Raw genomic sequence first — 144,179 nt, 5'->3', positions numbered from 1 at the left:
CTGAATTTTACTAAGTGGAACACTGCCCAAGTCAATTACTTCTTTGTTTTTAGGTATCCTGTCACCTGACTGTGTGCTATTTGTCTTTAGGTGTCCTGTCACCTGACTGTGTACTATTTGCAGGTGAACTAAGACTCTGGCTCATATTTTAAACTTGTTTCAGGATATTTATTGAAAATAGTATAGCTCATAGTGTCAATTTCACTTCAACAAGTTTCCCTTTTGGTGCTCAGTTAGTTGTCGCCGATCAGGGAGAACATATGATATTTGTCCCTTTGGGACTGGCTTAATTCACTCAGCATGATGTCTTCCAAATTCCTCCATCTTGTTGCAAATGACCGGATTTCGTTGTTTTTGACAGCTGTATAGTATTCTATAGAGTACATGTCCCATAATTTCTTTATCCAGTCTACTGTTGATGGGCATTTGGGTTGGTTCCAGGTCTTAGCTATTGTGAATTGAGCTGCAATAAACATTAAGGTGCAGACAGCTTTTTTGTTAGACACGATGAGAAACAGTGACCTGATCAGCTCTTGTCCTGACTGTTGATGGACAATGTAATACTTTATCCATTTTAGTATTTTTTTTGTTCTAGTAATATTGGTTGAACTCTGTAATTAACACACAATTATTCTTAGGTGTTTAAATTTCAACTGAAAAGTGAATCTGGAATCTGGAAAGCATTATGCTGAGTGAAATCAGCCAGTCCCAAAGGGACAAATACCATATGTTCTGCCTGATAGGTGACAACTAACTGAGCACCAAAAAAGAAACCTGTTAAAGTGAAATGAACACCGTGAGAAACGGTGACTTGATCAGCCCTTGTCCTGACTGTTGATGAACAACTTAATACGTTATCCCTCTTAGTATTTTTTTGTTTATTTGTTCTACTTAATACTTTTCATTGAATACTGTAATCAATACACAGTTATTCTCAAGTGCTGAAACTTAACTGAAAAGTGATTGCTGTTAAATATAAGAGTGGGAATAAGAGAGGGAAGAGATGTGCATTCGGGACATGCTCAAGCTGACTTACCTCAAACGGTAGAGTTAGAAACACACCAGGGGATTCCAATTCAATCCCATCAAGGTGGCATGTACCAATGCCATCTCACTAGTCCCAGTGATCAATTTCTGTTCACAATTGATCATAATGATAGGACTAAGAGCCAAAGGGAGCACATAAACAAGACTAGTGTCTGCAAATACTAGCTGATAGAATAAAAAAGGGAGAGAACGATCCAACATGGGAAGTGAGATACACAGCAGACCCATAGAATGGCAGATGTCCTGAACAGCACTCTGGCCTCAGAATCAGCCCTTAAGGCATGCAGATCTGGCTGAAAAGCCCATGAGAGTATTACAGGCATGGAAAGCCAAAACACTCTGGCAAAAAAAAAAAAAAAAAAAAAAAAAAAAAAAAAAAAAACAAACCCAACATGAAAGATCTCCGCGAGTGAGATCCCAGTGGAAAGAACAGGTCATCAAAGAAGGAGGTACCTTTCTCTGAAGGGAGGAGAGAACTTCCACTTTGACCATGGCTTTGTCTAAATATGATCAGAGTTGGTGAACTCAAAATGATGCCATAGCCTTGGCGACTCACAATAAGAGCCTAGGGTAATTACTGATGCCATAAACAAGAGTGTCAATTTGTTAAGTCAACAACAGGAGTCACTGTGCACTTACTCCTCATGTAGGATCTTTGTCCTTAATGTGCTGTACATTGTTATTTAATGCTATAACTAATACTCAAACAGTATTTTACACTTTGTGTTTCTGTGTGGGTGCAAACTGTTGAAAGCTTTACTTAATATATGCTAAATTGATCTTCTGTATATAAAGAGAATTGAAAATGAATCTTGATGTGAATGGAAGGGGGGAGGGAGAGAGAAAGGGGAGGGTTGCGGGTGGGAGGGAAGTTATGGGGGGGAAGCCATTGTAATCCATAAGCTGTACTTTGGAAATTTATATTCATTAAATAAAAGTTAAAAAAAAACAGTACAGCTATGAGGGTGTTTCTAAAAGCTCGTGGAAGGGGGAACTAAAAAGTAAGTTTATTGTGATGCAGACAAGCTTTTGAAATCCATGGGAAGTTTTTTCATGATGCATACGTTCCATGAACTTATTGAAGACCCTCTTATATGCATGGATTTAAAAATACTGGTGGTGCAGAGGGGTGCACTCCTGTCTGTGATGCCAGCACTCCATATGCATGCCAGTTTGAGTCCTGGCTGCTCCACTTCTGATCCAACTCCCTGCTTATGCACCTGGGAAAGCAGCAGAAGATGGCCCAAGTGCTTGGACCCCTGCACCCACTTGAGAGACCCACAAAGAGTCCCAGGCCCCTGGCTTCAGTCTGGACCAGCCCCAGCCATGGTGGCCGTTTGGAGAGTGAACCAGGAGATAGAAGATCCTTCTCTCTGTATTTCTCTCTCACTTTGTAACTTTGCCTTTCAAATAAATAAATCTTGAGTATTTTTGTTTGTTTTTGTATTTTTGCCTCAAGGTAAGCTCACCTTTCAATACCATTTTTCATGAAGTTTCCAAGGTGGCCTCAAGCTTACAGGCAAGTCTGAGTGCAGAATCATTTTCAGCTCCTTTGATGTGACTAATTGCAGCAGTTCTTCGGTGGAACTTTGTGATTCTCAGATTTGACCTGGTTACTGCGAATATGGTGGAGATAATTACTAGTAAGAACCTTTTTCACATATGTGATGTGTCCAGCTTTATTTTAGACGTTTCATGCACGTTGTTTTTTTTTAATCATCCCAAAGACTCTGTGAAATAAATTTTATTGTCCTTCACATTTTACAAATGTGGCTAAGTAGAGAACCTTGGCCTGACTCACACAATTACTTTGAGTTGGAGCGATGCTTCTAAGCCAGTTCTGCCAAACCCCCGGCTGTCTTCTGTCTGACTGTCTCAACCAACAGCTTCTGGGAGCTGTGTCTTCGTCCTGGGGAGCCCTATTTGGTGGTGTCAGAAGGCTCTGCCTCTGCTCCACCGTGCGTTTCTCACAGTAAGATCCCCTTTGCTAGATTTCCCAGCGTCATCTCAAACAACAAAAATAAAAGTTGAGCCCAATGTGCTCTATTTGGCATGGTACTTGAGTTTATCTTCATTGTGACCCCATGGCTAACACAGGGAGAGCTGCCCCGGCCACGCACGAGTGCTCAGAGCCAGCCTTGCAGACATAGGCAGGGCTTCTGAAGCTGTCAAGGAATGAGTCACAGAAGCGAGGTGCATTGAGGACAGCGCAAAGATCTGCAGGTGCATCAGCAGACACAGAACGGGTTGGTGCCTCCCACACACCACGGAGATGTGCACCGCTGGCCTGCCTGCCAGGAGACCCTTAGCCCTCTAACTTCTGCAGGGAGTTGAGAGACTGCTTCCTGCTAAACAGTGCAGATTCAAGGCCCCGCCTGGCAAACAAGATTTCTGGGAACACAGGTGATTGGCAGCTGTTGGGATGTCATAGGCCCCATTTGGGAGAACAGTGCACAGACCCAGGGGCGGTGCCTGAGCAGGACACCTTGAGCACCAAGGTCTTTGCTAACAGACCGTCCCCAGGCCGTCCACCTGGCCTGTGTGAACCATCCTAAGATGGCTCTGCCCTGCACCACAGCACTTCATGTTCACTTGTGCTTGGTGCCCGTCACTGTCCAGGGTCACAGCCAGGATGGGTCACGTCAATACCCAGGCAGCGGACAAGGCCCTGGAGCATGCAAGATCTGAGTGTGCCAATCAGCATGATTACAGTTACTCTCTCAAGCGTGTCCAGGAACTGTGCCACGGAGAGCTGTGCATAACACAAATACAGCTTCCAGTGCACTGAGTGCAAAGCATTAACTTAAAATGATTGTTAACTAGCGGAACTTCCACTCAGAGGATACAGGGGCACAGCGGCTGTGGGGAAGTGAACGACCTTCGGGCTGGAATCCATGTTATGACTGAAATGTGCTTATTATCTGCAAAATTCTGTCAACCTTTTATTTTAGTTCTCCAAATCTGCATCATAGGTATATTTTATAGTTGTATCTCTGAACGTGCTTTCAAGAACACGAAAACTCACCTTTTAGTTTCACATTTATGTATTTAAGGATTTTATTTATTTATTTGAGAGGTAGAGTTACAGACAGTGAGAGGGAGAGACAGAGAGAAAGGTCTTCTTTCCATTGGTTCACTCCCCAATTAGCCGCAATGGCTGGAGTTGCGCTGATCCGAAGCCAGGAGCCAGGTGCTTCCTCCTGGTCTCCCATGTGGGTGCAGGGGCCCAAGCACTTGGGCCATCCTCCACTGCCTTCCCAGGCTACAGCAGAGAGCTGGACTGGAAGAGGAGCAGCCAGGACTCGAACCGGCAGCCATATGGGATGCCAGCACTTCAGGCTAGGGCTTTAACTCGGTGCGCCACAGTGCCGGCCCCTAGTTTCACATGTATTAATCAAAGTTTAAAATCAAGAACAAATTTTTAACACACCTGCTTTTTCAGAAGATATTTCCTACTGCATGCGACCAGGGTCCCCTGATGGTGCTGGCACTGTGACAGCAGGCACCGATCATAGGTGGGCTGGCACAGTGGGTGTGGCCTGGCACCGGTGGGCGTGGCCTGCAGCCTTGTATCCAGGGGCTGTGGAGATGGTTATTTCGATGAAGAATAAGCAGGCAAATTTCCTGAATTTTCTCATCATCTTTGGTCATGAGCCTGTGAGGGACATTTTCAGAATTATTACAAATACTTGGATTTTTCAGCAGTGGAAAGAGTATGGAGACCAATGTCATCTGTCATAGATATGTGTCACTTTGCCACTTTCCCATTTTAGGGACTGATTGAGATGTTTGTTTCATTCAGGGCTGAATTTTGCCATTATTTGCTACAGCTTTATTGAGGCACAAATTGCATAAAATTCAGCGATGGCCAGGAAGTTTGGGGAGCTGTGCCAGGATCCCCAATGTCCAGCTGCACAGCACTCCCCAGCGGTGTCCTCGTGCCTGCGTCTCCCAGCCCAGGAAACACTACTCCCCCACACTGCAGTGCTGTCTTGGCGGGACATTTAGTGCAGATGGAATCCTATTACACACAGACTTTTCATCTTGTTTCTTCCACTTAGCACAGACATTAGCCAGCGAGCGCTGGGCAGGCCTGCACTTTGTAAGTCAAGAGTCCTGGGAGGGCATTTGTTGCTCTCTGTGCAACCTTTCCTGGTGAGAACCTGCAGTTCCTGGCCTCCCTGGACTCACGCACGGCATCACAGGTCTCCGTCTGGGGCCCCCATCAACGTGCAGCCCATCCTCTCCTGTGGAGGCCTCCACAGATACTGCTTCCTCTCCTGGTGACCTGAGCGTTCAGGCCACACTTCATCATCTGCAATAATTACTCACATATCCAAACTGAGATCAATGCTAAACCATAAACCCACTGGTGTCACACTATGCTGAAAAATGGTACAGTTCTATTATTGTCCATAAAAAAGCACCGACTTTCACAAAGTACTATTGACTGTCCATAAAATTCTCCTTGAATTTATAAAGGTCTAAGCATTTATTTTTATAAGAGTCAAGTTTAGAAAACAGGCAATGCTTCTAATTTATATTCGAGGTAATCATCAGTTATCTACTTAAGTCAGATAAAGAAAATGAGATAAAGGAAGTAGATACCGATTTACAGCAGCTGTTAGCTCTCCCGGGGCAGCTGTTACAGCAGAAAAGCTTTGTGGAGGTTGTCCTTCAGTTTAATTTCATCCAGTGATATCACTAATGACCCCATTAAGGATATTACAAGTTTCCTTTTCTGTTCAATCTCCAGAATATTGAACTCCAGAAAGTATCTACTGACTAACCAGCTAAATAAATCAAGGTTACCTTTAGATGCCATCCTAACGCTAATTGGGTAGCAAAGACTTGTGGGTCTAACTCTCATCTCGAAATAGCGATTTCCTTTAAGCAATGGGATTGCATCCGGGACGTTACTCCAAACTGTTGCCTGTTCAGCAGTCTCTCCAGGGGGCGAGTTTACTCTGGAAGGCCTGCCACAAAGGAGAAAAAGCTGAGGGCACGAAGCGGGATTCCTCAGGCCAGCCACATCCAGGATTTGTTGGGATTACTCTAGTTTACAGCATAAAAACAAGTATGTAAACAACAGAGACTCCCCTACGTTTTTCTCTCTCCATTTTCCATTACTTTCAGATTGGTGTGGGAGGCTGGAAAGAAAGGTATGGCTACGTGCTGAACAGTGTCAGCACTGAAATTCAAGCCGTTCTTCCTCCTTACTCTCTGTGGGTCTCCCCTTATCTCTGTCTCACTCTTATCTTTTTTTTTTTTTTAAAGATTTGTTTAGTTGAGAAGCAGAGTCACAGATAGTGAGAGGGAGAGACAGAAATGTCTTCCCTCTGCTGGTCCACTCCCCAAATGGCTGCAATGGCCAGAGCTGCGCCGCTCCAAAGCCAGGAGCCAGGTGCCTCCTCTTGGTCTCTCAAGTGGGTGCAGGGGCCCAAGCACCCAGGCCACCCTCCACTGCCCTCCCAGGCCACAGCAGAGAGCCGGGTCGGAACAGCAGCAGCCGGGACCAGAACCAGCACCCACGTGGGGATGCTGGCGCCAAAGGGGGGGGAGGATTAACCTACTGCGACATGGCGCCAGTCCCTCTCTCTCTATCTTTTATACTTAAACTTTCTCTCTTTATTTGTTTGTTTTACAAAGATTAAATATTGCTTAGTTTACGGATCTGAAGATATGCATTGCTGTGTGATTATTAACATCTGTGACTCAAACACTGCCATATTTTAAACTTTTTTACTGTTAATATAAAGAAAACAGATTCCATGTATTCCATAGGTACAACATAATGATTCTTCTCTCTCCTTTTCTTTCCCTCTCCCTCCCTCCCTCCTCCTTTCTTCTTTTCTTTCAATTTATTTTATAATCACATGCTTAATGCTCAACTAAATATAGTGTATAACAAGTAAGAAGTATATATATATATATATATATATATATATATATTCCTGTTCCCCAGGAATATAGACAAAAGCTATAAATAATAATTAATCAAAGGCTGTCAGTTTCACTCTTATACATTCAGTTCTTTCATTTTGTGTACTCTATATATTATTAGCTACTACAAAACAGAAAACATAGGAAATTTGTCTTTTTGGGTCTGGCTTATGTCACTAAGCATTTTATAGACACCACCACATTGAGCTCGTATAGACTGGTGCATGTGTATGGAACAACTACAGACCATTCTGTCAGAACGCTCGGGGAAGGCCATGACCTTGGGGCCAAGTTACTCTTTAGCCAAGGGAAGCCTCTGCTGGAGCTGCCCCCTCTCCACCTCCAGGAGGTTGGAAGGGGCACTTTATGTAGGGGCGCTCAGAGGCCCATCCAGTCTCCATGGAAATGGCACGTCTGAAACTCAGGGTCTCCCTTCCTGCCAAGAGCGTGACACTGAAGGAAACTGCCTGACAATCATGCTCAGGAGGACGCCCCCTTCTATATCATTCTCAGTGGGCAAAATACTAGCTGAGCAACGACATCAGAAATAATGCTGGCGGAGGACAATTACGTGGCTTAGGGAAATTATTCTTAAAACATCCTTTGTGTTGTTATTTGAAAATCAGGTGATGAAAAATTTCTAGAATATGATGGAGGTGAAGCTAAGTGAACTGAGATTTCATGTAACAGGAACAGGCTGTGGTGGTTTTCCGGGGTCGCCAGGACAAGGACACCGACTGGGGGCTTAGAACTGCCAGGATTTGTTCTATCACAGTTCAGGAGGGCAAGAGAAGGGAGTCAGCACAACAGCATTGGCTCCTGCGGGAGGCACGGGCAGGGTCTCTCCCCTCCCTTCCAGCTTCTGGGGGAGCTGCGGCTACATGGCACACTCGGCTTGGGCCTGGCCCACACCGGGATCTGCCATCGTACAAAGAGGGAGTCGTTCCTGTGACCTGGATCCCAGCTGGCTTCCAAAGGTTCATGGGCTGAAGCCCAGGCTCTCAGTCGATGGAACTGAAATGTGGCGGGGCCTTAAGAGGCACGGCCTGGTGAGGGGTGCTGGGTCACGGCCTCCCTTGGAAGGGATTCATTGCTCTCACGAGCAGGTGAGGTCTCCCTGGAGTGGGTTAGTAGCCAAGAGAGTGGCTTGTTGGGAGGTGAGCCTGGCCCCTCCCCGGCCATGGGACTCCTGGGAGTCCTCCCCTGTGTGATGTCACTCACCACCTTGTGAGGCAGCTGAAAGACCCTCACCAGAGGCCAGCCAGCCTCCACTTTCAGCCTACACTCTGTGAGCCAAGCTCTTTGCTCACCAAGTGCCCATTCTCGGGTATTTTGTTTTAGCAACAAAAAGTGGACTGAGACACTGGTGTTTAGACTTGGACCTACCCTAGGTACAGCCTCGTGCTAACAAATTACTTCCTCAAAGACCCTATGTCTAATGATGTACCTTGAGATTCCACATGGACATTGATTCCGTGGAGGCGCTGTGCAGCCTTCTACATGTGCACTTAGTTAGCATTTTGCTTCGTGTTGCAGTTAGTGAAAAGCATCACCAGAAAACATGAAAACGTTCCCAAGAGTACACATGTGAGGTTCATTTACATTGACATGCGAGGTTCATCTTTGGCTATGACTGCTGTCTCACAAACACTACTATATGCATCATTATAGCAAATATCAAAATTGTTATTTTGAAAATAAACTCAAAATGGTGCTCTCAGTTTCATTCAAAGGACCTCAATGGACCGAATCCATTCATTGTACTTAAGACCTCACATGTTGTAAACGGAGGTATTGAGATCACAGAAACACCTGAACATAAGGGGAACATAAGGGGAATAAATAAAATTGAAATTGTTTTTGTTTTTGCTTTTGCATTTGTTTCTTCCTGGACACAATAGAAGCTTAGAAAACGATTTAAGTGAAGCATGTCCTTTTAAAATACTGCATACAGAAGTTTGATACTGTGTCATCTTTTTCTGTCTAAACATTCGTATTGCTTTTTGCTCTAGGTGCAGCGGAATTCTAATGCATTCCATTGACCTCAAGGTTGTCTCCGAGTAGATTTGTGGACATTCTGTAAGTGCTTGTGGTTGCTTTCGTCTTCATGAGGGTGATGTTTTTCTCAGTGAAAATGTTTTTAAATGTAAGATGTGACCCAGCATTTCCCTCCTTACTTGTTCTCATTCCCCGATGTTATTCAGAGCTGACCTCAATATCTGGCCCTGGAAAGTTCCTAGGAAGCTGGTACCTGCCAGCGTGGATCATTGATCCAGCTTTATTAGGAAAGGCACAAATGGCCCCACAATTAACTCTTTTTTAAAAAAGATTTATTTACTTATTTGAAAGACTTACACAGAGAGAGGAAGAAGCAGAGAGAGAGATCTTCCATCTGCTGGTTCACTCCTCAAATAACCACAACGGCCAGGGCTGAGCCAAGCCAAAACCAGGAGCCAGGACATTCTTCAGGGTCTTCCATGTGGGTGCAGGGGCCCAAGGACTTGGGCCATTTTCTGCTGTTTTCTCAGATGCATTAGCAAGGAGCTGCAACGGAAGTGGAGCAGCTGGGACTTGATCAGCACCCATATGGGATACTGGCGCCACAGGCAGTGGCTTTACCCACTATGCCACAATACTGGCCCTTTTCTCTCGATTTGTTCATAGATTCTTGAGTTCCTGCCAAAATTTTCTATGGAAATTCAAGTAAATTACTTTTACAGATGGAAGCTAGAATTATTCCTTTGGATATCTAAAAAGAGAAAGATACAGGTAGGTAGATAGATAAATATATATAGATAGATGATAAATAGGGAGATGTAGATAGTTAGAGAAATACATATAGATGTGTCACTAGAGAGAAGCCGTGGGGTTCTTTCTTTTGTGCAAGAAATAATTCAGGCATAAGACAGCAAAGTATCAAGGTTTTACTGGGGACAGGGCATCTGTCAGAACAGAAGTGATGGAGAGAGTGCCCGGTCACTTGGACTGGGGAAAGTGAGGTTACGTGGTTAAACAGAAAAAAGACACCTGGTGGCCATGTGGGTGGCTCAACAGAGAGCTGAGTGTGCAGTCTTGGTTTAGACCAAGGCTTATGTGGGAAAGGTCCAGTTTGTTCCCCCTGATTCTCTTTATCTCCTCCCCTTTCTCCTCCAGGGAAAAGGGGTTGCTGAGTGTTATCAGACAGGGGTAGTCTCGGTGCTGGGCCTAGGGGCTTCCGCTTAGGGTGCCGGCCTTGGAGAATATAGAGGTTTTCTTTCTCTGTGTTATCAGTCCAGGTAACCCATTTGGTGCTGAGGAGAGAGCTTTCCCATGGGTGAAAGGCTGGGACCAGCTGGAAGGGTATCAGGGTCTGGGCAGGACTTGGAGGTGCAGCTGCTGGGCTGCCAAGCTGGGCTTCTGCATAGGCAAACTTCTAACTTCCACCCAACAGATGGGTAGATGATAGGGCAATATACATTCCGATGATAGGCAGATAGATACATGGGTAGATGGACAGATAAGTGGGCAGACAGATGACAGATAGACCAATAGATAGGTGACAGATAGCATCATGATTAGAATCTTAAAGATAAAGAAGAAATCAGGACACCAAGACACAGAAGATGGACAGGAACTACCTAAAGTATATTGTGTGTCGACACCAGAATAACACTTCAGTGACTCTTTTCCTGTCCTGACACACATCCTGAGATAAATCAGTGCCACTTACTCCAGGTTGATGTATGTAAAAGAAAACCAGAATCATTGAGCCACCGTGTAAGTCCTGGTAATCAGGTGATAAATTCACTTGGGGATGTCGGCTGGCAGTTGTCTTAAAACAAATAGAATTCAAAGAGATGAAAATCATCATGTCTGAGCTGAGAGAGCATCACTGTTGGCATGAACAGATTAGACATCCAGGAAGTCAAGCTGAACACAGAAATAGAAACTATTCAACATAATACACGACGAGAAAATTTCAACTGGAAATAAAGCAGCATTGAAAAGTCCACACAGCATCAAGGAGCTACTTGCTGCTTTTTTATTCAAGATTCACCCTAAAACTACCTAATGTTTTAATTTTAATAACACAATGTAATAATTTATTCTAAAATATAAGTTGTAACCTTAATATTATAAAAATTTTATGGAACCTAAAGTCATTTCCTATACTACCAATGGTATTTACAGCATAATTTGTGAAAAGAAAAAGACTGCTTTAAAAGAGAGAACTATGAAAACAACTACAGTGTGATTAGTGGATTAATGGAACTGAAAAAATCTGATGTCACTATTATAATTCTGTTTTTCATGGAGCTTCATATATTAATCTGTAAAAATTTCTAATTTGGAAACCAATTTGTGACAGGTAAGACTAGCACCTTTATAGAGTGCTGAGTATAACATGGATAGTAAAACTCTTAAAATTATCTTGGCCGGTGCCACGGCTCAATAGGCTAATCCTCCACCTAGCGGCACCGGCACACTGGGTTCTAGTCCCGGTTGGGGCACCGGATTCTGTCCCGGTTGCTCCTCTTCCAGGCCAGCTCTCTGCTGTGGCCCGGGAAAGCAGTGGATGATGGCCCAAGTGCTTGGGCCCTGCACCCGCATGGGAGACCAGGAGAAGCACCTGGCTCCTGCCTTCGGATCAGCGCGGTGCGCCGGCTGCTGCGTACCAGCCGCGGCGGCCATTGGAGGGTGAACCAACAGCAAAAGGAAGACCTTTCTCTTTGTCTCTCTCTCTCACTATCCACTCTGCCTGTCAAAAACAAAAATTATCTTAAGCAACAACAACAACAAAAAGATTAAAAAGTGCATTTAGGGGTTGATTCTGTGGCATAGAGGGTAAAGCTACCACTTGCAGTGCTGGCATCCCATTTGAGTGTGGATTCGAGTCCTGGCTGCTCCACTTCCGGTCCAACTCTCTGCTATGGCCTGGGAAAGCAGTATAAGATGACCCAAGTGCTTGAGCCCCTGCACCTGTGTGGGAGACCAGAAAGAAGCTCCTGGCCCCTGGCTTTGGATCTATGCAGCCCCAGCCATTGAGGCCTTCTGGGGAGTGAATCAGTGGATGGAAGACCTCTCTCTCTCTTTCTCTGCCTCTCTGTAACTCCTTCAAATAAAATAAATAAATCTTTATTTAAAAAGTGCATTTATCCAATAAAGGAATTATATAATTTCACAAATATTTGTTGAATACTTGTTATGCTTTTAATTTTTTTTTTTTTATTTTTGAGAGGCAGAGAGAGAAAGATAGAACAGGACACAAAGAGAGCACAGTTATCCACCAGTTCTGTTCCTAACTGCCCACAGCAGTCACTGCTCGGCCATCAAAGCCAGGAGCGTTTCCCGTGGGTGGCAGGAGTCCGTTTCCTTGCACTAGCACTGCTATTCCTCAGGTTCTGTATTAGCAAGAAGCTGAAATCAGAAGCTCCAGCCTGGAGTCTAACCCAGGTGATCTGATGTGGGGTGCAGGCATCCTAACCAGTGTTTTAACTGCTAGGCCAAATGTCCGCACATGCTTGTCACAGTTTTAGTAATTTGCTAAATGTTAAAATCATTGTTTAGGGTTCAGAATGTAAAATAAAATGAAGCACTGATTAATCAATTATTCTTTGCTAATTATGCTCTCTGCTCAAGTTAATAATCACTATTTAGGCTATGAGGGTGCTTTAAAATGTTCATGGAAAATGGAATTAAAGCATATGTTCATTATGGTAAAAAAATTGGAATCCATGTAATACAGGAATACTCATTGAAAATGTGATTATGCAGAATGTCTGAAGTACTGTGTAGCAACAGGGACTTCCCAGTCCATCTTCTCGCTGAGCTTTCTGAGGTTCCTCACGGACCTCAGTGCCATCTCTTCTGCCCCTGCTGCCTGCTACAGGTGAAGTGGTGGCCGCAGAGAACTGGTTACCTCGGTTCTTTGTCTCACATGGAAGAATTTCAAAGCGGACAAGGCAAAGAGAAAAGCCAGGTGAATTTAAAAGCAAGATTGATTTAAGTCAGAAACCTCCAGCCCTGGGCAGGGGAGTTGGGGCCTTCAAGAGAGGCAAAACCAGAAGGAGCCGGTGGTGCTGGGGTTTTAAGCACAATTTTGAAGAAAAAAAACTTGACAGTCAGGTCAACATTTAGTTACAAGGCAAGGACAAAACCCCTCAGAAGACCTGATTTGGGGTCATTTTACCCTGTCTGCCTTGCTCATGATAAAACAAAGCACATCGGAAGGCCAGGCACCTGATGTAAGGAAGCAGCGCGGGCGCTGTGACCTTGCTGAGGATAACTTCTGGGGAGGAAGCGTTTTGCACCCGTAGTTCCCATGGGGCCACCCTGACTGCCCATTGACCTGACTCCTCAGGAGTGACTGAGACAAAATGGGAAGTTTCCTGTGTTTCTCTGTTGCTAATGCTTCCTTACCATCTTTGAATCTGACAGTCATTCAACTGTCGGCTGACAGCAAACCCAGTCAAGACCTCCGCTGTGTCCCGCTCACCACTGTGTGTGGAGTTTGCTCTGCCCTCCTGCGTAAGTCAGTGGGCAACAGAGTTCTGGGGATGTTAAAGCCATGTTGCTGCATAAACACATCCTAGAATTAGATTACATGAGCTGCCCTCGTCCTCTGTAGAAGGTTGCCGCACTCACATTTGCCTGGCTTTGTCTTCCCCCTACTTCCATGTTAATTAACCTAAGGGAATCAATCCCATTATCTAATTTTTCTGCTCTTTGTCCAGAGTAAAATGGAAAGAATTGGTTCCTCTCCAAATATCCGCCTTCCAAATCCTTTCATATTGTCTCATTCAGTTCCTCCCTCACACTTGGCATCCTTCCCTCTGTCCCACCCTCTTCTGGCTCAACCCCGTGAGGTCAATCACCAAATCACCAAAACCAGAATCTCTTGGTATTCATTTAACATTTTATATTGCGCTGTGATTTGGAAGTTGAATGTCCCCCGGGGCCTGGGTGTTAGGGTGCGGCTGGAGGAGCAGGAATCCTCAGGCCTGATCCCCTGAGGTTATTGGGGCTGTGCCCGCCAGGGACTGTGGGATATCAGTGTTTCCCTTCCTCACTGTCCACCTCCTGGCTCACCACCCAGTCCCTGCACATGCGCTGCCCCAAGCCCAGGAGCCTCTGCCACCCTCTGCTTCACGCTGTCAGGACTCTCACCCTTAGTGCTGTGCATTAAATCCACTTGTCTTTCCTTCATAAATAGCTCGTCTTGGGTATTTCACTGGGATCACAGAAAGCTGACTCATATGTACACTTGCAGTCAGCAGAGCTACCATGAGATCTGCCCCCAGCAATGTAAAAGTATTTATGTGAAAGGCAGGGCAGGGAGGCTAGGGTAGGGTGGAGGCTTCCATTCTGTTTGAGGGAGTTCTAATGAAAATGGTTTTATGTTTTAAGTTCAAATCCCCCTTGTTCATTGCTGCCATATTGGTACACGACTGAGGTTTGTATGCTAACGTTGATGAAGGCACAAAACTGCTGTAGGCTTTGTCTTGTGTGAATACTCTCTGTTTCTCCCCTTGAAGAACAATGCTAGCCCTAGGTTTTCTTTGTACACATTTTTTAAACTCAAACTGAGCAAGTTATCCTCTACTCTTGGTTTACTGAGAGTATTTTTTTATGAAAAGGTGTTGGATTTTGACAGAGCTTTTTCTGCATCTATTTGTATAATCATGTAATTTTTCTTTTTAAACATGTTGATAGGAGTTACATTAATTGGTTTTTGAATGTTGAACCAGCCTTACATACCCAGCATAAATCCAAAGTATATATTTATTCATTGCTGGGCTTCATTTGGTAATATTTTGTTGAGCATTTTTGCATCTATTCTCATGAGAAATATCAATCCATAGGCTTTCTTTTCTCATAGTATATGTGTCTGCTTTTGGCACTTGAGTAATGCTGGCCTTGTAGAATTAGTTGGGAAGTATTCCCACTGCTTCTATCCTCTGAAAGAGAATACAGAGAATTACTATAATTTCTTCCTTAAACATTTGGTAGAATTCATCAATGAATCCCTCTTAGTTTGGAGCTTTCTGATTCAGAAGGTTATTAATTACTGGTTTCATTTTTAAAATAGTTATAGACTTAAATTGTCTACTTGCTCCTTTAATTTTTACCTCACCATTCAGTTTTCTTTGAAAAGCTGCTTTTAGTATTTACTAAATAGGATTCTCTTTAATCTTTGGAGACCTTGCTTCACTGTGCACTCCCATTTGTAAAACATCACTTCTGCCCCTGTTTTGGTCTTTATCTTTTACCTATGTGTTTTGAAGAGATCTTTTTCTTACAACAAACTTTGCTTTTCCTATTACACAACCTTACCATTCTGTCTACTTTCCCCAAGCCCTTCTCCAACTTCACAACTCATGTCATTTCTCTTTTCTTTCTTTCTTTTTTTTTTAAGATTTATTTATTTACTTGAGAGGGAGAGAAAGAGAGAGAGAGAGAGAGAGAGGTCTTCCATCTTCTGGTTCACTCTCCAGATGGCCACAATCACCTGAGCTAAGTAGATCCAAATCCAAGAGCCAGAGGCTTCTTCCCGGCCTCCCACAGGTACAGGGGGCACAGGGGTACAGGGGCCAAACTACAAGGGCCTCCGCTATTGCTTGCCCAGGCCTCAGGCAGCTGGTTTGGAAGTGGAGCAGCTGAGACATGGACTGGCACCCATATGGGATGCTGGTGCCACAGGCAGATGCTTACCCTACTATGCCGCAGCACCAAGCCCATCATGTTCTTTCAACCGGACTTTTTCTCTAACTTTTCTACCAAAGTGTTTATCTGCAAAGCTGTTGCTAATGTATTAGATAGATGCAATGACTGTTTTTCCATTCCCAATTTTGTTGCATTACATCTTAATGCACAATTCTGTCTTTTATCAAGGCATTTCTTTTAAATTCTGTCTTTTCTATGACTTACATGACATGGGACAATCCTGGGTCTCTTGCCACTTCCTGATACTGCCTCTTGCCTCCTTGTCCACACTTCTTAGGGGACCCTTTCTGACCTTCCTTTGACATTGTGATCTCTTTTTCAAAACCACTCTCCATAATGAGAATTCCTTAAAGTAGGTCTGGACGTGTTGTTCATTCTGCTAAGTTCTGGCCTCATATTTTAATTACTATCTGGTCATTTTTATCATCAATAATTAATACAGACTATCACAGACCCTTTAAATCCATTCCTAATTCTAAATTCTGCACCACCTCCAATTCCACTTCCAGATATTTTCCTCCCTCATCATATCAACTAATGTCAGGTTTTAGACCTGAGAGCACAAAATGCTATCTGGGTCAATCCTCCAACTATCACATTCATTATGTAGCAGATCCTGCACGCACTGTCTAAATGATGTCCCAGTTCATATGCTTGTTTCCATTCTCTCTCCTCCAGCATATACCAGGAGCAGAAATCAGAATGATACTTGTGTGGCACAACAGTTAGTCCCTTCAGCTGGTTGATGTAGTAAATTGTTAGGCGACAGAGAGGAACAGCTTGAGGAGGACAACTGTACAACCCATGTGTAACGTTACAAAGAATAACGAATATATAGAACCATGATCATGGAAAAGCTTTGATGTCAATGTCAGGGAATTGAGACCAAGTAAACAAAAATGTATTGCTTGTCTAACTGGGCTCTGACATCTAATTGGTGGACATGGGCATTTATGTGTTTTTTTTAAGATTTATTTTATTAATTTGAAAGACAGAGTTACAGGGAGAGGTAGAGAGACAGACAGAGAGAGAGAGAGAGAGAGAGAGAGAGAGAGGTTGTCCATCCGCTGGTTCACTCCCCAATTGGCTGCTATGGCTGGAACCATACTGACCCGATGTCAGGAGCCAGGAGCTTCCTCCGGGTCTCCCACATGGGTGCAGAGGCCCAGGAATTGGGCCATCTTCCACTGCTTGCCCAGGCCATAGCAGAGAGCTGGATTGGAAGGGGAGCAGCCGGGACTAGAACCGGTGCCCATGTGCGATGGGGATGCTTCAGGCCAGGGCTTTATCCCACTGCCCCACAGCGTTGGCCCCATGTGTGGACATTTGTAAGGCCGATGTCTTTCATCAGCTCAGAAGGCCCTGGCCACCTCCCACATCTGTCAAAGGACCATCGTTTGTTGATTGTGTTTGGATGAACAGGAGCTCCTGCTCCGATGCTGATCTTCTTGCCCATCTCTTGCTGCTGTGCTGATACCATTTTATGGAGGAGAGAATCTTTTAAGGACCTTCCAGAGACTCACGTTTTGCTGATGGACTTTGGGGTGTAAAGCTTTTATGGTGAGGGATTTGAAAAAATAGCTACACTAATAAAAGAAGGTGTAATAAGACTGTTCAAAAGAATAAGGATTTTGTAGTGGTAACTAAAAAAGCATAAGTGATCATAAAAAATTTGCTTGTACTACTCCTTAGTATAATAAATGCCAGACACTATGCAAAATGCCAGTTTACATTATGTCAGGAGTACTGCAAAAAGCCATGGTTAGTAGATGGCTATCTCCACTTTCTACACAAGCAGTGATTTGGACTCGAAGGTTATGTAACTTGCCAAGATCACAGCACTGGGGGTGAAACAAAGTTTCAGCCCAGAGATGAATGAGACTGAGGGGACCTACAGAGATGCCCCAGCAGGATGTGAGCCTGTGCTTCTCTTCTCAGAGGAGAGCATGCACTACGGAGGCCTTTCCCAATGGCGAGATCTGGCCTGTGCGGTCAGCGATCTGGGACAGCAGACGACATCTCTGCCGAGCGAGGCAGAAAAGGCACGTGTGCCTCACCAGTCTTTGCTGTGTGTTTTCATTCTTCCTCTGTTGCAAAGGCAGATAGGCCCATCAGTGACTGCCCCACCCTCACAGCAACACTGACTACTGCCATCAGAAGGCAGGAGCTGTGCTCTCAGGTCAGTGGCTGAGTCTCAGTGGGTAGTGGGACCCCACCCAGGCCTGGGAGACCATGAAGATTCCTTTGTGGAACAGGGTCTGCCTCTCTGGGCTGCACTGGGCACCATTCAGGGAGTTCTCCCAACCTAATCACCAGAACAGAGTGGAGGTCGGCTGCCTGGCTCCAGGACTAGAGGTGTAAGCGTACCTGAAAACTTGGTTCAGCTAAACTGACGTCACCATTAGTTATGCATCTCATTTGTGTTGTAGCTAAATTGGCAGTCACCATCAGTTATATATCCCATTCTGTCCCAGGGATGGCAAAATGATAAAGTCCAAGGGAAACAGGAGATGAGATACTGCAAAAGGGAGCAGTGTGCCAGACATTATTGCTCTTGTATCCCCTTGCTGAAAGGAGAGTATTTTTAGCATATTCAGAAGATAGGCAAAAAATCCTTGCCAAAGTAATAGGCAAGAATGTCCTTTCTTCAGAACAAAGAGAATCATTGAACAAGATGATTTTTGATGTGTGTCTTAGATTTTTATTTGAATTTGATTGTCCTCTAAGTTCTTTTGGGAAAAATCATATGTTCAGGACTTGAAGAGGCAATACAGATAATGCATTTTTAGATAGTGCAAGAAAACTTCATCTAACGGCAATTTTAACAACCTCTTAAAACTCAGCTCTGGAAAAAAACCTGTACATCAGGTAAATGTATCTTGTGGGTTTTTATGGTTTTCTAAAGATACTTTCAACTAAATGATTCATTCTTTGACATTTCAAGACTTGTAAAATTAATCAAATTTGTAACAAAATATCCCTATGAAAAATTATATTTCAAGCAACCTCCTGACAATTATTAATGCATGTATTTCACCTAACCTCTCATGACTGTGCAAGCATATCTGTTGTCAGTCAGGGTGTGTAGCTCGGAGTGCGTGGACCCTCAGCTTTTTGGTGTTGACAAAAATGATAGAGAATCCTGGACAACAAGTCCATGAATTTCATGAACAGATCTTTGGGGTTTTCTCAAAGTTTCCAGGACAAGACTGTGCATGTTATGGCCACTCAGCGATTATTATTATTTTTTCTGACAGGCAGAGTGGACAGTGAGAGAAGAGACAGAAAGGTCTTCCTTGTTTCTGTTGGTTCACCCCCCAACGGCTGCGGCTGGCGCACCGTGCTGATCCGAAGCCAGGAGCCAGGTGCTTCTCCTGGTCTCCCATGCGGGTGCAGGGGTCCAAGCACTTGGGCCATCCTCCACTCCTTCCCAGGCCACAGCAGAGAGCTGGACTGGAAGAGAAGCAACCGGGACAGAATCCGGTGCCCCAACCGGGACTAGAACCCGGGGTGCTGGCTCCGCAGGCAGAGGATTAGCCTAGTGAGCTGCAGCGCCGGCCACTCAGTGATTATTTTTAAGGGCTAAATATACTATTCAAAGTGATTTCTTGGGTAGAGTTAACCTGAACTTTCCAGCATCCAAGCTTGTGAGTGTGAAAGAAGCCATGAGACCAGACCCAGCTGCACAAACATGGCTCAGATGCAAACCCTCCAAGCCTGGTTCTCTGGCTCCTGCAGGACGCGCCACAGAACCTCACAGGAAATACCACTGGCACCTCCGCATCACCTGACCTCTGTCCATGGTTGCCTAGTACTAAGACCTAGTTCTTCAGAAAGCTCTTACTCTGCGTTAGCCTCTGGTTGGCTCTGCAGCAAAGCTCTTCCAGGATAACTGATCCATGAGCAGACTCCTCCAAAGGAAAGGCCCCGGGAGCTGTGCTGCTGCCTCAGGGACATTAGTGAGTCCTACGGTTGCCCGGGGAACTGTTTCTTTTCTCCTTCTTTGCAATCTATTTTTTACATGTTTTTAAAATTAATTTATTTGAGGCAGACAGACAGACAGAGGAGTCTTGCATCTGCAGGTTTTCTCCCCAGTGCCCTCAACCAGGAGCCCAGAACTCAATCCTGTCTCTCACGTGGGTGGCAGGGACGTCAGTACACAAGGCAGCACCTTCTGCCTGCACATTAGCCGGCATCTGGAATTGGAAGTGCAGCCGGGACTGGAAGCCAGCCACTCTGACCTGGAAGGTGGGCATCCTAACAAGTCTCTTAACCTCTACACCCCCAACACTGCCTGCAATCCTGTCTGCCCTCCTCAGACCCACCCTCTTCATCAGCTTCGTTTGTGTAGACCACGCCATGAGCTTTAATCTCACCTGTAACTAGAGTAAAGCTTCTACGTGATGAGTAAATCATTATATGTTGTTATTCTAAAAAAATGCATTGTTATCCTGAAAGAGATAAACAAACCTGGAAGAATGTTAGTAACAGAAATGAATACAGCATCTGATTCGGAACATCACTGGGAAGTGGGTAAGTTGTTAAAAAACATAATTAAGGAATGATGATGATCAAGACTATGAAAATGGATAGAGAAAGAATTTGAGTTATATAAAGGAGCTTAAAGAACTACGGGACTCTGAGTAGCTGGATGGGCAAAGTTAGCAAGAAGTTGCTGACAGCTTCTGCAGTTTCTGGTTGCAAGAGGGGCTGGAAAGGAGCCAATCACAGTGTTGGATCATAAGGGAAAGAATAAAGGAAGTTAATGAGTCCTACTTTTTAGCCATTTTAAGTTTCAATTCAAGCAGAACTGTAGCTCTGAGCAGAGATAGACTAGGATTTTGGAGAAAGGTCAAATCTGGGACCAGAAAGGCACAGCTTTGAATGCTGGTTTGTTCTCTTCCTCCTGTCATGGTGGCTCACACCCAGGGAGGGATGCCAAGAGAGAAAGCAGCACCTGCCTCACACTACAGATCAGGACTACAAAGCGTCAGTGTCACCTCGGCCTTGCTCTGTTGGCCACATTAAGACAGACCCCCACCTCTGAGGGGAACAGTGCCAGAAAAACTGTAGGTGCTATTAAAATCACCCAGGAGCAGTTGTTCTTGTTCATGCCCTGAGATGTGCAGGCAGTCAGCTCATAATAGATTTTTATATTTACATTATGGCCAGGCGTCGTTCAGCCATGGGCACACATACTGTAAAACGTCATCGGGCACTTGTCGTGCTGTGGGCATCTCAAAGTGCACTCCCAGCAACCTGCTGGACAAGGCAAACCATGCAATAAACCCAAGACCTCCGAGGCTTAACACAGTGCACTTCCCAGTAAGAGGATGATGTTTGTAAGAGATGGAGTACATTCTAACAAGCAGTAACACAGCCATCTTTATCGCTTTCAAGTTAGGGACTTCGATTGGTGTTCTCCCATGGTGGAGCACAGCAGGTGTGCTCACACCAGCATCACTGAACATGCGTGGGCCACACATTGCACAGTGATTTGGCAGCAGCTACATCACCACATCTCTTGCACTGCATAACAATGGCTACAATATCATGAGATGGTAGGAAATTTTCAGCTCCATTACAATCTGATGGGACTGGTGTCCTGTATGTGGTCCCTTACTAACCAAAACATCTTTTTTTTTTTTTTTTTTTGGCAGGCAGAGTGGACAGTGAGAGAGAGAGACAGAGAGAAAGGTCTTCCTTTGCCGTTGGTTCACCCTCCAATGGCCGCCGCTGCCAGCGCACCGCACTGATCCAATAGCAGGAGCCAGGTGCTTCTCCTGGTCTCCCATGGGGTGCAGGGCCCAAGGACTTGGACCATCCTCCACTGCACTCCCTGGCCACAGCAGAGAGCTGGCCTGGAAGAGGGGCAACCGGGACAGAATCCGGCGCCCCAACCAGGACTAGAACCCGGTGTGCCGGCGCCGCAAGGCGGAGGATTAGCCTAGTGAGCCGCGGCGCCGGCCCCTAACCAAAACATCTTTATGTGGCACTTACTGTGCTTAACATTTTCAAAAGGTATGTATGAAGATGCTTCAAAAATGTCATGGAAAATGTAGAAGTTTATTTTGATGCAAAAATGTTTGAAATAGACACAGTGTTTAATGATACTACACTTGTCCATGGTATTTGTGAAGAACCTTCACATTCTGTAAGTCCAGATCCGTTTATTTCCGTGTAACAGCTCTTACAAAGGTTATCAGGGGAGATTTCTCTATGAATATTTAATATGTGTATTATAAAGTGTAACTCTATTGCATGTATATTTCATATTATCAAATATTCTTTCAAGTAACCTCTGATTTAAAAGAAAACCAAGTCTACATTTGCACTTCCGTTTTCATCAATATCACTCCACCTCCAAATACATTTCTACACCAAAGACGTCACGTGTGTCCACGCATGTTTGCTGATGGTCCTCAGTTAAAGCAGCACAGAAGGCCCGTGTTTTCCCAGCACGTCGGCCCATGTTTTTCCCCAGCATGTCGTGGTAAAGTGAGAGGACCCCTCCTCCCCTCGGCTGCAGCGTGCGCCCACCCCATCTCCCTGTGGTGAAGGCTATGGTTTGTTTCATTCTGAAGGGCGTGTGGTAAAAGCACCACCCACAAGTTCACGTGGGGTGTGGTATGGGGTGTATGTGGGGCAGTTGGGGGGGAGAGTAATTCCGGTCCGTGTGTTGGGCCAGAGACAGCACAACAGCACCAGGGAGCTCATGCTTCTGTTTTCTTCCTCCAGCAGACCAGAAAGCTGCCTGCAGGGTTTGGTTGTGAAATTGAATAACAGACACTTCCCCTGGAGCTTAATCTCGTCTGGTTAGTGAGGAGTCTGCATGTAGCAGCACCCAGGTATAAGATTCCTTAAGTTAGGCAAGTAAATATTACACAGAACTTATAACAAGGTTTGATTCTGGAAAAGCCCCACAAATAATCTAATGTGGTGCTCCAAATGCCATTTTGCAGAGGTATTATATGACACAGCACAGGCTCGTAAAGACCTATAAAACACAGATGCATATTTTAAGGGCTAATAAAAGGAATATCATGTCCTCCACACTCGGGCTGAGAAATGACTCCTTGCTACATTCTACACTCTTGTAATATGTCACTCCCTCCCTTCCCACAGACTCAAGATTATTTCTGAACTTATTTTCTTAATGAAATCTCTCAGTTTTATTCTCTTTGATTCTCTCATTCTCTGCCACTTTGCTCTTTTCCCCTAAGCTGGAAGCACTGTAGGCCTTACATTGTTACTGGCTTTTCCTCTCATCGTATTTGTGCCTGAGGTTCATCCACACTGATGAAAGTCACCCATTCTTCACGTCCAGGGCCTATACTGTTTCATGGAATGATCATATCTCAATGTGGTTATCAGTTCTTCTCTGGAAGGGTAATTGAAATTCCTGGTGCACACATGCAAGACTTCCTCGAGGTTTCACATCTAGTGGTGGACTTTCTGTCACAGGTTGTTTACCTCTTAAAGTACCTGAGGCAGGATGGTTGATTCAGTTTGGCAACTTGACTGGGTCCTGGGGAGCCCAGTTATCTGGATGTGTCTGTGAGGATGTTTCTACCTGAGATTAACATAGCTATTAGTAGGCCAACTTGCAGCAGGTGGCTCTCCCTGTTGGGGGTCGTTCTGTGCAACCTGTAAAGGACTTTGGCAGGACAAAAGGCTGAGCAGTAGAAAACGTTGTCCCCTCCTCCCCACCCGGTTGCTGGCACAGAGGCTCAGACTCCCCCTTCTCCTGCACTTTGACTCAGGCAGGAGCTGCCCACGTCTCAAGCCCTGAACTTGGACTGGGACCACACTTGGGCTGCCCAGAGTTCCAGATTGCCTGCTGCGACCACATGGGCCATTTCCTGGACAAGCATGGAAGGTTGACTCCAGGACCCCTGCACACACAACTTGTGGATGCTCAACTCCCTTTTGCAAGACGGTGTGACATTTGCATCTAACCCAAGCAGGGCTTCCTACATACTTTACATCATCTCCAGATCACTTACAATTCTTATGCAAAGTAAGGCATAGGTAAATATTCCACCATGTTGGTTAGGGAATGATGATCCGTACATGTTCAGTGCAGATGGAACTATTGTGGGCCTAACTACACAGTACATGTCTGCAGGAAAGTAAATTTAAAGCATTTTAGATCCTTTGTAGTTGAATCCATGAGCATGAACACAGGGACCACTGGGTCTGTTTCTCCAGAGAATCCTAGCACACAAACACAAACTCTTTTCCAACTATTAGCTGTGTTTTTCTAGTTTACCTTCAATTCCATAATATTGCATGGAAACCTGACATCAACAACCTCACACATATCCTCTTAAGAACTGGAGGTTAAGCCAACCATGAACTTTGTCTTCCAAATTAGGGAATTTTGAAAGTAAATATCACTGGAATTAGGAGTCATTTTGAATATATTTAATTGACAATAAATAAATTTATTTTACTGCTATATTTAGAAAATCTGTTCATTTATTTCATAAATGAAATCATATATAACAATCTAAAATTAACATAAAATGCCCATTAAATAACATTTACATTTAGTAAAAGCAGAGTGTGTGAGTTCTAGTTTACCACTGATTCACTGTCATTGATAATGTTCTGACCCTAATTGGGTAGGTGTGAAATGAGGCATCATTGCAGATTTTACTAAGAATTTCAAGCTTGCTAATGTGCTTGAGTGATTCCTCATGTCGTTTAGTTGTGCTGTGTTTTCTTTTACATTTTAAAGTACAGTATCAAGGTTGAGATGATAAGTTCCTTCAGTTAGAGGCAGCTGAAGAGCCACTGTCTCGTTTGATTAAATTGATTTCTCTTTTATTCTATTCTCCAAGCAGTATCACTTACCTATAGTATGCATGTGTACCAGTGCTAACCCTTTTCTGATAAAATATACATTATGGTTTATGTATAAATGTTTTAAATGTACTTGAATGATATTAACCTTCCCAACTTATTTCCCTTATATCCCTTTTAGGATCTCTCCCTGTTTCTGTACAAACAATGTGTCTCCTCCAACTACTGTTTCTCTACAGGTTGTGTTACGTTCTGTTTAATTATTGCATCATGACAGAAGCTTGCTTTTCTCCCACCTCCCTACTAAGAAGAGGAACTTGAGTATCATATGATGTATACCTTTATGGCTTCATGTTTAAATACTAGTTTCAAACACACACACACACAGGTATATAGAATTGATTATAATTTTATCTCTACCTAACACTCAATTTGGGGTTTCACATTGGAGCTACTTTATAAATTGAACTGAGTAACTTTTTATGTTTTTTGGAATAACTACTTGTATAACATATGAAATATCTGGCCAGCCTGGTGCCTTTTTTAGGTCATTTTTGTAGGGGAGGGAATATCTGATTGTAATACCTGTGTACTTCTTTTATTGTATTTTATAATATTCCAGAAGTATTTCTATTTGTATATTGTGATAAATGTTTACCATATAATGACTTATAATTTGATATTATAAGTTTTAAAAAATCTTTGCCCTAGTTCTCCTTCTAAAAAATATGATTATCAGGGGCCAGCACCGTGGCTCACTTGGCTAATCCTCTGCCTGCAGCGCTGGCATCCCATATAGGTGCCAGATTCTAGTCCCAGTTGCTCCTCTTCCAGTCCAGCTCTCTGCTGTGGTCCGGGAGGGCAGTGTGGAGGATGGCCCAGGTGCTTGGGCCCCTGCACCCGCATGGGAGACCAGGAAGAAGCACTTGGTTCCTGGCTTTGGATCAGCGCAGCACTGGCCGTAGTGGCCATTTGGGGAGTGAACCAATGGAAGGAAGACCTTTCTCTCTGTCTCTCTCCCTCTCACTGCCTATCACTCTATCTGTCAAATAAATTAAAAGAATTGTCTTTAAGTTCTAGCCACTTTTATTCTATGTATCTAACCATCTATCTACTCATCTATCCTCTATGTTAGATTCTCTTTTTTTCTGAAGATAATATTAAATTATCATTTCAAAAACTAGCTTTATCAAGAAGATGCAACATCTCTACAGTGAAAACTATAAAATTCTGATTAAAAAATTTAGTAAGACATACAAAAAATGGAAAGACATTTTGGGATCTTAGATTTGGAAAATTAATCTTGTTAGTGTCCACAGCACCCAATAAGATCTACAGATTCATTGAAATTTTAATAAAAATTCAAGTGGCATACTTCCTAGAAATTAAAAAAAAATCTTAAATTTACATGAAGCCACAAAAGACTCCAATCACCTAAAGTAATTCCAAGCAAAAGGCAAAGCTGGAGACATCATAATAATTGATTTAAAAATACACTAAAACATTCTAATAACCAATCCGAGCATGGCACTGGCATACAGACACATATAGCAATGAAACAAAATTGAGAACCAGATATAAACACATTGTTACAGCCAACAAAGCTTTGACAATGTTGCCAGGGTATTCATAGGAGAAAGGATGGCCTTTTCAGTAAATGGGGTATACATATGCAAACAAATCCTTATCTCATACCATATGCAAAAATCACTTCAAAATGAATCAAAGACTTAAATGAAGGACCTAATACTATGAAATTATTAAGAAGCATGAGAAAACACTTCAGCACATTAACATGGGCAAATACTGTTGTGGTAAGACCTCAAACGCACAGGCAACAAAAGCAAAAGTAGACAAATAGGTCTATACTGAAGTAAAAGACATGTGCCCAGAAAAAGAAACATCATCCAATGAAGCCATAACCTGCAGAAAGATAGAGCGTCTCAGCAAACTATCCATCTGGTGAAGGATTAATATTCAGACATTTAAGGAACTCAAACCAACCAAATAATCTGATTCAAGAATGGACAGAGGCGCTGGCATTGTGGCATATTGGGTAAAACCACTGCCTACAATGCCAGCATCCCATATGGGTGCTGGTTTGAGTTTGGCTGCTCCACTTCCAATGCAGCTCCCTGCTAATGCACCTGGAAAAGCAGTGGAAGATGGCTGAAGTCCCTGGGCACCTGAACCCATGTGGGAGTCCTGGAAGAAACTTGTGGCTCCTGGCTTCAGTCTGGCCCAGCCCTGCCCATTGCGGCCATTTGGGGAGTGCAGCAGTGGCTGGAGAATCTCCCTCTGTCTCCTCTCTCTGTAACTCTACCATTCAAATAGGTGAAATGCATCATTAACCAATGGGCAAAGAGTGTAATAGATATTTCTCAAAAGAAGACATACAGATGGCTAAGAAACATGTTAAAACATCACTAACTCTCTGAGAAATAGTAATCAAAATAACAGTAAGATATCACCTTACTCTAGTTACAATGGCTACCATCAAAAGACAAAAAAATAGTGCATGTTGGCAAGGTGCAAAGAAAGAAAATGTTTATACACTGTTTTTAGGAAAATAAATTAGTTACAGCCATTATAGAAAACAGTATAGAGGTTACTAAAAAAATAAAATAAAATCACCACATGATCCAGCAATCCCACCACTGGATGTGGTGGAACAGGGAACTTCAAAAAGCTGTGGGGGAAAATTTAAAGATACGTTTACTTCAGTGTCATATATTTTGAAATCCATGCATAGTTTTTTTTTCATAATGCATTTTTTCCATGAATTTTCCAAAGACCTCTCAAATGTGTGGATTTCAAGAATTTTGTACCCGCCCAATATAAGTGTCTCAAAATGTACCTTTATATATCCAAAGAAAAGGAAGTCAGTATACAGAAGAGATAATTCTCATTCCATTTTGTTGCAACACACTCACCATAGCTGATGTATAGAACCAATGAAGGTATTCACTGACAGAGACGGTTTAAACAAAATGTAGTATATATTCACAGTGCAATTTTATTAATTCATAAAAAAATGTAATGCCACCATGTGTAGTATCATGAATGGAAGTGAAGAATGTTACGTTAAGGAAAATAAGTCATTCAGACAGACAAATACTGCATAATGTCACTTAAACGTGGAAGCTGAGAAGTTGAACTCATAGCAGTGGATGGTAGGATAGTGGTCACTGGAGGCTGGGATGGGGAGGGGCAGGTGGGGCGTGGACAAGAGCTGGCTGAAGTACAAATATACAGTTAGATTGAAGATCGAGTTCTCGTGTTCTTAGCACAGTAGAGTGGATATACTTAACAATTTTTTATATACTTCGAAGTAGCTAGAGGAGAGGAAGAAACAATAAATGAAGTGACGGATATGCTCATTACCTTGATTTAAACATTGTATACATGCATAAAAATATTACACTGTACTCCATAAATATTTGCAATTATTTGTTGATTTAAAAATAAAACACATAAAATTAGATTTTGTCTTTTCTCTCCATTTAATCAGTTCTGAATGTTATGGTTTCTTTATCTTTTTCATCTCTATAATAATAAAAGTATTTATCAAATTTTATTTATAGATTACATGTCCTATCTTACTTTTAGCATTTACTGCTAAAGTTCTGAATGATTTTCTTCATCTCACTCCGAGTGTGTTCTGTTAATACACTCAGGCAGAGGTCTAATTTACTTTCCTCCCTGAAATTCAATTAGCCCCGTGTAGCTGACCAACTGGTCGACCCCAGTGTGCACCACACTCACATGTCTATGTGAGTGCTGCCATGCTGTTCGTGCTGTCCCTAAATTCCAGTTTTCTGCCTGGAGGCCAGAGAAACATGGGATTTTAATTATCACGATGCTCAAAGAAGTCCTTCTCCTGTGATTCTATTCTCTCCATGTTGGTCTCCCTTTACTCAAGACTGTCTCATCTGAGCTCAGGCTGCAGAACTTTCTTATGAGTTATAGAATCAATTTCATAATTCCGATAAAGTGTCTGTTGGGATAATTATTTAACTGCAATGAATATATAAAAAGTATGAGGAAAATTGGCATCTTTATGATTTTCATTATTCTAGTATATGAACAATCTCCATCTATTTATGTCATCTTTAATGTCTTTCAATAAAGTTTTATATATTTTTATAAATCTAATATCCTTTTGTTAGATTTATTTCTAGGTATCATTATTTTTGAGGTCATAAACAACTACTAAAAGCTACTTTTCCAAGCAATATATCACACTTGATCTAATCAAAAGGCCAAGAAGTGATTGGGCAATGTATTAAATAAAATATATATTATAAAATGTAGAAGATGTGTCTTTTTTTAAAATTTATCTGACAGGTAGAGTTATAGACAGTGAGAGAGAGAGACAGAGAGAAAGGTCTTCCTTCCGTTGGTTCACTCCCCAAATAGCCGCCACAGCCAGCGCGCTGCACCGATCAGAAGTCAGGAGCCAGGTGCTTTCTCCTGGTCTCCCATGCGGGTGCAGGGGTCCAAGCACTTGGGCCATCCTCCACTGCCCTCCGGGGCCACAGCAGAGAGCTGGACTGGAAGAGGAGCAAGTAGGACAGAATCCGGCACCCATATTGGATGCCAGCACCACAGGCAGATGATAACCAAGTGTGCCACAGCGCCAGCCCTGTCTTTATTTTTTTAATATTTCATTTAGTTATTTTGAGAGGTAGAGTTATAGACAGAGAGAGGGAGAGATAGAGAGAGGTCTTCCATCACTGGGCCTATCTGAAGCCAGGAGCCAGGAGCCAGGAGCCAGGAGCCAGGAGCCAGGAGCTTCTGGGTCTCCCATGTGGGTGCAGGGGCCCAAGTGCTTGGGCCATCTTCTGCTGCTTTCCCATATGGGCACCGGTTCAAGTCCCAGCTGCTCCACTTGTGATCCAGCTCTCTGTTAAGGCCTGGGAAAGCAGTGGAAGTTGGCCCAAGTTCTTGGGCCCCTGTACCCACTTGGGAGACCTGGCTTCGTATCAGTGCAGCTCCTACTGTTGCAGCCATTTGGGGAGTGAACCAATGGATGGAAGACCTTTTCTCTCTCTCTCTCTCTCTCTCTCTCTCTCTCTCTGCCTTTCAAATAAATAAATAAATCTTTAAAAAAGAGGAGCAGTCAGGACTCGAACCAGCACCCATATTTGATGCCTGCACTGCATGCGGAGGCTTTAGCCCACTATGCCACAGTGCCAGCCCCAAAGATGTGCCTTTAATAAAACCTACTAGGTATATACGACGTAGGTGAAGAAATCGAACAGTGCCACTTATTGACGACTATCCTGACATCATCTGTCATGGAACAGTGTGAGGGTCAAGAGCAGAATATGCGACTGAATTGGCTGGAGTAAAGACAGCTTTACCATCTTTCAGATGGTCCCTAAGATATTGTATAAATGAGATTTTTGGATGATGAGTCCTCTAAGATCTGCAGATGCCACAAATCTCCTTGGACTGCATCATCACAGGAAAGAGCAGAGTTCACGGAGCACCCCAGGTAAACCATGCCTGACCTTCTCCATTAATAGGAGTGGAAAATGCATTTACCAACTGAATGGTTGCCTACTTGCTTGTCAGAAAATGAAACCGTGTCCAGGGAAGCAGGTGTGACCAGAACCTCCACATGATTGGACCTGTGGTGGCCTAAAGCTGTTGCCCCAGAATCCACCCCAGCTTGCGGAAACCACACCAGCCACATAGAAACAGCACAGGCTTGCCGCCCCTGAACCTTTAAGGAGTTTGTCGGCACTACTGATTTCTATCCCTGCGGGGATGTGAGGTTTTTTATTTGCTGTCTTGATGGGGCACAGGTGAAGAGGGTTCCTCTTAGCCTACCCCAGTATTACAGCTCTTCCTGTATAAGTGAGAGGCCCAGTGTAGACTACCAGTCCGTCATCTTCAATCACACAAGTTGAGTCCATGGAAATGACAATTGGATGGGTGTCCAGGTGCAGTTGGACATTTATTTCCTGGGCTCATGAAGATTCTTTGTACCTCCAGGTACTAATGTCTGCTCAGCCTAGTGGCCCCAAAGTTTCTGACGACTCACTTCCTGCCATGGACATGAGGCCAGCAGATGGCCAGAAGGTACTCTGGGTTAAGTCCCAGGGGGAATCCAACCACATGCATATTGCAGTTGTGTTTTCTCCTCCACAGCCATTTCTGAAATCAGAGGGTGTAGAAGCAATGGGCTAAATTCAGAACGAAGTGTGCACTCAGGACTTTTAACCAGCCCCACAGCTTCAGGTTCCAGCTCCATGAATGCTGTCTTTGAACCTTCTCTGTATCTCTGAAAATCAGGCACCCTGGGCTGCCCCTCAACAATATGGTCACTGAAATGCAGCTTTCTGGGTTCTGGAAGGTGGGTGCTGACACCTGATCTCTGCCACTCTGGGCCTCATGTGGATTTGAGAGGCCCAGCTGACGCCTGTCTTTCCTGCCCTCAGCCCTGGTGTGCAGAGAACAGTGAGGACTGAGTTTCTCAGTGGTTCCCCATTCAGAACAGCTGTGGTGAGCAGTGCATTCTCTCATCCTGCCCACAGACCACCAAGTTGGGCAAATCTCTGGGCTCCCATGTACTATCCAATCCACAGTTCCCCTTTCTTTGTGTCTGATTTTTTCTCTGACATCTGCAGGGTAACTGAGACATTTCCCATGCCTCTGCCTTGGCCTTTCCCACTCTTCTCAAATCCACTCCATTCATAGCATCTCCCATCACTGCTGGGGATATATTCCAAGACCCTCTGGCCATGCCAGAAGTGTGGTTAACAGCAAACCAATGTGTGTGTGCATGCGTGTGTATGTGTGTGTATTTCCCCTATATGTATATTCATGATAAAATTTCATTTGCAGATGAGGCATACCAAGTGATTAACAATAATAACTAATAGAATATCATTATTACAACAATATGCTATAATAACTTCCATGAACATGGTCTATTGCTGCAATTTTCCATTTAATGTTTTTAGACTGAGGCTGACCACAGGTGGCTGAAACTGTGAGAAGGGAAAGCATGGATGAAAACACACTCCTGTAGTCTTTCCTTCACCCCTTCCAGCTCACTGCACCACCAGCCAGCTGAGGTTGGGTCTTAACCCTACTTAAGGTCCTGCTAGCCAGGGGAACAGATGGGCCACACCTGGGCAGGACACCTGCTGCCCTGCTGGGTGGAGGCCTCTGCAGCACCTCAGCTGGGAGGGATGGTGGCCGTGCAATTTTGGAGAAGCTGCAGAAGAAGAAATGTTTCACAGCATCCTTGGCAGAATCTGCTCAAACATCCCCATCCCGTGTCACGGGGTCCCAACCTCGCTGACTTTCTCGATTGGCCCATTAGCTCAGAATTACCCTGCAGGGCTCCCTGATCCAGTTGCCTCTTGGCTGCCTGCCAGGTGTAAACCATTATCGGGAAGCCACGAAAGAGGGCCCGGTGCTCTTGGGCTTCATTTCTCACTGCTGCTAATGTCCATCAGTCCTCCGTGAGCACTCCAGGGCCTCCGTGCAACTTAACCAACAACTCTGATATCCTTGCAGGCCCCACGTCGGTCAAACGCCCTGATGAACTGTGAGCCACCACAGAGCAGAGTGACTGCTGTTTTCTTGAGGACAGGGGTGGGCAGGTTACAACACCTAGTCTCAGCAATCAGTCACAAAGACAACTCCTGGCACCACCTCTTGGTGTTAGTTTGAGTTTTCTGAACTGCTGGCATGGTACCGTGTGGGTGTGGAAGAAGGTTTCAGAGGACTTGTTTCTGAAGAATAAAGAGGAGGGGTCAGAGAGCAGTGACCTGGACTCCATTACACTCAGTCTCTAGCAAATCTAAGCTGTGCATTTCCTTGGTCCATGAACGTGGGAGGTGCTCTTAGCCAGCCAAAGATGTCTCTAAGCCCCCTGTGTGTCTTACAGCTTTCCACATCCTTTGAATTATTCATCAGACTTGAGTCTGAGCAGGACATGTTCTTGTAGGTCTGACTTGACATTCTCACTCTCCGTGTTAGCCTAATTCTGTTAGTAAAAGATGAATGTCACTAGAAGTTAAATGCCACCAGTATTACATCAGTGTCATCTGCTGCTTCAAACAGAAAATTAGCTGAGCTAATTCCAAAAATAGTTCAAATGCCTTTGTCCGATTTGTGAAATGAAAAGACTATTTTGGAAATCCATTCAATCAAATGTATAACATCAGATATTTTTGATCCTATATTAAAGGTTCAGGAATAAATATTATTATAAAACAATTTCCTTACTAAGTTATGGAAGTACAGGGACAGGAGTTGACTGTTGTGCATATGGAAGTTTTAATCAATTACAATAGAAGACACAGCTGCCACAGGAAGACTTGCAAGGTTCACAGAGCAGTGTAGGCTCGGGACTAGGAGAGGAGTTTGCATGGAGAAGAGCTGTGGGAGCTGCTCTGATAAAACCAGCATTCCCTCAGGAGTCAAGATCCACCGTCCCCGGGCACAAGGTCCATAGCATAACTACCAGGGTTCCCAAAGTGGCTGGCCCTCAGGACGCTCAAGGACAGAGTGGCCCATGGGGCAGTCATGGCTCCCCAGGTCAAAGTGCAATCTGTCATCCAGGACTGACACCATCGAAGTCATGGCCGAGCTCCAAACGTGACATCACACAGTCCAGGGGAGACACTGACTGGAAGTCCTGGCCCCCAAACTGCCCTTGAACTCTGCAGGTTAGGGCAGACTCTGAAGCCACAGTCTAGCCAGCATTTGATACCGCACAATTCAGGAGACAATGACCGGAAGTACAGGTCTGGCACCACTTCGTCCTTGCAGTTAAGTGCGGGGAGAAGTGGCTCAGAAGTGGCGACCCAGCCTCTCCTTGTCCTCCACAGCAGGGCCGGCCTGGAAGCCTGGGCCACGGGTAGTGCATGGTGGGGCAAGCTTCTTCTGCGCTGACTGGTATTGTTTGCTGTTGATGTTTCAATAGATTTTTAGAAATCAGGAGTTCATGCGTGCAATCAGCCTACAACTTTCCTTTCTGATACTCTGCCTGGTGATTCTCCAGGAAGTTTTTATTTTTTAAAGAAAAATTTAGAAAGAAATGACTGTGTGGTGTCCTGCTTTACTTCCTCAGAGTCTCCTTCCCTCCTGCTTGTTTCACAGCAAACTCTGCTCCTGCCATCTGTAGTCCTGGGGCTTCACACCATCAGCATCACAGTGTGGGACACGGCCACACATCATCTCCACTCCCAGCAGTCTCTCCCATGATTCTCTGAGGGAGTTGCCCTCTGGTCTGTGTGCTCACTCCCCAAGGGGGCTGGGTTTCCTCTGAAAACTCATCTTAAACGCACATTCTTTGCCCCCAGTGGGATCATCTTGGCCCCTTAAAATTGAACAAAATAGGAGGACTTGGTATCCATTTTAATTTTTTATGTATTTTATACTCATTTAGGTTTAAACCAATTTCCAAGCATTGATGTCTAATGTCATGTGAGATGACAGTTCCCAGTATGAAAAAGACCTGTGTAACAAACGCATCTTTCTCCTTAACGCGCTGTGCTCCTGGCCTGCATCCTTTTTGTTTGCTCAGAGCAGCGCTGAGAAGGCCCAGGGACGCCCTTTCCAGCCTCTGGAGAAGGGGAGGGATGGACAGCCCATGGATGTCCTGGGGTGGGGGTGAGGGAAGCGCAGGTTGGGGCTGCCCAGCGATGGTCCCTCTTCATTTGGAGCCGCGGGAGCGAGCCAGGGTGTGGGAATGTGGGCATTAGGGACGGTTTCCACAAAGTTAAAATTCTGAGTGCTTAAGAAAAGTTGCTCAAGCCCAGAAACCTCAATGGTGTGTGTGTGTGTGTGTGTGTGTGTGTCTTCCAGATGGCCTAGTGTGGTCAGGGCCAGGGTTGCAAGGACTTGGCTGAACGTCTGCTGCTCCTTCCTTTAGAAAGTGATGCCAGAGGGAAATGCAAGACACCTTCCTGGAATTTGGAATTCCATGAGTTCTCTTATGATTTATACATAATTGATATACTATCATTCATCAGAGGATCTTTCTTTACATGATGGCAAAATATTTTTGTTACAGGATTGAAAGAAAAAGCTACAAATTTTAGCTATGAAACTAAAATTATGAGCTGCCAACAGCTTTTCTATGGTCTTGTGAAGGATTAGTAAGTAATCATAGGATGGGATAGGAAAACCTCAGAAATACTCCTTTTCCACAAAATTTAATTGTTCACATGGTCAACAGGCACTGCAGTGGCTTCTGCAGACTTCAGCCTGCCCATGGCTTACGACCCCAGGAGCCACCAGCGCCCACACGAACCCTGAGAGCTCTCTTCTTTGACATAGTATAGTCTCTGGCAATGACACATTTTTCGTTCAACAGGATAGAAAAATTCACATATAAATTTTTAACTAAATTAAATATAAAAGTGGATTGAACGTGTGTTTAAAAATAAAATATCATTATTCAAAACATCACAAGTGCATGGCTCAGATACATTAAAGAATGACCCTGTCAAGAAAAATTTCCTCATTTGAATCACTTCCTGCAGAAGGGAGGAGAGGACTCATGTGAGTGCATGAGGACCATTCCCCACCTACCTGAGAGCCATCCCTAGTGTTGTCAGGGTAATGGACTGAAGTCTGAGAACTGGCATTCTTGGAAGAGTTATTTTCAGGCATAATTATTCATGATTCACCAGAGAATCATATGAACATTCACTACCTTCAGTTCAGGTTCCACTCCAGCAATTTATTTGGTGTATGTGGATAAGATAGCGCTCCTATCATGTATCTGCCAAGATGACCCACTTTTGTCAAAATTAAAAGGTGTGTCTTACAATGAATGGCTAAGTAAGCATTATGGGTAGGCAACTGAGACACAGGGTCAGAGACTACACATCCAGTTCAGAGATGTTTGCCCAGGACATTGTGGCCCTGGGTGTGAACCTGAAGTCTCTTTTTAGGGCATGAGACTCCCCAGAAGACAATAAGCGCAGCAATCATTCTTGCTGTGTAACTTTGGCAAGTAAGGTTAACTTCAAGGTCACATAGAGGTGGAAAATCTCATAAAGAGAGAGTAATGCTCCAGTTCTCTTTTTGCCCTATATTACAAGAGTGATCTTACCATGGGGTTGAACCATTTCAATCACACATCATACTTGGTCAGTTAAGTTATAGTGATATATATATATATATATATATGTTCATTCATTATCACTGTAACTTATATATGTATATATATATATATACTACATACATACGCACATACTAATATATAACTAATTGAAATGTACTTATATGTAGTATAATTATGTATTAATTAATGTAATATAAATGTACAAAATTAAGCAAAAGGAAGATTCTAACTATGGTTATCTGCTGTCATTTTTTATTTTGCTTTTTTAAAGATTAATTTATTTATTTTAAAGGCAGGGAATCAGAGAGAGAAGGGGTGAGAGAGAGAGAGAGAGAGAGAGAGAAATAGAGATATCTTCCAACTGCTGGTTCATTCTCCAAATGGCCATAAAGATCCAGGGCGAAGTCAGGACCCAGGAGCTTCTTCTGGATCTCCCACATGGGTACGGGAGCCCAAGATCTGGACCATCCTCTGCTGATTTCCCAGGTGCATTAGCAGAGAGCTGGATTGGAAGCAGAGTAGCCGCGACACAAACCGGTGCCTATATGGGATGCTGACACTGAAGAAGGAGGCTTAATCTTCTATGTCACAGTGCCAGCCCATGTCATTTCTTTCTAAAAGAGAAAACCACCTGCTGTATATAGAAATTCAATGCACTGTCCCTGGTCCTGAGGCCCATTAGTTTCCAGGGATGCTAGAATACTTGGCATTAATTTACCTTTTACTTCTGTTAGCAGATACAAAAGGGCTCTCTTGCCACTGTTGTTTCTAGCAGTTACACACCCCACAGTATGTCATTCACAATTTTTCTTTTATTTTCTCTCTCTCAACTTTAGGTAAAGTCTAAATAATATCCAGTTCATCATCATAGTCAAGATACTAATCAAGGGGCTGGTGCTGTGGTGCACAGGGTTAAAGCCCAGGCCTGAAGTGCCAGCATCCCGTATGGGCACTGGTTCTAGTCCTGACTGCTCCTCTTCTGATCCAGCTCTCTGCTATGGCCTGGGAAAGCTGTAGAAGATAGCCCAAGTCCTTGGGCCCCTGCACCCATGTGGGAGACCCAAAAGAAGTTCCTGGCTCCTGGCTTTGGATGGGCACAGCTCGGCCGTTGCAGCCATCTGGGGAGTGAACCAGCAGATGGAAGACCTTTCTCTCTGTCTCTACCTCTCTGTAACTTTTTCAAATAAAAAAATAAATATTTTAAAGAAGAGTTACTAATCAAGGGGCTAGCACTGTCACAGTGATGCAAGCTGCAGTCTATGTTGCTGAGGTCTATTAGGAGTGCCAAATTGGAATCCCAGTTGATCCACTTCTGATCCAGCTCCCTGCTAATGCACCTTGAATTGCAATGGAAGATGGCCTGAGTGCTTGGGTCCTAGCCACCCACATGAGAGACCTGGATGGAGTTCCAAGCTCCTGGCTTCCACTCGGCCCAGTGCTGGCTGTTGTGGAGTGAACCAGTGGATAGAAGATGTTTCTTTCTCTGTCCTCCCACTCTGTCTCTGTCTCTCTCCCTCCCTATGACTCTGCCTATTGAATAAATAAACGATCTTCTAAAAATGGGATTCTGATTGAGAGTGACCCAGTCATCGTGAGCCTGACTCCAGCCTTTGCTGATGATCACAGGGCAGCCTCCTGTGGAGGAGTCAGCCTTCCCCTTTCATCTGTGGAAAACAACAGAACCCCTGCATTGGCAAGATACGCCAAGAATTTATAGTGTGAAACCACATTGATAAAAGCAGTCTAGAGGGCTTGTTGCAAGGCTGAGTGGTCTGAAGTTCTGAGGAGTCTCTGACATCAGCAGGCTGTCTTGATGTGGTGGTGGCAGATTTATTTGCAATTTGTACTTCAGACACAAAAGTATACTGCAGAGGAGGTGAAAAATAACCTTTGTGCCACTGCAGGGGTAAAGCATTGATGCAGGAAGAGAATGAAGGTGGCGTAGAAACATACACTAAGTACGGAGGTTAGAGAAAGCCAAATCATCCTCTCATGTTAATAAGGTTAGGGAATAAACAGCTTAGCCAACATTTCACAAAATATGCTGCCAATAAAGACAACCAAAAAAGAAATCAACTGGAAGGGCTACATTGAGAAGGTGGTTGGCAACTCTGCGTGTCATCTCTGAGTAGTGACAGGCGTCTCTAGCCCAGAGCAGCTGCTGCACAGCAAACACTCCAGCCGAGGGGTGTTCCCTGACAGCCCTGCGGGGGTCACCGTCTGACCCAGGCTGAAAGGGGATTGGCAATGCATGTCAGACCCCCCCCCCCCCCAGGATCCTGCTCAGTCTCCCGTATGCATGCGCCCGCCTTTCAGCTGCACTGAACTGTAAGTGAGAGACAGGCGTGGGGATTCTCACAGAGTCTTCATCAGCCTTCATCATCTTTGTAAAGGAAGAATTACATTATTTTCAGTTCTATAGGTCATTGTATGAGTTTTCCAGGGTTGCCACGGTGAGGAATCACAGGCCTGGTGGCTGGTATAACAGAAACGTGTTTCCTCATAATGTGAGAGGCTTGAAGTCTTGCTGACAGAGCGGCTGTTTTCTCTGAGTCGTCTCTCCTGCACTTGTAGACACCATCTTGTCCCTGTGTCCCCACGTAGCTGCGTTTTCTGTGTGTTTATGTCCTGCTCCTGTCTTGTTCAAAGGACACAAGCCAGACTGCCTCAGGGACCATCCTAATGGCCCCATTTCAATTTACCTACCATTTTAAAGACCCTATCTCTGGGGCTGGTGCTGTGGCACAGTGGGTTAAGGCCCTGGTCTGAAGTGCTGGCATCCCATATGGGTGCCAGTTAGTATCCTGGCTGCTCTTCTTCTGATCCAGTTCTCTGTTATGGCCTGGGAAAGCAGTGGAGGATGGCCCATGTGTTTGGGTCCCTGCACCTGCATGAAATGCCCAGAGGAAGTTCCTGGCTCCTGGCTTTGCATCGGTGCAGCTCTAGCTGTTGAAGCCAATTGGGGAGTGAACCTTCGGATGGAGGACCTCTCTCTCTCTCTCTCTCTCTGCTTCTCCTCTCTCTGTGTAAATGACTTTCAAATAAACAAATCTTAAAAAAAAGACCCTATCTCTAAATTCAATCTCAAAACCAGGACCTGGCATTAGAATTTCAGCATGTGAATTGTTTTGGTATTTTTAACTGATACAAGCATTGTACATATTTATGGGGTAGCATGTGAAGTCTTGATATAAGTATACATTGTTTAATGTCCACTCAAGGCAAACATATCTAACTCCTCAAACCTTTCACATTTCTTTTTTTAAACTTTTATTTAATGAATATAAATTTCCAAAGTACAGCTTATGGATTACAATGGCTTCCCCCCCATAACTTCCCTCCCACCCGCAACCCTCCCCTTTCCCGCTACCTCTCCCCTTCCATTCACATCAAGATTCATTTTCATTTCTCTTATATACAGAAGATCAGTTTAGCATACATTAAGTAAAGATTTCAACAGTTTGCACCCATATAGAAACACAAAGTGAAAAATACTGTTTGAGTACTAGTTATAGCATTAAATCACAATGTACAGCACTTTAAGGACAGAGATCCTACATGAGGAGTAAGTGCACAGTGACTCCTGTTGTTGACTTAACAAATTGACACTCTTGTTTATGGCATCAGTAATCACCCTAGGCTCTTGTTGTGAGTTGCCAAGGCTATGGAAGCCTTTTGAGTTCACCGACTCTGATCATATTTAGACAAGGTCGTAGTCAAAGTGGAAGTTCTTTCCTCCCTTCAGAGAAAGGTACCTCTTTCTTTGATGACCTGTTCTTTCCACTGGATTTCACTCTTGGAGATTTTCATTTAGGTCATTTTTTTTTTTGACAGAGTGTCTTGGCTTTCCATGCTTGAAATACTCTTATGGGCTTTCCAGCCAGATCTGAATGCCTTAAGGACTGATTCTGAGGCCAGAGTGCTGTTTAGGACATCTGCCATTCTATGAGTCTGCTGTGTATCCCGCTTCCCATGTTGGATCGTTCTCTCCCTTTTCTATTCTATCAGTTAGTATTAGCAGACACTAGTCTTTTTTATGTGATCCCTTTGACTCTTAGTCCTATCATTATGATCAATTGTGAACTGAAATTAATCCCTTGGGCTAGTGAGATGGCATTGGTACATGCCACCTTGATAGGATTGAATTGGAATCCCCTGGTATGTTTCAGAATGAAAACATTCAATAATTTATGTTGGTTCTTTAAAGAGAGAAAAATGCAGTCCATTACCATGATATGTAGTCACCCTACTTTACAGCAGTATCCTTTCTTACTCCCAGCTAACCGTAAGTTAGTACCCATTCACTGACTCCGTATTCTCCCCCAACCCTTTGACATTTTCGAGACACAAACCAGTCCATGATAATAATCTAACAATGTAACAGGTACTTACATATTATATAACTAATTTACATATATTTATATATCTCTTATTGTCTTTAAAATGTATACATGTTTATGTATATAAGTGTATAAGGTTTAGAGGGAAATAGTACCATTGGGTTATATATCTGAAAGAATATCAATGTTTTTGAAAAACAGTAAATGAGAGACAATTTGAGCATAAAATACTAGTTATTATGTTTTCTAGATGGTAGAAATAGGCTACATAGATTATAGACCAATTTGATCTAAGCCATGGACAATATTCCAGTTTGGGTTACTAAAACAAAATTAATACAATATTTCATTATGCAAAATGTATATATGTTGTAAATGAACATTAGTATTAATATCTTTATATTTCTAAGGGAGCTATAACATGTTCATGGAAATAAAATTAGAAGATGTTTATTCATAGTTTTTCATAATATGTATTTTCCATGAACTTTCTGAATGCGCCTCATGTATCTATACATAGATATTGACAGCCGCATGGATAGATGATAGACAGAGATTTTTCTGGGGATGGCGCTGTAGTGCAATAGGTTAATCCTCTGCCTGCAGTGCCGGCATCCCATATGGGTGCTGGTTCTAGTCCCAGCTGCTCTTTTTCCAATCCAACTCTCTGCTATGTCCTGGGAAAAGCAGTAGAAGGTGGCCCAAGAGCTTAGGCTCCTGCTCCCACATGGAGACCTGGGAGAAGTTCCTGGCTCCTGGCTTTGGGTCAGCACAGCTCTGGCTGTTGTGGACATTTCGGGAGTGAACCAGTGGATGGAAGACCTTTCTCTCTGTTTCTCCATCTCACTGTCTGTAACTCTATTTCTCAAATAAATAATAAATAAAATCATTTAAAAAAAGAAATTTTCCTGTACTAGCAGCAAAACATGGATTCTCTAAAACAAAGAGTATTTACATATAACTTGCATTTCTGTAATTTTGTAATCAATATTAGACAGAAGCACACTTAGTAGGCAAACTGGGTTGAGTCTCGTCAAAGGACTGGAGATCGCTTCTCTTAAATCTGTGAACAATGTGGAAGCCATTATGCGGCACATGGATCAGTTCACTCCTGGTGGACTCCAACATGGTAGTCTTTGATCTGAAGGAAAATTATATAAATTGTATTCTGTAATTTTGTTCTTCGCTCATGCTGTTTTTAAAAAAAATCAGTCATTCAGCTGAAGACATGGATGTTTTTAAGGGTCATAAGAGTAAAGGCATTCAAAGTATTTTTGATACTGTAACTCTTATAAGAATAATTGTATAATGATAATAGCTAAAAGCCCTTTGTTCAGTCTACAAAAGCAAACTCAAAATATAGGATCACAAATATAAGAATCATGTGAAAGTATTTGAGGACACAACATAGACATTTCTCAACCGTTGATGAGCTTATAGAAACTAGAGTTTTGTTACATTGTAACATTTAAGTTTCTCTTGAATCTTTTGATTTTTAAGATGTATTTGAAAGAATTACACAGAGAGAGAAGCAGAGAGAGAGAGAGGTCTTCCATCCGATGGTTCACTCCCCAATTGGTCACAAGAGCTGGAGCTGTGTTGATCTGAAGCCAGGAACCAGGAGCTTCTTCTGGGTCTCCCACATGGGTGCAGGGGCCCAAGGACTTGGGCCATCTTCTACTGCTTTCCCAGGTCATAACGGAGAGCTGGATCAGAAGAGGATCAGCCAGGTCTCGAACCGGATCCCATATGGGATCCTGATGCTTCAGGCCAGGGAGTTAACCTGCTGCACCACAGTGCCAGCCCCTCTCTTTAATTTTTATTGATCAAATTGCATCACATATAATGCATTCATTTCTAGTTCTAAGATACTATGAGGAATATGTAAACATTTTTAAATACAATGTAAAGAGTGACAAGGATTTTGAAACAGGAAGAAAGGCTTGGGGCTAAGAGTCACAGGTATTTAGTTAGGTTTATTTTTTATCAAAATAATTGTCTGAGAGCGACGTGGTGGATAAAATAGCATTCATATTTGTGTTTGCTCAGTGCATAGATTTTCCAATAAAGAAATACATCTACAACTAGGAGTGTCCAAGGAGGATATCTGGACACTATTACATTATAATTAAGTCCCCTTCTAAACTTAAAGTGTTACAGTAAATTATGACTGAGGTCAGAGGAGAATTTTGATTAATATTTATAGTTGCTTCCTTGAGAAGATTTAATGCATAATCTAAACTCAAGTTGAAACCCTGAACATGTAGGATGATAATCAATTCTCAGGTCATTTCCATACTGCATATTTAAAGTTTCTCAAATTATAAATGTTATTTGTTATATAAGAACTAACTTTTTAAACTTTTTTTTTGAATAATGCTAGATTTACAGTGTTGCAAAGGTAGTGCAGAGAGTTCCCACGTGGTTTCATCGCCCTCCCCTTAATGTTAGCAATTTAAATAATACAATGTGATTTTTAAGCCTGAAAAGTATGGTTGGCACAATGCTGTTATCTAAGTCCCAGACTCTACATCTCACAAGCTCCCTTGTTGATGTCATCTTCGTGTTCCAGGAGGTGACCCAGATGTTGCCTTGATTTCCTGTTTCACTCTGCCCTTGTTTTCACTCCCCACCTTGAGGGTGTTGAAGGGTGCCATTCAGCTGTTTTGTAGGAAATCCCTCAGCAGGAGTGCCTGTAATGTTTCACTGGACTGGGCTGTGGCTGTTCACTATGTGAAGTGTTCTGACATCAGCTCAAGGAACACATGACATCAAAGTCACATGACCCCATGTTTAGGGTGTCTGCCAGTTGTATCCAGTGCCCAGTGGGAATCACATAGAAACATTCACACTCCATGATGTGCTCAGAACTTTTCTGAAAAGATGTGTGTCTCTGTCAGTTTATCTGCTTGTTTAATCATGTATTCACAGCAGTGTGGACTCATGGGTAGTTATTGTTTTCTTTGAGTTCTTACTGTACTGTCATCACTTATTTATTTCAAATTCCAGGCCTGTTCTCTGGGAAATATTTCAGAATGAACCCTGTACCCTTTGGCTATGCTCCCCTCATTTATCTGTTATATATTTATCATCTATGTACCTATGTATGTATGTATGTATGCTCTATCTATCTCTCTATCTCTATCTCAAATTCTAGGCTTGCTCACTGACAGATGTTTCAGATTGGCTCCTGTACCCTTTGGCTTTGCCTCCTTCATTTATTTACTTAGTTGTTTGTTTACGTTAGTGGGAAGCATTCTTTACTTTCTGGCATAACAAGATTCTTCAGGTCCATCTTCTGTGTACTGAGTTTCTGTCTCTTTTTATTGTAGGGCATTTATAAAATGAAATCTGGGTACTGGCAGTGCAGTTTGCTCCTGGGACTCATTGCTGCAAGACATTCTGTGCACACAGAGCTTAGAGAGACTTGGATTTATGAGTGTAACTAACTGAGTAAATGCAAAGCAAATGAGTTTATGGTGATTTTCCAAAGCCAACCTGCACCACTGGAGGCATCTCATCCACCCACGATTCTTTTTTTTAATATATATTTTATTTATTTGAAAGTTACAAAGAGAGGTAGAGACTGAGAGAGGTCTTCCATCCGCTGGTTCACTTCCCAGATGGCCACAACGGCCAGAGCTGAGCCAATCCAAAGCCAGAAGCCAGGAGCCAGGAGCTTCTTCCAGGTCTCCCACAGGGGTGCAGGGGCCCAGGGACTTGGGCCACCCTCTGCTGCTTTTAGCAGGGAGCTGGATTGGAAGTGGAGCAGCTGGGACTCGAACCGGAGCACATATGGGATGCTGGCGCTGCAGGCCAGGGCTTTAACCTGCTACGCCACAGAGCTGGCCCCAAACCCATGTTGCTCGTCTGTGACTTCTGGACCTGTCATCACCGAGTCGTTCACAGTGACGTGTCACTGGATTCCATTGACAGGTTCTGAGAAACGCCCTGTGAGGCAAGCTCATAACAGCACAAGCATCAGAGTGCAGTTACACTAATCAGTCCCTAGAGTTGGCCTCTTAATGCAATAAGGAGGCCCTGTAAATATGAGATATCTGAGGCTGCAGCTGGCATAGCATGGCACACTGTTTCACAGTAAATTATTTTCACAAGGAAGAATGCATTTAGGATAAGGATTAGAAGTACAGCATGGTAAACACATCGATCAGTAACACAGCAGCTTGCTATGGTGACGAGTGCTGTGTACTCCACGTCCCCATTCGTGCAAACGTTTACGGGAGTGGCAGCTCTGTGGGTCTTCTGACAGCAGTATCACTGCAGACATGGGATGTGCTTCACCATGATGCCATCACAGCCACATCTGCTAGTGCTCGAATTGTTCAGTTCTGTCATCATCTTTTGGGGTCACTGTCCTCTCTGTGGTCTGTCACTGACGTAACAATCTACGAATGTGCTCAACATCAGTCTACACATAAACAGTTTTAAATCAGTAGCCCGCATCCTTACAAGGGGCATGTTGAAGCTGGTAGCCTTCATGCCCACAAGGAACAGGTTTACCACCTGGAGTCCAGTGTTTGTATGCTGTGGTTTTTATTCTTAGCTTCACAGTGTCCAATCAACATTATTTTCCAAAAAGATGTAATTGGTTCTTTTTCTCCATCCACCTGTCAGTGAAGTTTAGACTCATTTAGACTCATTTCCTTCAGTGTACCCTTCATGCTAGGATCTACTGACATCCTGTGTTTTTTCTGTATTTAAATGTACACACAGAAAAGCTCTCTTTGTGGTGTACATCTGTGAGTTTTGACAAATGCACATTCCTGCTGCCTAGAACTTCTGCACAACACAGAAAGTTTTGTCACCTGAAAAGTCCCCCTGTGTGGTCCTTTTGTGACTGGCCTCTCAATCTCACTGACTGATTCCCTTTTGTCCCTATCATTTGACTTGTTCTTTCTGTCTTCCAAATGAAAGCACAGCAAATGTAGCATTTTTGCTTTAGTTTCATTTAGTAAAATACATTTAAGATTCACTCAGGGATCAATAGTTCATTCCTTTTTATTTCCTCATAGTAAATACCCTATTGTTTGGATATGTTTGTTAATTCATTCACCTGTTGAAAGATTTCTTGGTTTTTCTGGTTGTGAATCGGAGTGCTACAAACATTCATGTGTGGACTTCTGAGGGAACCTAAATTTTCACTATTCATGGGTAAATACATGGGAATGGGATGTGCAGTAATATGTGTTACAATTTACATGAAATTGTATCTTCCAGGGGTCTGGTACCATTTCCCTTTCTTACTAGCAATGAGTGAGAGCTATTCTTGCTCAATAAGTAGATATTTTAATTTTGCTATTAAATTAATACCACCAACAGCACATGAATCAATGCCAGTTTTATCAGTACTATGTATTTTTTTTAAGATTTATTTTATTTATTTGAAAGACAGAGTTACATAGAGAGGTATAGACAGAGAGAGAGGTCTTTCAGCTGCTGGTTCACTCCCCAGATAGCCGCAATGGCTGGAGTTGCGCCAATCTGAAGCCAGGAGCCAGGAGCCAGGAGACTCCTCTTGGTCTTCCACGTGGGTGCAAGGCCCAAGGACCTGGGCCATTTTCCACTGCTTTCCCAGGCCACAGCAGAGAGCTGGATCAGAAGAGGAGCAGCCGGGACTAGAACCGGCAGCCATATGGGATGCCGGTGCCCCAGGCCAGGGCTTTAATCCACTGCACCACAGTGCCGGCCCTAGTACTACGTATTTTTAAAAAATGTATTTTAAGAGAGGAGCGGCAAGATGGCGGAATAGGAAGGGAGCACACTGATAGTCCGGGGAGAGACAGTTTAATAAAAGGGAGATACTGCAGGTTCAAGGAAGAGTAGGGGAAGAAACAGCAGATGAAACTCTTCCAGAACTAGTGATTAACAGTGGACCTGCGTGGAGAGCGTGGGAGCCCACGGCTCGGGACACCAGCAGCAGAATCAACGAACCAGCGCTGGAACGCGAGGTGAGCCGAACCTCAATATCCCAAGACACCAGCAGGCAAGCGGAAAGAGGAGAATTTCTCTCTCTCTGCTCACCTCGCAAAGGCGAGCAAGACAAAGGGCAGGCACCATTTTGGACATACATCATAAGTGGGGCGACCTCAGGGCTGCACCCACCCTCAGCCAAGCAGAAAAACCTGACTCTGGGGGGGGGGGTGAAATAACAGGAGATTAGGACCTAGTGAATGTGTGGTGCTAATGAATTGAGGTGGTGAAAAAAGACGCTGGGGGAGAGAACTCACAGAGTTCACGTGAGTACTCTCCAGAGACGCTACAATTCGGTAACCTTGGCAACCCAGTGGGAGACTGCAGGAGAATTTGAGCCCACACTGAGGGCAGAACAGATTCCCTGTGTGGTCCTTGGGAAAGAGCTTCCGATCTCTGGCTCCTGTGGGTATATCATTCGCCTGCTAACTACCTTCAATTCTGCTCAGATGTGCGGAATTACTTTCCTTTTGAATCGAAAAAAGAAAGAAAGAGAGAGAGAGAGAGAGAGAGAGAGAGAGAGAGATTTACCAGGCCTAACCTGGGAGTGTCACGTTTGGCACACCTTAACCCTGAGGAACAGAGCTCTCGGGCCACACCCATCTCAAGCCTCTAAGGCTCCATCAAAAGCAGACAGTCCACTTAATACAGTCATAGTATAACAAGGAAAAAACACCACAGCGAGGGAAGAAGAATCCAAAGAATATCTCCACAATGTCAAGCAACAAACACAGAAACCGAGGAAACAAGATCAAGGAAGACATTATGACACCCCCAAATGAACAAGACACCCCAAGCCAAGATTAAGAAGATGATGAGATTGAAGAAATGCAAGATACGGAATTCAAAAAATTTATGATAAGAATAATTAGAAGTTTTCAAAAACAAATGCTTGAGCTATGGAATTCCTTACTGGACAGGATAGAAAATCTCCTTCGAGAAAATGAAATCTTAAGGAGGAATCAAAATGAAACGCAGAAACTAGTAGAACAGGAAAGTGTGATAGTGAAGAGAAATCAAAATGAAATGAAGAACTCAATACATCAAATTACAAACACATTAGAGAGCCTTAAAAACAGAGTCAGTGAAACAGAAGAGAGAATATCGGACTTAGAAGACAGAGCACAGGAAACTTTACAGTCAAACCAAAGAAAAGAAGAGGAAATTAGAAATCTAAAAACTATTGTTGGGAATCTACAGGATACTATTAAAAAAAACAACATTCAAGTTCTAGGAGTCCCTGAAGGCATGGAGAGAGAGAAAGGATTAGAAGGCCTGTTTAGTGAGATACTAGCAGAGAACTTCCCAGGTTTGGAGAAGGACAGAGACATCCTAGTACAGGAAGCTCATAGAACCCCTAGTAAACATGACCAAAAGAGATCCTCACAACGACACGTTGTAATCAAACTCGCCACAGTGAAACATAAAGAAAAGATTCTAAAATGTGCAAGAGAGAAACGTCAGATTACTCTCAGAGGATCTCCAATTAGACTCACAGCAGACTTCTCATCAGAAACTCCAAAAGCTAGGAGGGAATGGCGAGACATAGCCCAGGTACTAAGAGGGAAAAACTGCCAGCCCAGAATATTATATCCTGCAAAGCTCTCATTTGTGAATGAAGGTGAAATAACGATCTTTCATAGGAAACAGAAATTGAAAGAATTTGTCACCACTCGTCCAGCCCTGCAAAAGATGTTTCAAGATGTGTTACACACAGAAACACAGAAACACGGTCATCAATATGAAAGAAGGTAAAGGAAGGAAACCTCACAGCAAAAGATCACAGGGAATTCAAAGCATATGTTAGAAAATATCTTTGGCAAATGGCAGGGCAAAGTTACTAATTATCAATAGTCACATTGAACGTTAATGGCCTGAAATGTCCAGTTAAAAGACACAGATGGCTGACTGGGTTAAGAAACAAAACCCATCTATTTGCTGCTAAAAGAAACACATCTTTACAGCAAAGATGCATACAGACTGAAAGTGAAAGGCTGGAAAAAGATATACCATGCCAACAGAAATGAAAACAGAGCGGGCGTAGCCATCTTAATATCGGACAACATAAATTTTACCACAAAAACTGTTAAGAGAGACAAAGAGGGACACTATATAATGATTAAGGGATCAATTCAACAGGAAGATAAAACAATTATCAACGTATATGCACCTAATTACAGGGCACCAGTTTATTTAAAAGATTTGTTAAGGGACTTAAAGGGAGACTTAGACCCCAATACAATAGTACTGGGGACTTCGATACTCCATTCTCAGAAATAGACAGATCAACAGGACAGAAGATCAACAAGGAGACAGTAGATTTAAATGACACTATAGCCCAAATGGATCTAACAGATATCTACAGAACTTATCATCCTACACATAAAGCATTTACATTCTTCTCAGCAATACATGGAACCTTATCTAGGATTGACCACATACTAGGCCATAAAGCAAGTCTCAGCAAATTCAAAAGAATTAGAATCATACGATGCAGCTTCTCAGACCATATCAATAGGTGCCGACATGAAGAAATTGGAAAGACACCAAATAAATGAGCTTTCAATTCATCTCAAGGATCTAGAAAATCTGCAGCAAACCAGACCCAAATCTAGTAGGAGAAGATAAATAATTAAAATCAGAGAAGAAATCAACAGGATTGAATCCAAAAACACATTACAAAAAATCAGCCAAACGAGGAGCTGGATTTTTGAAAAAATAAACAAAATTGACACCCCATTGGCGCAACTAACTAAAAAAGGAAGAGAAAAGGCCCAAATCAATTAAATCAGAGATGAAAAAGGAAACGTCACAACAGACACCACAGAAATAAAGAGAATCATCAGAAATTACTACAAGGACTTGTATGCCAGCAAACAGGGAAATCTATCAGAAATGGATAGATTCCTGGACACATGCAACCTACCTAAATTGAACCAGGAAGACATCGAAAACCTAAACAGACCCATAACTGAGACAGTAATTGAAACAGTAATAAAGGCCCTCCCAACAAAGAAAAGCCCAGGACCAGATGGATTCACTGCTGAATTCTACCAGACATTTAAAGAAGAACTAACTCCAATTCTTCTCAAACTATTCAGCACAATCGAAAAGAGGGAATCCTCCCAAATTCTTTCTATGAAGCCAGCATCACCTTAATTCCGAAGCTGGAAAAAGATGCAGCACTGAAAGAGAATTACAGACCAATATCTCTGATGAACATAGATGCAAAAATCCTCAATAAAATTCTGGCCAATAGAATGCAACAACACATCAGAAAGATCATCCACCCAGACCAAGTGGGATTTATCCCTGGTATGCAGGGATGGTTCAATGTGCGCAAAACAATCAATGTGATGCACCACATTAACAGACTGCAGAAGAAAAACCATATGATTATCTCAATAGACGCAGAGAAAGCATTTGATAAAATACAACACCCTTTCATGATGAAAAATCTAAGCAAACTGGATATGGAAGGAACATTCCTCAATACAATCAAAGCAATTTATGAAAAACCCACGCCAACATCCTATTGAATGGGGAAAAGTTGGAAGCATTTCCACTGAGATCTGGTACCAGACAGGGATGCCCACTCTCACCACTGCTATTCAACATGGTTCTGGAAGTTTTAGCCAGAGCTATTAGGCAAGAAAAAGAAATTAAAGGGATACAAATTGAGAAGGAAGAACTCAAATTATCCCTCTTTGCAGATGATATGATTCTTTACTTGGGGACCCAAAGAACTCTACTAAGAGACTATTGGAACTCATAGAAGAGTTTGGCAAAGTAGCAGGGTATAAAATCAATGCACAAAAATCAACAGCCTTTGTATACACAGGCAATGCCATGGCTGAGGAAGAACTTCTAAGATCAATCCCATTCACAATAGCTACAAAAACAAATACCTTGGAATAAACTTAAGCAAGAAAGTTTAAGATCTCTACGATGAAAATTATTAAACCTTACAGAAAGAAATAGAAGAGGATACCAAAAAATGGAAAAATCTTCCATGCTCATGGATTGGAAGAATCAACATCATCAAAATGTCCATTCTCCCAAAGTGATTTACAGATTCAATGCAATACCAATCAAAATACTGAAGACCTTCTCAGATCTGGAAAAAATGATGCTGAAATTCATATGGAGACACAGGAGACCTCGAATAGCTAAAGCAATCTTGTACAACAAAAACAAAGCTGGAGGCATCACAATACCAGATTTCAGGACATACTACAGGGCAGTTGTTATCAAAACAGCATGGTAATGGTACAGAAACAGAGGGATAGACCAATGGAACAGAATAGAAACACCAGAAATCAATCCAAACATCTACAGCCAACTTATATTTGATCAAGGATCCAAAACCAATCCCTGGAGTAAGGACAGTCTATTCAATAAATGGTGCTGGGAAAATTGGATTTCCACATGCAGAAGCATGAAGCAAGACCCCTACCTTTCACCTTACACAAAAATTCACTCAACATGGATTAAAGACTTAAACCTATGACCTGACACCATCAAACTATTAGAGATCATTGGAGAAACCCTGCAAGATATAGGTACTGGCAAAGACTTCTTGGAAAAACCCCAGAAGCACAGGCAGTCAAAGCCAAAATTAACATTTGGGATTGCATCAAAGTGAGAAGTTTCTGTACTGCAAAAGAAACAGATAGGAAAGTGAAGAGGCAACTGACAGAATGGGAAAAATATTTGCAAACTATGCAACAGATAAAGGGTTGATAACCAGAATCTACAAAGAAATCAAGAAACTCCACAACAATAAAACAAACAACCCACTTAAGAGATGGGCCAAGGACCTCAATAGACATTTTTCAAAAGAGGAAATCCAATGGCCAACAGACACATGAAGAAATGTTCAAGATCACTAGCATTGAGGGAAATGCAAATCAAAACCACAACGAGGTTTCACCTCACCCCAGTTAGAATGGCTCACATTCAGAAATCTACCAACAACAGATGCTGGAGAGGATGTGGGGGAAAAGGGACACTAACCCACTGTTGGTGGGAATGCAAACTGGTTAAGCCACTATGGAAGTCAGTCTGGAGATTCCTCAGAAACCTGAATATAACCCTACCATTCAACCCAGCCATCCCACTCCTTGGAATTTACCCAAGGGAAATTAAATTGGCAAATAAAAAAAGCTGTCTGCACATTAATGTTTATTGCAGCTCAATTTACAACAGCTAAGACCTGGAACCAACCCAAATGCCCATCAACAGTAGACTGGGTAAAGAAATTATGGGACATGTACTCTATAGAATACTATACAGCAGTCAAAAAAATGAAATCCAGTCATTTGCAACAAGATGGAGGTATCTGGAAAACATTATGCTGTGTGAAATAAGCCAGTCCCAAAGTGACAAATATCATATGTTCTCCCTGATTGGCGACAACTAACTGAGCACCAAAGGGGAAACCTGTTGAAGTGAAATGAACACTATGAGAAACAGTGACTTGATCAGCCCTTGTCCCGTCTGTTGGTGTACAATGTAATACTTTATCCATTTTAGTATTTTTTTTGTTCTAGTACTATTGGTTGAACTCTGTAATTAACACATAATTATTCTTAGGTGTTTAAATTTAACTGAAAAGTGATCCCTGTTAAATATAAGAGTGGGAATAAGAGAGGGAGGAGATGTATAATTTGAGACATGCTCAATCAGACTTGCCTCAAATGGTGGAGTTAGAATCATGCCAGGGGATTCCAACACAATCCTATCAAGGTGGCATGTACCAATGCCATCTCACTAGCCCAAGTGATCAATTTCAGTTCACAATTGATCACACTGAGAGGTCTAAGACTCAAAGGGGTCACACAAGCAAGACTAGTGTCTGCTAATACTAACTGATAGAATCAAAAAGGGTGAGAACGATCCATCATGGGAAGAGGGATACAGAGCAGACTCATAGAATGGCAGATGTCCTACATAGCACTCTGGCCTCAGAATCAGCCCTTAAGGCATTAGGATATGGCTGAAGAGCCCATGAGAGAATTTCAGGCATTGAAAGCCAAAACACTCGGGCAAAACAAAAAAACAAAAAAACAAACAAACAAAAAAAACAAAACAAACCCCCCCCCCAAAAAAAAAACAAAAAACAACAACAAAAAAACACCTAAATGAAAGGTCTCTGTGAGTGAGATCCCAGTGGAAAGAACGGGGCCATCAAAGAAGGAGGTACCTTTCTCTGAAGGGAGGAGAGAACTTCCACTTTGACTATGACCCTGTCAGAATTAGATCGAAATAGGCGAACTCAAAAGGCTTCCATAGCCTTGGCAACTCATGACTAGAGCCTAGGGAGATTTCTGACACCATAAACAAGAGTGTCAAATTGTTAAGTCAACAGGAGTCACTGTCTACTTACTTCTCATGTGGGATCTGTCCTCAATGTGTGGTCCAATGTGAAGTAATACTATAATTAGTACTGAAATAGTATTTTACACTTTCTGTTTCTATGTGGGTACAAACTGATGAAATCTTTACTTAATATATACTAAATCAATCTTCTATATATAAAGATAATTGAAAATGTATCTTGATGTGAATGGAATGGGAGAGGGAGCGGGAGATGGGAGAGGTGCGAGTAGGAGGGAAGTTATGTGGGGGGGAAGCCATTGTAATCCATAAGCTGTAGTTTGGAAATTTATATTTACTAAATAAAAGTTAAAAAATATATTTCAAATCTGTTAGATGTTCTGTAAATATTGACCCATCAATTTATATTTCTGTCCTTTCTGTATAGAAGAACATAATTGTCATTATTAGTTATAGTAATATTTTAAGAATTTCAGTATGTACCGTTTATTACTAATCATAATTACAAAAAATGTATATTCATGTTCTTAGTTTGACTTCACAAAGCATTTTTCTATTATTAATACTTATGCCCAATATGATTTTATAATGCTTTGAGCTTACTAAAAACTATTTTTAAAAAATAATTTCAGAAATCGATTAGAGCAGTAAAAGTGTTGTCATTTTTAACTTTTCCCGCCCTTTTACTGTTTCCCTCTCCTCCCCAGTGCCTGGTGCATATCAGCATATGGTCAAGGACCTGCCCCCACAGCTGGCAGAATGAAACCACAACTTAGAACACATGGAGGAGGTGACGCATGAATGTGTTACCCCACTGACACCGTGCTTTCAAGACTGACATCTGTTGCCCAGCCCATGTAATATTCGCAACGCACACTGTGAACCACCAGGAGCAAGTCATATTCCGGCTTCTTTAGTCTGTTTCCTGGTTAGTGGAATGTCCTTGATAATGTATTGTGTATGTTTATATATGTGTGCGAGCACATACAATGGCTGGTGTTACTGTGTTTCTTTGTTTATATATTAATGCATATTTTAAGTGCACAGCCTATATTATCTTAAGAAATTGGTTCATGCACTGACCTATGAAGTTCTGGGGACTGGCAAGTAAACAGGCACAGTTAATTGTATGAATGGCTGTGGAGAATGGACATCACCATGGGAGGGAGTAGCAGTGCTGGGGCAAGGAGTGGCTGATGTTCGTCCTGGTGCTCTGAGAGTGTCTCCAAAGGATGCATCCCTTAGAGTCAGGAATGGTGACCACAGAGATGGGAAGAGAAGCATGCTGGTTGATTTGGGACAGGAAAGGCCTCAGTGGAAAAGAGCTCAGGGTGTTCCAGTGTCATCAATGAGGCAGCAGTGAGACTTGGGCTCTGGCTCTCAGAAGAGAGTTCTGGACTAGAGGTGACCAGGGGGACCAGGTGTCACCATGACAGCAGCAGTGCAGTCCTTAAGGCAGGCAGCCTGGCTGCACCTGTGTGGCTCACCCAGTAGGGTGCTGAACCTACAGCTATGACCCATCACTTCTCATTAGAGGATTTGAAACAAAATTCAAAAACCCTACATCCAGTTATGTATTTATCAACTTAAGTTTCAAGTGAGATCATAAGGGGTCAACGGAGTCTGATGTCAAGCTAATGAATTGGGAAAGTTAAATCAAGACATGGACAATCTATATTGAGATTTAAAGACCAAAAATATTTACAATCTGAGCAAATTATTAAATGCAGTGTGCCAAAACAACTAGTAGATATCCCTTGTTTTCTTAAAAAGTGTATCAGAATCATTATTTCAAAGTGATTTTAAAGGGTGCCTTCTACTTTCCAATTATATTTTTCTTAAACTTTTAAAAGATTTATTTATTTATTTGAAAGGCAGAGTGAGAGAGAGAGGGAGAGAGAGAGAGATTCCATCTGGTGATTCATTCATCAAATGCCTACAATGGAGAGGGCTGGGCTAAGCTGAAGTCAGCAGTCAAGAACTCCATCTGGGTCTTCCCGAATCTTGAGCCACCATCTCCTGCTGCCTCCCAGGCACATTAGCAGAGAGCTGGATCAGATGTGGAGTAGCTGGGACTTGAACCAGGACTCTGATGGGGCATGCGGGCATCTCCATGACAGCTTCACCTGCAGTACCGCAGTGCCTGCACCAGGTTTTTTTCTTTTCTTTTACTTTTCAGTTGAAGGTTTTTTTTTTGTTTGTTTTTTGTTTTTTTCATATTTACAGAACATTTTATTAAATGATAAAAGTATTTCCAATATATGGCCAAGTGAACTGGCAGTTTACAAAACAATGTGATCTATCACCTCAATTATGTTGACTTTGATCAATATACATATCATATGCACTCATACATCCATTGGGGAAAAATAATGAAATATGTCAAAATGATTCTTGCAATGTTTTGGGGTGTTGGCTCTACAAGTAAAGTTTTATATTATTTAGTTCCTAAAACTTACTGTGAATATGCATGTTTTTTTTTTATCTTTTATTTGATGAATATAAATTTCCAAAGTACGACTCATGGGTTACAATGGCTTCCCCCCCCATACCGTCCCTCCCACCCACAACCCTCCCCTTTCCCACTCCCTCTCCCCTTCCATTCACATCAAGATTCATTTTCAATTATCTTAATATACAGAAGATCAGCTTAGTATACATTAAGTAAGGATTTCAACAGTTTGCTCCCACACAGAAACATAAAGTGAAAAATAATAGATGATTTTTTTTAAATGATGATGAAATCAGATCAGACCTATTGTCATGTTTAATCCCAGTGAGAGTCAAGTTGGGAATTGATAATTTCTTTTTTTTTTTTTTTACAGAAGATCAGTTTAGTGTACATTAAGTAAAGATTTCAATCGTTTGCACCCCCATAGAAACACAAAGTGAAATATACTGTTTGAGTACTCGTTATAGCATTAAGCCTCAGTGTACAGCACATTAAGGACAGAGATCCTACATGAGGAGTAAGTGCACCGTGACTCCTGTTGTTGACTTTACAAATTGACACTCCTGTTTATGGCATCAGTAATCTCCCTATGCACCAGTCATGAGTTTCCAAGGCTATGGAAGCCCCTTGAGTTCTCCGACTCTTATCTTGTTTAGACACAGTCATAGTCAAAGTGGAGGTTCTCTCCTCCCTTCAGAGAAAGGCACCTCCCTCTTTGAAGACCTGTTCTTTCCACTGGGATCTCACTCACAGAGATCTTTTTGCCAGAGTGTCTTGGCTTTCCATGCCTGAAATACTCTCATGGGCTTTTCAGCCCGATCCGAGTGCCTTTAGGGCTGATTCTGAGGCCAGAGTGCTATTTAGGACATCCGCCATTCTATGAGTCTGCTGAGTATCTCACTTCCCATGTTGGATCACTCTCCCCTTTATTTATTCTATCGGTTAGTGTTAGCAGACACTAGCCTTGTTTATGTGCTCCCTTTGACTCTTAGTCCTTTCATTATGATCAATTGTGAACTGAAATTGATCACTTGGAATAGTGAGATGGCATTGGCACATGCCACCTTGATGGGATTGAATTGGAATCCCCTGGTATGTTTCCAACTCTACCAATTAAAGTAGTTTAAATTGATAAACAAAAAAGCGGTCTGCACCCTAATGTTTATTGCAGCACAATTCACAATAGCCAAGACCTGGAACCAACCTAAATGCCCATCAATGGTAGACTGCATAAAGAAATTATGGGATATGTATTCTTTAGAATACTATACCGCAGTAAGAAACAACGAAATCCAGTCATTTGCAACAAAATGGAGGAATCTGGAACACATCATGCTGAGTGAAGTAAGCCAGTCCCAAAGGGACAAATACCATATGTTCTCCCTGATCGGTGACAACTGACTGAACACCAAAAAGGAAACCTCCTGAAGTGAAATGGACACTATGAGAAATGGTGACTTGATCAGCATAGCCCTGACTGCTAATGGACAACTTAATACATTATCCCTCATAGTATTTTTTTTGTCTGTTCTACTTAATATGACTGGTTTAATTCTGTAATTATCACACAGTTATTCTTAAGTGTTGAAAATTAACTGAAATGTGATCCCTGTTAAACATAAGAGTGGGAATAAGAGAGGGAAGAGATGTATAATTCAGTTGAAGTTTAATATAAATACAGAAAGTTCCTGTCATTCTACATCTTGGTTTATCAGGAATATGCCTGCGTGGATTTTCTAAACTGAACTCACTCATCTGCCCAGAAGCAGAACAAGAAAAGGAAATTTGCTAGCAGTCTGGGAGCTCCTTCTCGCCTGACCAGCTCCACACCCCTGCAGGAGCAGCTGTGAGCCTGGGTCCAAGGGCACAGATTAGCTCTGCCCTAGACATCCCTGCTTGCTGTGGGTAGAATAGGTTGATTCAAAGTGGACATAAGCACTCCCAGTGGGGCTCACGTTACTAGAGAGTCTAATGGCTTCCCTCTTGTAGGTCAGCCCAGTTATAACTTTGATCTTTGGGAAGCCAGCTGATTTGATGCCAAGAAAGAAGCCAAATATTAGCATCTGGGAGAAAAAATTTAAAAGTATCATGATATCCTTGGCATTTGAAATACAGTGGTGAGTATTTACTACAAGAATAACTGATCTTAAATTTTTTGGAAACTATTATAATATGATTCATCTTTACCTTTGTAATTGTTCTTAAATGAATAATGCAGTAGTCACTTTTCTAAATAATAGAAAATGCATTAAATAATTCTCTCTGGGGTATTCAAAGTTCAAATTGAGTTCAAATTTTGTTCTTGGTTTATAAAGATGCTCCGAAGATGTTGTAGTTCTGCTTGGCTTTACATGCATTGTAGAAAAATCCACAGATGGGTGTTCAGTTGAGCAGTTAAGCACCTGCCTGGGGCACTGGCCTCCCATACTGGGGTGCTTGGATTCAAGTCCCAGCCTTCCTGAAAAGCTCAGCTTCTTGCCAAAGCCGATGGGCTGCAACAGGTGATGGTTCAAGTAGCTGGGTACTTGCCACCCACATAGAGACCTAAATTCTTGGCTCTTGATTTTGGCCTGGCCCAGTGCTAGCTGTTGTGAGCATTTGGGAAATGAACCAGAAGACAGGAGATTTCACTCTCCCTCTTTCTCTCTCTTTGCATTTCAAATAAATAAATATAAAATAAAGAAAATCTGGGGCTGGAACTGTGGCACAGTGGGTTAAAGCCCTGGTGTGGAGTGCCAGCATCCCACATGGGGGCCGGTTCTAGTCCCAGCTGATCCTCTTCCAATCCAGGTCTCTGCTGTGGCCTAGGAAAGCAGTAGAGGATGACCCAAGTCCTTGGGCCCATGTGGCAGACCTGGAAGAAGCTCCTGGCTCCTGGCTTCAGATCAGTACAGCTCTGGCCATTGTGGCCATCCAGGGAATGAACTGGTAGATGGAAGACCTCTCTCTCTGTCTCTACCTCTCTATGTAACTCTGTCTTTCAAATAAAAATAAAATAAAATAAAGAAAATCCAATCCTGGTATTTATGGTTTTCTCAGAATTTCTGGAATAACTTTTCACATGTCTTCTCCCATAATTAGAAACATGGACATGCTAATTCTTCTTCCTAAACAATAGTTTCTTTTTTATGAAAAGAGTAATAAAATTTGCCTTCAAGAAGCTTTGAAAGTATTGAATGGCATATCACAGTGTGTGGCAAAATATAAAAGCTTCAAAGTGATATCACTAGGAGTATGGTTATTATTCTTGTACAATGTGGTACGAGCAAAAAGAGTAAGAAATACTGTAATGTGCAGCAGTGACAATCGTCTCAGTGAATTACTCAGAAGGGATCCTGCGCCTGACTCCACTTCTACGTTCATATTTTATAGAAACAGGAAATCTTCAGAATAATCACAGAGAAAGTGTTTATGAAATAATAACGTGTGTACTTCCAAGTTTTGTGGAGCAAAATAGCCTTGTGCTGTGTTGTTTAACAGGGCAGAGCAGGCTCCAGTTTGGGAGATTAGGGATGAGACACCAGTTTTCACAGAGCCCTGAATCAGACCAACACAGTAAAATGGAAACAAGATTAAGCGTCACGTGTACAGCAAAGTTTGAGTGGAAGACTGGTGAAATCATGGATATTTTGCAAAAATAAAAAAATAAGAAAGGAAACAATGCTCCAAAGAAACCAGGAGTTTATAAACGGATAACTCGCCTGAAGACAGGACCAGACGGGGCTGAAGATGAAGCCCTCAGTGGCAGACCAGGCGAGGCTGAAATTAATTTCCTCTGTGCTCTCATTGACAAGACCAACCGTTAAGGGAAGAAACTTAGCCAACACCACGAGACACGATTCTATCTGAAAAAGTAGAGTCAAGTGAACATTCCCCTTGGTACACACTAAAACTCATCTGTGGATCAGCTGCACACAGAACAGAACTTTTAAAAAAATGTGCATTTTATTTATTCGAAAGAAAGAGAGAGACAGAGTAAGACAGACAGACAGGATCTCCCATGTGTTAGTTCTCTCCTCAAATGCCTATTAACAACTGTGGCTGGGCCGGGACAAAGCAAGGAGATAGAATCCAATGTGGGCCTCCATGTGAGTGAGAGGAGTCCATCTACTTGGGCCATCACTTCACGTCCACCAGGGTGCACATTAGTGGGAAGCAGAAACTGGGAGCAGAGTTGAGACTCTAAGCCGGGCACTCCAATATGGGATATGGACACCCTTGGTGGCATCTCACCCACTTGCCACTAGCCCTTTCCAAGAACAGAGGTCTCAACAGCATCTTTAAGCCAATTTAACTAAGGTCTTGGCACATTTCTTGGAAGATAAGACATGACTTTACTAGTACAGTCCTGAAGACAAAACAATGGCTCTCGAGAGGGGGGAGGGGTCCAGTAGACACACAGCAGACCAGTCACAAGCGAAGGTCATCACTACAGTTCTGTGGGGTGTTGAAGGAATGGTGATGATTGACCTTCTGGAAGACAAATTATGATAGCATGCTTGCTGGGAGAGAGCTGTGAGAAAGTTACCCAATGCCAGTGTGAAGATACCTGGAAGTCCTTCATCAGAAGTCCTTTTCCAACATGGCCATGCAGCGATCTGTCTTTCTTTCCCAGTGAGAAATCATTAGGTCCTGAATTGCTTAGCTTCTGGTGCTACAACAGAACTACCCGAGAGAAGCTCAGGTAGAAAGGCAAAAGCTTGATTTTGCTCAGGTTCTGCAGGGTCACGATCTGTGATCAGGTGGATCCGTTTGTGTGGCATCTGCTCAGGGCAGGGGATGGCAGAGTTGGTGCAGAGGAAGGATCCCAGGGTGAAAATGCAGAGAGAGAACACCGAGGCCACCTGAGCTTCTACAACCAGCATTCTGTGAGCACTGCCTTCCATGGCAAGTCCTCAGGGACCTGAAGCCCTCCCTCACCACAGGTAGGTCAAGCCTCCACCATAATCCTCAACCACTATTGTTAACCCATTGACAAATAGCACACGATTGGGTCTTAGATGTGCACATGTGCTGAGGAACCAGACTGTGTTTAACCCACAGCTGGCATCCACTTTACAGTCCTCTTTCAACTCCGACTGAGTCCTTTTTATTTCCAAGTCTTAAAAAAAATCTCAGAAAGGAGCCATTTTCCTTCCTTTATAATGTAAAACACACACACACACACACACACACACAATACAAGGAGAGAAAAAACCACGTCATGATCAGGAATAGAGTCCCATGCCCTCAGTTCTTCAGGGGTGGACTAAATGGCTGGAATCACCACTTACAAAAGTGTCTTGAACTTGATGGAGCTTAGGTTGAGAAATAAAGCTTATTTTTAAAATTTTTAGTTTCCATTTTTCTGCAGACCTTTGGAAGTCCCTCATATATGTGTCAAAAAACAGTCCCGAGGAAGAAAGATGACAAAACTTTGGACTTAGCTAGTCCAGCAGCTTTTGGAATGAAGTCTGTTATAATCATTATAGATTTTCTCAGTCAGTGAACTTGTCAGACAAATGAGAAAGTGCAGAGGTAACAGAGACGCATGATCTGTTTGAGAATGGATGAAAGGAGGGGTCTGAATCTCTCTTTGAAAACCAAGGTCATGGGGAGTAGTTCCTTGTCTCAGGTCCCTGACTTTGCTGGCCGTAAGTGAGTTAACTCCTCACAAACACAAGGCTCAGAGCCCCCCAGTTGCCCTTCACACTTCTTGGATTGTCTGTCCCAAGTTGTTTCGCGGGTGTTGAACATCACAAGACTTTACCTGACTCTCCTTCACAAGCGGCCCATTTTCCAGTGGTGCACATAAAGATACTCGCACCCTTAGCAGAAAGACTTGTGTCTGGTTCCTGTCTCTCCCATCATCCTATGTAGCCTAGGAAAATTATTTATCATCTTTTGGCTTGGTGTCTCATGAGAATTTAAATAAACCAATATAAAAATCTCTCATGTGTGTGTGCACAAAGATGTGGAGTCTCACTCTTACACATTCCAGTTCTTTTTCTTCTCAAATGAAAACACACAGCAATTTATAATCTCCCACTGCACTTTTGATTTTTTTTTCGTGGTAGGTTATGCATATGCGCAATCACAACAAATGAGAAAAGTTGGTTTGGGCGAGAGTAATGAGTGAGGCGCATATAGTTTCACAGTCAGAACTCAAAGCTTAGTTACATTGTTCCCGAGTCAGGAGCAGACTTGCCATGGTATTAATACATCAAATCTTTCATCAGATTTTCCTGTGGCATGGAACCCCCTCAGATCTTTGTGATTATAGCTTTCTCTGTTCTTAGGAAGCTGCCAACATAGTAGGCGGGGCCAGCCCCACTGCATTATAACCCTTCTCTTCTTGGTTTGCCTGCACGGTGTGTTCCCTTTCTCTTACTGGAGCCTCAACCCTGACTCCTGCTCCACCCACGTGGCCTGCCAACCTTCCCAGCTAGACCAAAAATGGACACACTATTTCTCAAAATGAATCTAGTGTGGCTTAGCGTCTATGAGAAAATGATCCCTGTGAGTGAAGGGACACATTTCCAGGGGAGAGTGCAGACTTGTAATGGAGAACTGGGTCCCTGGGGGGGTTCTGTCCATCCCCTGACTCCTGTCACTCCTGCCTCCAGCTTCCCCACATCTTGTCCATGACAGTGGTCTGAACCAGGCTCAGATGGCTGAAGTGAACCCGGCAGCCCAGACCTGTGACATCCGTCCTGCCTCCTCTGAGGTTAAGATATTAGTACTTAGAGCACCATCGACTTTCTGTTGCTGAAAGAGGAAAATTGCTCACGTTTCCATTCCACATTTTCCCATTTATGAATCTGCAGCAGAGCATTTAGAGTTTGCTCAAATATTCTGGGCGGCCATGAGGATACAGAGCTATTATTTCTCCCTATTTCACAGGCTTGCTATTCACAGCTGAGTATGAAATTGAAACAGATTGATGTAAACCTTAGAGATGACCATGTGCAATGTCCGTAAGGAAGCCTCAATGAGTCATCAAATAGACAGCAAGAGCAGGTAGGGAAGAGGCCTTCACCCGAGGTGTCCAGCTCTTGGACACAAGGTGGCTGGCCTGATCGTGGGCACTCCAAGGCTCTTTGCTGCTAGGGTTTCGTGGGGAGCCCCCCTCCCTGCGCTGAGCAGGTGCAGCACGGCCCCTGTGGGAGCTGCAGTGAGCACTGAGCCCTGAAGATCTCCAGCTCTTTGCACTTTGCTATTCCCAGCCCTGGCCTTTCATTTCTGGGTCTATTTATGGGAGGTTTGGGGCAAAAGTCTCCAGGTGGCTCTGCAGAGACTCCATTCGGGGCAAGCAAGAGGAGCATTGAAGTCACTTTTCTAAGCCTGAGTCAGAGCCCAGTACTTCCCACTTCTCTTCCTCCCCCTCCCCCCTTCCCCACTCCCAGGATCCAGAAACCTGGAAGAGCTGTCTGGGGGCTTCCTCCGTGGGAAGCTGAACCCAAGTCTGCTCTGCCCTTCTCCTCTGGGGCAGGGCTTGAGACCTCATTGACCTTTCCTGGAAGGAGATCAGAAAACCTTTATTCTTTTATTGCTTTATTTATTTGAAAGGAAGAAAGACAGAAGGAATGAGGGGAGGGAGAGAGGGAGGAAGGGAGGGAGAGAGGGAGAGAGGGAGAGAGGGGGACGAGAGGGAATGCCTCGTGCATTTTCACTTGGCTCTGATGCATTGCAGTGTGAGTGCAGCACTTGCTCTGTGACAGTCTGGTGAGGATGGTGTAGGAAGACAGTGGCATGCTCTAGTCCATTTTGGGGATGCCCCACCTGAAGCTCTAGTCCATGCTGGGGATGCCCCACCTGAAGCTCTAGTCCATGCTGGGGATGCCCCACCTGAAGCTCTAGTCCATGCTGGGGATGCCCCACCTGAAGCTCTAGTCCATGCTGGGGATGCCCCACCTGAAGCTCTAGTCCATGCTGGGGATGCCCCACCTGAAGCTCTAGTCCATGCTGGGGATGCCCCACCTGAAGCTCTAGTCCATGCTGGGGATGCCCCACCTGAAGCTCTAGTCCATGCTGGGGATGCCCCACCTGAAGCTCTAGTCCATGCTGGGGATGCCCCACCTGAAGCTCTAGTCCATGCTGGGGATGCCCCACCTGAATGACTGGACAGGCACAGACTTCGCAGCAGCTGCACACACTGAACGCCTGCAATGCTGCCTGGAATTCACTTTGTTCCTACAGGACCCCTTAAGCCAGACAGTAAGTGTTCACCTTGCTGGGGGTAGCCTACCGTGCATGAGGGAGCTTGGAACTCATTGGTCTCCCACGTGTGCATGGCGGGACCCAAGTGCTTGAGCCATCCTTACTGCCTCCCAGAGCCCACATGAGCGGGGAGCTGCACTGAACGTGAAGCTGAGACTCAAACGCAGGCACTCAAGTGTGGGACGTGGCACCCCAGGTGGCATCTTAATGGCTGTGCCGAATGCCTTTCCCTCTTCACTTCTAATAGGGACACTGAGTCCAAGAGGGGAACTGTACTATCCTAAGCTTGTCTGAAGCTAATTACCTCTTGGCTCCTGATACCACCGTACTGGGTCTGGGGATTCCACATAGCAAATCTGGGGGACAAAACCCCACAGGCCACTGTCTCTGAAGAAGGAAATTGACTAGAATTTTTTTCATCTTTCTTCTTTTTATTTTTTTTCTTGCTTTCCCTGTTTTATCTAATTGTTTCAATGACTGCATGTCTCAGGACAAAAAGGATGGACTCACCATCTGAGCCACTCTCACTTCTGTGTGGATTTCAGCATGCGTACAAGCTTCAAACACGTCCTGAGTTGCAGTAAAACACAGAGAATTCAGAACCGCCCAGGTTCACTGAGCCGCAGTTTTTTTAAGCCACGTACAGTGGGTTGCCATTTTGGTCACAGCACTGGGGCTTTATTACATTCACAGGGTGTAGAATTCCAGACCGTTTTCATCACCCCAAGCCCTGGTGCCCACCAATCTTATTTCTGTCTCTACAGATTTTCCTATTCTGGGCATTTCCTGTAAACGGAATCCTGCAATACATGGCCTCATTTGTCTCGATTCTTTCACATAACATGTGTACGGCATGTCCCATTACTCAATCTTTTCATAACTCAGTATTATTCCCTTGAATGTTATACCCCCACTCATTTATGCACTCATCAATTCATAAACTGAATTCTTTTTCCGTTCAGGATGTTATCAATAACGCTGCAGTAAGTGTCCATGTAGAAGCTTTTTAGACACAGGTGTTTTCAATTATGTTGGGCACACCCGTGCCTGTGGGTGGGATTATTTGATCCTACTGTGACTATGTCTTTACCCTGTTGGTGAACAGCCCCACCGCTCCCCAGAGTTGTGCAATCTCTTACATTCTCACCATAAATGTGTGAGAGTTCCAATTTCTCCACATCTTCCCAACATTCACTACTGTATTTTTTTAATAGTCATCCTACTGGATGTGAAATGGTATCTCACTGGAGTTTTGATTTGCATTTCCCTAATAACTAATATTTGGGGGCATGTTTTCATTTTTATCAGTTCTTTGAAAAATTGCCCATTAGTATCCTGTCTCTAAATTGTAATTATATATTTGTCATTTTAATATTAACATGTAGGTATTCTTCATCTGTTTTGGGTACTAGATCATGAAATATAAAATTGTAAGCATTTTGTCCCATAACATGGGTTGTCTTTTCATGTTCTTGACAGTGATCATTGACACAAAATAGATTTTACATTTGATGAAATCCAGTCACTTACTTTTTCTCTTTATTTTTTTATTTTTAAAGATTTATTTATTTATTTGAAAGTCAGAGTTATAGAGATGCAGGGAGAGAGAGAGAGAGAGAGAGAGAGAGAGAGAGATCTTCCATCTGCTGGTTCACTCCCCAGATGGCCACAAGGGCCGAAACTGGGCTGATCTGAAGCCAGGAGCCAGGAGCTTTTTCTGGGTCTCCCATGCAGGTGCAGGGGCCAAGCATTTGGGCCATCTTCTACTGCTTTCCCAGGCCATAGTAGAGAGCTGGATGGGAAGTAGAGCAGCCAGGACTGAAATTAGAGCCCATATGGGATGCTGACAATGCAGGCAGTAGCTTTACCTGCTGTGCCACAGTGCCGGCCCCTCCTCTTGTGTGTGTGTGTGTGTGTGTGTGTGTGTGTTTAGTGTCATATCTAGGAAATTATTGCTTGGTTCAATGCCACAAAGATTTACATATATCTGTACTAAAGTTTTATATTTTTAGGTCTTCTTAGAAACTTGATTCATTTTCTGTTAATTTTTGAGTATGCATGAGGTAGGGGATCAGATTCATTCATTGATGTGTAGATTCTTTGTCCTCGAGTCTCTGTGAAAAAGATAATCCTTCCCCTAATAAATGGCCCTGGCAACCTTACAAAAATCAGTTTAAGTGTTTATTTCTGGGCTGTGTCTTCTATTTCCTTGTCTTTCATAATCTAATGGTCACTGTAGCTTTGTAGTAAGTTTTGAAATTACAGAATGTAAAAATGAGAATCTTATATCTTTGATTTTGGGAGTTTTTTGAGTCAATATTATTTTGAATTTTATATGCCCCTTAGTTCTCTACATAAATTCAAGTATCAGCTTACGAATTTTTGCAAAATGGCAATTCTTATTTTGGAGGAAATGTCATCACATCTGAAGTTTTTTTTTTTTAAGATTTATTTATTTGAAAGGCAAAGTTACAGAAAAGCAGAGAGTGAGATAGTGAGAAGAAAGAAAGAGATCTTCCATATGCTGGTTCACTCCCTAAATGGCCGAAATGGCCATGGCTGGGCCAGGCTGAAGCCAGGACCCAGGATCTCCATCTGGGTCATATGGGCACAAGGCCCCAAGCATTTGGACCATCTCCCACTGCTTTCCGAGGCTCATTAGCAGAGAGCTGGATCAGAAGTGGAGGAGCCAGGACACCAACAGGTGCCTACATGGGATGCTGGCACATCTTACAATATTAACTCAAACCATGAATGCGCTTGTCTTTCCATCTATTCAGATTGTCTTTGACTCCTTACAACATTGTTTTATAGTTTTCAATCAATGATATTTTTATTTATTTGGTTAAGTGTATTCCTAAGCATTTTATCCCGTCCATCACTATTCTAAATGTAATCATTTGAAAAATTTAATCTTCAGATTTTTCATTGCCACTGTTTAGAAACATAACTATTTTATACTGATTTAGTGTCTTGGAGCCTTGGTGCATTGTTTTATTAGCTCAAATAATTTTTTAGAGTTTAGAGTTCTGAACATGACCCTTGTTAATTTTAAGTAGGCTAACCCACCAATGATCTAGAAAAGAACAGAAGGTAAACAGATCTGCTTATTTCAGTCTGTCTCTCTGGGCTGATTCATTCCAGTTTGCTTTGTCCAGTCCTGATCTGCTTCTAATTTTACAGTAGGTCTTTTGTTCAGAGTTCTGAGCTCAGCCTTGCAGAAAGCGTAAATACAAGTATTTGCTGACACTGCTATTTGGGGAAGAATCCTCACTGACACAGATAATTGGATGTCTACACCATCTGTCACAATTTTTCTGAGTTCATCACTAAGTATTATCACCTTTTTTTGTCATTAGGACTACTCATCAATTTTCATTATCCTGATTAGATCTCTCATTGAATAAAATCTGAGTCCAAGATTTAGGATTTTTTGAGAATATTGGGAATGGGTGTTGCACTGGCTCTTTTAAGTTACAGATACATATTCATTCTCAATCTTCATTTATTAGGTGTACATGAATCTCTTAGCACTTACCAACAATGGACTGACTGGTAACTGGAGAACACTGAACAAAAATGTGATTTCAAATACTAACCAAATTAATTTGTAATTATTATACACACAGGGCTCTTGTAGGAGCCCACTTACTACTCCGTACATTTTTGGAACCAAAGGTTCTACAATGGCATCAGTTTTACATAAATAGAGTTTAACTGGGAAGGTTTTGTTGTTTTTTTAAGATGATGAGGCTCACTTTTTAGTGTTGCTTTGATTAGCATAGCTGTAACAAAACATCAAATGGCACTTTGCATTTTGCAAAGTTTTCCCAAGGGTTATTTCATTGAGTTTTCACACAAAGGTGTGTGATGAATATTCCACTAATTTCAAATGTAAGAAATAGAAGCCTCAGAAAGACTCTAATTTCCTCAATGTTTCTGACTCATGAAGAACTGAATTGGGGTAGGAACTGCAGGTGGATCCGTGATTACTAGGGAAGACATTTACAAGGAAACATAACAAGGCAGGCTTTTTTAATCAGCAAAATTTGAAAGACTTATTTTAAAATTTCATTTTTTTGGTTGTGAAAATTTTGTTTCTTGAAATCACAGATCTTATTACCATGTGGGAGAATCATGAAGATAGAAATGCATTATTCAAATTTTTAATAAATTTGTTAACAGAGAGTATATGGTTTTCTATATGCACATGGCACATTTTTGGCAGTAGTTTTGTTTTTGTTCTTCTTGACTTTTTGGCTATCGGAGTCATTGAGGTGTTTTTTTTTTTTTTTTTTTTTTTTTTTTTTTTTTTTTTGGTATGTGGACATACATGCATGGCTGACCTGCTGTAGTTACCCCCACCATCCAGGTGCACACCAAGGAATCCACCACCTTCTGTACCCACATCCAGACCCATGTCCAACAGCTGCTGATCTCTTCTGACTGCATCGTGAGTCTTTTGTTCATTCTTAATAAATATCTACGATCAGAAATGTGTTTTACTGCATTTTCTCTACTTTTTTATTTGCATTTTAAATAGTATCTCTTAAAGACCGGATTATTTTAATTTTAATAAAGTTCAGCTTATTTTTTTAATTTCATGGATTATGCTTTTACTATTGTAATTTAGAAATTCTTATCTAATTCATAGTCAAAAGGATTTTCTGCTATCTTTTCTTCTAGAAATTTTATATTTTAGGCTATACATGTAACTGTATGATCCCTTTTGCATTAATTTTGTGTTAAGTGTGAGGTATGGATTCAGATTCATTATTCTGCACATGAATTTCCAGACTTCCAAACATGCCTGTTGAAAAGACTTCCATCCACTGAATTCCCACTGCACTTTTGTTGCAAACTATTTGATCAAACACAAGTGCTTCTGTTTCAACTCCATGTTGATTTACATCAACTGAGGTGGAAATCCTGTCTTCAACACCAGCTTCACTGGGGCATGATGGGAAAGTGGCAATTTCCCCAGGGGGTTCCGTCGGTGCAGAGAGCTCTGCACACGCGCACATTCAGCACTGCTGTGTCTTCAAGGACGCGTCCCCCAGTAGGCCTCACCTCTTCCCTCTCGGATGTTCTGCAGTCCATTCTGTCTCAGCACAGCCCCTGGAGTCTGGGTTTCTATGAATGAGCTTGTTCCACTCTTTTTTGTCACCTGTGTTTCTGTGTTAAAGTAGAGCCCTTTTATACAGCATAGAGTTGAGACTATAAAAAATCTATTTAGCAATTTCTGTTTTAAAGTTGGTAGTTTTAGGTCATATAATTTAATGAATGTTTTGCTTATAGGATAAAATATTTGTCCTGCAGTTTTGTGTATTTTTATCTCCTTTTTTCCGTTTTTTGCTTGATTTTGTTTCACAATTTTTATGATTCCATTTTGTCTCCACCACTTATTATTTATTCTTTATTTCAGTTTTAAGTTGCTACCTTGTGGTTTACTTTAATTAAATTTCATGAACAATATACAGGGTAAAAATCTTACTGCAGGGTATTCTCAATCCCTCTCTTTATTGATGTTATTTTTTCATGCATTTTACTTATATTTATGCTATGAAACTATAAGACTTTGCCACTGTTTTTTGCTTTAGATGGTCAATTATATTTTCTGTGATTTAAAATAAGACAACACATTTTTATATCTGCCTTTTTAAACAACTGCTCAAAGGTCTTTACACCTTTTGTGTAGATCCCAGTTTCTATCATGTTCCAGATTTGCTTAAAGATCTTCCTTTAACATGGCCTGCAGAGCGAGTCTGCTGGGGATAGGCTTCCAGTGTTTAATTCACTGACAGGATATTTCGTTTCTGTCTGCCGTGGGCAGTGGAAAGTCTTGTTTTCTTTCTGTTGGTTTTGTTTTTCTTTTAGCTTTGTGTTGTGCCCTTCCTCGATGGCCATTCACATGCACCGAGGGTTCTGGTTGGGGGTCCTGTTTCTGGTGTCTGGAGGCCTTCATTTCTCCACAGGACTATGGCCCAGGCTGGTCTTGATTCTGGTTCTACATTAGTGGTTTTTCCTCTTTGAGACCTGTCCCCCTACCTGGCACCTGACAGCTATATCTACTACTATGTTATAAACAGCCAGAATTTCAGCACCTTAACACGCACATCCATCATCTCGCATTTCTGTGGGTGAGGAGCAGGCACGGGTTAGCTGGTCCCGTGACCAGGGATCCCTTGTGTGCTGTGAACCTTCTCCCGGGCTGCGGTTTCTTGTGAAGTCTCCACTAGGGTGAGTCCCTCTGTGCTCCCTCTGTGCTCACTCAACGGCAGGATTTTGTTTCCTACAGGCTGCTGGATGGAGGTCCCAGGGCCTTGCAGGCACTTGGCTCTGCAGGTGGACCTCTCTATGTGCTTCTGTAGATTAAGGACCAAGAACAACAAGAGTGTGTGGGGCTGGGAGAGTGCCAGCCAGGGAGAGAGCAGCAAGGCCTCCGTAGCTGCATCTCGGAGTTGGGGCCCCCACAGCTGCTGATTCTGGTGACTACGGCTGTTCTCCAGGCCCTCACTGCAGAAGGGGAGAGGCTGACAGAGGGGGGAACGTTGGGAGGCGGGATCTCCCCTTCCCCAGGGACTCACACTCCTTCTAAATGCTCCTCAGACGACCTGTGAGTCTCCTTCTATGTGAATCACAGCCCAAATCGGAGCATCGAACTCAGCTTCACATCTTGGAGCTGGTTCAGGGGAAGACGTCAACACACCTTCCCGTTCCCCTGGTAACGAGGGGCTATGTGTGGGCCAGCTCTCTTGATCTGTCGGTTCCCCTCTCCTGCCCTGTTACTGCCCTGTCCCCTTGCTGTGTGCTGGCCCCGAGGCCCAGGCCTGGTACCCACCTCCTTTGGTGGCCCCTCGGCTTCCTTCGATTCCAGGCTCTTGGATGTTCCCACAACTTCAGCACTGATGGGTTCATAAACTTTGGATTTGTATGTCATCCATTAGTTCATGTAAAACATACTGTTTTCCCAGATGTCTGCGTCATCCATAGAAACCAGAAGTTCTGGCAGTAATCTTTTGAACTTATGATTCAGTATTTTTCAAAATCAAAATGCATGATTTATTTTAAAATACATTTATAATTTATAATATTTAAAATACACGTATTTTATTTATTTCAAAATCAAAATACAGATTCATTTTCTTTGTCTGCTGTCTTGACCTTAATGTCCCTTCCTCCTGATGCCATTTCCCTAGCTTCCTACTCTTGAAGACTGGACAGTCACTAAAACACAACTTGAATACAGAGACTCAAACATGTTCTCCAAACAGTGGTGTTCCCAGCAGAGTTTTCAAACAGGTATTTTTTATTAAGCAGTCCAGTTGTAGAAGTAAGAACATTAACATATAAAAACCAAGCCAACTTATGTATTTATTTGTATTATTATTGAAAAGATGGTTTTAACCTGGAACATATTTTTTAAAGTTTTGATCTACACTTGATTTTACTGAATGTCTTATACAATTTTAGTCCAGCCTTGTTTATTAAAGGGTAGCTAACCCAAGATGTACGAGAGGCCTACCCTTCCCAAGGATGCAGCCGGGACACAGTGGCGATAGCAGCAAAAGCTGTAGGAAGCAGGTGTTGTTTCCCTTAACACTCAGGGTGCTGAAGGAAGCAGTCGCAAAATACGTGCTATGATGCTGAAATACAACTTGCGAAGGAAAATCCACTTTGGTCAAATTAATACTAAATTTACGTCAGTTTATTGAAGACTCTGAAGAGTCTAGCAATTTTAACAGCTAGAATGACCTCAGTTTATTATTCTGAAAGGAAGATACTAGCTGCTGAGTTATCCCTTGTTACATATGTATTATTTTCACTTATTTATTTGAAAGGCAGAGACACACAGTAAAAGAGAAAGAGATATCTCCATGTGCTTGTTCACACCCAAATATCCCACACAGCTGGGGCTAGACCGGGCTGAGGCCAGGAGCCGGGACTTCATCTCGGTCTGCCTCGGGGTGAGGGGGACTCAGACCCTTGAGCTATCACTTTCTGCCTCCCAGAGTGCATGCTGGCAGGAAGCTGGAATTGAGAGTGGAGCTGGACCCAAACCTGGGCCTCTGATATGGTCAGTCAGTGTCCCAGTCGTGTCTTAACTACTGCACCAATGCCTACTCCTTGAAAAGCCAGCAAAGCGAACAATGCATAGAGAATGTTAATAAGTGGGCTTTGTCCTGTGGACACAGTCTGTGACGGGTGGTTTGGTGCTTGGTGGGCAGTGTGGGCGTTTCACCTTTCAGCTACTGGGGCACTTAGGTCAAAGTCAGGCCTACGAAAATCTAAACTCTGTCTTGCTGCTCTTCAGTCCTGTGCGGGTTTCCACTTCAACTCCTGTGTGTGCCTCCCGATAAGGAACTGTAGCCAGGTTTCATAACAGCTCTGTGGCCCTAGCTCCTTGTTTCCTGCTCAGATCCTGTAACTACCGGCCCACCCCAGTGAGCACTGATGTGTTTATCATTACTCTCTGTATTCACTACAGAAACTCTCGACTGGAAGAACTCCAGGGGCCGGCATGGGGCAGTGGGTTGGCATCCAGCTGTTCTAGTCCTGTTGACTCCACGTCCCACCCAGCTTCCTGCTAACGCACCTGGGAAAGCAGTGGAAGATGGCCCAAGTGCTGAGGCTCCTGCACCCACAGAGGAGACCAGGGTGGAGTTCTGGCCTCCTGGGTTTAGTTTGGACCAGCCCCTGCTGCTGTGGCATTTTGGGGGAGTGAACCAGTGGATGGAAGATATCTGCCTGTTCCTGTCACTCTTTCAGATAAGTAAGCCTTAAAAAAAAAAAAAAACAGGGTGTATTGTCTGAGCCTCACTCATCTCATCCCTGGTCCAGTGTCCTGGTTATTTTAATCCAAAATATCACTGCACCCAATCACCTTGGGCCACTCAGAAGTAGTACGCCTCCAGAGGAAGTGCCTTAATCACACGTCCCTTTTTGTCTCAGACTCATTATGGTTCCCGTGCAGGCATGGGCACCCACGGCCTTGCCTAAACTGGTGGCCATAGGCAGAAGTTCCCCCCAGTGCAGTGCGTGGTTCTCACCTGGTAATGGCAGCAGCAATCCCCTACCAGAATTTCCCTTGAATGAGCTATCGTATGTCCTTCACTCATTTGTGAGACATTAAAATTAGCTTGAAAGAGAAATGTTCTGTTTGATAAGTATTTCGTTTTTCATTGAGGAATATATCAAATGTCCATCATGTGCAGAATTCATTTAAAAATATTCAAAAACTATTTAGAAGGCTTCCACTATACTGTGTAACTCTTAAAACACATTTTAATAGAAGACATGGGAGCAAATTGGCTCCGGCACCCGAGGCTTTGTGCTAGATCCGTTCCCACGGTGTGAAGAGGGAAGGAGTGTGAAATTCAGGTACACTGATAGGGAATCCAGGCACAGAAGAGGCACTGAATTCAGTTACGCCACAAGCATTTGGAGTAACATTACACTCATCGTGTTAGAAATTGTTAGTAGAATAGTTTGGTCCCCCCCCCCCCCCCCCCCGGGAACTGAAGTATACTCTTGCAACCCTTAGTAATGTAAAAAAAATCTGTCCATAGGAACCCAGCGCAATTAGTAACTATGGTCTTCGCCGGACCTCAACCTGGTAACTCCGGTGTTCGCAGGCACAGGGCAGCCCTGCTGGTGCGAGGCCCTGGTTCGAGACCCGCCCTGCCGCCAAAGCCACAGTGCCCGACGCGTCTCGGCATTGCTGCTGTGTCCGGAACCAACAAGGACTTCCAAGCAGGGTCATTTCTCTGTCACAGCCGCGCCTGTCCGATCGAGTGTGGGTTTCTGTGTGTGCATTTGTGTCCTCACTTGTTTCCAGGAGCCGGAACTCAGACAGGAAACGAGAAGCGAGGGGTTTCTGCAGGACGGTAATCACACAGCGTCCCTGGAGCCGCGCGCGTCGGCCACCGGCCACCGAGGTGCAAGGCCGCAGCAAGGCCACCGAGGCCTGGAGTGCACACAGTGGGGGTGAGAGCGCACACAGTGGGGGTGAGAGCACGAGCAGGCCAGGCCAAGGCTTGAGAGCGCGCACGCAGTGGGGGTGAGAGCGCACACAGTGAGGGTGAGAGCGCGCACGTCCTGCAGGTGAAAGCGCGCACACCGGGTGGGTGCCAAGGCCCCTGTTGCGTGCCTCTGGGTCCACACTCCATGGGGTGAGCGCGCCCGCCCCGCACGTTGGCGGATTTGCGAACCCACACGGAGAGGGGGCAGTACCTCCTGGTCCTCCTCCGCGAGCCCCGCGTTCAGGTTCCACACCTGGGTGGGCTCCCGTGTGGGTGAGGTGCAGGAGGCCTCCGAGGGCGGCAGCAAACGCGCTTACCCTTGATCAGCAACCATCAGCGCAGAGCTCGGAGCAGCAGACCAGGCCCCTGAAATTCAGCCATTTTCAAATCAGATAAATTTCGTTTTTCCAAGCAAACTTATCCGTGCCTAGCTGCATACGTAAGTATAGCCGTGTACTCCGCATACGAAAATGAAGCGACTATACGACAATTGTTTTCGCAGAGGGAGCATTGGGGAATTCCTTTGTGAGCGCTGTGCCGCTGTTAGTGGAAGAATAGGGTTCTGCATCGCAAGTGCAGAGAGAGCTGGCGGGCATTCCCATGAAGCATCGCCAGTGCTGTCCTGCCATTGGACGACGCTCATGGCTCCCTGAGATGCGGAGGCTTCCGCGTCAGGAGAACGCGGGTCGTGACCCCGGCTCGGATCCTGGAAGGAGCTCCGGGGAGCGGTCAGCCAGCCGTGTCCTCGGGGCTGGGCTTCGCCTCCCCAGCCCTGGTGGTGCGAGCGCCCTGTGCACCACCCGTGTGCCTACTGCCTGCACACCTTCTCTGCTCATCCACATCTCCATTCAGCTGCCCCCGAGGTCACGCCCATGTCTCCAGCTGTGGCCATTGCCTCGTGGGTCATTCCAGTTCCCTCCCTGTCCATCTTGCTGAACTCCCGCTCTGAAGCCGAGAAGCGTTCTTCCGTTCTCTGTTAACGTAGTTGCTATTTTCCAGGCCACACAGGGTACAGGGCCAGAGTGGTCAACACACACTTCTGGGAGCAACTTTGGCGATGCAGGTCCAGAGTGTCCTTCCGCTTCTCCAGGTCCTCCGTCTAGCTGTCAGAGGATGCACCTGTTTCCAAAGTTGAAATCCCATTCTTTCCTCTTGACTTCAAAATAGCATTCTTATTGTGCTGGTCTGAATTGAAATGATTCCCATTATTCTTAAAATTCATTTTTTCTGAGTTAGAAACATACCAGGGGATTCCAATTCAATCCTATCAAGGTGGCATGTACCAATGCCATCTCACTAGTGCCAGTGATCAATTTCTGGTCACAGTTGATCATAATGATAGGACTAAGAACCAAAGGGATCACATAAAAAAGACTAGTGTCTGCTAATACTAACCGATAGAATAGAAAAGGGAGAGAACGATCCAACATGGGAAGCAGGATACACAGCACACTCATAGAATGGCAGATGTCCTAAACAGCACTCTGGCCTCAGAATCAGCCCTTAAGGCATGTGGATCCAGCTGAAAAACTCATGAGAGTATTTCAGGCATGGAAACCCAAGACACTCTGAAAAAAAAAAGAAGACCTAAATGAAAGATCTCCACGAGTGAGATCCCAGTGGAAAGAACGGGTCATCAAAGAAGGAGGTACCTTTCTCCGAAGGGAGGAGAGAACTTCCACTTTGACTATGACCTTGTCTAAATATGATCAGAGTAGGTGAACTCAAAAGGCCTCCATAGCCTTGGCAACTCATGACAAGAGCCTAGGGTGATTACTGATGCCATAAACAAGAGTGTCAATTTGTTAAGTCAACAACAGGAGTCACTGTGCTCTTACTCCTCATGTAGGATTTCTGTCCTTAATGTGCTGTACATTGTGATTTAATGCTATAACTAGTACTCAAACAGTATTTTTCACTTTGTGTTTCTATGTGGGTGCAAACTGTTGAAATCTTTACTTAATACAAACTAAACTGATCTTCTTTATAGAAAGAGAATCGAAAATGAATCTTGATGTGAATGGAAGGGAAGAGGGAGTGGGAAAGGGGAGGGTTGCGGGTGGGAGGGACGTTATGGGGGGGAAGCCATTGTAATCCATAAGCTGTACTTCAGAAATTTATATTCATTAAATAAAAGTTAAAAAGTTTATTTTTTCTTTGTATCATGGTTGATATTCAGTAAACAGACATCAAAATGGTCATGAAGAAGAAAATATATAAAAATAAAAAAATATCAACTTCATTTCTTAGCCTGAGCTCCATTGAAGCCAAGGCACTTTCTAAAGCTTGGTTCCAGTCATTGAGTCCATCTGTAAAGGACTGAGGTCCTGGGTCTGTAGTCAGGTCACTGATGTCTTTTATACACTACTAAGGGAAGACAAACAGATGTCCTTTAAAGTTTTTTTTTTTTAATTTTTTGACAGGCAGAGTGGACAGTGAGAGAGAGAGAGACAGAGAGAAAGGTCTTCTTTTGCCGTTGGTTCACCCTCCAATGGCCGCCGCAGCTGGCGTGCTGCGGCCGGTGTACCATGCCTATCCAAAGGAAGGAGCCAGGAGCCAGGTGCTTCTCCCGGTCTCCCATGGGGTGCAGGGCCCAAGCACTTGTGTCATCCTCCACTGCACTCCCAGGCCACAGCAGAGAGCTGGCCTGGAAGAGGAGCAACCGGACAGAATCTGGCGCCCTGACCAGGACTAGAACCCTGTGTGCCGGCGCCGCCCGGCAGAGGATTAGCCTAGTAAGCCGCGAAGCCGGCCCTAAAGGCTTTTTGAGATTAGGAAACTAAAAGAGGCTGAAGGAGCCATAGCAGGACCATCAGGTGATGCTATTATTTCTCACCACACTGCCCTTATTTGATGCAAAGAATGAGCAGGGAGTCCTGTGGAGAGGGCTCCCTGGAGGGAGCTCTCCTGGATGGTTTTCTGCTGAAGCCTGGGCTCCCTTTCTCAAAGCACTCTCCCAGTAAGCAGATGCTGCTATCAGCAAGTGGGTGAGAAAGACGCCTTGCGCTTCCCCAAACCCTGGGTGCAGCACTTTGGGCACCTGGAAGCGGAACGTTTGCTCCACTTTAATTTTTCAGTGAGAGTTGTGTCAGCTGAACCAGTTGAGATGTCTGTGGTGTTGGCTGTTGTTTCCACTGCTAATCCTTGGTCCTCTTCAATTAGGTCACAAGACAAGATTAATTTTGTCCTGGCAAATTGATGTGGATGGCCTGCCACTGAGGGATTCATCTTCAGTATCATTCATCCCTTATTAAAATGAGCTATCCTTTCGTAATCTGCTGGTTCCTTTGGGACATTGGCCCTGTGACTTCCTGAAACACCAGTGACTTCCGCATTCTTTCACCGGACTTTGGCATAAGCTTCAGGTTAAGCAGAATTAATGTTGCTGAGATAGAAGCTTTTCAAACTGAGACCCAGTTCTTGGAGGTGCAAAGTAGACCCTGTTCAACCATGCTGTAACAAGGTAGTGTGAGTTTATCTTGATGTGAATTAATTTGTAATCTGTGAATGTTGGTATTATTGTTGTATTTCTGACATTTATATGTAGTTTTCAATGGTCTTCGTTTATTGTTTGGCCACATTTATAAAGCCAAATCTTGTCCTTTCCTACAATTGTGAAAAATCTATTTGTTTTGGATATAATTTTGATATGCTTGCTTGTGAAAGCTTATGTTTCTAAACCTTTTCCCTTTAAATCTTAGGTTCTGTGTCATGCTTGGATAATTTTCAGATTATTAAAGTATTATGCTTACTTAATTTTAGAGATTTTATGTTAACATTTTAACTTTTTTCTTATGGAAACTATTTTGGTGTAAGGAATGACTCTGAGATATTTCCCTAAAATCTTGCTAATTGCTTTGCTGACTTGAACTGAGAACACTATCATACATATTATTTATGGCTTATCTTCTTGGTCCAACTAATCACTCAGTGTTGTATCAGCATGGGGTATGTCACATATTTTGATGGTGCATTTCAGAGACATTGTCAGCCTACTCTGCCAACATGAACCATTTCAAGGTGTGATTTCTGCTGTGTTATTGTGCTATGTGGGTTCAGCAGGTTACATAGTTGCACCTTTATCTCAGCCATAATAACCGTATGGCCCAAAGTGTCAGTAAATGCATCAAGATTGAAACTAGTTATCTTTGTGTGATCATTCAAAAAGTTTTCAAAACCATTTTTAATTTTGCAACTTTGCCATATTAATCCTGTATTACATTTAAATATGAAACAAAGAATTATTAAATGAATAAAGTACATAAAATTGACCATAGACATTTCCATAGTGATTTTATTTCTCTTGACACAATTTTCATAGCACTATTATTGTATGAATGTGTATGTGTGTGTGTATATATATATATATATATATATAGAGAGAGAGAGAGAGAGAGATGGAGAGAGAACACACACTTATTTGCTGACCCACTTCTCACATGCCTCTAGGGGTGGGACTGGGAATTCAATCCAGATCTCCCACATGGGTGGCAGGGACCCAAACACTTGAGCCACACATGATGTTTTCCAGGGTCTGCATCAGCAGGAAGCTGGATCAGGGAGCAGATCCAGGACTCAAACCCAGGTGCTCTATTATGGGATGCGAGCATCCCACACAGCATCTTAACTGCTGGTCCAACACCTGTCCCTCCTAACATTTTTAGATAGGAGACTAGTTTTACGAGTCACATATTTTAAACATTTCTTGTGATCTAAAATACACAGGAAATCTCACAAAAATTGATATGTGAGTTGTTTTCATAGTTTTGTTGTAAATATTAGAACATGCTTCTTAGAAGAACTTTGGTGAAAACACTTTTCTTCCTTGTGAATGTGGATCCTCGTGTTCCTTCAGTCCATGTGTTTGTGTTTCTCTGATGAACAACGTGCGTGTGGCCTTCTGATGCTGGTTCAACGCTGACCTCTGACGGCATAGTTTGAGTTGGTGGTAATTCATTGAATGAACTGCCCAGCCAATCAGACACAACTCACTTATAGGCTTGGATGCAAATGAAATGCAGAGCTGTGGTGGTCCCTGATCATCACACACTCTCGTTCCGAGGCAGGAACTCAGGGTCAGCAAGCAGTAGCGTGCCGTGAGCACCTGCGCACAGAGCCTGCTAGCTTACTCTCCACTTCTCAGCAAAGGACAACGCTGCTCTGTTGGGAGGATGTGGATTTTGCCTGTGGTAACCAAGGTTTCCTCTGATACCAAACCCTCAGTGCAACAAGTATGTGCTCCGTAGGATCAAGACACTCTTCCGGTGCCCCAGGGCTTCCCAGTGGATGTGGAGATGGGTTTCCCTATCAGTTCCCTCTCTCTAAAGCCACGGCAGTCCTATTCCCCTTCATCGCCGTGTGTTCACGGGGGCCTCTGCAGTCCCAGTCCTGGTCTCAGAGCTTCTTTTCTGCCAGGAGCCGCCCTTCTCCCTGTCTCAAGCCCCTTGTCCTGCAGGTCCCCTGGGACTCCATCATGGCCACTCATGCCCCTAAGAATACCATGTCTTTTTTTTATTTTTATGTATTTGACAGATAGAGTTAGACAGAGAGAGAGAGAGAGAGAGAGAGAGAGAGAGAGAAAGGTCTTCCTTCCATTGGTTCACCCCTCAAATGGCCACTACGGCCGGCGCTGTGCCGATCCGAAGCCAGGAGCCAGGTGCTTCCTCCTGGTCTCCCATGCGGGTGCAGGGCCCAAGCACCTGGGCCATCCTCACTGCCCTCCCGGGCCACAGCAGAGAGCTGGACTTGAAGAGGAGCAACCGGGACTAGAACCTGCCACCCCTATGGGATGCTGGCACCGCAGGCAGAGGATTAACCTAGTAAGCCACGACGCTAGCCCCCTAAGATACCATTTCTAAGACGTCACTCTCCTCACACCGGCCCCTGTTGTTTCATTTCACTTCATCAGCTATTCAGTGGCAGTCTTCAATGCTTGGGTCTTGTTATTATTTGTTCTTCCCTCGAACCCCAGTGTCTTCATGGCCAAGGTCTCTGTGCCATCCATTTCAGTTGCTCCCTGCTGTGGGCACCTGCCTTACCCTTTCTGCCCCTGCAATAACATCTCAGGCCCTCTGGTTGTCTCATACACCTGCATGTGTGTGAATGCAACTGTCTGCTTCCATTTCCCAGCCCCGTCTCGTCATGGAGACTCCACCACTCACTTCTTCCCGCACCTGAAGGCCTCTGCTCCTTCCTTGCGGTCACAGCTCTGTTCCAGGGATCCTGCTTGTCTTCCTTGAGCTGGGCTGTGGGATTTTCTTGGAGGATTCCACTCAAAACCACAGGTGCGTGCTACTGCAGACTTTTGGTGACAGATTCCTGAGCCAGTCTGATGCTCGACGGCATTTGTTTTGCATTCAGTCTTCTGCCTGTTCCCCGCAGCCACTGCGTCCCGCAGCTCTAGGCCTTACTTCCAACATTTCTTCCTCTTTCTTAGCAAATGAGCTCCATTTCTCTGTGATGGATGCAGCTTATTTTGGCAAAAGCTTCCAAATCTCCACTCTTACCTACAAGGGAATCACTGAACATCTCATTCTCTCCTGGTGCCAGCAGAGGCACCTCCATTTTGCAAGACAAATCCTTTCTCTTCTTGGATGTACTTCCTCCCTCACTTGTGCCCCTGATGTCCTCATTCCAGCTGCTCCCTTTCAGAGTCCTGGCACATCCTAGTTCTCAGCTTGAACCTTCGGTGCCAGTGGTCTCGCACTACCTGCCACACACCCTCTTGTCCCACCAGCTTCCTCTTCCTGCATCTGTCTCTTCTGCACCTCTAGCTTCAATTATCATCAGAAACAAGACTCTCCCACCGCCTGTCTCCTGTCACTCTGTGGAGCCCTGGCCTGAGTGTTGCAAGTGCGCGTTAGGCGTTCGTGCTCGGATGGCCACAGGCATCTCTGCTGCCAGCACGGAACTCCTCCCTGGCCTCTGCTCCTCTGAAGCTTTTGTTTCACTGCTGCTGGTTTCCTGGCCTCTAGAACGTTCTCCATCTTCCATGGGTCATGATGCATCCAGACGGATCCACCTTTAACCAACCATGAGCGGGTCCCTTCTAAGACATGTCAATGCTTTGCTGTAATCTTGAAATTAAACACAAACTTCTTAGATGGTTAATAAAGGCCTACAATGTCCTGCTTCCTTTGTCTCCATAGGTTTTGTTCATCACTTTATCCACTGCATGGGTTCCCCCAGATAAGCGAATAGGTCGCTTTAATTCTCAGGCATGCCATGGTTCCAGGTGCCTGTGGAGGGTGCAGCGAGCAGCTGTTTCCACCTGGGTCACACCTACCCTTCCTCTGGTCCCTTCTCAGGATCCCTGTGCACAGCACACACTTTAATCTGTGTGACACCTGGCTCTGTCAACCACACTGGCCCACCCCCACCTCCCACCTGACTTTGAGATCTCTCTCTCTCTCTCTCTCTCTCTGAAAGCAGGAGCAACACCTGTTTTGTGCATCATTTTTATCTTCATAAACTGACAAGGTGGAGATACTCTATAGTTGTTATTAGAATGAACTGATTTTTAAACTAGTAAATATTAAGTCAATCTACAGAAGATATTTTAGCTCTCCCTAAATATTTCAATACCTTCACAAGAAAATTAAAAAATTGTGGTATGGCTTTGCAGTACCAAATCAAGATTAGAAAGTAAAAGTTATGAAAAAGAAAAAAAGTTAGTAGGATGCATTCACATTTCTTCTCACAGTTGGAATGGGGAGACGTGGAACGCCGTAGCTCCGAGAGTGAGAATCACCAGTCAGGGCTGATGCTGGCAGTGGAGCAAAGATGTAGAGATTTTCATTCACCTGTCAACCTCCTGAAGTTTCACAAGATTGTGTTCACTATGAGTAGTTCGAAAGTACTTAGACATCTCGAGAGACACATTCTTAACAACCCCCTTCCTATTTGGCCAGAGAGAAGAGTGTGCTGTCAGTCTGCATGCATGCAGAATAGGAGCCAGAGTTGCTTTCGTTATGCTGTCCCCCGTCTGAGCCATGTGAAGGCATAGAGGGCACCGAGGCAGTGTGTGCGGGAGCTTGGAGTAGACCTCTCAGAGCTGTTCCCAACTGAGCTGAGATGTCCGTTTCTGGGGGCATTCACGTAGTTTTCAAGAGAATGGGGATATTGATTTAGCTGCGCTCCATAGGCAACTGCCAAACGGTCTCAGAGGGCTCTTGCTGGAGTGGTGGCTGCTCAGAAATCCTTAAACATTCTACTTTGGGATTTAGGTCCCACAGCTTCAGTGGTGGCACGGAAGGCGACCAGAGCCCTTCCTGCAGTCCCCAAGTTGTTGGCACCCTGGGTTGACCCTTAGCTGCTCACCTCCCTGGCTTCCTGCTCTGTGCCCAACCCCTCGCTGCACGGAGAGCACACATCAATGGATGATCAGGTGCCTTCTGCTGTCATTTTCTGCAACTGGTAGGGATTTGAGCTCAGGGAATGCACCAATGCATCTGGAGGTGTAGACCAGCCCATCCTAGGCTGACAGGACCCTGTGAATGCAGTGGGAAACTCTTCAATAGCCTCTCGCCCATCCACAATTCCAATGCAGCAGGGAGGCTACAGGACACTGGCAATGCCATGTGGTCACTTGTCCACACTAGCTGGTCAGTAGCTTGTTTGCAAGAGGAGTTTGCGTTTTCTTCAGCAGCCGCGGCCCTGGAGAGCTGCATGCAGTGCTGTCTGGAGGCCAGCAGCACACTCACTTACTCAGTGTTGAAGCTACCTTCTGCGATCTGAGTGAGTTCATTATGGGTGCGGGTGTAGTTGTGTGTGCAAATGCTGTGCGTGTTTGTGTTCTGGCTTAATGAAACATACACAGGAAGTTTGAAGATAGCAAAACAATAGTAGATTCTATAAAGAAAGAGAAAGTTGTATCTCAGAAGTGTGGTGTAGCTTCATGCTTGAGTATGAGATAATAATAAATTTGTAAGTATGTATTTTTAAATAGTCTATTAGCCAAATGTCCTCAAGAGATCGGTGGTGCCTGCACACTGATTCTGGCTTTTGTTCCTGTACTTCATGTTTTCCTAATTGGGTTACCCCACAATAACACGGTGTCTGTATTAATTACATCTATGGCTTCTGCTGCTTCAAGTCTCTAGGAAGTTATTAGGTACATAAGTAAGTAATTGTCTTCCGCATGGCACAAGTAGCTTCTTGAGCTGTTTCAGAAATTCAATTAGGAAATAACCTGTGATTTGCGCTGATGCGGATTCCTGTTGTTTGGTCGTTGGCCCAGTTCTGCATCCTCTCTGTTGCCCCCACCTCACAGGCGAGGCCTGCACGCCTTCAGACGTCTCCTGTGAATACAGATAAACCAGAATCTGTCCAGAAAGGATGCACCCCTTCCCTCCCTGTGAAACACCAGCTGACTGAATTCCAAGTGCCATTACTTCTTAGGACTAATTCCTGGAAACTGAATGACACGTTATCTTATAGGTCAACGTCAAATGTGCCACCCCAGGCAAGAATTTGTTCAAATTTACCATTTTGCTTGAAATAAACTCTTCTTTTAGATTTTAGCCATTTGAGTGCAATTCCCAGCTCTGTGAGACCTTGAACATAGCTTCCGAGATTTTGCATCTGTGGAGTCTCATGTCCTGGTGTTTCCCCACTCACTGTGGTGTGCACTGCCTGAAACAGTGGTCCACAGGTTGTGGAGAGTTTGTCCAACTCAGGATCAGGCATTAGGGTAGTTAAATTCATGTGACTGCTACTTCTTCTGGAGTTGCACCATCACAGAACTTTCCCAAGACAAGGTCTGCGGAGCAATGGAAATAATGATGAGAAAGCAAGAACAAGAGAGAGAGAGAGAGAGAGAGAGAGAGAGAGAGAGAGAAGAGGGAGGGAGGAAAGGAAGGAAGGAAGGAAGGAAGGAAGGAAGGAAGGAAGGAAGGAAGGAAGGAAGGAAGGAAATAGGTTATTATAGACTATTAAGAAGGTAATGCTAAAATAATTCATCTTTTTACTTAAAAGTGATTCATCTGCATAACAGGAATAGAGTCAAATATATAGACATGTTTTAAAATAGTAGTGAAACTATGGGGAGTTACACCCGCATGTAAGAATGACCACCTGCAATGTGATGGGGCATCGTGACCTCAGCTTCTAACCTTGGGGCCTGTTCTGTGCCATGTTGAGATACGAAGCGTAGAGACAGAGTCCTAGTGAGGGGCCTAGATCTGCTGGAGAGTAGTGAGATGCTGTGGGTGTGACTGACAGTAAGTGCACAATCAACAGTGGAAGACAGCAGATGAGATGGAGAATAAATGCTGAGTCCAGAGACACAACAGTGAGATGCAGCAACGTGGCTGAGCGTAGATAAAGGCCAACTGATGAGACCCAGCAAGGGCACAAAGAGCAGACGTGCTCCCTGCAGCAAGAGGCAGCAGGTGGGGTGGAGAGTAGCTCAAACCTGACAGTGAGGGGCGGCAGATGGGGTGGAGCAGAGACAGACCCGACAGTGAGGGGCAGCAGGTCAGACAGAGAGTAGTTACAGAACACAGCAGATATATAGCCCGCTAAGAATTTTGGGTTTTACCACATGAATAATGATAAGCCACAAAATGATTGTGAAGCTTGGATTACAATAATGTAATTTTTATTTACTAACTTAAGAGACATATGTGCAAATATCACCACCAAAATCATTAACCAAAAAAGTAAACATTCAAAGTCTTTTTTTTAAAAGATTTATTTATTTATTTGAAAGTCAGAGTTACACAGAGAGAAGAGAGGTACAGAGAGAAAGAGAGAGAGAGTCTTCCATCTGAGGATTCACTCCCCAGTTGGCCGCCTTGGCAGAGCTGAGCTATCCCAAGCCAGGAGCCAGGAGCTTCCACTCCCACGTAGGTGCAGGGGTCCAAGGACTTGGGCCATCTTCTTACTGCTTTCCCAGGCCCCAGCAGAGAGCTGGATCAGAAGTGGAGAAGCCAGATCTCGAACCGGCACCCATATGGGATGCTGGTGCTTCAGGCCAGGGTGTTAACCCACTGTGCCACAGCACCGGTCCCCAACGTTATTGTTAGCCGAGTGTTTTAACCACTACATGACAGGAACCACAAACTTACTGTTAATAACTGAATAGTCTCAACTTTGTCCAAAAATGACTACTATAAAACTATATCTACTTACTATGAGGGCTAATTTTAATCTTAATTGAGGTAATCAAATAACAGCCCACCCATATAACTATGTTGTTAGAATTTTCAGCATACAAAGAAAATGATTGTATGGTTTCCATAGAAGTCTCCAAAGACAAACAGAAAGAGATCTTCCATTTACTGGTGCAATCTCCAAATTCTCACACTGGCTGAGCTTGACTAAGGCTGAAACCAGGAGGCTGTAACACAATCCAGGCCTCCCACATAGGGTGGCAGGGTGACCACCACTTGAGCCATCACTGCTGGCTCCCAGGGTCTGTGTGACAGCAGTGGGGTAGGGTGTCGAGGACCGGCACTCCAACACAGATGAATTAACAGCTAGGCCACACACCTGCACCTCAGATTTATATTTTAAAGGTCATGTAATTTATTTTTGAAGCTTTGATGCCTTTGTGTCCTTTTATTATAAAACTGAATGGATTCTTCACCTGTTTCTCTATCATATGGCCCTGTACCTGTTGGGTATTCAACAGATTTGTTGAACAAATGAATGGAAGGAAGTGTTTACATAGCTAGATTGTGACAGGTTTAATTTGAATTTGCTGAGTACCTTGAGGGCTGTATCAAGGATAGGGTTAGCCAAAACACACTTGGGAATTTTAACAGTTACTTTTAAAGTAGAAAGGCCATTAAGCAAAATTCTACATTTAAAAATATTCCCAAAGGCTCAGTACTCTACATGTATTGTAATACCTTGTGATCTTTTAGTCATTGCTAATTGGAAAAAGTCTTTTTTGATTATTAGCCAACATGGTCATTCTATTATAATGAATGTTCCTTATACATAGCCTAGTCTATTATGAGAGACACAGAAGGTCAAGAAGGAGGCAACATTAACTCCTTATAACAAACGCTACTGTTACTCAGGCTCATCAAAATAATGAATATTATTATTACTGAATAAAATCTTAACTTTATTTTATTTTTTAAAGATTTATTTATTTATTTGAAAGTCTGAGTTATACAGAGACTAAAGAGGCAGAGAGAGAGAGAGAGAGAGAGAGGTAGAGAGGTCTTCCATCCGCTAGTTCACTCCCGATTGGCCACAACAGCCAGAGATGTGCCAATCTGAAGCCAGGAGCCAGGAGCTTCTTCGGGTTTTCCACATGGGTGCAGGGTCGCAATGACTTGGGCCATCTTCTACTGCTTTCCCAGGTCATAACAGAGAGCTGGATTGGAAGTGGAGCAGCCGGTACTCAAACCGGTGCCCATATGGGATGTCGGTGCTTCAGGCCAGGGCATTAACCCACTGCGCCACAGTACCAGTCCCTTAAGGTTATTGTTAAGTAGTGACTTGATCTATCTTTCTTTCCATAAAGGTTCCTATTGTTTGCTTTGTGTTTCCTTTGTGTTTTTATAGATTTTCTGCCTTTGTATTCTTTCATAATGGTCACTGTCCCCCCTCTGTTTCTGTCTATAACACATCCTTAAGAATCATATGTAAGGCTGGACAATTGGTGAGGTGACAAATTCGTTCAACTTGTATTTGTTTTGGAATGATTTTATTTCACTTTTGTTTATAAATGAGAGCTTTTCTGGGTATAGTATTCTGGGTTGGCACTGTCTTTCTTTTACAGCCTGGGCTATGTCTCTCCATGCTCCACTGGCCTGTAGGGTTTCTGATGAGAAATCAGCTGTGATTGGGGACCCTCTGGAGGTAATCTGGCGTTTCTCCCGTGTGCATTTCAGAATCTTTCTTATGTTTTGCTGTTGAAAATTTGACTTCGATGTGTTGTGGTGAAAATCTTTTCTGATCTTGTCCATTGGAGTTCTATATACTTCCTGTATGTGGATGTCCCTTTCTTTATTCCAATTAGGGAAGTTTTCTGCTATTATGTTGCTGAATAAGCCATCTAATCCATTCTCTCTTTCTACACTTCCTGGAACTCCTAAGACACATATATTATTTCATTTGATAATATTCCATAAATCTCAAACACTATTTTCAGTTTTTCTAGTTTTTCTTTTTTGTCTGACTGACATATTTATGTGGATGTGTCTTTTTTGCTTAGATATTCTTTCTTCTGCTCTGCTGTGTCTGTAGTTGAGGCTTTCCATTGCATTATCTATTGGGCATATTGAATTTTTTATTTCTCTCATTTCAGTTTGATTTTTCTTCAATATCTCTATTTCTTGGCAAATTCTTGCATCCATGGTGTGTATGGATTTATCTCATGAATCTGTTTCTCTGTGTTTCTAAGTAATCTTGTGGTCATTCTTCTGAATTAATTTTCAAGCATTTTATCGGCTTCCTCACCTTCACCTTCTCATGCTGAATGTTCTTGTGTTCCTTTTTGGAGAGTCATGCTGTCTGTCTTGTTCTTGATTCTTGTAGCAATGCACTTATTTTTAGGAATTTTTGTAAACATTTGTTGCTTTTCTCCTCTGATGACTTTTGAATTTGAGCTCTGCTTCTGTGGCTTAGTGGAGTGTCTGTTCCTTCCGTAGACATCTGGCATCGTGTGCACGGTGGGGCCGGGGAGCTCTCGTCAGTGGTCAAGGGTGTGGTGAGAGTCCAGGGTGACACGCAAGTCGGGCATGGCAGATCTCTATTGTCAGCAGGGTCCAGGGTGTGAGCACAGCTGCTGGCATAGTCACAGCCTCACCTCCCAAGGTGATCAGTGCCCGTGGTTAGCCCTCCGCGGGTACAATCCACACCCACGCAGAGGCATGAACTGCAAAGTATCTGTGTGGTCTCAGTGTGAGCCAGAAACCTTCCCAGGCAATCAGGGAGCGCTGAGCCTCTGAGGCCAGAGACTCAGCTACACACACACCCTAGCGTGCAGTCACGGATTCCCCACCGTCCGAGTGCACATGGCCCCCACGGTCACAGGGAGCCGGGGATCCACTCGCAGCCCTGCATGCCTGCCTCGTCTATGGAGAGCAGAGGTGCTCCCAGAGCCTGTGCGTGCTGTGCCTCGGCTGCTTGAGCCCCAGAGCCTGGGATAGGGTGGGGAGACGAGAGTCCTAGGTGGGTGCCCAGCCCCCTGCCAACCCTACAGCCCAGACTCAGCGTGAGTGGAGGACACGGATGTATCTTCTGATAAATCACCTCATCACGCATGTGAGAGCCCGCACAGCCTCTACTGTTAACATGGCGGTCTCTCCCTGCTGGTACCAGGCACCCTTGTTGGGGATGGAGAGAAAGAAATGTGCTTTTCTTCCGTGGGGCCAGGCTAGGGCTCTAGCCCAGGCTCAACGTCAGTGTGGTCCGGAAGGCTCTCCCTAGCCAGCATTACCAGGGGCTGGCAGGCTGCTCTCACCTCACTCTCAGAAGCTGGAGTCTCCTGCTTGGGCTCCACTTAGTGTGCTCGTAGATGCTGTAGTTTCCTGGCCATCTCTGCCACACAAGTCCAGGGGCTCCGTTTTTGCAGCGGCTCAGATGGTCATTAGCAGTTTTAGCCATATACCATTCTTTGATTGAGGTATACTTTTATACATAATGGTATCGGGATTTAATAGACTCTACTGCACTGCTGGAATTGAACCCACATTGATTGTTGAGGTGTGCATGGATTTCCTTGCTGATATTTTGCCCAGTTTTTCTGGACACCACTGAAGAATAATTATTTATGTATTCATTTTTGTTTAATGCCTGTTTATCCTTTAAGTTTTCTCAGTTTTTGTTTCATATATTTTAGGATTCTTTTGGTAGGTGGATATATGTTTGCATTTACCATATCTTCATGTTAATAGAAATAGCTACATCAACTTACTTGAAACTTTTTTGTCTTAAACACTATTTTCTTGGTATTAGCATAGCCACTTAAACTCTTTTTAATTTCTGTTTACATAACATTATCTTTCTCAATTCTTTAATTTCAACCTGTTTGTCTCTGAATTTGAAGTATGTTTCTTTATATAGCTTATGATTGTAGCATGTTGTTTAATTCATTCTGAAATCTGTGGTTGTAATTTTAATCTATTTGCTTTTTTGTTGTTGACATATGTATTATGAAGTTTATTGTTTTAACCATTTTAGATATATATTCCAATGAAATTTAGTACACCCATGTTTTTAAATAACCAGGTATTGAGTTCCAGAACATTTTCACCACCAAAAAAGGAAACTGAACGTTTTAAACAGTCGCTCATTTCTTCTTCCTGTGGAAAGCACTAATTCGCTTTCTCTCTGAATTTGCCAATTCTGGGATTTTCATATAAATGCAGGTTTTCAATGTGTGTATATTTTGGGGGGAATCTGACTTTTTTCATTTACCACAATGTTTTTAAAATTCACGCTTGTTATGGCACTTACCAGTATATTGCTCCTTCTTAGGACTCAATAATATCTGGTATATGGATTTACCACATTTTTTCTTTCAGTCATGAAACAGTAAACACGGAGTTGAATGCTGTTTTCAGTTATTATGAATATCACTACCATCGACATACATGAATGAAGTCTATATCTGAGCACACATGTCGAGTTCCTTTGTGTGAAACTGTGTACCAGTCGTATATAATTCTGTCTAACTTGTGGAGGAACCTCTAACCGTTCTTCACAACGGCTGTGCTGTGCAGTGCTCACCAGCAGTGTGCAGTCCTAATGGCTCCACCTCTTCCCCACACATGCTGTTTTCTTGTTCCATGTTAACTCCAGCCACACCGTGACTGCAAAGCGGTGTCCCATGGAGGCTTAGGCTGTGTAATTCCTAATGAGCATGGCTTTCCTCTATGTTAATACCTTTATGGTCACATTTCATGTCTATTTTATGTCTCTAGTACTTCCCTGATCTATTTCAAATATTTTCCAGTGTGCTATTTTGATTTGCTTTGTTTCCTACATTTTCCCACTGAAAACAATCCAGGGATTATTGTTAGCATCTTAAATTAAATCAATCAAGTTTGGATTAATACGAACTTAATTTCTTTTTTTTTTTTAACTTTTATTTAATGAATATAAATTTCCAAAGTACAGCTTATGGATTACAATGGCTTTTTCTCCCCCATAACTTCCCTCCCACTCGCAACCCTCCCCTCCCCCACTACCTCTCCCATTCCATTCACATCAAGATTCATTTTCAATTATCTTTATATACAGAAGATCAATTTAGTATATATTAGGTAAAGCTTTCAACAGTTTGCACCCACACAGAAACACAAAGTGAAAAATACTGTTTGAGTACTAGTTATAGCATTAAATCACAATGTACAGCACATTAAAGACAGAGATCCTACATGAGGAGTAAGTGCACAGTGACTCCTGTTGTTGACTTAACAAATTGACACTCTTGTTTATGGCATCAGTAATCACCCTAGGCTCTTGTCATGAGTTGCCAAGGCTATGGAGGCCTTTTTTAGTTCACCAACTCTGATCTTATTTAGACAAGGTCATAGTCAAAGCCGAAGTTCTCTCCTCCCTTCAGAGAAAGGTACCGCCTTCCTTGATGACCTGAATACAAACTTAATTTCAAAACCTTATTTCAGGCTGGCACCGTGGCTCAATAGGCTAATCCTCCACCTTGCGGCGCTGGCACACCGGGTTCTAGTCCCGGTCAGGGTGCTGGATTCTGTCCTGGTTGCCCCTCTTCCAGGCCAGCTCTCTGCTGTGGCCAGGGAGTGCAGTGGAGGATGGCCCAAGTGCTTGGGCCCTGCACCCCATGGGAGACCAGGAGAAGCACCTGGCTCCTGGCTTTGGATCAGCGCGGTGCGCTGGGCGCAGCGCGCAGGCCGCAGCGGCCATTGGAGGGTGAACCAACGGCAAAAGGAAGACCTTTCTCTCTGTCTCTCTCTCTCTCTCACTGTCCACTCTGCCTGTCATAAACAAACAAAAACAACAACAACAAAAACAAACAAACAACTTATTTCAGTTCCCGTTCTTCCCCTTTGGTGACTGCACACTCATGCAGATTACACGTTTGTATATTGCAAATCCTCCAACACCCTTTATAATTGCATTACATGGCTCTGCAGATCTTCATTTCCGAGTGGCTCAGTTACAGTCAGTGTCTCTCACTTAAAGCTGCTCGTAAGGAATGTCTGCTCGCGGGTGTTTCTCTGAGCTAAGCGTTTGTCCGGGAATGCCTTGGCCCGCTTTTATTTTTGAACGATGGTTTTGTTGTTGTAGAACCCTGCTGACAGTCTTTAATCCCACCGGCTTGAGTTAGTGCCCCTGCTAACTTCTGTAGTTTGTTGCTGCTGGTGGGAGCGTGTTGTTGGTCTTCCCGGTGTCCCTTCTGTGTGATTAGCTCTTTCTCGCGTGTGAAGACTCTCCTTACGTGCTCGTATTTAAAGTCTCATTATGTTTCTAAGCCTGGATTTATGGGCTTGTCCTGTCTGGAGTGTGCTGAGACTCGTAGGTGGTAAATCACATTCTACACTGATTTGGAGACATCTGGTCGTTATTCCTTTAAGGTTTCCGTCTCTTCTTCTGTCCCTCTCGGACTCCTGCTCTGCGTTACTGACGGTGTTCGATGGTTCCTCGGTGGGCTCTGTCAATACTTCTGGTTCTGCTTCTCAGACCACATAATGTCAGACCTGCTGATATGAAGTGAATTTCGTCTGCAATTCACAACTAAGGGATTGCACTCTTGTTTCTTAATAGTTTCTATGCTATTATTCTTAATCTCTGGTGATATTTCATTCTCATACTTTCCTTCAGTTCTTTGAATACAGTTTCCTTTGGTTTTGAACATATTTACTATAATCGACAATTTAAAGCCTTTATTAGTATGTCTAATGTCTGCACTTCCTTGAAGACACTTTCTACATATATACTTATTTTTCCCGTATTTTTGAGCCGTATTTTCCTGGTGTATTCATGTCTCCTGATTTTGTTGTTTACATGTCGAACCCTGGGTATGAAAACAGCAAAGTTTGGCAATTCTGGGAGCCAGGTTCCCTGGTATCTGTTATTGATGCCATCTGTTGCTACTGGTGACGTTGCTGTTGTGGTTGGTTAGTGATTTTCAGGAACTGATTCTGTTCTCTGCTCTGCCGTGTATCCACAACAGAGTGTCTGTATGGTTAGCTGGTGATGCTGCAGTCCACCAGGTGCCCCCACCGAGGGCTGTGTGTGTCTGGGCCAGATCTTCAGTGCTTGTGTGCACACCAGCGATTGCTTACTTTGTATTTCTTGTTTGTGATGAGCCTCATGATAGGTCCTGTGTGCACGTTTAGGCCTCCTTGGGTCTCTCCAGGTTACACACATGGGTGCTTGTGTTTGGCCCTTGTGATTACCAGTACAAACCTCCCTTGGACTTTGAATCCTTCCCAGTTTTCCTTTCAATTTCACTTCAGCCTGCTGTTTACCTCACTTATTGTTTACCTCACCTCTTGTCCCTGGGGCTGTTGTCATGGTAAACAGTAGCTGTGGTGTTTCCAGCAAACTCCCCAACCAGAGCTCATTACTTTCACTCAGTGAGGTTTCCGCTCTCCCTGCATTCAGTTCCTGCAGTGGCTGCTGGGTCTGGCTTTGTTGATGTGGTGATTGGGGCTTGTTTGGTTTTCAAGGCTACTACAGAGATGGAGAAAGATGAAGGGAATAAGACAGTCTGCCACGGCCACAAGGGGCACCTTTCTCATCAAGACTGCCATTTTCCGCAAATAGACTTTCCTCACATCGATGTAAACTTCTGAGTAATTTCAGCAATTTAAGAAATTCTATTTTTACTATTTTGTCTATTTTTCATTACTTTTATGGAAGAATGATTTTTTAAAGATTTATTTATTTATTTGAGTTAGAGGCGGAAGCAGAGAGAGAGAGAGAGACAAAGAGAGAGAGAGAGAGAGAGAGAGACAGAGAGAGAGAGGTCTTCCATTCACTGGTTCACTCCCCAATTGGCCACAACGGTGGAGCTGGGCCGATCCAAAGCCAGGAGCCAGGAGCTTCTTCCCGGTCTCCCACATGGGCGCAGGAGCCCAAGGACTTGGGCCATCTTCTCCTGCTTCCCCAGGCCATGGCATAGAGCTGGATCAGAAATGGAGCAGCCAGCTGGAACTCAAACCAGTGGCCACATGGGATGCCAGCACTGCAGGCGGCAGCTTTACTCACTACACTTCAGCGCTGTCCCCAGAAGGATGCGTTTTTGAATGTCGTGTTCTGTCATCCAGAAATGGCTGTTGCTCAAATTTTTCTGTACTTTGTGCAAAATGCACTATTACGTGAGCATGTTAAAATATACTTGATCTGATATCAGTAATTGGTACAATATGATTTGATTAATTCTGCTGATTTTTATTAGATATTTTTGGCTTCCTTGATGAATCTATTATTTTAATTCTTTCCATGTGTAAGATTTAATTTAAAAATTAATGTCTTCTTGGGGCCTGTGCTTTAGAGTAGTGGGTAAAGCTGCCACCTGCAGTGCTGGCATCCCATATGGGTGCCAGTTCAAGTCCCAGCTGCTCCACTTCCACTCTGGCTCTCTGCTATGGCCTGGGAAAGCAGTAGAAGGTGGCCTAAGTCATTTGGACCCCGCACCCACGTGGGAGACTCAGAAGAAGCTCCTGGCTCCTGGCTTCAGATTGATGCAGCTCGGCTGTTGCAGCCATTTGGGGAGTGAACCAGCGGATGGAAGACCTCTCTCTCTCTCTGCCTCTCCTTCTCTCTGTGTGTAACTCTGACTTTCAAATAAATAGAAGTTGAAAACTTTTTTATTTAAAGTCACACTTTCTTCTTAAGAAAACTATTCTTTAAATAGAATTCTAAATTCAAGTCATACAATATACATTTTCTAAAAATGACATCATATGTATTGATTCTTTCATGTCAAGCCCTTTTAGTTTTTCTTGTATTAAACTGTAGCCACTTAATGCTGCTTGCTCTGTATCTACACAAATTGGACAATGCTTCTTGAACGCCATCATATGAAACACTTGGATGAGTACAAACTCCTTGACTTCCCATTTGACTATTTCTGTGAGGTCACCTGTTAATTATTATGGGGTGTGTGAATGATTTTTCTTTTGCCATTGATAATTACAATAGTTGGAAAGTTAATGGAAATAACAGGAGCTGTCAGATATGAGTCCTTACCCTTCCCCAGAATGCATGCTGAGTCATTTCCTTAATCTTTTAGTCCTTAACATGTTTATTGGAGAGCAGGTGCATCTCTGAGCAGGTGAGAACATGGAAGCAGAAAGAGAGGGTCATTTCAGCCGTGCAGCCGAGCTGGCAAGCATGGAAGTCAGGTTTGCTCAGCAGCCTGCGCTGTGTCAGAGCCCTCCCTGCCCCTCCAAAGCCGAGTGAGTTTTGCTTTCCAAAGGGCAAGGATTGTTTGCTCTTTTGATTTGGTTTATTGAAGTCCTTGCTTAAGTGTCTGCGTGGTACAGAATGAAGAGATTTGAACAGGAATAAGGAGGCTCGCGTCAATGTCAGTGTCTGACCGTAGGAGCGAGACTGTGAACAACAGAATAGCTGAAACAAAATGCCGCTTTAGTTTGTTCAGGAAAGTAAATCCCCCTAGATATCCATCAGTGGAAGCCAATGCACTTTGTTCACATTATCAAGTCACATTTCAGGAAGCTTATGCATGCATAGTTACTTCTTTTCTTTTTTATCCAAAGGACCATATTACTTGGTAGAATTTGTAAAGGAATCAGCAGGCATCAGTAGGGATTTCGATGATTAATTCTGGATAAGCTGTAATAACATTACTGGCTGTTTAAGGTTTAGACTCTACATGGAGCATTATTAAGATTTCTTAACTCTGTTGGTTTCTTACAAAACCCAGAAGTGTTTACATGAGTCTATCTTTGTCCATTTCATTATCTATACATAATAGTACTGTGAAATTCAGTTATAGCATTCAGAAATTTTCACTGAACTCAAACATAAATCATTTTACATATACAAAATCAGTAAAAGTTTAAGGGATGACCATTTGAGGCATAATTGAAATATATATATTAAGCTCTTAAAATGGCCAATCTTACCTATTGTTAATCTCAATAATGCGTTGTTTTTTTGACAAGCAGGCACATTGCACTGCCTTGCCACCTGTAGAGATTAACTATTGAGGAAGAGAGAGATGCTTAAATTGTGAATTACCCATGCAGTCTACAGATTTTCAATCTTATACTATTATTGAACTAATAGTATTATATTTTATTATGAGGCACATTGGACTATAAGTTTATACTTTGCTTAAAAGATGTGCTTATTGATTTATGTGGAAGGCAAGGTACAGAGAACGGGGGACACAGAGAGAAAATCTACCATCTGCTCATTCACTCCTCAAATGACTGCAATAACCAGGACTGGAACGGCTCAAAGTCAGGAGCCAGGAACTCTAACTTGGTACTCCATGTGGGTGGCGGGGCCCAGGTACTTAGACCATATTCTGCCGCCTTCCCAGGCATATTAGCATGAAGTTGGATTGGAAATGGAGTAGCTGGGACTTGAACCATCACCCCAGTGTAGTATGCAGTTTTAGTATTAATGTCTCAAGTTCAGAAGAAATTGTGACGGATGCAATTATGGCCATCTCACAGACTGAGAAACCAGAGTTCAGGTGTATGATGCCAAGCTGTGTACAAACATCAATCATGAGTTTTCTTCTATAATATGCATGTACATGTGTGCATATTTCCATAATTATGTTAACTACTTTGCATGCAATAAAATATGTTGCAATCTATACAATTGATGAGCATTGCCATTTATATTGATTTTTTTTTACTTAATGGATAATGACTTCCAATTGTTTCAGTAGGCATGATTAGGCGTAAGAACAAGGAAGCGGTGATTTGAATGCTGAGGCAGATGCAGGTGTCTGCACTGGGATCTGCATATGTTAACAAGATGGAGCCGTAGAAAGTGAGGCTTCATTATAAGATCTTCAAATCTATATTGGGAAGGAGGGCATTTGATATAATCAGAGCTTTATAGGAGCTGAATTAGAATCTTCAAGCAGCTTCTGCTGTACTCCCACAGAAAACTGCCATGGAATCCCTGAGTGCATGTCGTCCTGTGAGTGAGGTCTTTCACGTGGAAACTCTTCATCAGCACCATCCGTGTGGTGACACCTGTAGGCAATGATTCTCTCACCTCTTTCTTGGTAACAAAGAAGTGCTTTTGCTGCTGTATTATTCACTGGAACACATACATGATGGAAAGTCACTAAATGGAACAACATTCACTAGGCTGAACATTACATATCCTATTAAAAACAGCATACAACGTATTACTTAATAACCTTAATTATGTGCTCTAGTTCATTATTTTTGGATATTATTAAAATAAAACAATATTATGTAATAAATTGTTAAAAGTAGTACTCCTTTAAAGAAGAACTGTAATGGGTTACTATTTCACTTATAACATACACACACACACACACACACACACACACACACAACTTTCAAATTGTCCCAAAGAAAATACACTTGTAGAGAAAAGGTAAATTGACTTTCAAGGTCATGTCTTTGCAAAATAATACAGTAAATGTCATTAACTCTATCCTCATTTAAGGCTGTTTTCCAAAAAAAAAATATTTTGGTTATTTATGGTTTAACTGCTAGATCTCCCTAAAGAAAAGAATGCAAAAATAGAACAGACTGCTGATATTCAATTGCTTAAGACACCATCAGTTGGAAAATCTCTTTCTGCTCTCTGTCACTCTGCCTCTCAAATACATGAAATTAAATAATTAAAAATAATAATATAAGGCACTGTCTGATTTCTTGGACATGTCCATCATGCTGAGGCCACGCGCAGCCTCAGGTGCACTTTAGTGAGCTGGTGCAGCAGTCCTGAGGAGGCAAACAATCCCTAGGCAAAACCTCTCGGACACCTTCCAGCTTGCAAAGATAATAGACCCAGTCTTCTGAATGTCAATGCACTATTTTCCTCCTGTTTCCTGGAGGAGCAACAGCAGACAAACCATAAAGCAGATGGAATAGGAGGAATGATGGTAAATGCTAACTTTCCAAAACTTCAACACAAAACTAGTTTTAGTTTTTGTCAAATTACAAAATCTGGGGCCCATTTTGTTACAGATGCTTGATGAGAAATTTCACCATATAGTTATAATTCATAAGGAAATAAAAGAGTATTTTGAAAGTTAATTTTGAAGCAGTACTGTAGAAAAAGCAACATAACACTAGAAATAGACTCGATCATGCAATGGGTGAAATATCAAAAGTGGGATGGGCAACAGCTTCACAACATCAGCACAACAGGGATGCTGGCACTGTTCTTAGCAGCATCCAGGAATCATTAATAATAATCCAAGGAAGGGATTTACATTCTTACATGCCCTATTTTATAAGACCCTGACAAACTATTTCTAGTTGCTCCTGTATGACTGTTCTACCTTCTTGGTCAACTGGTGGGCATAGGGTATGAGTTTGATGGTGAAAGATGAACAGATTTAAGTCTTGAATCCATATTGAGTGAATTTTTGTGTAAGGTGAAAGGTAGGGGTCTTGCTTCATGCTTCTGCACGTGGAAATCCAATTTTCCCAGCACCATTTATTGAATAGACTGTCCTTACTCCAGGGATTGGTTTTGGATCCTTGATCAAATATAAGTTGGCTGTAGATGTTTGGATTGATTTCTGGTGTTCCTATTCTGTTCCATTGGTCTATCCATCAATTTCTGTACCAGTACCATGCTGTTTGATAACAACTGCCCTGTAGTATGTCCTGAAATCTGGTATTGTGATGCCTCCAGCTTTGTTTTTGTTGTACAAGATTGCTTTAGCTATTCGAGGTCTCCTGTGTCTCCATATGAATTTCAGCAACATTTTTTCCAGATCTGAGAAGAAGGTCTTCGGTATTTTGATTGGTATTGCATTGAATCTGTAAATTGCTTTTGGGAGAATGGACATTTTGATGATATTGATTCTTTCAATCCATGAGCATGGAAGATTTTTCCATTTTTTGGTATCCTCTTCTATTTCTTTCTGTAAGGTTTTATAATTTGCATTGTAGAGATCATTAACATCCTTGGTTAAGTTTATTCCAAGGCATTGGATTGTTTTTGTAGCTATTGTGAATGGGATTGATCTTAGAAGTTCTTCCTCAGCCCTGGCATTGCCTGTGTATACAAAGGCTGTTGATTTTTGTGCATTGATTTTATATTCTGCTACTTTGCCAAACTCTTCTATGAGTTCCAATAGTCTCTTAGTAGAGTTCTTTGGGTCCCCTAAGTAAAGAATCATATCATCTGCAAAGAGGGATAGTTTGAGTTCTTCCTTCCCAATTTGTATCCCTTTAATTTCTTTTTCTTGCCTAATAGCTCTGGCTAAAACTTCCAGAACTATGTTGAATAGCAGTGGTGAGAGTGGGCATCCCTGTCTGGTACCAGATCTCAGTGGAAATGCTTCCAACTTTTACCCATTCAATAGGATGTTGGCTGTGGGTTTTTCATAAATTGCTTTGATTGTATTGGGGAATGTTCCTTCCAAACCCAGTTTGCTTAGAGTTTTCATCATGAAAGGGTGTTGTATTTTATTGAATGCTTTCTCTGTGTCTATTGAGACAATCATATGGTTTTTCTTCTGCAGTCTGTTAATGTGGTGTATTACATTGATTGTTTTGTGCACAATGAACCCTCCCTGCATACCAGGGATAAATCCCACTTGGTCTGGGTGGATGATCTTTCTGATGTGTTGTTGCATTCTATTGGCCAGAATTTTATTGAGGATTTTTGCATCTATGTTCATCAGGGATATTGATCTGTAATTCTCTTTCAATGCTGCATCTTTTTTTTTTTTTATCTTTTATTTAATGAATATAAATTTCCAAAGTACGACTCATGGGTTACAATGGCTTTCCCCCCCATACCGTCTTTTTCTGGCTTAGGAATTAAGGTGATGCTGGCTTCATAGAAAGAATTTGGGAGGATTCCCTCTTTTCTATTGTGCTGAATAGTTTGAGAAGAATTGGAGTTAGTTCTTCTTTAAATGTCTGGTAGAATTCAGCAGTGAATCCATCTGGTCCTGGGCTTTTCTTTGTTGGGAGGGCCTTTATTACTGTTTCAATTACTGTCTCAGTTATGGGTCTGTTTAGGTTTTCTATGTCTTCCTGGTTCAATTTAGGCAGGTTGCATGTGTCCAGGAATCTATCCATTTCTGATAGATTTCCCTGTTTGCTGGCATACAAGTCCTTGTAGTAATTTCTGATGATTCTTTTTATTTCTGTGGTATCTGTTGTGACATTTCCTTTTTCATCTCTGATTTTTTTTAGTTAGTTGCGCCAATGGGGTGTCAATTTTGTTTATTTTTTCAAAAATCCAGCTCCTCGTTTGGCTGATTTTTTGTAATTTTTTTTTTGATTCAATCCTGTTGATTTCTTCTCTGATTTTAATCATTTCTCTTCTCCTACTAGATTTGGTCTGGTTTGCTGCAGATTTTCTAGATCCTTGAGATGAATTGAAAGCTCTTTTATTTGGTGTCTTTCCAATTTCTTGATGTCGGCACCTATTGATATGAACTTTCCTCTTAACACTGCTTTTGCTGTATCCCATAAGTTTTGGTATGTTGTGCTGTTATCCTCATTTAATTCCAGAAAGTTTTTGATTTCTCTTTTGATTTCTTCTATGACCCATTGTTCATTCAGGAGCATGTTGTTCAATCTCCATGCGTTTGCGTATGATCTAGTGATTCCTGAGTTGCTAATTTCCAACTTCATTCCTCTATGGTCTGAGAAGCTGCATGGTATAATTCTAATTCTTTTGAATTTGCTGAGACTTGCTTTATGGCCTAGTATGTGGTCAATCCTAGAGAAGGTTCCATGTACTGCTGAGAAGAATGTAAATTCTTTATGTGTAGGATGAAAAGTTCTGTAGATATCTGTTAGATCCATTTGGCCTATAGTGTCATTTAAATCTACTGTCTCCTTGTTGATCTTCTGTCCTGTTGATCTGTCTATTTCTGAAGTGGAGTATTGAAGTCCCCAGTACTATTGTATTGGACTGTAAGTCTCCCTTTAAGTACCTTAACAAATCTTTTAAATAAACCAGTGCCCTGTAATTAGGTGCATATACATTGATAATCATTACATCTTCCTGTTGAATTGATCCCTTAATCATTATGTAGTGCCCCTCTTTGTCTCTCTTAACAGTTTTTGTGTTAAAGTTTATGTTGTCTGATATTAAGATGGCTACGCCCACTCTTTTTTCATTTCTGTTGGCATGGGATATCTTTTTCCAGCCTTTCACTTTCAGTCTGTATGCATCTTTGCTGTGAAGATGTGTTTCTTATAAGCAGCAAATAGATGGGTTTTGTTCCTTAACCCAGTCAGCCAATCGGTGTTTTTTTTTTTTTTTTTTTTTTTTTTTTTTTTTTTTTTTTTTTTTTTTACAGGCAGAGTGGACACTGAGAGAGAGAGACAAAGAGAAAGGTCTTCCTTTGCCGTTGGTTCACCCTCCAATGGCCGCCGCGGAGGCGCGCTGCGTCCGGTGCACTGCGCTGATCCGGTGGCAGGAGCCAGGAACCAGGTGCTTTTCCTGGTCTCCCATGCGGGTGCAGGGCCCAAGCACTTGGGCCATCCTCCACTGCACTCCCTGGCCACAGCAGAGAGCTGGCCTGGAAGAGGGGCAACCGGGACAGAATCCGGTGCCCCGACCGGGACTAGAACCCGGTGTGCCAGCGCCGCTAGGCGGAGGATTAGCCTAGTGAGCCGTGGCGCCAGCCAATCGGTGTCTTTTAACTGGACATTTCAGGCCATTAACGTTCAATGTGACTACTGATAAGTAGTAACTTTGTCCTGCCATTTGCCAAAGATATTTTCTGACATATGCTTTGAATTTCCTGTGATCTTTTGCTGTGAGGTTTCCTTCCTTTACCTTCTTTCATATTGATGACCGTGTTTCTGTGTTTCTGTGTATAACACATCTTTAAGCATCTTTTGCAGGGCTGGACGAGTGGTGACAAATTCTTTCAATTTCTGTTGGTTATGAAAGTTCTTTATTTCACCTTCATTCACAAATGAGAGCTTTGCAGGATATAATGGATTAAGACTTAAATCTACAACCTGACACCATCAAATTATTAGAGAGCATTGGAGAAACCCTGAAAGATATAGGTACTGGCAAGGACTTCTTGGAAAAGACCCCAGAAGCACAGGCAGTCAAAGCCAAAATTAACATTTGGGATTGCATCAATTTGAGAAGTTTCTGTACTGCAAAAAAAAAAAAAAAAAACAGTTAGGAAAGTGAAGAGGCAACTGACAGAATGGGAAAAAATATTTGCAAACAATGCAACAGATAAAGGGTTGATAACCAGAATCTACAAAGAAATCAAGAAACTCCACAACATCAAAACAAACAACCCACTTATGAAATGGGCCAAGGAACTCAATAGATATTTTTCAAAAGAGGAAATCCAAATGGCCAACAGACACATGAAGAAATGTTCAAGATCAATAGCATTGAGGGAAATGCAAATCAAAACCACAATGAGGTTTCACCTCACCCCAGTTAGAATTGCTCACATTCAGAAATCTACCAACAATAGATACTGGAGAAGATGTGGGGAAAAAGGGACACTAACCCACTGTTGTTTGGAATGCAAACTGGTCAAGCCACTATGGAAGTCAGTCTGAAGATTCCTCTGAAACCTGAATATAACCCTACCATACAACCCAGGCATCCCAATCCTTGGAATTTACCCAAAGGAAATTAAATTGACAAACAAAAAAGCTATCTGTATCTTAATATTTATTGCAGCTCAATTCACAATAGCTAAGACCTGGAACCAACCCAAATGCCCATCAACAGTAGACTGGATAAAGAAATTATGGGACATGTACTCTATAGAATACTATACAGCAGTCAAAAAAATGAAATCTGGTCATTTGCAACAAGATGGAGGAATCTGGAAAACATTATGCTGAGTGAATTAAGCCAGTCCCAAAGGGACAAATATCATATGTTCTCCCTGATTGGCGACAACTAACTGAGCACCAAAGGGGAAACCTGTTGAAGTGAAATGAACACTATGAGAAACAGTGACTTGATCAGCCCTTGTCCTGACTGTTGGTGTACAATGTAATACTTTATCCATTTTAGTATTTTTTCTTTGTTTTGTTCTAGTACTATTGGTTGAACTCTGTAATTAACACACAATTATTCTTAGGTGTTTAAATTTAACTGAAAAGTGATCCCTGTTAAATATAAGAGTGGGAATAAGAGAGGGAGGAGATGTATAATTTGAGACATGCTCAATCAGACTTGCCCCAAATGGTGGAGTTAGAATCGTGCCAGGGGATTCCAATACAATCCCATCAAGGTGGCATGTACCAATGCCATCTCACTAGCCCAAGTGATCAATTTCAGTTCACAATTGATCACACTGGTAGGTCTAAGAGTCAAAGGGATCACACAAACAAAACTAGTGTCTGCTAATATTAACTGATAGAATCAAAAAGGGAGAGAACGATCCATCATGGGATGTGGGATACATAGACTCAGAATGGCAGATGTCCTAAATAGCACTCTGGCCTCAGAATCAGCCCTTAAGGCATTCGGATCTGGCTGAAAAGCCCATGAGAGTATTTCAGGCATGGAAAGTCAAGACACTCTGGAAAAAAAAAAGAAGACCTAAATGAAAGATCTCTGTGAGTGAGATCCCAGTGAAAAGAATGGGGCCATCAAAGAAGGAGGTACCTTTCTCTGAAGGGAAGAGAGAACTTCCACTTTGACTACGACCCTGTCAGAATTAGATCGAAGTTGGTGAACTCAAAGGCTTCCATAGACTTTTCAACTAGTGACTAGAGCCTAGGGAGATTACTGATGCCATAAACAAGAGTGTCAAATTGTTAAGTCAACAACAGGAGTCACTGTGTACTTACTTCTCATGTGGGATCTCTGTCCTTAATGTGTGGTCCAATGTGAAGTAATGCTATAACTAGTACTGAAACAGTATTTTACACTTTGTGTTTCTGTGTGGGTGCAAACTGATGAAATCTTTACTTAATATATACTAAATCAATCTTCTATATATAAAGATAATTGAAAATGGATCTTGATGTGAATGGAATGGGAGAGGGAGCGGGAGATGTGAGGGGTGCGAGTGGGAGGGAAATTATGGGGGGGGGAGCCATTGTAATCCGTAAACTGTACTTTGGAATTTTATATTTACTAAATAAAAAAAAGTCCACTAAAAATTAAAAAATCTTCTAAACAATTTATTAGTTTTTCAAAATAAAGCTCAGATTTTGAAGTTAAAGCAATTATAATTTGTTAACATGATCTACATCCTCCACACAAATTATTGGTAATATTTAATTTTAATATATTTTATGACAGTTATCATTAAGACCACTATTTAATAAAAAAGATTTATAAGCTAAAAATAAAGAAAGATTAACAGAAATGCTGTCCTGACTATGTGTAGAAAGATAAAAAATTTATGTCAACTTCTTTTATAGGTGGACGTCATTTGGATCAGAATTTAGTAAGAGACTGCTGTTGCTCTAGACCTTGTGGCAGAGCAGTTAAACTGCTGCTTGGGACAACTGCATCCCATACCACAGTGCCTCCACTCCTGACCCAGCTTCATGCTAAGGATATCCTGGGAGGCAGCAGGTGACGGTTCAGGTGCTGGGTCCCTGCTACGCATGTGGGAGATCTGGATTGAGTTCTTTCTCCCATCTCTTGTAGGCATTTGGGAGTGATCCAGTAAATGAAAGTTCTCCCTTTCTGTCTCTGTCACTCTGCCTTTCAAAATAAATAAATAAATAAATAAATAAACTTTGAAAAGGGGAGAACACATTTTTCTGGTAAAATCCTTCAACTAATAAAGTGTGTCTGTCCCCAGGGTCTTGCTACTTATGCTGTATAAGAAATTGAGGGGACTAATAGCTCAGAGTTAGCTGGTGATTCAACAGTTATATGATCAGAATCCTGGAGTTTATTTCAGAAAAATTGTTTTCATACTAGGCTGTCTCTTTACAACGCGGCTCTCTGTACACTCATTGGCTAACTGTCCCTTGTTAACAGTATTTTAAATTTTCATTAAGACTTTCAATTGCTCTATTTTTCTTTTTCATTATAATCTCCATGTGGTGAGTTTCTTATTTATTGATATTGCAAAGCTCACCAGTGCAGTGATGGAGGTCATGCAAGCCTGGGTTTTAACGAGATCATATCAATACTTTAGCAATGAACTCATCGCTTATAAAAGCAATTAGAAATTTTTACATGTCTGTTATGTGACAAAAATTGTATCAAGCACCAAGACTTACTATTTTGGATTTTTCTTTGAAGTTGATCTTTACTGGATTGAAGAAGTGTTCTAATTTATATGTATCAGGGATTTTTTTAAAAAAATTTGTGAATATAATGATTCACAGATTACTTCCTCTCATCTGCTTACATAATTGTTTATCCCTAAGTAATTTTGAAGGCTAAATTATCCTTTGTCATTATAATGAAACTTAGCATAGCCTAATTGTTTTGTGGAGACTGTTCTTGACTTAGAATTTAAGTGATACACAGAGAGTTGAGGTTTGTGATTGTCACATCTCTGTGGTGACAGCAGGTTGTATGCCACCACATGAGTTCTGTTAGTTACTGCGTGTGTACAAATACATGACCACATGTTGGTGCAGTAAAATCATATATTTAAAAACATTTTATCCATGGAAGTATCAGTATTCATTTCAATTTTCAGACACACCATGTATTGTATTTCAAACTTACTGTTTTTAGTAATTTGTAAAAAGCCCAGTGACTGCTGTTAAAAAACGGAGAGATGAATGAAAAGATAATTCACCAACATATGTAGTGTGAAAACTAAAGGATGTTTGCCTACAGCTAGCTGCACTGTAACTCAGAAGACTGACTGGATTACAAATGATCGTGTCTACTACAAAAGACTTTCTAAAATTAACATTAAGTACAGAAAGAACTTTGGGAAATCGGAGCCCTTAGCTCAGGAACAAGGCCAGACTGTGCTTCCTCAGCGGCTGTTTTCAACATCACGCTGGAGTCCTGGGTCCTGATTAAGGCAAAAAGTGCAGAGCATGATTGCTTCACGCTTTAGGAGAGAAGGGATGGGACTGTGTTTGTCACAGATGGCACGATTGTTCGCGTAGGAAATCCAGAACAATCAACAGCAAGGAAAACCCCTGTGCACTGGTGGCAATTACAGCGAGCTCACAGGACAGAAGTTAATATTAAACAGTCCATCATTTTCCCACATGCTAACAAAAAAGAAAAAAATGGGGGCCAGCTGTGGTGCAGCGGAACATGTGTGCAGGCATGTGTGTGCATGTGTGTGTACGTGTGTGTTCATGCATGTGCTAGTACATGTGTGTGTGTGTGTGTGTGAGAGTGTGTGAGTGTGTGACTGAATTAAGGTGGAACGTAGCCCAGCTCTCACTGTGTGTGACTTTGCTCGTACTGGATGTCAGATCCTGTTCGAGGCTGTTTACCGTAATCTTGCTGGAACGCTCCCTTCAGGCTGGGATTTTCTTAGAGGTTTGCTTTCCTTCCTATGGTAGCACTCCCAAGCATGACCACAGAGAAAGGACTTTGTGTCAGGGGTTGAGCTGTGCATTGGGTCCCTTGCACTTCCATGCTGGGTCCTCCTCCCAGCACAGCAGGGTGGCTGTGTCTGGAGGGACACGTTTCAGGTGGGGCAAGTTCAGCAGAACAGACCCTGGGCTGATTCCACCAGGGTCCTTAGGAGAAGAAATCAGGGTGGACATGTGGGGGATGGAGGATGCCTTCTGCAAGCCAAGGAGCGCGGCTCGGGGGAGCCAGCTGTGTGGACTGGTTGTCCTCAGGCTGCCTCGCTGTCTGGGCGGCACAGTGTGCGTGCTTTTAGAATTTGCAAGTTCTCTGGGGACACAGTTGGAGGTGAAGGGGCCTGTGGACAGTCAGGACAGTTGGAGGATGAAGAACGTTGTGTCTGTGGGATGGGGTAGCAAGACTTGGAGTCACTTCTTCCTGGGATGCCACTGTTAGCCAGAAGTAGTCCTAAGCCCACTGCGACCCCAGTTCCCCATGGCCTGCCTATATTTTGCTCTCTCCTAACTGGCTCCCACCATCACGGAGGAACACGGGAGGCTCAGTGTGTGTCAATGACAATAGTGCGTGGGTGCATTTAATGCTGGTTTGGGGTCATTGGGCACAGCTGTGGCCTTGGTGCAGTAGCAAGTCCCATGTCTCTCCACATTTTATCCACTCTGATAAAGTTCATCACCACTCAGTTCTTTTAAATCAAGAAATAAAGACTCATTATGGACCCACTGTCCCCTTGTAGCTTTCAAGATTAATTTCTTTCTATGTATTTTTCTACTGTCCCCTGTTTTTGTGGTTTTAATTGTGTTTCTTCAACACCACTTTTTCACTTAGTGTAATCAAATGCATGTTATCTATTTTTACACAGCATATGGCACATATTTCACATTTATTAGGAGAAGGGGGACGTCATTGGTCTCTGAAGTGTAACAGCATAAACTGCTATCTTACTGGTGGCTTTTTAGACCACACAATAGAGGTTATAATGTATCTGATAAAAACAAAAATATCTTGTTGCTTAATGAAAGTACGAAATATCTCCAGTTTCATAATGTTCAAGGGGACATAATCCCAAATTTTCTTGCTGCCAATTCTGTATTTTATTAAACTCAATGTACTCCTGGCTTTTATTTTCAACCGCCTGATGGGATAGCTTCTTGCTCATTGAGGAGAAGCCTGTCTGTAGTAATTACTCAGCCACCTCTTGTTATTCTCTCCACAGACCTCCACCCAAGTTTAGTGACTACATATGGCAACTTCAATTTTTTTTAAAATCGATGTAATATAAATGAAACCTATAATGAGAAACAAAAATGCTTGTTAAAAGTATGTGTTATGGAGTTGCCGCTGTGGCATAGTGGGTACAGCTGCCACCTGCAGTGCCGGCATCCCATATGGGCACTGGTTCAAGCTCTGGCTGCTTCACCTTTGATCTCCCTGCTGTGGCCTGGGAAAGCATTGGAAGATGGCCCAAGTCCTTGGGCCCTTGCACCTGCATGTGAGACCTGGAAGAAGCTCCTGGCTCCTGGCTTCAGATCGGCGCAGCTCTGGCCATTGCAGTCATCTGGAGTGTGAACTAGGGGATGGAAAACCTCTCTCTCTGCCTCTCTGTAACTGCCTTTCAAATGAAAATAAATAAATCTTAAAAAAAAGCATGTGTTACAAAGTGGACCAATAAGATCACTGATGTGATAATATGTGAAAAAGTTTACATAAAAAAGTCTTCTTTAAAGTGTAGCGAAATGCACACATGGAAGAATTATGTATGAATTTCAGGTGTTTTGCACTAAAATAAACATATTTTTAATTTTTAATATTTCATTGAAATATTCTTGCATCTGAGTTTTTTAAATGATACAATGTTAGTAAAATTGAAATTCACATGGTCTGTAAAATAGCAATGACATTCTTAGGCGAATACCTAAGAGATATTATCGCACATTTGTGCTTGATTACAAAACAATTTTCACAGAACAGCATAGCAAAAAGCTACAAATAATGTCAATGTCCATGAACACTGCAAGAAAAGTGTTCACAGCATTCATACACATTTTATCCTAAGTGAGTGATCCACTTGTCCATGTGACTACATTTATTCTTTTTACACAATGAAATGGAGTGAAAAAATTCCAAAGAAAATTTTAAAAAATACAGTATACTATCCTTTTTATAAAATGTAGATGCAATTAAAATGGAATTATCTATTATTTGCACACATGAGTTCATATAGGCATTGTAGATATACACACCTGTGTGTGCAGTTATGCATGTCAGTATATAAACTATCAAAGGGATAAAATTGCAATTGAGGACACTAATTACTTTATTATTGATTTTTAAAAGATTTATTTATTTACTTGAGAGGTAGATTTATGGACAGAGATAGCGAGAGACAGAAAGATCTTCCATCTGCTGGTTCACTGCCCAAATGGAAGCAATGGCCGGAGCTGGGCTGATCTGAAGCCAGGAGCCAGGATCTTCTTCCAGGTCTCCCACGTGGGTGCAGGGGCCCAAGCACTTGGGCCAACTTCCACTGTTTTCCCAGGCCACAGCAGAGAGCTGGATCAGAAGACGAGCAGCTGGGACATGAACCAATGCCCATATGGGGTGCCAGTGCCACAGATGGCGGTTTTATCAGCTACATCGTAGTGCCAGCCCAATGTTTTATTTATTTATTTGAAAGTCAGTGTTACAGAGAGAGAGGGGGAGACTGAAAGAGAGAGGAGAGAGAGAGAACTTCTATCTGCTGGTTCACTCCCAAATGGCTGCAACAGCCAGGGCTAGGCCAGGCCAAAGCCAGGGTCCAGGAGCTTCTTCCAGGTCTCCCATGTGGGTGGCAGAGACCCAAGCACTTGGGCCACCTTCTGCTGCCTTCCCAGGCTCATTAGCAGGAAGCTGGATTGGAAATGCAGCAGAATTGACACTCACAGGGGATGCTGAATCTCAAGCAAGCAGTAGGTTATCATGCTGTGACACAGTGCCAGTCCTGAGGGCATTAACTACTGCAGTGGAAAATGATAAGCAGATCTCTCTCGGCAATCAATAAAAATTCTTGTCAGAAAAATCTAAAACTTGGAGAATCTGAACTGGATAAGAGTCTTCCTGTCTTACTCCCCTGTGTTCCCTTTGCAGCCCTTTCAGTGATGTCTGGATTTTCAAGTTCCTGAGAAGAGATTGGAGCCCTTTTATAGATCCTCCGCTTCCACCAGGCGAACCCGGAGACCTCGTCTCCCATTCCTCCTCTCGGGGGTTTCCGGCCAGCGAAAGGGGCTGTTCCCTCCCTTGCTGAGTCCCTGGGCTCATTCCCTCCTTACGGTGTCACCAGCGTCCACCTCACTGCTGACCCTAAGACGCTGCAGCTGGTACTTTTGGCTCAGGCATAAAGGAGAGTTGTCATTTTGATGGGCAGGGGAATGGAGTGTGGTGGGCCCCAGTTCCTGGATGGTGAGCCTTTTCCTGCCCCTGTTGTCCGCTGTACAATCTGTGTTTATAGGTACGTAATATTACATATGCAAAGCTATAAGTGTATTATTTAGTTACAATGTTTATAACTATTTAGTTTCAACGTTTCTTATAGGGAAAGGTGGGGTGAGGAAGGAGAGAATACACATTCATATAAATATATTTCAAAGCACTAGCTTATAACTCAAGCATAGCTCATTCTCTTTGATAGATGAATATAAAAGGAAAGAAAGAGATAAACAACTTTTTATAAAGCACAAATGTGATAGATAACAGATTTTTATAATCAATACTTGGAATTTACCCAAACTGTGCACCCAAATTCTAAAATGAATAGTCATTACACAATTATTTCTTGAGTTATGGTAGGTACACGAGCCAGCAGAGTCACCTCGGCACTTGCTGTGGAAATGGGGTGTTGGCAAGTGCTCAGAGATTTAGTGTCTCTGCTAGGAGCTGTGACTAACCAAAGGAAAAAGAACTACCTAGAATAAGTAGGAGGCTGCCTTCACAGCATGCCCCTTCAACTCTACGTTTTTGTTATTAGCTCATCTAAACTCAAAATTTGAATCTTGAGATGGGTAAATTTATAATTTTATGAATATTGTGGCAAAGTACCAATGACACTAGCTTGTTTGTTATGCTCCTCGAAAGAGCCAGTCTGACAGTTTGAGGACATCAGGGCTATAAATTCCAGGAGATGAAAGAATCCCCTCATCTTCTCACCTGCCTTCAAGATGATGAGCATATGCTGAATCATTTATTAAGGGCACATAGACTGTGACAACAATGACTTTCTTTAGATATAGTTTTGTATGCATAGAGTTTTCTTTTATAAGTTAATACATTTAAAACAAAGAAAATAAGATCTTTTATCCATACAGTATTTGTTGTCACCTAAGTTTATGAGGCTAACCTCCATGTTGGTAACAGCTTACAGAGTATTTAACCCCAGTCTTTGGTCTATTTTTTTAATATTATTTATTTATTTGAAAGAGTTACAGAGAGAGAGAAGGAGAGACACACACACACACACACACAGAGAGAGAGAGAGAGAGAGAGAGAGAGAGGGAATCTTCCATTTGCTGGTTTACTCCCCAATTTTCCACAATGGCTGGAGCTGCATTGATCCAAAGCCAGGAGTCAGGAGCTTCTTCCAGGTCTCCCACATGGGTGCAGGGGCCCAAGGACTTGGGCCATCTTCTACTGCTTTTCCAGATCATAGCAGAGAGCTGGATTGGAAGTGGAGCAGCCAGGACTTGAACCAGAGCCCATATGGGATGCCAGCACTGAAGGTGGCCGCTTTACCAGCTACACCACAGCGCTGGCCTCTGCCCTTGCTCTAACAGTTTATCAATTTCTTACTTTTCCTTAAAATAGATGGAGGCAGTAGGAGTGATTCCATCATCTTGTCATGGACCCCAGAAAAGTTTGCTAATGCAAGTCCTGAGGCAGGGTCACAGGCACACTTAGAGTATGACTGGAGAAGTAACTTTTCAAATTGTGGAGAAATTAAACAGCGATCAAAAGGATCTGGGTTTCTGCATGCCACCTGCTGATCTTCACGGCACAGGAGTCACCATGCAGTGTAAGCGCTGCAGACCAATGCTGCCAGCGTTCAGAGAGCAGGCACCAGTATCCTGAGCTGTCGCTCCGTCTCAGTGCCAGTCCTGGTGAAGACACCATTGACTGCTCTGGCTGCTGTGGAGTGAGAGTCAGGTGCACAGTCATTTAAGTCTAGGTGTGGCACAGTGTGCGGTTCGTGGGCATTGAAACAAGTGAGACCCGGGTTCCTCTGCAGCTCGAGAGGGTGTTTAACCTCTGTTCCTATCAATTCCACTCACTGCAGAAAAAGATTCATGGTCCTGTTCTTTTTAGCTCCTGTGAGGTTAGAAATGACAATGACAAATGGACTCTGTGAATGCCTGGCCTGTTAATCTGCCGTATGCATGTAGCGTGGGTCGAGCCATTACTGAGTGAGCTGCTCCTTGAGAGGCTGTTCGTTGTGTTACTCTAACTCTGCATGATTTTTCTGTACAGGGTATATCCTCAGAAACTGGGCACCTTTTAACACATGCATGTTTTTAACACATCCTCAAATTGAGGATAGAACCCGAACCTTCACAGAGAATGAGACTTCACGCAAACACTATACAGTTGCACTTCAACAAGTTCCCGCGAAATAGAATTAAAAGATAACTTCATTTTGGTGAAGAAAACTGTGAAATTCATGCACAATCTGCTCGTTATACATCTTTTCCATGAGCTTTTTGAAGACCCTTCACATACACTATTTCAAATTCTTTGGCACCAAAATGCATTTTACTTCCACTTCAATACTTGTCCTCTCTGGAGAGCAGATTTCTAATATGACCACCACAACTCCAGTGTCCTGGGAGTGTGGACGAGACAGGGCAAGGGAGGGGGTAGATTGTATGGTGAGATGATAGTGATGACATACGGTGCCCCGCTCTGTGTCTGTGGGAGATATTCTCCAAGACCCCTAGGGTGCCTGAAACAGAACCCCGTTGTCATTCTCTGAAGCGGTGCTGTGTGGTGCCAGCATGGGCCTGTCCTTCCTGTGTGGCTCTCTGGAGCCTCCCCTGCATCCCTTCTCTTGTGCCATCAGGAAGTCAGGGGTCCCCTGCACACAGGCACTGAGGCACCACAGCAGTGGATCTGATAATCCAGATGGCCACTAAGTGACTAATGGAAGCAGTGTAGCAGCGTATGTGGCATTTGGCAAAGGAGGAGTTGTGGGCTGGGTAAGACAGAGACAGATGGTGTGTAATTCAAAACTTACGGCTGTTTACTTCTGGTATTTTCCATTTAATGGTACTGGGCCGTGGTTGATCACAGGTAGCTGAGATTTTGGAAAGAGAGCACAGGTAAGGGAACTAAGGCAGCCTCTGCTGTTTCAGGAGTCGGGGAGATGTCTGTCAGTTTTCAACAAGCAGCTTCCAAGTTGTGCGAATGCAGTGCACGTGGACCTGAGGGTAGCCTCTAGGAAAGACGGTGGCCCCTGGCCAGACACCCGAGACAGCAGGGCTCTCGCTACAGCTGCCAGGACAAGGATTTTTTCCAACAACCTGACCAAACCTGGCGCAGGACTCCAAGCTGCATATGGGGACCAGGTGGACACCTCGATTTCACATTTGAAGGCTTGAGCAGGAAGTCCAAGCCCACTGCACCTGGATCCCTGACCAACAGAAGCCATGCGATGGCAAATCCTGTCTTACCAATGTGGTGGTGCTTTGTTACAAAAGCAGTGGAAAACTACACACTTTCCCACATTTATTCACGAAGGCAAAAAAAAAAAAAGTTAGCAACTCCGATGCTCTGTTTTACAGTCAACACTTGGAAAGCAATGGCTTTATGTCGTGATTAGAGAAGTGCCACGCCATGTGGTTCTCAGCTGTGCGTTTGGGAGGAAACCAGAATGAGCTATTTAGTTTCTCTGCGGCATCTTCATAAAGGAAGCTCAGCCGTGAGCATGGATGTGCAGAACCCACTCAGCGTGAGGGGACCTGTGGGGCGCTTCACCGTGCTGGGCACGCATCTCTGGCTCAGTCTCCTGTGCTTCCAGTTAGAGACGCTAGCAGCACAGATGTGACAGAGGGACCTTCACCCAGGGTGCAGTCAGAAGACGCAGCTGGTCAGCAACACAGAGCAAATCAGATGTAGACGCAATCTCAAGGAGTCTGAGGAGTAAGGACTGCCTGTGCGTTTTCCTGGTGGGGCCGTGTGCATGTGGGTGTGAGTACGCTGCTGGGTGCAGGATCTAATGGCCTTGATGTCTCGGCTCTCTGCCCAGCAGCCTTCTGGAGTGTGGGTTACTTCCACTCCTCTCTTAACCCTGGCATGTGACTAATGCAGTGCAAGACCCAGGAGTTCTTTGGGCAAACAGCAGGTGGCCGCCCAGATGATTTCTGTGGCACCCGGTGCCCTTTCCCGTGTTCCTTGTCTTCTGCTGGGGGAGCGAGGGCACTGTTCGAGGGGCACACTGCTTGATTTTGTTGTCTGATTGGTCTGGCGGGGAAGGTTCTCTGCACGGGAGACCAGGAGGAAGCACCTGGCTCCTGGCCTCAGATCAGTGCAGTGTGCTGGCCGCAACACACCGGCTGTAGCGGCCACTTGGGGGGTGAACCAATGGAAAAAGAAGACATTTCTCTCTGTCTCTCTCTCTCACTGTCTAACTCTGCCTGTCAAAAAAAATTAAAGCTTGCTCATTGTGTCCACTGTTTAGTAATCGGTCCCTTCCAGGTGGACTGAATAAGGCTAAGGATGTTAACATCAGTGACTGGCATGTGTACCTCATGCTTCACTCTCTGACAACGATTTTTTTATTGCTATTATCACAGGTCTGAGCACAAATAAATCCTCAGGGATCTTGAAAAACGGTGTTCTTAAAATTCAAATGAGCTACAAATCACAGCAGTTACTGGATGAAACTTAGGACACAGGTACATTTCTTACAAATAGAGGTAGGAAAATCAACAGATCTGGCCTCAGCTTTCCTTTCAAGCTTAGACAAGGATTGCTTCCACTCACTTGGGCCTGGTGACCACCCTGCCCCCTTTCGGGCTAAGCATCCCTCAGAGCGTCCAGCTGTGTGTTCTCCACTTTCTCCCTCTGCAGCAATTTTTTCCTTCCTCCTAGCCTCTTGACACCAAGAAGAAACACAAGATCTAGCATATCAACCACCCAGTTACAAGGTTTGTCACTTCATTGACTACTTCAATGTGCTGCATTATTTACTGAAAACATTGGATTTTATTTCTGTATTTTGTTATCACTGTAAATACAATTTTTAATCTGAAGTCTTAGTTTAAATTTGCCCTGACTTGTTTACTTTCTCCTGAGACAACTGGGTAAGCCTCTACTAACACGGAGCCCCAGGGCTCCACACCTTTTCAGCTGAGCAAACGAAGCTGCTAGGACAATGGTGTTATTTATTAGGGTGTGTTATCCAATTGCACTGCACCTGTCTGGATCATAGGTTTGCAATAATGCAATGAAAATGATTTGAATGGGTCACGGGTCTAATGTGTTAAGCACATAAACAAAGACTGCCCAGGGAGAGTGTTAATCCATGCTCATTAATTTTTGAATTCACATTCTGCAAGTTCATCCAAAAATTTATGAAGCGCGTCGGAGTTTGGCTCCCACAGCAATAGAGACATGCTGCAGCATACGGCCGGGCGCGAAGCAGAGTCCTTGGCAGGGCTCCTGCTGAGAACCAGGTGAGGTGAACCCATTAGAATTTCCACTGTGGCCCAGGCAAGAGGGACCCGTCCAAGGTCTCTGAGACCGTGAAAGGCAAAGGAGACACCTTTCCTGGACTCCCACAGAGGAACTCACTCCCCTAGCAAGGAGGGTCCTCCTCATAGCACGCCTTTGTTCCTGGTCACCTAGCACAGGTGACATCGATGACCTGACCTCTCCCTGTTCTATGTTCATGCGAAGACTGAAACATGCATGCACAAACCATTGCTCTGTATTTCTAACTAGAATAGCATCTTCAGGTTTATTTTATACCACAAAATCATTAACATCTCAACCATTTTTTTATTATTCTGGAAGGGGAAATATCAAAATGCAAGAGTCATGTAACAGTTGGCAGAGTTTTTTACATGGTTCAGCTGTTTCTTTTTTGGAATCATCTTGGGGGCAGCGCTGTGGCGTAGTAGGCTAAGCCTCTGCCTGTGGTGCTGGCATGCTGTATGGGCACTGGTTCTAGTCCCGGCTGCTCCTCTTCTGATCCAGCTCTGCTATGGCTTGAGAAAGCAGTGGAAGATGGGCCAAGTGCCTGGAACCCTGCACCCACGTGGGAGACCTGGAAGAAGCTCCTGGCTCCTGGCTTCAAGGCAGCCAAGCTATGGTTGTTGTGGCTATTTGGGGAGTGAACTAGTGGATGGAAGACCTCTCTCTCTCTCTTGTTCTCCCTCCCCCCAAATAAATAAATAAATACAATTTCTTTAGGAAAAATTGTATTGTCACAGTCAGGTGCACTTGGCTACTTTCTTGCCTACTTGTAGAGAGTAAGTTTTCCTGAACTGTTTCCAGAGTCTAAGCAGACCTAAAGAAACCCGTTTCCAGAGAAAGAGATGTGGAGAGGAAGGACTTTGTGGATTGCTAGGCCCTGTGGAGCAGGCAGCTGCTTCTTCCCATGATGGCATCAGCGAACCCAAGGAGCCACGTCTTCCTTTATTTATCCTGTTAGCTGGTCAGCACCCTGACCCTGGGCTCCACCCTGGGACTTACTTTGGCAGACTTGACATCAGTAAGGCAGATATGAACAGAGCACCGAGGGGCATTTGTGAATTGAGGTTCTTCTGTTGGAATGTTCCCACTTGGGGCAGTTACCATGCTGTATGGAAACTGGGACCAGTCTAACAATAATGAGGAACCATATAAAGATAAATACTGGGTTTGAATTATCTTCATGGAAATGCCAGTCTCTCCTGAGCTCCCAGCTAAATGTAGATGGAAGTTTGACATCATCAGTGGCTTATGGAGCAGAAGAACCACCCAGCTGATCACAAGCAATGCTGCTGGGTTGAAAAAGGAAAAAAAAGGCTCATGGCTGCTGCTGATGCCTCTGAGCTGTGAAGTGGAGCGAGAGATCCTAGAAATGCCCAGGAGGTGCTACGTGCAGTGATGAGCTTGCTTTCACATTCAGGGTCCACGTGGGCACTAGGGGGAGCGTGCTCCCCCACGTAGTGCATGTTCAGGGTCCACGTGGGCACAAGGCGGAGTGCTCCCCCACATAGTGCATGTTCAGGGTCCACGTGGGCACAAGGCGGAGTGCTCCCCCACGTAGTGCATGTAAGCTCAACACACGACAGGTTTCCTGCTTTGCTTTCCTCCCACTGTGGAACTGGATAAGTTGCCTCATGCAGTTGTGATCAACAGGAGTCATGGTGTCATGCATTCTCAGAGTTTGCTTCCCTCCGCCCTGTGTTTCCACAGGAAATGCCAAGCAGGTGAATGTGCCTCTATGCATGTTGTCCTTGGTTGGAAAACCCACCTCTGGATTCTTCCTCCCTTACAGAAGCCCTTAAGATTTTGTGTTATCAAAGGTAAAGTGAATGCAGGGGCAAAGACACTTGCTCTGCGTCTGAAGGACTAAACTTCCAGGAATGGATATTTGTTCTCTTTGCAGCCCAGAGAGGCATCCTCAAGAATTAAACTTGTCACTCATTTATGTTTATAGTTTTTGTAGGTTCATGTACTACCCGGCCCTACAGCCTCTGCTTGTTGGGCTGACACAACTCAGTGTGCAAGGTAAGGGCTTCCCACATGAGGTTGGCTGGGTTTGATAGGACTGAGGAATGCAGACGGCACACTACCCTGCAGGCCACAGGATGGTACTCCATTCCCTGGGCTTGTTGAGACAACCCAGAGTTGCCTTGACGGGGTCTCTGTGATGCTGTCGGCCACAGCCATTCCAGGAGCACTGATAATAAGTGCAGGTGCTTTTCTTAGATTGACCAGCACTGGCTGAACCAAGGCGAGCCAAGAGGGCGCTCCTTGTCTCCCAGAGCAAAGCCAGGTCATTTCCAAAACTTTGTGCAGGAATTCAAGGCTCTTGGGTTGGCAGTGATAATGAATCAGCTGTATCTACTGCGCTGACACGTCAGGCAGCTTAATTACAGAATAAAATTTAATGGTTGAAAGCCTGGGACCTGGATTTATAGCACCTGGATGAATTCCCAGGTCTGCTACTTCCCAGATTAGTGATTTGGGGCAAGTTATCTAAGCCTGCTGTGCCTCAATTTCTTCAACTCTTAAATGACGATAACAGAGCTTGCTTTGCAATACTATCATAAATTATAAATATGTCCATACACACAAAGCTCTCAAAAAGCATCTGGTAATGAGCACGCACTATGTATCTGTAATTATTACCTTACCACCGTTGCACTAACGTACCTTACTGATCAGGAGGAAGGAAAGTTACGGCCACATGGGTTGTCTCCCCATGAGTGTTCCCCTGTCCTGGAGGACGGCTGTTGGTCCAGGCAACTGAATGAACATCAGATGACAGACATCTGCCAACCAGTGTTATTTCCCACCATCATTTTAATTTGCAGATTTCAAATCAGGCACCTTTTCTTGTTTTGTCAACAGGAAAAATGAAGTGTAAAGTCAACTCCCACGGTCTGAATGCTTGTGCGTCCCCCAAATTCATGCTGAATTCTCACCCCCACGGCAATGCCTGTAGCAGGTAGGCACTTGGGGAAGTGACTGGAGATCAGTGTTTGCTGTGATCTGAATGTTTGCAACCCCAAAAAGTCAGAACCTAATACCCAATGCTCTTTGATAAAAGGGGTCTTCAGGAGGTTTTAGTTTTTGAGGGTGGAGCCTTATTAAAGGGGCTTGAGGGAGTCAGTTTGGCCCCTTCTGCCCCAGACTGCGTGGCTTGAAATAGCAGCAATGATTGTCTCAGGACTCTAGAAAACAGAGCCAAAGAGGATTATCCTGGAGCCTTACTATTTATGATTGCCCTGCTGGTTTTAGATTTGGTCAGGACCTGCAGTGTCTCTTTCCTGTCTCCAGTCTGGAATGGAGACATTGCTCCTGTGCCTGCTCTGCGCTCATGTTTGGGAAACACATTGCTCGTTTGGTTTCACAGGCCCACAGCGGGAAGGCAGTTTGCCTCAGGAGGATTCACATCTACTAGTCCCATGCATGTCTGATTAGGCAACACTTAGATGAGACTCGACTTGAGATTTTTGAGCCAGGGCTGCAAAAATTGAGTTTGAGGGCTATTGGGATGGAATGAGCATACGTTGCACTTGAGAAAGACACAGATTTGGGGAAGTTTGGGTAGAATGCAGGATATAAATGCTGGTGTCCCTCCAAAGTTCACACGTTCGATGTCAGAGCTGTGGCATTAAGAAGAGTGGCCTTTAGAATGTGACCGAGCCGTGAGAACTGTGCCCTCATTAACAGGGCCTCTTGTGAGAGGCCAGGAGCCTGCTTGTCCTGAAGAGTTAAAATTGTATATGTATGGGTGTCAAAAGTTAAGCTTAAGCTTACAGGTTTAAAAACCTTCCTGGTGCAGCTGTAAAAATAAGACAGAGTAAAGTAGCACCTTGACAGTAGGGACTCCATTTTGGAGCACTTGAGACTGCATTCTGGGAAAGCAACCCCCCCACCGTGAGACTCTGGTCTGAAACTATGATCTCAAATAGTCGGACAATAGCAGTGCACTACACCACCCTTGGCAACGCACAAAAACCCCCTAGCATGATTGCTCAAGCTTAAAAGTAGAAAGGTTGCACCTGGGTTACCTGGGCTAATAATGAAGATGTGATTTGTCTATGTCTTAAAATCATAATTGCTGATTGTAAGATTTTAGCAACCGCTTAGCAACCGTGTATTCTCTCCCTCCTCCCGATTTTGCGGTTTTTGCCTTTATAAACCCTATGCTGTAGTTCCTCACTGCTCCTCTGTCCTTGTCAGAGGGCCCCAACATGTTGGATCAATAAATTTAACCCTTTGCTGGTTGCATGAGAGAAAAAGTCTCTTGGAATCGTTCCTCAGGCGGTGGGCTTTTTTTTAGACCCTAACAGTCCCCACCATCCTGTGAGGATGGGCAGAGGGCAAACCCTCACCAGACACTGCATCCGCTGGGGTCTTGGTCTTGGACTTTAAATCCTCTAGGACAGTGAGAAATAGACATTTGTTGTTTCTAGTATTTTTGTGCAGCCCCAACCGGCCAAGACACTGGCGAATGTCTCAGTCAGTAGTCGTGTTATAAGGGGGTTGCAGCAACGCTGGAAAGAAAGGTAAGTACAGCTCTCCTCACCGCAGGTGCTGGGAGTCCCGGCCACTGTGTAGTGTGCAGTCAGTACTCTGCAGGGTCTCTGTGGACTCTGAATACGTGCTAAGGAATTTTTACCTAAATTCTAGTGGAGGGAATCATCCTATGCAGAAGGAAAGATTGCGTCTGTATTGGAAGTTCCCTGGACCTGCTTCTCCACAGGCCCACAAACTGGCTGATGAAAACAGCAGAGATTGTCTCACCGTTCCAGAAACCAGGAGTCAAAGTGTCCGCAGACCCACGCTGCCTGGAGGAGTGGAGGAGGAGTCTGACCCACGAATTCCTCCTGGTTTGCTGTGTCACAAGCAACCCCTGGTGATCCCTGGCTTGCAGCTGCTGATGCCAACTCCTGCTTCTGTCGTCATGTGTGACTCCTGGCTCCATCATCGTGCGTGATTTTTGTTTCCTTTGTCATGTGTGACTCCTTATTCGCTCACCACATGCAATTCTTGCTTTCTTCATCATATGCAGCTGCTGGTGCCATGTGCTTTCTCTCTGTGACCCTGTTTCCACAATCTTTGTATGACTTCAACACAGTTCAACTAATGCATGTACAGCAAGCTTGTTTGCTTGTGCAGTCATGTTCTGCGAGAGGCATGAGGATTTCCACACGGCTTTCTGGAAGGAACACAGTCAATCTCATAATACTTTTCTTTTTAAGGATATTTTGGTCATATCGCATCAATGGTACATATTTTCTTTTTTTAAGATTTATTTTTATTTATTTGAAAGACAGAGTTACAGAGAGAGGTAGAGACAGAGACAGAGGTCTTCCATCCGCTGGTTCACTCTCCAAATGGCCACAATGGCCGGAGCTGCACCGATCCAAAGCCAGGAGCTTCTTCTGGGTCTCTCCATGTGGATGCAGGGGCCTAAGGACTTGATTCATATTGTACTGCTGTCTCAGGCCATAGCAGAGAGCTGGCTCGGAAGTGGAGCAGCCGGGACTAGAACCAGCGCCCATATGGGATGCCGGTGCTTCAGGCCAGGACTTTAACCCGCTGTGCCAGAGCGCCGGCCCCCCCATAATACTTTTCCAGCAGGAACTCAAAGGGGAATTCCTTGTCCCAAGATTAAAAAAAATCCCTAGGTATACATAATGTAATCTACAAGCTTTGTTAGGTAGATTAATGACTGAAATAAATAATTAAAAAATAAAGTTAAAATCAGATACCGGGGCTCATCAAAGTCTGGCCCACAGGTGGAATGCAGAGCCCCACCCCATGTGGTCTTTGTAACCACAGTTCACAGAACACAGCATGCGACGCATCTCACACGGAAGGCAGCACTGATCCTGTAGGTGCCGAGCCGAGTCCTTGCAGGGCCTGACGCATCAAGGGCCTGTGCCTTTAGGAAAAGTGTGTCCACCCTGCTGGGCACCATAGCTCTCATCCAGCATTTCAGAACTCTGCCAGGCAAGGCTACTTCAAAAAGCCCAGGGAAACACGGAATTAACACACACACAGGCAAATGTGATCTGCGTGTAGTGTTTCATTTGAATGGCATTTGTATGCAGAATTTTAAAAACTTTTGGCACAAAAATGAACTTTTCTTTTCATCCTGTTTTCCACAAACAGTTGAAATCTCCCATGCGTGGCAGCTGGCCTGTCTCACCACAGTGCTGCCTGTTCACGCTCAGTCTGCTGCAGGGGCGTCCTGCTCCCTGCCCCAGCCACTGTTGAGAGAGCTCCGCTTGACCAGGTCCATTCAAGCAACCGCAGAAGCCTCTCCTTGCATCCCAGAAGAGACTGCTCTTTCTGCCATCAACCGTTCAGCTGTTTGCATGCACTTATTTCATCACTTGGGCTGCATCTTGTGTTTTGGGTTTGCCGTGTGTGCTGTGTTCCTGCAGAGGACCGTCTGGGGCCTTGCGCTGGCGTCGTCTGAAGATGCTTCCCTGGGAAGGACATGGACGCCTCGCGTTTTACCTCTGCAGCCAACCGAGGGAAGGCACTGCACCCGCCAGACAGGTGATGTCTCCACGGCTCATCCGTTTGCTTTCAGGGGCAAATACACCCTTGGAAAAGAGACGATTCCAGACACCTTTACAAAGAGCAGGTGGGTGTTTTATTTTTTCCTTTCCAAGTGTTCTCTGCTCTCTTCTCAGTTTGAGATGTTTCTGGACAAGGACTCCCCATCTACAACTGCAGTCCCAGTTTTATTGCTTTTTTTTTTGGGGGGGGGGCTCATCTTCATAATCTGACAAATAAGCTACAGCAAACATCTTCCACATTCATTCCTTCTAACTTTGTTTACTATACAAAAAGAACATTTTTAAATGTTCAGTTATAATTTCTGCCCTCCCCCCCCAAGGCCTCCACATATGCAAACGCCTATTTTCTGGAGGCTGAGACTTATATTCATTACTTGTCCTGACTTAGTACCCATCCCTGCCATTACCCCCGCAGTCTGTCTGCCACATACACTCCTAACCACACTTCTGTTCCTGTTTTCTGGTCCGGTGTCCAGCAGACTTTCCTCGGCCCATTTATTCCTTCAGATCTGGGTAGCATTTGAAAAACTGGACCATAGCTTGGATCAACATCCGTTATTTGAACTATGAAACACCAATTAGAGTGTTCTTCCCTTTTCCACAGCATAAAGTTTTGTCTAAGGTTTGCATAAACTAGAACCATCACAGAAGTGAAGGGTTTGCATCAGTAACAGACAGTTTTTATGCTTCCTTCTGCACTTGCTTTATGTTTGCCCAATAAGAAAGTAGAACGGAGGGCAGGGATTACACTCTGTCTGGGTTCCTAACTCGTGAAGAGCGGATGAGGAGAACTTTGCACTGAGTAACTTTCCTGGCTACCACACAGACAAATGAACAAAAACGTGCCCTGTGCATTGAATTACAGCATTCCATTAATCTGCTATATTGTGGGCTTCCTCTGTCGTGGCTCTTCTACACTGAGTTGAATATTTTTGTGATAAGTCTTTCACCAGGGGAAAGGCCTTGTCCACCCAGTTTCTCAGTGGCCAGTCGCCCACCTTGTCTGTTCTGAGCAGACAATGGTTTTGCCAGGGGCAGTGACTCACTCCTTCTTGGCATAAAATTTCAAAGAACTCTGAGGCTTTCTAAGAGATGAAGTTAGGCAATCCTCTCCTCCAAAGCCAATTTGCATTTTCATTCTGAATTCTTCTTGAGGTTGCCTGGCTTTCTTATTCCGTTCAGGAACGCCTTACAAGAAAATGAATCCTGTTCCACTCCACCAGCACTGTTGTCTCTCCAGCAAAGTGGATCCCTGTTTTTAAGCATTCTCAGTTGGTTCAGACACTTCACCGTAAGGAAGGCGCTCACATCAAGATGCAGCATCGTACTCGGCCAGTTCCAGGTGCCTGGTTGCCTGTGATACAGTCCGTGGGGGTTCCTAGCTGAGTCTTCTTATAAGCTTTGCTGGTTATTAGGAATGCAAATTTCTGCATGAGATTATGGCATTTTTATAATTAATTTTTAAAGATTTATTGATGTTGAAAGTCAGAGTAACAGAGAGAGGGAGAGACGAAGAGAGATCTTCCATCTGCTAGTTCACTCCCCAGTGACTGCAACATCCAGGGCTGGGCCAGCCTAGCCAGGAGCTGCATCCTCGTCCCCTACATGGGTGCAGGGCCCCAAAGGCCTGGGCCACCCTCTGCTGCTTTTCGCAGGCCATTAGCCGGGAGCTGGATTTGGAAGTGGAGCAGCCACAACACAACCACAGCCCCCGTTTTATAATTGATGAGCATGCCACTTTTAAGTTTTGGAAGAAGATCAATGATCTAAAATGACCTCAGGAACCCACAAAGAACATCCAGTAGGGAAATGCCAGAGGTGGATGTGCTGTTTATGAGCTGCTGCTACTTAGGATAACTTCTCCATGAAGGTTGACTTCTATTCTTACATGCACACACGTCGGGGGTCTTACTACTGCAAAATGACACTTAGATCATGGATTCTGGCTGCATAGAATCTCTGCTCTTGAATTACAAACTCAGATTTCCACGTTGCGTGTGCTTAGTCTTTTATGGGAATAGGCATGCATTTAAGATCACTCACTCACAACTAATTCACCGTCTTGCATGTTCTTTCTTGGAAATAGAGGCATTCGACTGAGTCATGAATTTAATATTCGCCTCGCACACGGCTCTCTCCTCTCCCAAACCAGGCAACTGCTGTCATGACTTCCTCTCAGATCTGATTCATTTAATCAGCTCTGCTCATTCATGTGACACTTCCCATGCGACAGGCACTGCCCTTAGCAGTGGGGTTGATAAAAGTCGGGGGAATTCTCCTTATGAAATGCATTCTGAGTGATTCTCTTACATCCTAAACCAGAAAGCCTTTCTGGCAGAAAGCATATCAATTGCAAGTCTCTAGTACAGGAGATGGCTTCACTTGTCTCAGGAAGGAAAAGACATCATGGGAGAGAATTCCCCGTAAGATCATCTGTTGCCACTTTTGCATCTTAATCAAAGCTCTGCGTATCCGTGTGCCTGGTCCAGCTGTCTTGTTCCTGAAGATCTCCCCCAGGTTGCATCCTGTTCGCCACACATCGTCTCAGCACACATTCCAGGTAGCACTGCAGAAACACGGGAAGAATACACCAAAATAATGGCTTGGGGCTTCCCCCTTGGCTCACTGCTCCCTCTGTTGGTGGCAGACAGAGTGCCAGTAGCCCTGGGCGTGCTGCAATAGTGCAAGTGAGATTTCCCCTGGTGGTGAGCTGCGGTAGGATGCCCACGGCTGGCATCATCTAGGGTGTTTGTGAGGTCTGAGGCAAGACCCCATTTCTTGCAAATGTATGGAATTAGATATCTGTTTGGGTTGTCATTTACACTTTGGATGCAATAAACATGTTGAAGCTAAATACTTATCCATTTCAGCCCTCCTGGGAGGCCTGTAGAGGAATCTGCCTTCCACAGTGAGACCAGAGAATAAGCAGAGTGTCAGGCCCAGGAGTTAATGATGGGGACAGGTGAGTTCCTCAGAAGACTGACTCCTGACCTAGTTCATGGCTGCTCTCGGGGAGAGACACGAGCTAACTGTGACAGTGCTGTCTGGGTTGAGGTACTTGGGGACTTTGAAATTCCCAGTGTTCACTGAGATTGTTGGTCCTGTAAAGTAGCCCACTGTTCTCTTTTAGTTGCTAGTGCTTCCTGTTTCCTTTGGAACAATGAGGAGACTGATGCCTGGGTGGACACTGGACACCCACACTGCAGCTGTTGCCAACTCAGTGTCTACCCACATCCCAGCCGGGTGCTGGGCCTGCTGAGCGGATTCAAGAAAGGTGGGAAAAAGAAAAGCAAGGAGACTGGGAACCTGAAGCTTCTTGCATCCAGAGCTACAGCAAACATTAAACACAGCAAAACCTCTCAGCTGGATTAACATACAGCTTGGCACTAAAAGCCTAAATACCTCAGACCCTATGATCTCCACACCATACATAGCTTTTAACAAAATAATTACCTGGAATGAGAGAGGCAAGGGAAAGCAACAACCACCACTGTTTGAAGTAACAAGTCAAGTATCTTAACCAGGTTCCAGCATGAGGTACATTCTGAGCTTTATTTAAGTGTTTGGTGTAATTCACCAATGAAACCATCTGGTCCTTGGCTTCTGTGTGCGTGTGTGTGTGTTTTGGTTGAGAGGTTTCAATTGACTGATTCAATCTCTATTTGTTATTCATCCAGTAGTTAGGTTTTTTATTTCTTATGCACTCCATCTTGGTATGTTCTATATTTCTAGGAATTCACCCACTTCCTGTAGGTTATCCAAGTAATTGTCATCTGCTGAATAGCCCACATAATCCTTTTTATTCATCAGGCACACATCATAAAGTTTCCTGCTTAGCTTTTTATATCCTTCCTTCTTCCCTTCCTTCCTTCCTTCTTCCCTTCCTCCCTTCCTTTCTCTCTTTCTCTCTCTCTTTCTTTTATTCTAGTAAAGATTTTGTCAGTTTGCTTTATTCTTTCAAAAGAACCTCAGTTTTGTTGGTTTTTTTGCTATGGGTTTTCTATTCTCTATTTGCTTTGTTCCTGCTCAGATCTTTATTATTTCATGCATTTTGTGTACTTTAGGGCTCAATTGTTCTTCTCTCCCTGGTTCCTTGAAGTGTAAAGTTAGGTGGTTTATTCAAGATATTTCTTTCTATAATATAGGTGTTCAGTTTTATAAACTTCACTCAGTACTTCTTTTACTATCTCACATAACTTTTTGTAAGTTGTAGAAGGATCTTGAAAAATTCCATTAAATAAATCTTTCTCTGTAGAATAACAAAGGCACAAATTACATAGCGCTGTACACTGGATCACAGAACAATGCAAAATGGAGGAGGGCAGAGTAAAATATCTAAAATGCACAAAAAATAAAGTGACATATTAGAGTTTCTATTACTCTTAATTAACCTAATGAATGACCAGTCAAAATAATGGCAGCAGTGCATTGAGTTGTTAGAGCGTTTGCAGGAGTGACATGAATGACAATAATGCTAAAAGGCTCGGAGGAAAGACCTGGATGTCCTGTTACAGGGCACCTACGCTACATGTTGCAATGGAGCTCTACTGTCTCCTGGTGCGGTTGGATCAGTCCCGGCCTCCCCCAGCTTGTGTTTCCAAGAATGACATTACAAGGGCAGACATTGTTTATAGCCAGTTCTGCCAGAATGTAATATATGTTTTCTTTTTTTTTTTATTTTTTTTTTTATTTTTGACAGGCAGAGTGGACAGAGAGAGACAGAGAGAGAAAGGTCTTCCTTTGCCGTTGGTTCACCCTCCAATGGCCGCCGCTGCAGCCAGCGCACCGCGCTGATCCGATGGCAGAAGCCAGGATCCAGGTGCTTTTCCTGGTCTCCCATGGGGTACAGGGCCCAAGCACCTGGGCCATCCTCCACTGCACTCCCTGGCCATAGCAGAGAGCTGGCCTGGAAGAGGGGCAACCGGGACAGAATCCGGCGCCCTGACCGGGACTAGAACCCGGGGTGCCGGCGCCGCAAGGCGGAGGATTAGCCTATTGAGCCACGGCGCCGGCCCTATATGTTTTCATAAAATTTTTCATAGCATTCAAAACTGTGGCCAAAAATGTTCCATGTAATTTATGAAAGAAATGGTGATAGGCCACCAAAACTCAGCTCAAAAAAGTCAGTCTTGGGCCCTTTGTATTTCTAGTTTCACTTCTGCCGGTTTTGTCTCCTACATTTTGTAATTCTGTTGCTGGGTACAAAAATTGTGCCTTCTTGAAGAACTGACCCCTTGGCTTGATGAAATGTCCTTCCTGATCCGATATTCTTTTCAGTGTTCCTCAATGTATTTCGTCTGACACTAATGGACAAACACTTTATTTCTGTATTATTATGATGATACATGCACAATCTACAATTTGTCATCTTAACTGGTTTTAAGAATGCAGTTCTGTGACTCACTGCCTTCCACCTTTAGAAATCTTCATTTATCCCAAATAAGCTTTGTATTCATTAAAAAATCACACCTCACCCCCATCACTAACCTGAGACAATGGTGATCCTACTTCAGTGAATTTGAAGTTCTATACGTGTGTTGTGCTGACTGGTGCCATGTAAGTGGAGTCACGTAGCTGCTGACTTTTACTGGCTTGTTTCATTTAGCATATCTTCAAGATCCACCGTCTGGCAGCACATCTTAGAACGTCCTCTTTGTGAGCTTTCAGTAATTCCCTTGACGTCTATAGCACATTTTGTTTATTCACTCGTCCATCAGGGGCATTTGGGCTGCTTCTCCCTTTGGGTTTTTATACATGATGGTTCTTAGGAAGCAGAATAAGACTCCGCAGATCATGGCACTTTGGCGTAAGGATTACTGTAATCTGAAGGCTACTGAGAAGAAGCACATACAGAAACAGCTACCTGTGCCTCCACATTTGCCTGAAAACAAGGCAGAAGTGTGCAAAGGTGCACGTCCTGTCCCCTGGGGAGGACAAACTTTGACCAGTGGGGGTCAGCTTACAGCGCTGCCAGCCTGGTTATGAGCGTCGTTAGATGGCTGCCAGTCTGGTTACGGCCCCAGAGGAACCCACGCAGCAGACTTTGTCCTTCCCCTGCCACGGAGTTACTGACCCACAAATCTCTGTGCCTTGAGACCCCAGGTCCTTCCCTGCTACCACACCCCTAGAGCACTGCGTGGGGCCCTGCCACCCATGCGGGAGACCATATTGGATCCTGGACCCCGGGGTGGCATAGGCCAACCCTGGCTGTTGTGGGCATTTGGGTAATGAACCAGCAGATGGAAGATCTCTCCCCATCCCGCTGCCTTTGAAATTGATATTAAATATTCAAATAGATGCGTTCTGCTTTAATTCGTAGTGCTCTCACCCTGGTCCGTGTGCCTCAACGTTCACTTTTCTTCTCTTCTGCAATGCAGATCTGCAGTGTCTCACTGGGTCTGATTTCACCACAGACTTCACGGTTTTGTTCTTGGCAGGCTTGACTATCTGGTTCAGTGTTTCTTCTTGACTTTTTGAACATGTGTAATATATTTATAATAACAGTTTTAACATCCCTTTCTGCTAAACCTCACTCCTGTGTCAGGGTTGATTGAATGACTTTTCTCCTGCCTTTTATGTGTCATATGTTCCTTCTGTTTTACATGTCTGGTAATGTCTGATTTGATGGCAGTTGTGAATTTTACCTTTTACAATTCCGTACAATTTTGTTTTCATATAAATATTCTTGAGCTTTTATCCTGGAACATAGTCAAATTATTGGGAGATGGAAATGTTTTATGCTGTTGGGTGTGTCTTTGTGAATTGTAGATGCACTCAGTTCAGTAGTTCATGTAGGGCTCTTATTCCCTCCTAACTGGCAACATCTACTCAATGCCCTGTGTTAAAATCCTGATGAGATTTGGGACAAGAGAGGTGACAAGTTCTTCACATAACATTTTGCCATGCAGGAGAGAAATCTAAATTCCTCTGTGGTAGCACGTGACATGCGTGACATGCACATGCTAACAGAATTGAGGAGGCTGCTTCTGAAGTGAGCACATTTTGTTCTGAAATTTGGGGTTCAGACTTGGAAAAGCAAAGTTCTTCTTTTGTCAGCAGTGTGAGTGTGGTTCATTCAGAAGTCTGAGCCACTATTCTGGTTTATTAATTTGTTGTAAAAGATCAACATGTCCAGGGATCTGTGATTCCCCACTTTCAAGATCAACCAGGCCTCTCCCTATAGCCAAGTTAGAGGGCAAATTAAGTGATAACTTCATCATTTTCAGTGAGAAACTTCCAATTCAATCCCATCAAGGTGGCATGTACCAATGCCATCTCACTAGTCCCAGTGATCAATTTCTGTTCACAATTGATCATAATGATAGGACTAAGAACCAAAGGGATCACATAAACAAGAATAGTGTCTGCTAATACTAGCTGATAGAATCAAAAAGGGAGAGAACGATCCTACATGGGAAGTGAGATACACAGCAGACCCATAGAATGGCAGATGTCCTAAACAGCACTCTGGCCTCAGAATCAGCCCTTAAGGCATGCGGATCCGGCTGAAAAGCCCATGAGACTATTTCAGGCATGGAAAGCCAAGACGCTCTGGGAAAAAAAAAAAAAAAAAAAAAAAAAAAAAAAAAAAAAAAAAAAAAACTAAATGAAAGATCTCCATGAGTGAGATCCCAGAGGAAAGACCAGGTCATCAAAGAAGGAGGTACCTTTCTCTGAAGGGAGGAGAGAACTTCCACTTTGACCATGGCTTTGTCTAAATATGATCAGAGTAAGTGAACTCAGGGGGCTTCCATAGCCTTGACAGCTCATGACAAGAGCCTAGGGTGATTACTGATGCCATAAACAAGAGTGTCAATTTGTTAAGTCAACAACAGGAGTCACTGTGTACTTACTCCTCATGTAGGATCTTTGTCCTTAGTGTGCTGTACATTGAGATTTAATGCTATAACTAGTACTCAAACAGTATTTTTCACTTTATGTTTCTGTGTGGGAGCAAACTGTTGAAATCTTTACTTAATATATACTAAACTGATCTTCTGTATATAAAGAGAATTGAAAATGAATCTTGATGTGAATGGAAGGGGAGAGGGAGTGGGAAAGGGGAGGGTTGCAGGAGGGAGGGACATTATGGGGGGGAAGCCATTGTAATCCATAAGCTGTACTTTGGAAATTTATATTCATTAAATAAAAGTTAAAAAAAGAAACAACCATCAAGCTTGCATGACCAGGAAAATTGCCCCTTCCATATGAAGTAAATGAAACCTATGCAGAAAAAACATGGACAGATTTTACATAAACACACACATACACACCCGCACACACGCACACACACATGCACACATACACACACAAACATACACAAATACACACACAAATATACACACAAACACACACACAAGTGTTGGAAAGATTTGGATGCTCAATATGTTTAACCCATAATCCTATAAACTCTGATGAAAGGATTTATTTTCTATTTATTTAATTGATAGGCATGTGTGTGTGTGTATGTGTTTGTGTGTGTGTGTGTGTGTGTGGGCGGGAGAATTGAGGTTGATCTCATTTGCTGATTCACTTATCAAATTCCTGCAATGACAAAGGTCCAAGCCAGGAGCTGGGGGCTCAGTCAGGTCCCCGATGGGGTGGCTGTTGCTGGGTTACCTGAGCCATCATTGCTGCTTCCCTGCGTCTGCATTAACAGGAAGCTGGAGTCAGGAGTGGAGCAGGTATCAAACCCAGTCACTCACATGGAACGCAGGTGTCTCAACTGCCAAGCTGAATGCCCTCTCTTCTTTTCAGTTCTTCTGTGGAAAGGTGATTTTTTTAAACAAGGATTTTTTTATTTGTTTGAGATGCAGAGTTGTAGACAGAGAGAGAGAGGTGGAGAGAAAGGTCTTCCATCTGCTGTTTCACTCCTCTAATGGCTGCAATGGCCAGAGTTGGGCAGATACGAAGCCAGGAGTTTATTCCAAGTCTCTCATACCGGGGCAGGGTCCCAAGTGCCGGGGCCATCTTCCACTGCTTTCCCAGGTCATTAGCAAAGAACTGGATTGGAAGAGAAGCAGTGGGGACATGAACTGGTGCCCATATGGGATGCTGGCACTGCAGGCAGAAGCTTAGCCTACTAGGCCACCGTGCTGGCCCCAGAAATGTGACTTTTGAGTTTGTAGCCAGAATTCCCTCTCTCCTGGACATAGCTCTGTTGTTTTCTGTAATCTTCATTTTCCCCAGTTTTGACTATTATGAGTCTCCCACTTTTCTGATGCATATACATTTGCCCTGGATAGGTTTATCGATTAAATTTCTAATGCCTTCAGTCTGTGACTAATTGAATCTTCCAAGGTGTATATTCATGTTGTGTGCTAGTCCACTTTGACTTAAATTAAGAATTGAACATGAGAGGGCAATTGTTTTGTCTTCCTTTAGACGTTCCAGAAACATTGTCCATTTTAACTAGGATTAGTGACAAGAAGGCCCCATCTATTATTAGATACTACCTCAGTCATTGCCTACAAGTGTGATAACCATTCAGACTATCCTTGGGTGTTTTTAAGAATAGAGCAAAAGGTCACTTCTGCCATTTGGAAATTAACTTCAGCAGCGGTGCTGACACTCAGAACAGCCCAACCCGGAGTGGGCAGACACTCCTCTTGCCTGGAGTGGGGTGGACACTCCTCTTGCCTGGAGTGGGGTGGACACTCCTCTTGCCTGGAGTGGGGTGGACACTCCTCTTGCCTGGAGTGGGGTGGACACTCCTCTTGCCTGGAGTGGGGTGGACACTCCGCTTGCACTGTGGATGCAGTCTCAGGAGCAGCAAAGCCCCTCACGGCTCCTGGCTGAAACCCGTGAACGCACACCTGTGAATCTGCATCTTTGAAGATCCAGACTGGTCCTTGGAGAAAGGCAAGGAAAACTCATCAACTTCTTGTTCAGTAAGGAATTATTTCAACCTTCTAACTTCTGTCACCGTCACAATGGGTCTGACTAGATACTGGCACAGTGAAGGAAAGACTGGAGAGAGGGCAAGACGGTGGAACAAAGCCACAGACAAGATGATGTGTCCTGGCCAAAGGCTCTTCCATTCGGCATCATCTTCCAGTCCTTACACACAGCAGAGTAGGATCACTTTGCCTTGCAGTTAATGTAACACTAATGCTTCTCAGAATGTGGTTGGATTAAGAGACAGGACATTTGTCATTATTCAGGGCTTAAATTTTTATATTGGAACATCCCAGTTCAATCACTCTCTTGGAAGTCTCAGGAGAGAAATATTAAAAAAAATCTCACAAACACATTTTCTCCACCACATATATGCAAAGATTGTGTGCTTCCTGGGTTACAAGGAAAATAGGGCCAGCCCCTGAATAGCCCAGAAATTTCGAGGACAGCTCTGCCTGGACTTAATTAAAATGTTGTTAGAAGATAAAGTTTGTTTCTTGCAGATTCAATCATCATGAAAGCCTGTGTTAGGAGACCTAGCATTTAAAATCTACTAGAATTTAGTAAAGAAACTGCCAGAGCTGTTAACATCATGTCGAGTAAACCTCATGACAAATTCCCAATGCACGAAGACGTTTTCATTGCCTGTTTTGGTGGAGTCGAAAAGAACAGAGTGGTGTTACTCTAAGCAGGGCTGTGGGGCCTGTGTCCAATTCTCCTGCCTTTAGAGGGGCCAAGGGGGGAGACCTGTTTGTGCTCTCTGAAGATCTTCCTGACGATCTTATACCACAGAAGCCTAAGAGCCACCTGCCGGAGCACTTGTTCCACCTCATCAGCTACCTCGTCTGCTCTGAGATCCCCACCACCACTGTAAAAAGATGAAACAGCCTGAAAAGCCGCAGTCTGCATGCTGCTTACATAACCTTCACGTGCTGCTGCCTAACTGGCTAAGTTCATAGATTGTGCTGTGCATCGTGGAGAAACTACGCTGTATGTTGTGCTTTTTCCTAATTTAGTTTTTGCTCTTTCTGGTCTATTCAGTGTCTTAATTTGTACATTATACAATATTCTATGCAGCTGTAGATTATAACAAGAAAGCTGTGTTAAATAAGTAAAAATAAAAGATTTTACAAATGTTTGTAAATATCTGCTCCTAATCTCGTAAGGATTTAAGTTCTTAAAACTCGGAGACTATGAGAAAACTGTATCTTAAGAGCTAATATGCAGTGAAGTCACTAAGAAATCTAGGGATTTGGAGGCGACGACCATCTCTATGGGCTAGGGGTGGGCAGACGTGTAGGAAGTTAAGACAAGATTACATCTTGATAGAGGTGGCACTTGATCTGGTACAATTCAGCCTTACGTGGATAGGGAGGAATAAGATGTAAAAGGCAGACTTGAAGTGGGAAAGGAGAAAGAAGGTACCAGGAAAACAGAATAATTTAGCAGTGATGGATATGGTTGGAAGTCAGTCCCCACCAGGTTGTATACCAAGGGTTTACACTCACTGTGTGAGGATTTGTGACTTCGTCTTGTGGCCTTGCAGCACACACAGCAGTTCTGGGCAGTGAGGCACCAGACTGAAGTGTGGCTCATCCATGGCTTCTAAGGAAACCAAGTAGAAGACTGCATGTGCTGTTCCTCAGGTTTTGGTTGTTGGTTCCACCGCTGCCATGAATGCCAAGATTCTGGCTCTCGTCTTTGCACTCAGCCTGGACTTTGGGAAGATGGCATCATTCAGTCTGAACGTCAACGAGTCGGCCATCTTTGGAGGGCAACCAGGCTTCCCACTGCACCACCAATGCCTCCCGCTAGTCTGCTGTCTTTGTACACATGACATCAGAATTTGTACCTCCCCTTAAATTTTTTCTGTGCTTCAGACACATATTTGTAATGGTTTGTTCAGTATTTTGACAAACCTGTCTCAAAATCTGTAAAAATTATGTGTCTAAGAAGAAATGCTTTCCCTCCTGATTCTGGCTCTCGCCTAGGTATTCTTTCAGCGAATGGTCCCAGTGGCCACTTACTCTGTGGAGCACACCTTTGGGAGTCCCCGCAGTATTTCTCTCTCCTTCACCTGGCATTCTCATACTTAAAAATGTCATGGATTTTTATTATTACAATTTCTTAATCTTCCAGCGCCCAGCTCCCACTGCTCCCACTGTAGCATGGCTACTGCTGCAGCAACCTGCAACGGCCTCTCAGTTGTTGTCTCCTCGTCCACTTTGCACAAACAGGAGTCAGTGTGAGCAGTGCACCTGTCACCATTCTCCTTAGACCTTTTGCTGCTTTATCAGCTCAGTATGAATGTGGAATTATGTGTGACCCACTTCAAGTTCTGTGCAGTCTAACTGTGAGCGGACGTCTAGCTGGACACACACTGGACGTGTTCTCAGCTTTCCCCTGTGCCCCTCCACCAGTCGTTTTTGTCCATGATGAACATTATGCCCTCATCCTCTTTTCTCATCCTGCACCAAATGCTTCATAGTTAATTTCATTTCCTTAAGGAAACCACCTGGAAACATCCCCCCCTCCAAACACCTAAAACTGATAAGAATTCTGTCTTTGTTCCCATAGAATATATCTCAGCATATAGCTACCCACGTGCCCTGGTGGCCGCAGTATCTGGTGGATTCCTCAATATTGTCTTCATTTGTCCACAGCTCTTTGCTTTCCTCCCCCGACAGAACAATTAGCTTGGTAACAACCACAGGGCAGACGCGCAGCAGCTGTGGTTGGAAGGTCATTGAAGAGACGGAGGAAACGCTGAAGAAATACCAGTTCTTTTGGGAACCAGGGAAGTCAAATTCAATTTGATTTCTGAGCTAGCGCATTCAAGAATATGATTTACTACACATAGGCAAATTGCAGTCGTGTGAAGGACGGCTCGGTCCTCATTTATAATGCTCAGCAACATTAAAGCAGCTTGCAGAACCTCGGAAGATCCACGGGGTATCGAATCCCCGAATCTTATATGCTTGGATTCCATAGAGATTTACATCAGGTGGTTATGCATTTCCTGATATAAATCAGGTTAGATTCAAAGAACTGCGAAGTTGTACTCAGGAGCCAGTGCCAGTAACACCAGAAGTAACTTAAATAAGGAATTCCACAAAGCATGAGTAACCCACTATCTAATGTGCATCTTTAAGACGTACTCATAGGAAACGGCTCCAGGCACAATTCCTGACAGCAGCAGTATTTCCAGTGGCATCTCCAAACTCAAGCATCTAGGTGGTCTGATTATTAGCAATGGCATTGACTGTGTGTATAGTAAGTAAACATTGTAAAGACCACTTTTGAATTTAAGTTTGGTGTAAGAACCCAAAGGCAGGGATTTTTGTCAGCTTCACTTTTTGGTTTTAAAATGGAACCTAGAAGAGCATCAGGTGCAGAAGAGTTGCTGTTTATTTACTGAAATTATGCAAATGAATACTTGTATATTCATGGACACTTATTCACATAATACACGTGCTCTTATTAGATGACTACTGTGTGTAAAGAGTATGTCCAACCCTAGCAATGCAAGAGAAACCCACTCTGTTTCTACATCAGGGAGCCCAAGCTCAGAGGGAGAGATTACAGGACACTAACACTGGAGAGGCAGCCAGTGAGAAGGATGAGCTAAGTAGGAAAGAGCTGAGTAGTGTTTTGTGGAGAGCAACAGAAGGCAAGTCAGGAGGAAACATATTCCAGGAAGAGCAGCACTGGGCAAGGAGAGGGACTCAAGTCAGAGCTGACTGTTGTGGGACAAACAAGGCCTTCGCCCTGGAGAGCGGCAGCAGTGGCGCGTCAGGGTCGGATCTGGGTCTTAGGAATGTTCTCTGCTGTGATTCCCAGGCGGATCCTGTGGGGAAAGACGTGGAGGAGGGGCTCCCCGTGAGATGCAAGGAGCAGAGTGAACTGCAACTGCCTTACAGGGGTCAGTTTGGAGACAAGTTGTGTACAGGCATAAAGGGGAGGCAGGGGAGGTCATGAAAGACATGGACAACGTGTTCATGGACGTGGACAGCAGTTCCAGCAGCCAGAATTAAGAACATAATGGGGTGGGCTGGGGAAGGGGTGGAGGAAGAGGTGTGTTCTGTCCTAGAAATCTTACTTTGGAGGCTAAAGCTTGAGAGTGAAACATTGTCAGCTGTATAGATTTCATAATCATTAGGGTCTCCCACGTGGGTTCAGGAGCCCAAGGACTTGGGCCATTTTCCACTGCTTTTTCAGGCCATTAGCAGGGAGCTGGATTAGAAGTGGAGCACCCGGGACTCGAACCGGAACCCCTATGGGATGCTAGCACCAAAGATGGCGGCTTAACCTGCCGTAACACAGCATTGGCTCCCTCAAAGAATTCCTAATACACAACGAAAATGATTCTCTCTTATGACTCTGTTTTATTTGCCTGTTTTGAGGCAAGAGGGAGTGTGAAGTCAGAATCTGTACTAATATTTCATAATTATAGCATCCCACCACTACTTATCTAACTCAGTCTGTCCCAAAAAATATAAATTATGCATGCTGGTTTAACTCAGAGTTTAACAAATGAGCTGTAATTTAGTAGCCCCATCCTCATGCAGTCTTGTTCATTTAGCCGCTAAAGACTTAATACGGGGCCTGGTGGCTGAGATACTGCTTGGGACACCCCATTTAGGAGAGCAAAGATTCGAGTCCAGGCTCCACGCCAGTTCCAGCTTCCTGCTAATGTGGACCTTGGGAGGCAGCAGTGCCGGCTCAGATACTTGGGTTTCTGTCACCTGCATGGGTGACCCAGATCGCATCCTTGTTTCTCACCTTCAGCCCAGCCCAGGCTGGCCATCAGGGGCACTTGGGGATGAACCAGGGAAAATGACTAACCTGCAGTTGGAAACACCCTCTGTAAGTTAACATCTGTACATTTTTATTTAATTTGATAAAGAATGGAGAGGAGACCTATCCAGTTACATCACACTCATTTTATTTAGGTATTTCCCTCTTGATGAAACTATTATGCACTTTGTGATTATATTCACTAATGAGGGCCTTTGGCATAACTGATTTTATTGTTAAGTGATAATTCTCTTTTTTAAAAATATCTATTTATTTTGAAAGAGTTACAGAGAGAGAGGGAAAGAGAAACACAGAGAGACAGATCTTTCATCCACTGGTTCACTCCCCTGATGGTCGCAACAGCTAGCACTGGGCCAGGTCAAACCCAGGCGCTTCACCTGGGTCTCCCATATGGGTGCAGGGACCCAAACACTTGGTCCTATTCTGCTGCTTTCTCAGGGCATTAGCAGGGAGCTGGATTGGAAGTGGAGCAGCCAGGACATGAACTGGTGCCCGTGTGGGATGCTGGCATCACAGGCAGTGGCTTTACCCACCATATCATAGCACCAGCCCTGATCCCTTTGTTTTTAACAGTCAATGTCAGCGCAAGTCTACAGGCTTTTAGGAACAGCTCCCCTCATCAAAACGCCATCTAAGAGCCAGTGTTTCCCTGCTGAGCCCAGAGGGCCCTGGCTTCAGGGGAGTGGGGCAAGGTGCCCACCTCTGCAGTCAGTCATTTTCCCACGTTTGATTTTGGTACTTTCTGCCGCTAAATTGAATTAGGCATTTTTAAAAGTAATGTCCAACATGAACGCAGAAAAGACTAGTCTCAACTCTGCTTCTGGGGCCAACAGCATTGCATAGGGAGGGAAACACAGGTGATTGTGTTTAGCTCAATAGCACTTTTAATTATGGTGAGCTCTCCTCACCATAGAGCTATGGATTTTACTGATGCAAAATCGGCAGCTGAGAGCCAAGTGAAGCCGGCCTCATGGATCCCGATGGCCTAATTACAGTACAGATTAATCGCTAGCCCGCTGCAGCCTTCAGCAAAAATAAGCTGGTAGCCTATAGTCTCCTGGTCAAGCACGATTGGTTTTAAATGTGACACTAATGCAATACTGTATTCAGTTGCTGGACAGCCCATGCATTCTTCCTCATGTCTCCAACATAGCAGGTCCTTGATTAATTCCCACTGAATGAAGAAAAGGATAATAAATAAACTTATACTGCAGAGTCAATATAATTTCTTGACTTGAGGTGTTTGACTGTGAGGTCAGAGAGTGAAGAGTTAAAAGATATTTTCAAAGCCAATTTCCTTACGTCTTCCCACTTTTAAGTCATTAAATTTCCTCACACCCTGTTCCTGGGTCATTCTAATAGGAAAGTGGTGCAGAATATTCATGAACCTGCGGCTGTTGACCTCCTGCCCTGGGTCCTGTCCCTATTTGCTAGTGCTGAGTGACAGAGGGGGCGGGACCCAGCTCACCGGATCCATCTGGGGATCTCTGGCTCCCCGGCCAGCCCAGCACTCACACCGCATTTCTGGGTGAAATGTGGCAAAGGAAAGGAGTTGACGCTAATTCAAAGAGGGTGTTCTACACCATTTATCCTCTTTTGTTCTCCAGGTTTGGCTGTCAGCACCAGGCACACACACATATGACTTTTTGCAGAATTTCAGTTCCCCACTTTGGCTAAGGGAATCTGGCCCATGCAAGCCCAGGCTGCGCTTTTCGGGGAGCAGTGGGAGATGCAAAGCTTCCGCTTCAGTCGCTAATGGGATCTTCCTTCTTGAGTTCTTTCCATTATGGACGCAAATGGACACCCAGGGCCAGGATGTCTCAGCAGGTGTGTCCTGCATCCAAGGCGGCTTTGATGATCCTCATCAGCATGGGGAGAGCCCCGCCCCCGGCCCGCCCCAGACTGCAGGTGGAAACAGCACTGGGATCAGCAACTCCGTTTTTTCGTAAACTTGGAAAGTGTGCTATCCCCTCAGCAGCGGGGTGTCCCCTCCCATGGCAGGGGAAGAGGACAAATGGGCCTGGGGGTCCCGGAGAGCCCGGGTGCCCTGTCACTGAGGTCCATGTCCTCAGTCATCAGCCTGCGACAGATGTCGCTCCAAAGTGAGTCGCAGCAACAGGACTCGGAGTTTTGTCTACGTGGGAGGAGGATTAAACAAAATATTTAGCACAGGTTGACAGACAATTGCATTATCCAGGGGCAAGGTAAAGTCCTTTGTAAGGATGCGCAACCATCAACAACAGGGATTGGGAACGGAGGCTTCGTTCTTTATGATTTGAGGAATTCAAGAAATGTATCATTCTGATGGTGTTTGTTTTTGCAAAAATTAGGCTTTATTTTTAAAAAATGTCATTTTTGTTCTACCATTTAGGTGAATTATATGTTTTCTCCGTTTTTTACTGAAACCCAGGAAGGCTTTCCAGCTCCAGTGTAATAAATAGAGCACTCAACATGTGGCTCACGGCACAACCTGCCGAGCAGTCTGTGAGGAGGAACACTGAAGGGGAGAATGCGCGGCTCAGCTGCGTCCTCTCTCCTCGCGGTTCTGTCACAGCACACAAGACTGCCCGGGGCTTCCAGGAAGCAAGTGTTGCTCCCCTGACCTGGTCCAGCCCTGCCTGGCGAACGCCTGCCTCCGTCGGCTTCTCGGTCACTGAAGCGGCAGAGCAAGCCCACGCGTGATGCGATTGACACCTGGCCTTCCTGGGTCAGCCTCAAAGCAGGGCTTCTGGGCCAACTGTACTGTAGGGGCAGAGGAGAATGCATTTCTGTAAAACTGCACAGGAGAATGGAGGATAATTAAAGCTGCATGAGACTGCTGTTGTCTGTTACAGGTGATTTGTGGGAACACTGCAAGGCACCCCTCACACAGCATCCCGGGGGGCATTCAGAGATAAAAGAAGGCACTGAACCAGTAGCCAGGACAGCGAGAAACTCATCGTTAGAGCCAGGAAAGGGGATTGGCAGCTTCCGAGAGCAATCCTTTAATCCAGGCCACTGCAGCTCAAATCCCGACTCTATAAAACTCGAGGAACTCACAAAGAACAGTCTCCACACTGAATCATAGAGCCATCTGGCACACAGTCGGCTCTCCCTCAGAGCCATGATGAGACAGGGAGTGAAATGTGGAAGAGGTTCAGCCAGACTGTAAAGAGGAGAGGGGGTGTGTGTGCAGGAGAGAGGGAGGCTGGGGGCGGAGAGAAGGAAAGCGCAGATAAACGACCCCAACAGTGGAGCACAGAAATGAGAAAGCAGGAGGCAAGGCCCTGAGAGCTGACATCTGTCAGAGCCGACACAGCCCAGGGAGCTGGAGACCAGCTCAGGGTGCTGCGGCGTGGAGGAGGAGCGAGGCCGTGCGCTGAGGAGCGACTGGGATGCACGCCCAGCGAGGACAAAGACTACGGGAAGATTGAGTTCATCTTTCCTGCAGGAGAGGGAGCTGTGATGTGCACGTCTTCACCCAAGCAGGTATTCAAACCGGCATTAAAGAGACACCAGAGGCAACCTGGATGCTTCTCCTCCCGCATCCCGCTCAGCAGGCCACCCTCGGTCAGGCTCAGCCCTTTGCGCCTCTGCCCCTGGGGTTCATGAAGTGGGTATCTGAGGCAAGCACGATTATGCGGGAGAACGGCAGTTTTCAACATGTTCTCTTCCCTCCCAAAACTCAGTTAATAAAGGCAGATAGTAGGTTCAAAATACATGCTGGCGTCTCCAGGAGCGAAGTGCCTTTATACCTTTTGCTTTAACTCCAATGTCCCTGATTGTTTATGATTCTATCCTATGCCTGTTTTTGTAAAATTTAGTAGCAAAGTGGAGTGCAATGGACCGGCTGGGGGAATGTGCCACCTTCACACTGGGGTTGGAAAGAGCGACGGGGCCCCGGCTGCTCCTGCGTGAGAAACAGCACGGGTGGGGCTCCGTGGTGAAGCAGGTGGCTCTGCTGCCTCCCTGCAGGCCTGATCAGGAAGTGGGGCCTGGGGTCCTGCAAAGGCCACACCTGCGACTCTCCTGGCATGGCCGGCAGGCTTTCCTATGGGAGCTGCCCCAGGCCCGGCCTGGAAGCCACCACCACGGCCGAGGCTCCCCTGGAGCAGCCGCAGAAGCTGTAGGACCCCGAGCGGGGCTGCCTTCCGCAGGGCTCGCCCAGGGCTACAGCGTGAGCTTACTGCAGAGGCTGGGATACAGCAGGCGGCCGCTCTCCCCAGTGAGCTCCAAGGGCGCCGCTTTGCGCAGCCTGTGCGGGCTGGGAGGCCATCCCAGGGCTGAGAAAGGCAGGCCGGGGGGGTCCCTGTGGGACAGACGCCGGACAGAGCAAGCGACAGGAAATGCGACACCTGGCCCCCAGCCTCCTGCCATGTCAGCTCCACCTCACGGATTCCTGAATGTCCTCTCTTAGCTGGTAGCGGCTGAGAGGGCGAGGGCTAGGGCGAGAGTCAGAGCTGCACTTGTGGGCGCGTGTGTGACGGGCGGCCTGGGAGCCAGGAGGAGGGCCGGGGGTGCGGCCTGCAGGTGCAGGTGCCTCCAAGGTGCCCTCGGAGAGGCCCTCGGAGGGCATCCGCTTTCTCCTGTGCCCACGGTGGCCATCAAAACCCATCGAGGGCTGATTTGTGAAACCGATTTTAGGGTCCTAGAGAATTATCCAAAGATGCTGCATTTGAGGGAGGGGGTGAGCAACGCTCAGAGAAGCTCTTAAATAAGAGTTTTTCTTTACAGGAGGGACAGAACTCTAGCGCAAAACAGTCCCAGGATCCGACTCTGAGACGCTGAGCTGCTTCATTGCAGCCTGATGCCTCTCACGGCCAAGGCTGCGCACCGAATGTGAGCGGACTCCTGGTAAAATTAGCGTCCCTGAAGGGAAGCAGCGACACATAAAACAGATGACGCAATGATGACGTCAAGGGAAATGGTAGCAAAGAGGCAGGCTCTGACTCCGTGATAACGTGAAGCGAACAAAGGAGCCGTTTACCAGCCCGAAGCCCGGAGCAGGGCACTTCCAGCTCCAGGACCGAAATTCCTCGAATTTCTCAAAACGAATTTCCAGGACAACTTGGCGCCTTTGGGAACGACCTAGCAGAAACTTAAGCAAAGGGACTGCGCCTCGGACTCCCTCTGCGGCCACGGGTCCCGCGCCCACCCTGCCACGCACCCGCCACGCACCCGCCACGCACCGGTGGACCTCGCCCGCCACGCGCCCGCCACGCCCCGCGGGCTTCGTCTTCCTCCAGCCAGGTGGAACAGGACAGAGGTCTGCCCCTGTCAGCGTGGCCCTCTCACTCTGCTCCTGGACCACGTGGAGGTTTTAAACCTGAAGACCCATTCCGGCAGCTATAGGGAAGGCGCCTGGGCCTCCGTCTCTCTCCTTTCTTCACCTGGCCCTGTCATTCAGAAAGGAAGCCACGCAACACCTCGGACGGGATCAGCCAAGGACGCCGCCCCCGGGTGCAAAACCACCTGCGGGTGCACAGAAAAATGAGACCGCACGTAGAAGGGTTTTAGTTGTTATCTGATTATGAAACGAGTTAACTATTTGCTCTAAAAGGAAAATTTGCAGCTCACCCCACAGTCCTAAGTCCTGCAAGAGCATCCTCTAGGAGCCAGCACACCGGCGTATAGAAACCTGTTGGGCCACACTGACACCTTGGTTCTGTTGCTGGGGAGCCCCTGAAACTGAGTTCATTACAAAATGACAGCTACCTCCATGGGAATATTCTGTGAGCTTCTACTTATTATTGTGGATATATGCATTATGTAGCTCGTATGTAGCTGTACACTTGCATGGCTCGTATGTACGCACATATAACTTGTTGGATCTTCCTGTGACTTGGCTATGGACCATGGCGTGACAGGTTTCTGAAGCTCAGCTCATCATTGTCCGGGTGCATATATTTCACTTGTGGGATGGGCTCGTGTCTCAGATCTGAACCCATGATGTGACTCATTTTCTGCACACATTTGAAGGCAAAGGGCTCTGAGCTGATTTTCTACTTGGGGTCTGGGGTGATCAGATACAGGCTGGGTTACCATTTGTCTCTTAAGGGAAAACTCCAAAAACTGATTTAATTTTCACTGTCAGCCTCCTACGTGAATTATGCTGCTCTGGAATTTATTTTTCACATCTGAAATTAAAACCCAGGCTTCAAAAATCACCCAACTCCTTTCAGCCACTAACAACACTAAAATGACATTTTGACTCATATCTATCATGTCCATTCAGCTGTTTGCTTGATGACTTTTCATTCTCAATATCCAAGGTCATATTGCTTCAAATCTGTGAAACCAACCAAAACTAAGCTCTGTGTCATGTCTGGACTTTGTAGGCAGATGGGAGTGACTTCAGTTTAAGAGCCTAAAGTAAATACCTCAGCTTCTCAGACTTAAGGCAGCTTCCCCTGCAGTCTGTGACCAACTTCCTGTCTTCAACAGAAACTCTACTGAAAGTGTTGCTCTCTGTTTCCATCTATGAGGTCATCGTCTTTAAGTCTTTTTTTTTTTTTTTTTTTTTTTTGACAGGCAGATTTAGACAGTGAGAGAGAGACAGAGAGAAATGTCTTCTTTCTGTTGGTTCACTCCCCAAATGGCTGCCATGGCTGGCACATTGCGCTGGTCCAAAGCCAGGAGCCAGATGCTTCTTCCTGGTCTCTCATGCAGGTGCAGGGCCCAAGCACTTGGGCCATCCTCCACTGCCTTCCTGGGCCACAGCAGAGAGCTGGACTGGAAGAGGAGCAACCAGAAAAGAACCGGCACCCCAACTGGGACTAGAACCCGGAGTGCCAGCACCGCAGGCGGAGGATTAGCCTAGTGAGCTGAGGCGCCAGCCATCGTTAAACCTTTCTAAGAGGCGAGTACTCTACGTATTCCTCCAAGCACTGTCTTTGCTGTGTTCTGGAACGAACCAGCTTCCTCTTTTAAAATCTTCGGCTTGTGCTTGGACCATGGCCACCTCATGCTGAGTCTTTCTAAGACAACCTCCGTGGTTATTTCTCTATACTTTGTTCTTTCCCTGTTGTTTTGCTCCTTCTCACTGGAAAATGTCAGAACAGTGACGTGACGTATATTCTACACGAGGCTTGGCAGCATCTAACATCTTCTCCATCTGGAGCAAAGCCTGTAAACTAATCTGACCGTAATTCTACCTGCGTCTGTCTTGTTTGTATAACAGATCTCTCACCGCTAGAGCTGTCAAACGTCTACCATTCGACACACAACCAACTCCTTCCCATCCAGGGTAGGAGTTTATGAGTTTTAATCGCATGTTGGCTGCACTCTACCTATCTGCTCCACTGCAGAGCTGAAAGCAAAACAAAATCTAAAAAAAAAAAAAAAAATCAGATGTTTTTATTTGGTGTTACACTTGAGCGATTGAGAGCCACCTAACACTGTCACGTCATAAATCGGATTTCTGAAACGCCCACATCTTAAATCTGAACACACACAAGGCAATTTTCCATAGACATTGTATGCATTAGAACATAGAAACACCGCTGGGAACGGCATATCCTTCTGGGATTGTTAGGTTATGGCAATGCCACAACACCACAGGACACCAATACGAGAGCAGAAGAGGAAGCGCAATGGTGATACGTCACAGTTCCGCCAGGCTCTGGCACAAGGACATGCACTGACATTTTTCATTTGGAAGATAATTAACTTGGTCTGGGAATTCACACTGAAATTATCACTCACTAGGACATTTTGTTTAGATTCTCAGGAAATCATTACAAGGGACCTGTGCAAAGGGGCTCAGCTTAATTAATTTTATTTCCACGAAAACCTTTCAACATTGCAAAGGCTACATTATAGGAAATGTTTCTTTCCAACCACAGAGAGATGGCAGCTGGCAAAGGGGGCTTCATGATGAGGTTTGCAGACCATCACCAGAGAAAGCACGCAGAAAGACCCAGAAAGACCGAGAAAAGGCCGGCGCCGCGGCTCAATAGGCTAATCCTCCGCCTGCGGCACCGGCACCCTGGGTTCTAGTCCCGGTCGGGTGCCGGATTCTGTCCTGGTTGCTCCTCGTCTAGTCCAGCTCTCTGCTGTGGCCCAGGAGTGCAGTGGAGGATGGCCCAAGTGCTTGGGCCCTGCACCCCATGGGAGACCAGGAGAAGCACCTGGATCCTGGCTTCGGATCAGTGTGGTGCGCCAGCTGCAGCGGCCATTGGGGGGTGAACCCATGGAAAAGGAAGACCTTTCTCTCCGTCTCTCTCTCTCACTGTCTACTCTGCCTGTCAAAAAAAAAAAAAAACAACAAACAAACAAACAAACAAACAAAAAAAACAAAAAACCGAGAAAACACGCAGAAAGACCATGAGACCAAATAATGTCCGTATGTTCACTTGTTGGTCCCCTTTATTGACTCAAGACAAAATGCAAACAGCAGTGAATGCGATGCCCTCAAGGCACCGTGATGGAGCAGCCGAGGCCCTTTAGCACTGGACTCCCAGTTCTCCTGCTCCCCTTCCGAATGCTGTGCTGGGTGCAGCACAACCAGGAGCGGACCCGGGAAGGAAGTGTGGAAGTTCCTGAACATGTGGTACTGGTGTGGCTTCCTTCACCTTGGTGACCATTACACATTCTACTTGCAGAAAAGCCACATGGCACTGGTTTCACACATGGTGGCAGACTGCTGCTTCTCCCCTAGCACCGGAAACACGACCCACCATCTGGTTAAAAGGCAACTGCGCTGACCACTGCTCCAGCATCCTGGCCCTGGTGACCACACCTTCACAACTGCACCCTCAGATGGTCCAGCCCCTGGGACGTGGCTGCTGCCAGACAGACAACATGCCAGATGGCCCATCCCTAAATGCTTTCATTGTCTCAACACAATGGATGGGGGAAAAATCCTTTTCCTCACCCGAACATTTGAGGGGAAAAAGAAAGTTCCCCAAATAAATTGCCGAGGAAAAGTCAAAATAATGACAGTTATTTCTAAAAGAATTTCATTGAAAATCTGAAGGATTCTTTCCTTTGTTGTTGCTGTTAATTTGAGAGGCAGAGACAGAGACAGAGAATGAGGTTCTGTCTGCTGATCCACTCCCCGTTGCCTGCAGCAGCCAGGGCTGGGCCAGGGCCAAGGCCAGGAGGAGCGGGGAGCCTGGCAACGACTGGGGTTTCCTAAGAGTTCATGCAAAGTGTGCATCATGAAAAACTGCGTACAGGGGAAATCTGGCACCAACATAGACCCACCTATGAACTCTATTTTCCCATGGACTCTTCAAAGTACCTCCATTAATTCTTAATCGCAGTCATGTAACCAGGGGAAAGAAAGAGTGAAAGAGAGAGAATGTTATAGTTCCTTTATGCATATGATTAGATACAGCCAATAATTAGATCTTTAATAGGTATTATTAAATGATGCATTTAGAATTTTAGAATATATCATCGTGGACATTTTGTCCAAATAAATAGATCTCCAGTCTGGTTTGTTGTTCAACTATCTTGTTTATACTGATATTTTGCCTTCTGCTGTGTGCTAACGAAGCTCCTTGTGTGACTCATTTCATAAATGCTCTAAGTGAGGATAATCACATTCATCTCACTGAATTGCTGGTGGGATTCACTGACACACAGAAGACAGCAAGCATGCGTCAGTTAACAGCATTATTCCATGGGTGGTGAACCTGAAGCTGATAGCAAATAAACCATGGAACA

Source organism: Oryctolagus cuniculus, chromosome 16 (genome assembly GCF_964237555.1).
Source record: "Oryctolagus cuniculus chromosome 16, mOryCun1.1, whole genome shotgun sequence".
NCBI lineage: Eukaryota > Metazoa > Chordata > Mammalia > Lagomorpha > Leporidae > Oryctolagus > Oryctolagus cuniculus.
This window is presented reverse-complemented; position numbering follows the sequence as displayed.